Below are 141855 nucleotides of genomic sequence, written 5' to 3'. Positions count from 1 at the left end.
TTAGTTTTATTATTATTTTTTTAAGATTTTATTTATTTATTTGAGAGAGAGACAGAGACAGAACATGAGCAGGAGGGAAGAGGGAGAGGAAGAAGCAGGTTTCCCACCAAGCAGGGAGCCCGATATAGGGACTCAATCCCAGAACCCTGGGATTGGGGCCAGAGCAGAAGGCAGACACTTAAACAAACAACTGAGCCACCCAGCCACCTCAGTATATATATATATATATTTTTTTTTTGTAGCAGTGTATTCATTCCTTGTCTTTTGGAGTTTTTCTTATCTGTCCGTTTTATTTTATCTTTGTTTATTTCTTAGCTTTCTTGGCATGCAGGAGTTTAAAAATCTTATGTGATCGTGATTCCTTAATGATTTCTTCTCTTGCTGTTAAACTTAATTATTCTGTTCCCTCTCTTGCAAACTTAGAGTTATTTTTGCTTTTTCTACTTTTTCTGTGATCACTGTTTTCCTTTTAAGGTAGTACATCTTTAAATCACTCAAAATTTATTTTGATGTGTAATATCAGGAAGTGTCTGTGTCTTTCAAAGTTCTTCTAACCCCTTTTAAATCATTTCCTTCATTTTATGTATCTTCCTTCTTGAAAAAAGTAATAGACTCTGTTCTCCTGAATTCTAGAGTAGGGTCATATTCTGTATTACCTCCTGTCAAATAAACTCTGTGTCCCTTTTTGGGCCGGTACCATACTGTTTCCATTTTTGTTGTTTTATTTTTATTTTTTTAAGAGTTTAGCATTTTTGTTGTTTTCAGACGTATTTCCAGAGCTAAGTGGAATATGCTTCTGTGAACTCACTGGAAAGAATTCATTGGTAAATCAACAAAGCAGATGCCTTTTTGTGCTGTTTAGACCAGGGAATCCTAATTAATCCTCATCTACTCTCACTCAGTGTGCATCATATCCCTGCCCCAACTGTCAGCCTAGAGAGTTGCTTTCATGACCCATGTTCATTGCCACAATTGCCATAACCAAGTTTCACTCCATTTCAGCATGCACACATAATTTTTTTTTTTTTTTTTAAGTAGGCTCCACACCCAACACAGGGCTCGAACTCAGGATCCTGAGATAAGGAGTTGCGTGCTGTATAGATTGAGCCAGCTGGGCACCCCAGTGTACACATAATTTTTTATTAGGAAATGTACACTGTGGTTAAAACCAACTACACAGCTTATTTCAACTTCAGGTTGTCCAAGATTGTTTCACCACCAAAACTTTCCTACCCGGTTCTGTTCTGGAAATACGCATTCAGATGGACTCTGTACAGAAACAGAACAGAAATAGCTGATCAGGTTGTTGTCATATGAAGGTTTACTCATTTTTTTTAAGTGTACAGATTTTAGTGTATTCATGGAATTGTGCAACCATCACCCCCATCAGTTTTAGAATTTTCCTGTTCTTTGTCTCTCACAGATAGAAATCTATTATCAAATACATGATTTTCCATCATCTCCAGAAGAAACCCCTTATCCTTTCACAGTCATTTCCCTTTCCTTCTGGACATTTCTTACTAGAGGAATCATTCAATATGTGCTCTTTGGTGTCTAGACATTCTTTTGTCAGGGTCCTTCCATGCTGCGGCATGCATCGGTATGTCATTTTTTCCAAAAACGATTTGATTTATTTATATAGAGAGAACGCACACGGGCAGGGCTAAGGGCATTGGGAGAGGGAGGAGCAGACTCCCTGCTGAGAAGGGAGCCCCAAGCCGGGTGATCCCAGGACCTGCTCAAATCATGACCCAAGCCAAAAGACTGAGCCACCCAGGCGCCCCCATTGTGTCATTTTTTTAAATTGCCAAATAATATTCCATTGTATGTTGTTTATTGCTTGCTTATTTATCAGTGAATGGACATTTAGGTTATTTCAACATTTCAATTATTAAGGATAATACGTTTGTGACCATTTGTTTACCAGAGTTTGTGTAGACATAGGTTTTCATTTCTCTGGGGGTAAACAACTAAGAGTGGAATTGCTGGGTCATGTGGTAACTATGTTTAACCTTTTGAGGAACTGCCAGACTGTTTCCCAAAGTGGCCACACATTCTACATTACCACCAGCAGTGTATGATTTCTCCACATCCTAGCCAAGCCTTGTTATTATCTGTCTTTTTGATTATAGGCATCCTAGTGGGTATGAAGCGGTATCTCATTGTGGTTTTGACTTGCATTTCCCCAGTGGTGAATGATGTTGAGCGTCTTTTCATGTGCTTATTGGAAGTTTGTATATCTTCCTTGGAACTGTGTCTATTCAGCTCCCTTGTCCATTTTTTAAAAATTCATGATTTATCTACCACTGAGTCATAAGAGTCCCCTAAATATCCTTATATATAAGGGATACACATCCCTTATCAGATATATGATTTGTAAATATTTTCTCCCATTCTGTGAGTTTTCTTTTTACTTTCTTGATGATGGCCTTTACTGCACAGAATTTTTAAATTCTGATGAAATCTGACAATCCATTTTTTTCTTTGGTTGCTTGTGCTTTTGTTATCATATATATCTTAGATATGAAACCTCATAGTTGTCCTTACTGTGGTATTTTACATGGTCCTATACTGAAGGACCTTCTAGGGTTTGTAATAAGAATTTATTCTCTCTGTGGAAGCTTAAACTTATCAGAGGGCCGGGAAGCATTGATTTCTCTATGTTGCTGGTCCTGCTTTCCTGGATTCTTTTATTTCACCTGGGACATCTGACCACAGCAGTCTCCACACATCCTATGGCAGGAGGATGAGAGACCACTAGGCATGCCAGTGGTCAGGACTTCAGTTCCAGCTTAGTAGCTGAAATGGCTGGGTTGAAAATATGGAAAGACAGCAGAGCTACTGCCCAGCCTCCTCCTTTTTTTTTTTTTTTTTTTTTTAAGCTAATGGTTCTGGAAGATACTGGCCTGCCACTTCCTAAAATCCTAGCAAGTGCCCATGAATGCAGATGGTCCTGCTGACCAGCTCTAGGGATCCCATTTCTTATGGCTTTAAGATTCTATTCCATCAGGTCTAAGTGGAGAAGATGAAACAGTCTGTCAAAATAAAGGTAAGAGAGGGGCTGTTTTTGAAATGCAAAAGAAACGATATAGGCTAGTGACAGCTGTCAGTAAGACTCCCACCCCCACTGTGCTTTTTAGTGCCTTTGAAAAGATAACAGCTCAAAGGGCCCGTTTTAGAATGTTCAACATCTAGCAAGTGTTTCCAAAATAATTTTTCTCTCCAAGGTCTGCTGATGAGCACCAGACTGAAAATAATTCCTCTCACTAATGGCTGGTCTCTTGCTCTCAGAAGGGGGTGTAGGTGCCTTGGGGGTAGGGGGTGGTCATCGACCAGGATTCTGTGCTCCTAAAAACAGCACCCACAGGCACGCAACCCACGCAACTCAACCTTCTGTCAAGTTCTCCTCAGAAACCACAGCCTGTCTGGAAGGGCTGACTTCAGGCCACGCAGCCTTCGGCAAGTGCCTGCTTCAGACAGTACCTGGCAGGAGCTGGAGCAGATAGCCAGGCGCACGTGGCAAGGGGAGACGCTTGCGCAGCGACTTCACACTTACTGGAACCGAGACTGGTTTCCCAAGTTCTTTTTCATGATGCCAGAAGCACCAAGAAAGGGGAAAAAAAGGGGCGGGGGGGGGAGTTATTCTGGGTCATTCATATCATCCGAAATACTCTTTGTTTGAGCACGGCGTGTTTCCTGTCATAGAGTCTACAGTCCTTCTGCTGGTATTACAGTGCTGTTAGCTTTTATAACATGATTGTGATTAAAAAAAAAAAAAAGTGTAGTTGGCTACCATACAGAATTTTTACTTGGCATGGAAATGGACTCTTCCCTAAAGGTCAAAATAGAATCAGTTTGTTTTGCAAAAGGATTACCTGTGGAATTGCTTTCAACTGTTCACGCTGCCACACACACTCCACCCTGCCCGCCCCCCACACCCCACTGTACACCCGTCTCTTCAGAAGCAGTTCTGTTGTCCAAAGCTGCATCTCTGACCAGGCCCCGCGCTCGTCGTCTGTGCTGAGGTTGGGCTCTCTTCTGTACAAGAGAGAAAATAAGAAAATTGCCTGTTTTAGGCAATGCAGGTGTGTTTCAGAGATTTAGAGTTAAGAAGTCAGGTAAATATTTTGGCAGCCCAACAAAGGTAAGAAAGGGAGAATGCACCTAATGGGCTTCTCAAATTACAGGCCTGTCCAAACACTTGCCTTCCTCCAGAGACACTGGTCAGGGCTGGAGGCCCCCTTGCGGGGTGCTGGCTGCAAGTCCCAGCTGAGAAGCCGGCTCACTTCTGTCTCTGGTCCTGCCTGGCCCTGTGCCAGATGGGACACTTGGGCTTTGATCCAGTCCCACAGAGAGAAAGATATTCATCAGTAAGTGGGAGATATGTTCTCCACAGATTCTAATCCTAACGCTTCCTCTTCCGGGCGGAAAAAATTCCCAGAGAGCTTTTTCCTCCCCTTTTAAAAATCAGAATGATGAAGAAACAGGGCACAGAGTCTCAGAAACCAGCCGCAGTGTGACTTCGTCCACCTCTGATACTGGGAGGCTGACAGCTGTGGCAAGAGGGCCGGGACCCACCGTGGCTCAGGGCCGCTAGTCTTCTGGGCTCGGGATCTAGGCATCCAAGCACGGCCCATGCCTGCCTGTCTAGGTGGCTTCCCCGTTGCCTGGTTTAAGAACAGAGACATCCCAGAAGGAGGGAGCTCTGACCTGCTAGTGGCCTGTCTCCATCAAGCTGTGCTTTGTGTCTCTTCTAACAGAAGGGCAGACATAAAAGCTGCCTCTCTTCTTTGCCCTCCCCCAGTGGCTTCCACCGGATCACCTTGGCAGGGCCTCATCCAAGGAGGCCGAGCAGGGGGGCAGGGAGGAGGGAGGAGGGTGGCGGCTGCACTGGCGGCTCCTTTGATCACCTCCCGCCCGGTTCCAGGCCCTGCCGCCAGCAGGCCAGCCAAAGGCCTGGCTCTACTGATCTGATGAGGTGCTGAATAGGACCCGAGGGGCAATGACGGGAGCGAGAAGAAAGCCTCGAATGAAAAGGAAACCCCGTGAACCTGCTCGGCTTCATTGGCCAGATTTTCCTACCAGGGAGCCGCTCAGTTCCTGCCAGTCCCTCGCCCCGGCCCCTCCTGTCTCTGCTTTTCAGACCCTGTGTGTGTTTTGTGTTTGAATCACGGCTGCTCTCCCTGGTTCTCAGGCTGGGAACCCACTGTGCCTGTTTCCATGGTCACTGGGAAGCTCTTAGCGCCATGTGCTTCAAAGGGAACCTTTCCCCTCCCAGCGCTTGCTGCTGCCTGCCCCAGGCGGCCACACAATGAGCGGCTCCTCCGAGCCAGGCCTCTGACCCTTGCATGCCAGGAGGAAAACCTTGCCTTTGCCGACTGAGGCCGTGTTACCTCCCAGAAGTCCCCCTCAGCAGACCGTGTGCTTGTGCACGCACTATGGCCCATGGGTCTCACGTGCGCCCTCATAGGTTTAGATGGGATATGGAGATTACAGGTCAGAGTTTGGGAGTCTTTCTGAAATTAAAGAAGAGAGCAGAGCCTAAGCCCCTGTGAGGAGAAGAGGTGGCCTCCTTTGGGATGGTAGAGGGGAAAGAAGAAGAAGATTTGAACTGGGACAGGTAGTGGACCCTGGACACCATGTGGAACTATCTCAGCTGGCTCTGGGGTCTTCGGGGTCTGTGCTCACTCCTCCTGGGCCATAGATGCCCGCCAGGTTTGAACTTGGTTTTTGCTCATTTATTGAACAGTGCAGAGGAATGAAGCCTCTCACATCTGAGTGGAGAGAATCGGTGGTTTCATGGTCTTGGGGGGCTGTTACATGTTGATGCTGGAATTAAAAGGTCAGTGTCCCATGAAGACCTGGTGTTTTAGATCCAAGCCAGGCCCCCTCACTTGGAGCTCAGGATGTTCACTTCTGCCTTGGGCTTATCGAGCTACAGAGAGCATTGTGGGAAATCGGAGGTTTCTTGAGCTGTCAGTTTCCTACCAGTCTTTACCTTTTGTTAATATTTTGGTCATATCTCCTCTTTTTCTTGTACTCCTTTTGCCCTTCTACAAAAACTCTTTTTCTTTCCTTTTTACAAAACTATCTGAAATTGTACCTCTCTAACTTGTATGCTCAGACAATGCAGGAGGGCCTGTGAGGATGACACAGTTTTTCTATATTAAAAAAATGTCCTCACCTCCATGTCCCGTTTGGTGGGCAGAGTCCATGCTCCAAATCGTATTCTTACTCCTGGGAGTTAAAGATCCAAGACCGTTCAGAGCCTGGACATGGAATCTGGAGTTTGCTGATCATGCGTGGTCTCTGTGGAGATGATGACTCCCCCCACTCCATGCTCTGAGCTGACTCCTTCCAGATTCTTTCCCTGACTTGACATGCAGAAGTTAACAGTGGCATGATTAACTTTAGCTCTTTGAGGTGTCAGGCATGTGTCTTGAAGAAACTAGGAAAGAGGGGGACGCCTGGGTGGCTCAGTTGGTTGGATGACTGCCTTCGGCTTGGGTCATGATCCCGGAGTCCTGGGATCGAGTCCCACATCGGGCTCCTAGCTCCATGCAGAGTCTGCTTCTCCCTCTGACCTTCTCCTTGCTTATGCTCTCTCTCTCAAATAAATAAATAAAATCTTTAAAAAAAAAAAAAAAAAAGAAACTAGGAAAGAGGGATTAGGGTTCAGATTCACTTGAACCTTCTGGGTTTTATATATTTACTTTTTCCCCACTGTCAGGCCTGTCTAACTTGGATCTGGCTCTTCAAGGCTTAAAGAATGAGTACCTTTTTCTTTCTTTCTTTTTTTTAAAAGGATTTTATTTATTTATTTGACAGACGGAGATCACAAGTAGGCAGAGAGGCAGGCAGAGAGAGATGGGAAAGCAGGCTCAATCGCAGGATTGACACGGTGTTTTAGACACGGGCTCAATCGCAGGATTCTGGGATCATGACCTGAGCCCAAGGCAGAGACTTTAACCCACTGAGCCACCCAGGCACTCCTGCCTTTTTCTTTCTGTGTGTCCTTGGGACAGAGCTAAATGGCGGAGGGGTGTGGGATGGATTGGGTACCACTGGAATCTGTGCAGGTGAAGAGTGCATCGGTGATGACCCTTGGCTTGAATGTCCTAGCTCTTCAGAAGATTATTGGTTTTTCATCGGTCACACCAACGACTGTTCTTTTTTTTTTTTTTTTTTTTTTTTAAGATTCTATTTATTTATTTACTTGACAGACAGAGAGCACAAGTAGGCAGAGAGGCAGGCAGAGAGAGAGAGGAGGAAGCAGGCTCCCTGCTTGAGCAGAGAGCCTGATGGGGGCTCGATCCCAGGACTCTGAGATCATGACCTGAGCCGAAGGCAGAGGCTTTAACCCACTGAGCCACCCAGTGGCTATTGTTATTGGCAGCTTTACTAGAAGGATTAAGAAGTTGGATGTCTCTCACCACTCGCTACTGATTCTCCAGTCGAATTCTGTGGCAGTGATAATCTAGGTGGCCAGTTGATCTGTTCTGTTAGCCAAGAAGGTTTATTCAGCTGTGGGGCCAGGGTTTGTAGTTTAAGGTATGCATGTGTAGAGGATATTGAATTTTCACTACCCAAACCCTTCTTTGCCCTGGTTGCCCTGGTCCCTTGAGGTTCAGCACACAGCTCTGGAGTGTCCAGTGGGGCTCCAACCACCCTTTTAGGCATGGCAAGGTCATCGTGGGGAGAGAACTGGGAGGGACTTCTTCAGGTCTGGGCTTAGTCTGGAATTTTCTGTGGCCCAGTAACATGTTTGCAAGGAAGGCTTCACCGAAGAGATGAAACTCAACTTTTAAGAATGGGTGGGCTTGGGGTGCTTGGGTGGCTCAGTGGGTTAAGCCGCTGCCTTCGGCTCAGGTCATGATCTCAGGGTCCTGGGATCGAGTCCCGCATCGGGCTCTCTGCTAAGCGGGGAGCCTGCTTCCCTCTCTCTCTCTCTGCCTGCCTCTCCGACTACTTGTGATTTCTCTCTGTCAAATAAAAAAATCTTAAAAAAAAAAAAAAAAGAATGGGTGGGCTTGGGGTAAGGAAGGGATGGAGGGGGAAATCAGAGGAGCAGGGCCAGCGGGAGCAGAAATAATGCATGATGTATCCCAGGGCCAGTCAGAGAGAGTGACTCAACAGGGCCTCCTGTTTTTATCAGAAGATCCCCTTGGCAGAGAAGGCATTTCCAGGGAATCTTTCAAGAGGTGTGCAGAATAGGAGCACGCCGTGGAGGGGAGGGGAGCGTGTTCCCAGCAGAGGGAACAGGACGTGCTTAAGTCTAGAAATAGATTGCCAGTTTGGGCACTTCTGTGATGTTGCCGTAGATTGCCGTAGATTGATGTTCTATGGCAATTTAAGTAAAAGAGAGGGATACAACTTAGCGTATTAGAGACCTTAAAATGTAAAATCCAAGAGAATTTTTACAGGAATGAGCTCAAGTGGTACTTGGTGGAACTTGCCCAGTCAACATAAAACATAAACAGGACTCCAATTTTCCTTCTCTGTGCGCGAATTCTTTTCATCCTGAACCCACTCCCTCCCCCCAAATTGCCATTCAGTGTAAGTAACTAAAAGTGACCATTTTAAAAGATTTTATTTCTTTATTTGACAGAGCGAGAGAGATCACAGGTAGGCAAAGAGGCAGGCAGAGAGAGAGAGGGGGAAGCAGGCTCCCTGCTGAGCAGAGAGCCCGATGTGGGGCTCAATCCTAGGACCCTGAGATCATGACCTGAGTCGAAGGCAGAGGCTTTAACCCACTGAGCCACCCAGGTGCCCCCATTTTGACCGTTTTTAAGTGTACATTTATTTCTATGGCCTTAAGTACGTTCACACTGTTGTGCAACTATCCCCACCGTCCATCTCCTGGATCTTTCATCTTCTCCAGCTGAAACTGTCTCATTAAACACTATATCCCCATTTCCCCCTCCCCAGCCCCTGGCACCCACCATTCTCCTTTCTGTCTCTATGAATTTGACTACTCTAGGTATGTCATATAGATTAGAATCATTTAAAATTTGTCCTTTTGAGGGCGCCTGGGTGGCTCAGTGGGTTAAAGCCTCTGCCTTCAGCTCAGGTCATGATCCCAGGGTCCTGGGATTGAGCCCCACGTTGGGCTCTCTGCTCCGTGGGGAGCCTGCTTCCTCCTCTCTCTCTCTCTGCCTGCCTCTCTGCCTACTTGTGATTTCTCTCTCTGTGTCAAATAAATAAAGTCTTTAAAAATTTTTTTTTTAATTTGTCCTTTTGTAAGCTTTCCATTTAGCATCGTATCTTCAAGATCCATCCCTGTTATACCATGTATCAAAATTTCCTTTTTGTGGTTGAATAATAATCCATTGTATGTTTATACCGCATTTGTTTATGCGTTCATTTGTTGATGGACATGTAGGTTGTTTCCACCTTTTGGCTGTTGTGATGGTGGACACAGGTATACAGATGTTTCTTTAAGACTCTACTTTCCTGGGGCGCCTGGGTGGCTCAGTGGGTTAAAGTCTCTGCCTTCAGCTCAGGTCATGATCCCAGGATCCTGGGATCGAGCCCCGCATCAGGCTCTCTGCTCCTCAGGGAGCCTGCTTCCTCCCCTCTCTTTCTGTGCCTACCTCTCTGCCTACTTGTGATTTCTATCTCTCTGTCAAATAAGTAAAATCTTTAAAAAAAAAAAAAAAAGAAGAAGAAGAAGAAGACTCTACTTGCCTGGGCGCCTGGGTGGCTCAGTAGGTTAAGTCTCTGCCTTTGGCTCAGGTCATGATCTCAGGGTCCTGGGATCGAGCCCCACATTGGGCTCTCTGCTCAGCAGGGAGCCTGCTTCCCGCCCCCACCCCTGTCTCTCTGCCGGCCTCTCTGCCTACTTGTGATCTCTGCCTGTCAAATAAATTAATAAAATATTAAAAAAAAAAAAAAAGACTCTACTTTCCTCTCTCTCTCTCTCTCTCTTTTAAAGATTATTTTAGAGAGAGGGCATGAGTTGGGGGAGGGGGAGAGAGAGAGTCCTCAGGCAGACTCCCTGCTGAGTGTGAGGCCATCACGGAGGCTCCTTCCCATGACCCATGAGATCACGACCTGAGCCGAAACCAAGAGTCATCCAGGCACCCCAAGGATTTCAATTCCTTTGGGTATGTATACCCAGAAATGGAATTGCTGGATCATACGATATTCCATGCTTAATTCTTTGAGGAATTACCATAACATTTTCCACAATAGTTGTACCATTTCACATTCTCACTGGCAATATACAAGGATTTCAGTTTCTCCATATCCTGTTTGCACTTCTTGGTGTCTGATAGGGTTGTTTTTTGGTTTGGGTTTTGTTTTTAATAAATAGCCATCTTAAGAGGGGTATGAGGTGGTTTGTCATTGCAGTCTGATTTGCATATTCTTAATGACTAATGATGCTGAACATCTTTTCATTGTGCTTGTTGGCTGTTTGTGTGTCTTCCTCAGAGGCCTGTTCAAGCCCTTTCTTCAGTTTTTAATCAAGCTGGGTTTGTTGTTGAGTTGTAGGGGTTCTTTCTATATTCTAGCTGTTAACCCCTTCTCTGGTATACATGATTTGCAGATATTTTCTCCTATTCTTTGTGTCCCTTTTTACTCTGTTGATAGTATCCTTTGATTAAAAGAAAAGTTTTTAATCTTGATCAAATCCATTTTTTTCTTTTTCTTTCCTTTTGTTGCCTGTGTCTTTGGCGTTTGATCTCTTTGTTTTTTTGAACACGTAGAAGGTTATACAAACATGTCTCACTACTCACCCTTGGTCCGTGATGTACTCTTGTCCTGAGAATTCCAGAAAGGGAGAGAAATCTTGCTTCTTGGGCCAGACCCTCGATATGTTAGAAGATGTGCTATTGTAGATACAGAGAATGATAGGAACTACCCAGAAGGTGCCCTAGGCTGTCCACAGGGGTCCGGCAAGCTGACTACACTATTCTGTGGTGAACCTCTTGCAAATGGGGATCTCCTGTCTGCCTCCATGGCCAGCTGCCACCAGCCCCACGGTGTGAATGGCAAGGAAGTGGGGGCTGGCGGCTGGCTGGACTCCAGGATGCAGCCTTTGCTGGCGGAGAACCAAGGCAGAGGGGGAAAACCACTCTTGTGTATGAGAGAAATAATGCTAGCTCCAAAACCTATAATTCCCAAGTTTTAAAAAAAAAAAAAAAAAGGAAAAAAGAAAAAAGATTTTTCGACCAAACTGTGCTTTTATCTTTGGATTCTGAATGGGAGATTGTTCACACAGCTAAGCTGGCTGCAGAAGCCAGGCCAGTTAAAACAATATGCAGGCAGCTCTACTCCAAGTAACCAGAAACTGTTGGCTCAAAGGAGCCCGAACCGAGGAACCAACCTGCTGGGAGAGGTTTTCCAAGTAACTCCAAGCAACGGCCTGAATGTAAATCCTCCTGCTGGGGAATGGCACTTTGGCAAATGAAGACCCTAATTAGAGATGGAAGGGTTTCTATTTTGTTTTTCTTTAATCCTTACCCTGGGGCCTTTGCAGGGCCGCCATGTCTCTGCTTGTGTGCAAAGAAATTTCCAGCTTCTCTTTGTAACAAGATCCTCTTTTGGGAAAGAAGCAACAAGCCGACAATGTGGGCCCACCACAGCCGGGGGACCCTGCCACCAGCTTAACCCAAAACAAAGAGCTTGGTCTGGGCCTGAGAGGCTGGGTCACCTGGATTGGCCGGTCGTTTGAAGTTCTTGGCCAAGTTGGATCTTATACCACCCCCACCCTGTGAGACACTTAAATCCATGCTTAGACTGCGCATGATATTTCGTAAAGTCCCAAAGGAGAACAGAAGTCAGAACAAAATGCAAAGCAATTAAGGGAGAACTGCCACTCTGAGGCGCCAAGGCCAAGGTCAGATTTGAAATGGGTGGTGTGGGTCCCTCTTACCTCTTCAGTCTTCCACATGCTTCTTTGCCTGTTTGATCTGGGTGGAGGGGCTGTGCTCTTTTTCAAATTGATCACCAGTTAATGCCCCGGATATGCACGGATATCATGTAGAGAAGCTGCACATACCGGTTCTGTTTAGTTTAGGTCTGTGGTGGCGATATCGTTGACCCACCCAGGTCCCCTCAAGGGCTTAGAACTGATGGTCTCGCTCTTTTTTTAATGTCTCTTTGGTCCTAGAAAGGCAAATGAGCAGTGTTCTCTGGGTCCAGAATATCAGGCTGTCCGTAAACTATAGAACTGGTTTTAGACAATTCTGGATAAAAAATAAGTACAACTGAAGGGCCTTTCCAGCCTCTCAGGATAGTCGATCCTGGAGACAGTCATCGTCCTCCACGTTGCTAAGTGTGGGAAGGGCCCGTGAGAATTTCATGCACCCGCAAATCGAACGCATTCCCAGAGGGCTGTTAACTTGGTTGTTCAGTTCGCTGCTGCTTACAGGATGCTTGTGCCCAAGTGACTTCAGTATTGATGAGGGGAAGTTACACATGTTTGAGTCACATGTAGGAAAGGTGCTTCTCCTGAGCTTCTGCTCCATGCCGAGCCCCAGGCTGGGCTCGTCCACAAAGAGTCTTCTTTCTTCTTTACTCTTCCCAAGTCTGTGAGTTGCTCGATACTCCACGTGAGATAAACGCACTGAGTCTCCGGAGGGGAAGAGACTTGGTTGTAGCCACCACACACAGAGCTCCATCCAGGCCCTAAGCTAACTTCAGACCAGCTTGCTCTGGGCCACCTCAGTTCTTTACACATCAGTTCCATCCTTTGAACTTTGAAGTTGAGCCTCCAGATGGTGGTTGTGCCGCTTCTGCATAGGTTAAAGGACAGACCGACAGATTCCTGACCAATAGTCTTTACCCACCCCTGCCCATTCCCCTCCACCACCGCCCCCCATTGGTGGGGAGCCCAGCAGTGCCAGGGAGCCCAGTGCTGCCAGAGAGCCACCCATTCCTGGTTGGCACGTGCTGGACGGATATGTCCACTGCATTTAATTCCCAGAAGTCCCCAGCTTGCTCACACTGTCTAAAGTTAGGTTTCAGGGAATCCCAAGATGTTTCTTTTTCAACTCTATGCTTGTGGTTAGGCCACGGCAGCTCTTTGGAGATAAATGGCCCGATCCATTTGCTGCCTGGCAAAACCAGGGCCGTGAAGTACTGTGACCTCAGTGCTAGTCACTGTCCCTGTTCCAGCTTTTCCTTCTTGGTTTAATTTTCAGTGGTGTTTGTAGAAACTACAGAAAATCATTGGGAAACAGGTAGACTGAGAAATAAAAAGAAAACTGAGGTTTTAAATGCCACCTTGATCCTTCTAAAAAGGACAAAAGAGGGACGCCTGGGTGGCTCAGTTGGTTAAGCGACTGCCTTCAACTCAGGTCATGATCCTGGAGTCCCAGGATTGAGTCCCACATCAGGCTCCCTGCTCCCTCCCCCTTCTCAAGATCTCTCACTCTCTCATTCTCTCTCTCTCTTTCAAATAAATAAAATCTTAAAAAAAAAAAAAAAAGGACAAAAGAAAATCTTATTTTGTGTCCATGATTTATTCTGTTGCTCTTTGGGAAGCATGGTGCTTAAATGGCAGAATGAGATAACAACTCTACCCTTGTCATTATGGAAAATCTTCACTACGTTATACAGATAGCTAATTTAAAGCTGTATCAAACTAAAAGATGGGGTCGGGGGGAAAGCTGATCATTTCCATGTCACTTTTTTTTTTTTTTTTTTTTTTTTTTTTTTTTTTTTTTTTTTTTTTTAAAGATTTTATTTATTTGTGAGAGAGAGAGAGTGAGAGCGAGCACAGGCAGACAGAGTGGAAGGCAGAGTCAGAGGGAGAAGCAGGCTCCCCGCGGAGCAAGGAGCCCGATGTGGGACTCGATCCCAGGACGCTGGGATCATGACCTGAGCCGAAGGCAGCTGCTTAACCAACTGAGCCACCCAGGCGTCCCTCCATGTCACCTTTTAATTGTACATGTGGCTCAGTGGGTTAAGCCTCTGCCTTCAGCTCAGGTTATGATCTCAGGGTCCTGGGATTGAGCCCTGTGTCAGGCTCTCTGCTTAGCAGGGAGCCTGTTTCCTCCTCTCTCTCTGCCTGCCTCTCTGCCTACTTATGATCTCTCTCTCTGTCAAATAAATAAATAAAATCTTAAAAAAAGAAAAATCTACTAAACTTGTAATGATGATGGGTTTGAAAAGGGACTCAGATGTCAAGAACTGAAATCTGTTGCAGATTATTAGATTGCTTATGTAGACCATAAGCATGATGATATAGAGTAAACCTAATAATATTAGATGTATGACAATACTTTTTTACTACATTAGCATGAGGACCAGGGGGTTGGTGGAGAGGCATTGGGCCTGGGGGCACACACCATTCTCTTCCATAAGCAACCATGGGCATCGTGGAATACTGGTGGTAGTCTTCACCAGGACAGCCTAGCATTGTTAATAATGTTAAGAATCTCTCCGTGCTCTGAAAAAGACAGTGCAAAAGTCTAAATTTTTTGTTCCTTAAATATTGCTGCCCTGTATTTCTCATTTCCGTGTTACTGTAAAGTCATATAGACACCCCAGGTGCTGCTGTGACAACAGTGAGGATCCTGGCCCAGATCTTCCCTAGGAAGAGCTGAGAAATGTCACTCTGATTATCAGATGTTTTCCTTGCTTTTGGATTCTGCTCCGTTCTTTTTAATATCCTTCATTTTCGTTTTTTTGAACAAGGCAATTAGTAGTAGTAGCATCTTTGTTGCTACTCCGTTATCTGAAGTCATTTGCTACTGTTCGGCATGCCTTCAGCCGCTTCCCTCCGTAGCAGTAGCCCCTGGGCTGCTTGAACTGTAAGGCCAGCTGGGGTGATTGCTGATGGGTATGGAATGCCCAGAACAGCCCAGGATGGGGATGGGAGCGTGCAGGCCATCTTACTGCACCCTTCTCACTTGACAAGAAATAAAGATGCCCCAGGGTCCCACTTATGCTGAAAACAAACTTGAGTCTAAGCAGCCCCCTTCTGTAGCTCAGTGTAGAAGAACAGACTGCATCTCTGGAATTCGCTAGTATGTTCATTAGTACTACCTGTATCCTAGGCTGTGTGCTAGATGCTGCTGATACAGTAGTGACACTAGTAGATAGGTCTACGGCCTTGTGGGGCTCACGGTCAGTCGTGCGGATGCAGAGGCAACCAGCAAGTACACACACACACACACACCACCCCACTCCCCAGGCTAGCTGCAGACTGTGATGTGCATCTTTAGACCAGTAAACACAAGTGAGAGGCTGATTGGGGAGTCTCTCTTTTTCTCTGCATGGGCTGTCCAGAATCTAGGTTCCTAGAAGAAAAAAAGAGAGACATCCCCACACCCCTCACCACGTAGGAACTGGCCTGCCTCCGCACATCTACCAACTTTATCGCCTGGTCTTCAGCTCATCTGCTTCATGGGTGTGCTCTCTCCTTTCCTGTTACACCTGTCATTTTCCAACCATCAGACAGCACTTTGCTACCATATAAGTCTTATCTGTTAAGTGATGAAGTGGGGGCATTCGAGTCTTACACAAAGTTAAGTGCTTATTTTAGGTATCTTATTAACTTGACTGTTTTGTGACAAATGCTTTTAAACCCTCTGAAAGGTATATAAGGTGCTGTGTGATGTAAAAAGGTGTATATGCAAAACTTTTATTCTAGTAATTGCCTAAAACTTACCATTTGGTGATTTTTTTTAATGCTCAGTTATAGCCTAAGAAATCCGGAGGGAGGGAGGGAGGGAAAGAAGGAAGGAAGGAAGGGAGGAAAGTGTAATCACAATTGGATTGGATTGCTTTCAGTTGATAGCCTTCCTTCCAGATGCCTTCCCTCTTCCAGTGACTTGAAGAAGGGAAGGAAGGAAGGAGCGGGTAAAACTGATTAAAACTAAAACTGGCTTGGCTGATAAGCGTTGTATCTTATACTCGGAACTAAATAATGTTGCAAGAGGTCAACTGATCATTACTAAATGATGTTTCTGTGCTGGTAAAGGTCATTGTCACGGTTCATGCAGAGCTTCCCAGTGCATTGACCTCATGTTTGCGTGAGAACTGAGCGACTAGACCAGGGAAGTGTCCTCCTAGCCTATGACAGGTACGTTTGGGTCCGTGCGGTGGTCTTTGACCGCCTAAGGAAAATGAACACGCGGAGGGAGACAGGTTGCAATGTGTTAAAGAACTTTCTCTTTAGAAAAAAGTGAATGAGAAAACAAGGGTTAGCTTGGGCAAGAGGTGGGAGCTCTAGCAAATAAAAGGTTATACCAGAACCCACTTCCTTTGTTTGTTCTGCTAAGTAAAGTCTCGGTAACACTGAATAATTACAGTAGGAAAAGCCTGAATAAGGCCATCCTTTCACTTGTTCGGTGAAGGTTAATTTAAGGGACTTAAATTTAAGAGTTAATTTAATGAGACTTGAGATAGAGCTTGAATTTAGGGATTTTTGCAAATTACCTGTTAGAGGCCATAGAAACAGAAGTGCATTTGTTCCTTAAAATGAGAGTGACCTCTTAGTATTTAAGAGTGATTACTGATTAACCAGGGAGTTTCAAATGAGATGTTTACATATTCTGATTTAAAGAACTTGCCCCAGCTGAGTGAGTGCTGGCTTTGGTTCGGGTGAGCTATGAGTAGAGTGGGGCTGTTGTATCAGACAGAGCATTGTGACTTCAGCTGGAGCAACAACTTCCCATGTGAATCTCTCCAGAGCATCCTAGGAGTTGTGCTCAGTGGGGGGCAGTAAAGTCACCTCTGCCACATGTTTTCCTCTAAGAGACTTGCGAGGGGAAAAAAAGCTAACACCTAGAAAGAAAGGTTGTCTGACCTATGTATTCTTAAAAAAACCCAGACAGTGGTACTTCCCCCCACAAATGATCTTTGTAGCCGAGCTGATGAGTGGCAGAGACAGACTTAGGCCACCTCTGGAGCCCACTCCTTTATTTCCATTCCTGAAGGTGGGGTGATTTCCATGCAGAGATCTGAGGACTTGCTGAAGGCCAAAGATGTGAGCCATTGGCCCCTCAGGGTACACCTACTCAGGGTTGTCTAAGTATGAATCAGTTGCCAACACTTGAGTTGGCAGATTCACATGTCCACCTTCTCTTGGAAAATTATCTGGCAATATGGTACTCCGCCCCTCTGGTAAAGGTAGCCTGGGTGGTGGAAGCTTCCATCAAACAGGTGCCTACTGTCTCATCTGCCACAGACCCCCCTCCCCAACCCTGCTGTTTTCCTCACACTATGGCAGTACACCAGTCTCATACCTGGCTACTGTGGGCAGAGTTTGTGATCTCTGTTGTATGATCTTAAACTGCTGGGAGAATACCATCGAGGTTATCTGTACAAGGTTGAGTGAATCAATCAAGTGTGAACACAGATCAGTGTTTTCTGACAGTCAGTAAATATGAAGAATGATCCAAGATGGGTTGGATTAGTGGACTTTTATGCCTCTAATTTGTGTCAGCCATTGTAAGACCCATGTAGGGTAGCCCTATTATTTGTCATTCAAGCTAGGACATGTTTGAGAATGGAAGGGGGTTGCCATTATTATTCATTATAGTGGAAAAACAAGTATAGGGTGGGGCTGCTCTGGCCATGCTAGGGGCAGGACAAATGGCCATCCTAGGCCTATGGGACATGAAAACAGTCTGCTTTCATTCCATTAACCAGGGCAAGTGAAGTAAAGGTTCATAAGAGGGGCTCACATGGAGGCTACAGTGGTATAGAGACCGTTCTGGGGAAATTGGGCAAGGCTTTGTGGAAGGAGGCTTTTAGGTGGGTCCTTGAGTATGAGAATGACTTTGATAGGTAAAGAAGGCTCCAGGAGAGCAATTAAGGTAAAAGGCATAACCTAAAGAAAGTTATTTGTGTGTCTTAATTGTTCAGAGGTGGGCAGCTCTGTGGCTGCAGCAGACAGTGTTTGGAGGCCAACAGTGGGAGAGGGGTAGGCCAGGTAGACCTCGTCCAAATGATGTTGAGTCTCAGACATCAACTATAAGGAGCTGGGACTTGACTCGGAAAAGGGCAAGAAGATAACTCTTGGCATAATGTATGAGATGGACTGGAGAAAAGAGTGGAGAGAAGGAGGCGAAAGGAGAGAGCCTGCTTGAGAGTGATCCACTGGGGACGGATGTGGAACTGAGCAACCTGGGTGCGGAGAGAGGAGGAGGGGCTGGGCTGCCACCAAGACCACGCCATTAATCCGAGGCAAGAGGTGTGGGTTTGAGAGAAACTTGGTGACTGGTTTTGGCTGTGCTGAGTTGGAGCCCTGGAATTCAAGAAAAGGGTCAGGACTGGAGGTGAAGTTTGGGAAGCCATTAAGTGGGAGTGTCAGTTCAAACCAAGAGTCTGAATGGGCTTGTTAGGAAGAGAAAAGGGACCGGCACATGACTTCAAGGAAAACTTGGAACAAGGGATGAGGAGAGGGGGAAGTCCGTAAAAGAGAGTGAGGAGGAATTGAGGAGAGAGGTGTCTACATAAACAGGATATTAGCGTCTGGAAATTTCCAGAGGCAAGCGGAGACCTTGTAAGAGTCAGCAAAGGAAACCTGAATTTAGAGAAGAGAAGCAGGCTCATGAGCAGGGTCGTGGAACAGCGCAGAGGACATCCCAGGTGAGGGGCGTCACCTCGTGCTGTTTTCATTTAGCACAGGTGTATTGTTTGCGTTTTGCCACCTAACAAACTGCCCTGAAACTTAGTTCTTAAATCGTTGTCATTTGTTCTTGATTCTGCGGGTCAGCTGAGCACTTCTGGGCAGAGCAGCATGGTTGGTCTCTGGTCTGATGGTGGTTCCTTGGGGCCTCAGTTGGAACAGCTGTGCCCTCTTGACATGTAGTCTCTCTGCACCCAGGAGGCTAGCCCGGGCTTCTTCACATGGTAGTCTCAGAGTTTCCAGCAGCAAAAGAGGGCCAGCCCCGTGCAAAGCACTTACCAAGCCTCTGCGTGGAGTGTTTGCTAATGAACCCATGGCAAGAGCAGATCACATCACCAAACCCTGATTCAAGGGCCATTGAAATAAGCTCTCGAATAGGAAAAGTATTGTGGCCATTTTTTTTTTTTTTTCAGTCTACCGGGACAGGGGTGAGTTTCTTGTAATGCTTGGTGGGAGGAGCTCTTTGATACTTGGGGTCAATGGTGTAACTCTCCATCCATCGAGCCCAGAAGGATTGAAGATCACAGTGGAGCACTTTAAGTTCTGATGACCTATCTGATTGTAGAGAAGGTTGTTTCAGTTCTGCCCCAAATGAGAGCCCAAGTACAGGGGATGACAATGACACTCATATTCATGACAATTCATATTCATTCAAGCTAAAGCATTTACTAAAGACATCGATATGCCCAGTTCAAAACTCAGATGTGAGTTCCCAATCTCAGAGCAGCTTTGTCTGACTTGGAACAGTCAACACCTCTTGGTGCCATCATTCATCTAGGTCTGGATCAATGAATAGTAATCACAGCTGCCATTAATTGGTGCCTGCCTTGTGCCCAAACTATGCCAAGCACCAACCTAACAAAGCCCTGTCACTGTCTCAGTTCTACAGATGAGGAGATGGAGGACCAGAAATGAAGAGGTTTGCCTAAGGGCCTCAATTTAGTAAGGGAACCAGGAATTAAAACAAAACAAAACAAAACAAAACCCCCCCAAAAAACAAAAAACCATCAGGCCACTGACTCTCCTGACTGCAGTAGTAGTAGCAAGTGCAGAGACAGCCACATGCACGTGCATATGCATACACACACAGACACATACACACCGGCCCCTCCATAGTCCCCATCATCTTTGTGTTGAGGACATAATCTTTCATGCCTACCGACCTGGGATCTGCCTGCTTCCCAGAGTCCACACGGGCACTGTGCTACTGGCCTCCGTTCGCCATTCACCCAGATTCACTGAGAGTGCATTTGTTTTAGGATATCAAAGACCGTTTTAGAGCATCAGAAGGAGATATTATCTGGCTCAATCTGGATAACTTTTTAAGATTTTATTTGAGAGAGCACACAAGCAAGGAAAGGGGTGGAGAGAGAAGGAGAAGCAGACACCCTGCTGAGCAGGGAGCCAGACACAGGGCTCAAAACCAGGACCCTGACATCATGACCTGAGCCAAAGACAGATGCTTAACTGACTGAGCCACCCAAGCACCCCCTGGATAATTTTTTTAGACTGGCTTTAGAATTTACCTGTCTTAACTAAAAGTACCAGCATAACATGATAAAGCGTTCTTTGTGTCAAAATTTCCTTTTAAGAAATTAGAGAAATAACAGGAAAAGAATATTTGTGGATTCTTCACCCCACCCACCCCCATTTAAGTTCTATCTTGAGTATAGTAGACACAGAATAAGCAGGACATATTTGAAGTGTACAGTGTGGTAAGACTTCACACACACCCACACCCCTCATGAAACCATGACCATAATCCGTGAACCTCATATCATTCCAGAAAGCTCCTTCATGGCCCTTCAAGGCCCCTTCCATCCCTCCCCTCTCTTCCTTACCAATCCCCAGATGACCGTTATTTGCTTTCGCCTACTATAGATTAGTTTGAATTTTATATGAATGAAATTACACAGACATGTACTCTTTAACCTCACTTCTTTCACTCAGCATAATCGCCTTGAGATTTATCTGTGTTGGTTGGGTATGTGGTTTATTCCTTTGTATCATTTTTAAAATTTTAAATAAGAAAAGGGAATGCTGCTTTTTTCTTTTTTCTTTTTTAACTCTGAACTTGGGCCAGGACTATTGAAGTTACCTACCAAATTGTACATTAACCATCCAATGCTAGTGATGAGTTAATCTGTAACTTCATCTGTTAGCTGTTACTGTGACACCGCCACCCCCACCCTAATGTCCTCTTGACTGTCAGGCCCTGATCCTGGCTACACTTTCTCTCCAAGCCGGAACCCCAAGTGGGGTTGGGGGCTCAGGAAGCCCGATATTTCTGTCTTACTTGGGCCCTGCCTATCATCAGACCATAAGGTAGCCTGTCTCCATGCCATCAGGAGAATGGGGGGCTGTGGATGTGATGGCTGGGTCCCACCTGATAGTGGGGGGTTGGGCTCTTTGTGCAACTCTGTGGTTCAGAAGTTTGAGTTATGCAAATGTCCTAATCCCGGCATATGCAGTAATGCTGGGGGCCTTCTGTTATTAGGCAAAAGACTCACTTTATTTATTATTTTTTAAGATTTTATTTATTTATTTGACACAGAGAGAGCACAAGATGGGGAGTAGCAGGCAGAAGGAGAGGGAGAAGCAGGCTCCCCACAGAGCAGGGGGAGCCTGATGTGGAACTGGATCCCCGGACCCCAGAATCATGACCTGAGCCTAAGGCTGTTGCTTAACCTACTGAGCCACCCAGGTGGCCAAAAGACTCACTTTAATAGTGAACTCAGTACATGTGCAAGTATCTCAATTTACACTTCAAGACTCCACCTCCTTTCTGAACTAACGTACACCTGTCTGCTAGCAGTCCATTACGGTCCGCCTCCTTCCTTTCACGGGTCAGTTGTTCAACAATTCTCTCCTTAAGCGCCAGGCGTCAGATCTCCCAGTCCAGGAATGTTCTAGTAACAACTGCTTAAAATAATATGCAAAATATTTATGTTCTTAGTAATGGGTGCTAGTTAATAGATCTTTCCGTTATTTTTGGAAAACTAACATTGGATTCCCCTCAGTTTTGATTTTTGCCCCCAAAGAAAAACTTGGACATGACAAAACCTAAAGGACTCAAAAAGTACGAGCCAGGGTTGCCAGGATGCAGGTTGCAGGATGCAGAACTGAACGCCCTCGCTGCCAGCATGCTCTGACCTCGGGAAGTCACTGTATCCTTTGCAAGTCTAGGATGTGGGACTAGGTGCTCTTTAATCCCATTCCAGGACTGAGAGGCACTTAATCGATTCAGCTGGACCGTAGTCAAGGTCACTGTTGCCTAATAGGCCCCCTCTGTCCCTCTACAGGAGGACCGCAGGCACTCTTTGGGTGGGCCTCATCGGCCTCTGGGGCCAAGAAACAGGCTCCGTCTGTCTCTGGATTTGGTTCGCTGGCCCTTTCAGATGTCCCAGGCACCTGGAGGGTACGCACTTGGACTTGGTAAGCCTCAGAACGGTGCCAGCCAGTCCCCCCCCGTGCCTGCCATAGCTGGGTGCCTGTCAAGCCAACACTGGCATATTCTGCAACTCTCTGCTTGTTTGGGGGTGTGGTGGGGGGGGCGGTTTACCCAGCACTTGCTGTTCCAGCAATCTCCACTTACCCACAAACCAGACTGCCAGACTCCTGGATCATAAAACAAAGCCTAAGCACCTGGATCGTGACCCAGCTCTTTTCCTGTTCTTCTTTTGAGACTTCCCCAACAGGAAAGGCTCTGGGTAATTGATAGAGATTATCCCTGATTCCCTTAATGTAACCTTTTTACTCTTTCCTTTTCCTGGGATTAAGCTGTTCCTTTGCAAGAAGTCCTTTTCTTAATGACACAGTCACAGACCTGTTACTGACCAAAGGAAGTGATCCAGCCCAGCCCCACCTTCTGTGACTCCTGATCCCTTCGGTCTCTTTCATCCTAAGGACTTTTAAAGTCATTAACTGGGTTTTCCAATTTTCTGCCCTGTTAAAGGTTATCAGACTTATACTTTAAAATTAATCTACCTTCTTGAAACAATAATCGCCCATACATTTGTAGTTGGATGTGAGTGTCCATATGGAGTAAATGTGCTGGGATGTGCTGACCGAGCTCGGAGGCAGCGCGCCCGCAGGGCGTGATGAGTGCGGTCTGACATAAAGGGGAGACCCGAGGATTCTGTCAGCAGGCACCTTTTTCCCTCCTCCTCCCTCTGTTTTCCTTTATTCAAGGAGTATTTCTTGCCGTGCGTGCAGGTCCCCCGCTCCTTGAGAGGACTAGATCTTTTAGGATCGGTCTTTCAGCCCACGATTGTACTGTCGTGGTAGGTGTGCAGCAAATACATGTTACGTTCATAAACCCTAGGAAAGACACTCACCTGAGGTGTTTTTTCTGGAAGTATGTAGCCACCCGAATGAACCTTATTTGCAAGGGTCAGAGAAGATGAAATTTTTGGTCGGTGATCCAAAAATATCAGTAAACCATAGGGGCTGTGTGTGGATGCTGTGTTGTGTCCCAGAAACTAACCTGTGGCCTTGCTGACTGCCACTGAGAGAAAGACTAGTTAATGAATGTAGTCAGTGTTTGTATAGTGTTTATACAATGGCCTTTGTAATGCATGGTCTCCGTGGAATCAGGCATCGCCTTTTGTGAACCTCTTCCCTTCCTGGCGCTCAGTGTGTCTGCTGGCTCAGCCAGCCCCTCCTGTGCCCAGCTCCCAGCTGGCCTTGCCTTCTCCCTCCTTTGGGCAGCTCAGTCTCCATGAAGCCCTTCCTGGCGGCAGCAATCCGCAACATACACACCCCCACCCAAGCTCGTCTATCCCAGACTTGATTCGAGCACCCTTCAAGGCAGCCCCACACAGCTGAGCTCCTGATTCATTTGTTTCCCTTGCTAGAAATGGTCTAGCTCCGTTTCTCTAAGTCAATTGAGTGCCAATCTGCGTGGCAAGGATGCATCCCCCAACACACGCGCACACACACACACACACACACACACACACACAGAGGGACGGATAGGACTGCAAACCACGAACAGGAGGGGCTTAGCTGCAGCCCCTGGTGGGGATGCCTGCATCTTTTCCCTTCACCTCTTGTCCTTTCTTGGCCTGGCGCTTAGTCACCCTTCCTCCTTCCCCTTCCATCGTCACCACCATCGTGATGACTGCTGAGCGCCAGGACTAGAAAACATTTGGGAGAAATGAGAGTTTTAATGTGGCTTTCAGCTTGTTGGCCTATAGAAATGGGATTATAGGACTTGTTCTTTTATTTAGACGTTAAAACAAGGCCTTTCTGGGTTTAACTTGTGTTTTACAGCCTAACCCATGACCTCAGCTGCTACATCTGGTGTCCCTTCACCACTACACCCGCAGGCCCCATCACTAGAATTGTTCCTGATGGCAGAAGCTGTCAGGACTCCTTGGCAGAGAAGGGGACATTACTTGGCACTTGGCATCGAAGTTCTGTGACTCGGTTAACTCTGTTCAGAGTGTGTTTCCGGGCTTACTTCAAGAAAGCGTGTGTTCTGTCAAGAAAAATGGGACTTTAAGTTGAAAATGGCATCCTTGGGAATCACGTCTTTCAGAACTTCTATCATCCTATTATCGCAGAAGACATTTCTGGAACTTGTGTTTTGTTGCCTTGTCCTGCCGGTGGGTAGAGGCCCCTGTCTGAGGCCCCAGGACCCATGTAGAGTAGTCCCCAAAGCCCTGGACCCAGGGAGCTAGGAGGATGACCTCTATGGTGAACCCCAAAAGCTTGCCCCCCACAGCCCCCTCCCCAACATCTGTGTCCCACAGCATTTGCTGCCTCTGGGTTCCAGGTGCCAGTGTAGGGGCCAGCGATCAAGGATGCTTGCCATAGTCACAGCCCCTGAGACCTTTGACTGTGAAGGACCCAGGCTTCTGCTCTGAGGGAGAGCAGTGTCATTCTCATAGCCAGAAATCACAGGAAGCTCAACTGCGTGTTGCCTTTAAGTGCATTCTTCTTAGTGAGGACTTTGCTTAAATCTGAGTTAAAATAGCCAAAGTGGGTTTCTAGAAACCAAATAGTATAACCGAGAAAAGGAATCTGGCAGTTCTGGGAGGGGAGGAACAGGAAATCATGAGTTGGAGTTAAGAAGCCCACTCCCTCTCCCTGCTCCCCTCTCTCCTCTGACCTCTAGGGTCTGGGTCTCTGTGATCAACGCAGAGAGCTTTCAAACCTCTAGTGGCCAGGTCCACCTCCAGCCCAGTGCCCCTCCCTCTCTAGGCAGGGGTCTGCCCCTGTAATTTTTAAAAGCTCCCCAGGACGTTCCAGGCCAGGCTGACAGCTACTGACTGCCTTCTGCTGTTTTGTGCCGTGGCATCATTTCTGGCCCTGAACTCTGATGTTCGTGTGTGTGTGATATATAGCAGAGTCACATCAGCTTCCAGAACCCTTCAGAAGGCAGGGTCACCATGACTCTTGCGTGCCTGCTGCTCTGTGTGGGAACTGGGCCTGTGGGAAGCTCGGGCAGGGCACCCAGGAAACAGAAGAATCCTGTTTGTAAGCAGTCAAGGGAAGGGCCAGGTGCCCAAAGGAGACACACACACAGCAGATGTGTCCTGTCCAAGGAGGGAGATGAGGCCTGAGCAACTACCACGTGCCAGGCATGTTCTCATCTAGACTCTCAACATCTTGCAACAACTGTAAGAATATGTCCTACTAGGGGTGCCTGGGTGGCTCAGTGGGTTAAAGCCTCTGCCTTTGGCTCTGGTCATGATCCCAGGGTCCTGGGATCGAGCCCTGAATCGGGCTCTCTGCTCAGCGGGGAATCTGCCTCTCTGCCTGCTTGTGATCTCTGTCTGTCAAATAAATAAATAAAATCTTAAAAAAAGAAAAAAGATTACCATGTTAAAAAGAAAGAAGAAGAAGAATATGTCCTACTAGTATTGTCCCCATTGAACAGATGGAAGCATGGAAAGGCTCTTAAGTCTGCTCACAGTCACAGAGCTGGTAAGGTGAGCCAGGATTTCAGCCCGGGTTGCATGAAGTGACAGTGCCTCCCCTGCCCCCGAGCAGTGCTAAAAATAACTGGTTGGCAGGTCCCCTTCAGGCTGTGTTCTTCCTCAAGGCCCCCTTGGCTGGGGGTGTCATCAGACTGCACCCAGATAAGAATAGTGTGGGGGGGGGGGACGCCTGGGTGGCTCAGTCGGTTAAGCAGCTGCCTTCGGCTCAGGTCATGATCCCAGCGTCCTGGGATCGAGTCCCACGTCGGGCTCCTTGCTCCTCTGACTCTGCCTTCCACTCTGTCTGCCTATGCTCGCTCTCGCTTGCTCGCTGACAAATAAATAAAATCTTAAAAAAAAAAAAAAAGAATAGTGTGTGGGGGGCACCTGGGTGGCTCAGTGGGTTAAAGCCTCTGCTTTCGGCTCAGGTCATGATCCCAGGGTCCTGGGATCAAGCCCCGCATGGGGCTCTCTGCTGGGCAGGGAGCCTGCTTCCTCCTCTCTCTCTGCCTGCCTCTCTGCATACTTGTGATCTCTGTCTGTCAAATGAATAAATAAAATCTTTAAAAAAAAGAAGAAGAATAGTGGGGGGGGGCTGCTTGGGACTCTGCCCTTCTCTAGAGAAAGGGAGAAATTTGGTTCTCTTGCTATTGTAAATGATTCTGCTGTAAATTTAAGAGAAAATGAAACTATCATTCTGAAATGCTAATACAAAGTCACTGATTCAAGGACATGATACAACAGGGCCCACGGTGGGGGGGGGGGGGGGCATTTGAAACCACCTTGGTAGATCCTTAGGAAGTGTACGCAGGGAAAGTTGTATTGTTGGTGAACTTGGCATTGGCTAGAATGGCAGTAGACAGAACTCCCTTGAATGAACTTGAGCCTCTGACAAAAACAAATGTGAGCTTTCAAACAAGAAACCCCGTACGAGGGTAGGGTTGTGCACCCTGCTACCCCTCTTTCTGTTGACTGTAGGAGCCACATGACATTTTGTAAAGGGAGTTTCAAAAATGAGGGAGTCCACGTGGGTTGGGATAAGAGCTATCTGGAATTCCTTGTGGGACTGGGAAGTGCAACACATAAGCTGGTAATGCAGTCCTGGGAGTTTCAGCATTCCTGCTGATACGGGCGTACCACATCTCTCTCACACTTGATGAAGGAAACCCCTAGCATAACCAGAGTATTTCTGTAGCCTGGGATTACCAAGAGAGGATGAGGTCACATGTCAGCTCTTGACTTTGTGACTTTGGGAGGTAACCTCTGAGCCTCCAGCTATAAAATGGGAGCCAATAGTCCCTTGGTTGTGCAGTTGCTGGGCAGACTCAGCGGGCCACTTGAAAGCACCTACTGCCCTTGCCTGGTGCATAATAGGAACTTTGCTTCCTTTGCCACATTGGAGTATGATGCTTTGGGCCTGTGCTGTCCTGAGACCAGGCAAGAAAGGCCCTGCTTCTGAAGCTGCTGGGCCCTGGGTGAGGAGTCCAAGGGGAAGCCCCCTTTTGAGCCATTCTCGGGATCCTGAATTCCCCCTGCATGAGCCAATGCTGGCTTCCAGACCTCTTCTCCAAGACCATACTCCTGGGGGCAGACTGCCCTGGGAGCACACCCCTCTTCCCAAGGAGGGGAGATGGACCTTGGCCATAAGGCTGGGGCGTTTACTCACAATGTGTACAAGCCCCCTCAAAAGGCAGGGTGGGTCAAGAGTCAGCGTTCTCCACAATGACACATTCAGATGAGGAACTCTCAGGAGTTAGAGAAATCGCAGTTGAACGTGACCCTTCAGGTCTTTATGGAGGCATACATAAAGATAGAAGGGTAGCATATAATTTATATCATGGTTCATAGGCTCTTGTCCCAAGTCCCACAAATGTTAGGAGCAAGCCTGCCTCAGACATGCAAGAAACTTTCATCCAGATTCTCTTCCTCCTAATATAAATAAGAAAACCATATAATCAGAATAATCGCAGTTTTTCATTTTACCACCTAACACAGGAATTCTCAGACACTTTTCCTTTGCCCCATCATAAGCATCGCCCCTGAGCCATTGAGAAAGCTTCTGGACCTTCGCCAGTCCACCCAAACCAGGAGAGGGGCCCCAGAATGTGCATTTGATGGTCATCCCAGAGGCTTCTTGCAGCTTGGGCTCCGTGGTTCTCAGCCCTACCTGGATTTTAAGACTAACTGGGAAACTTTTAGAAAAATATTGCTGCCAGAGTTCCATTCCACAGAGATGAAGTCATCATCTCTAGGGGCGGGGCTGAGGCATATGGGTATTTTTTCAGTCTCCCCTGATGCCTCCTCAGTGGGCCATGGGTGGGAACCGAGTCTCAGTGGCTGGACAGCTACAGTGGCCAGGAGCTCAGCCCTCATCCTGAGAGCCTGTCCTCCACCTCATGGCGGAAGGGAGACTGTAGGGTCTTCAGACTTGGTAGGCACTGTTGTTTCTGGTGCAGCCCAAGAACGCCACCCAATTAACAATTTGTTTTGATTATAAAACAAGTGTTAACCTGTCCTGTGCAGAGAAGGGGGAGGTCCCTTTTAAAATTTCTGGTTGCTGACTTTGGCCCTGAAATGGGACTTCTGGAAACTCAACCCAAGATAGCAGCTTACAAGTTCTTCCAAAAGTTTCTGTGCCAGCCAGAGACATCTCATGAAATGACCCAACGGTGGACGTTTTTCCATAACATCCCTTCACCCAGTGTGGCCAGGGGAAGGAGGGTGTGGACAGGCTTCCCGGGTTTTTGGTGCTCCTTGTCAGGTGTTAAAACAAATAAGATCATTGTGTTTCTTGGAACTGGCCTAAATGTCTATGTTTAAGATTAAGATCTGGGGAAATGCATTTCCGTTTGAACCCAGCATTTTCTGATTGTGAAAAGGGTACCAACCTGTGCAATGGCGCCGTGACACGGCCACGGACTCCAGCCTCTTCTGTCGGTTCCTTTAATTAGGAGAAATTAAGTGGGGCTGCTACATATTTTGAGAATAAATAACACTATTTAAACTTAGGCAGCCTTAACCACTAACTTAACCGCTGATTTCTCGCTGCTACATGCCTCCTAAATAGATCAGCATACTCTTAACTAGGACTTAAAATGCATCATCTTCCTTCTGGAGCTCAGAACCTGCAGCAGACGGGAGGCTTTGGAGGCTTAATGACTTTAATTATGGCAAGAAATACCTTCTCCCGGTGGGGAGGGGCGCGGCCGGGCCGGGTAGGGTCAGCGAAGGCCGGATGGGAGCCCGCCCCCCTAAGGCCGGCCCCCACTGGGTGGGGAGGGGACTGGAGTGGGGCGTGGGGAAGCGGAGAGGGAGGGACCCTGAGGGAAGGCGTGGACAAGCAGGGCTGGAGGGGGGTGGTTGTAGCTCGAGGGTGGAAGGGGAGGAGGGACCCTGGGGGGAGGCCGCGGGGGCCTCGGAGTTGTGAGCTGTGTTTGTGGTTTCGGCACTTTGATCTCTTGCCAGCGAAACCTGGAAGGTCAGGCCGGGCTGCAGCCAAGCCCTGGAGCGAGGAGCCGGGTGGAGCGGGCGGAGCGGGCCGAGCTGCGCCACCCACCCGCACCCCCACCCCCCTCCTCTCCCACTACCCGAGAGTGAGCCTGCGTGGCTGCCCAGGCGCCCCCGCCCCCGCGCGTTGGGCCGTTTTGTGTGCGGATCTCCTTCAGGCAGCGGATCAGGAGCTCCGAATCATGAAAGTAAATTAGCTAAATGCTCCACAAGTTTGGTTTGGTACAATCATTTATGTTGCGTATGCCCTAAAGAAAGCATTTTTTAAGCTAGGTGCACCCCTTCCTCTCTGCCCTTTCCCAGAGCAGCAGGCTATTGGTCTGGTGGTTTTGCGGGTGTTGGGGTCGTTTCTTTCGACACTTCTGACACCCGCCCCCTTCTTGGCACCAGCATTTTCTCACCGGTTACCCATGTGCTCTGGTGTGTGACCTCATTTCCTATGGAATGAAAGGTTTCTGTAGGAAAACAGGGCGCTGGTGAGATCGGCCTTGCCAGCCCCCTTGCCTGGCAAGAGTCTTCCCTGTCGGAGCAGTGACTCATGCTTCAGGGAACAACAGCTGACCAGAGTGATCAAGAGCCCGGTGCCTGGGTGGTCAGTACTCAGTGAAGAACAGGGGGAGGAGGAAAGGAAAAAGTGAGGAGAGAGGGTTTAAAAGCCACTCTCCGGCCTCCAGCGGGCGGGGCCTAAAGGGACCCAGTGGGTGGTGTCTGTTTGGACTACCCCAGGCCTGGCCAGGAGAGACTGGTGCATGTCTGGCTGGCTGGGGGGTCTCTGGGTCTGGCTTGTTGGTCTCCATCCACACTCACAGCCCCTGTCCCTCCCCGACCACAGAGTAGGCCCTGCGGCAGTGGTGACAGACTCGGGGCTTGTACCTGGCCCCCTTTATTCCTGGCAATGATATTCCCCAGGCTCAAGCTTGAGGCAGATGTGCCTCTCAAGCCTTTGTTTTGGTCTCATTGCCCCAACCAAGGCTAAGGCTACCAACTGAGTTTGGGAATTCGGACTCTGCCACCAGTTCCCCAGGAAGGCCAAGCTTCCGGTCTTCATACCAGCTGGGGAAGGCCCACTGGTGTCCGCTCACTTTCCCAGGACAGGTCCCTGTGGGTTGCCGGCCCACTTTCTCCACAGGTTTTCAAGGTCTTCCATGGGCCCCACCAGTCTCTGAGAATGAGGTCCCTGAGTATAATGGGAGGAAACTGTAAAAATCGGCATCTGGTGCCATCTATTCTGTGGATTTGCCCAGGGGTAGTCATTTGGTGAGAGTTTGCCTTTGGTCAGAGTTCTAAAAGGAGCTCACATTCCTCCAGAGTGGAAGGAAGGAACACTGCAGGTGCATGGTCTTGTTTTCTAAGAGCTTTGGTATCAGAGATGTGCTCACACGGAGGCCTGGGTCCTCATGAAGATCCCCAGTGGGGCAGAGCCACTAGGAGTGCCTGGGGTCGGGGTTGCCCAGAGACAGCATGGCGGCAGTAGAACTAACCACCGAGAGGAGGGCCCATCAGCAAAGCCGCCCCTGCAGATGGGCCTGCGGTTAATAACCCAAATCCCGAAAGCCTCAGATCAGCAGAATTGAGTTCCAAGAAGATCTGGTGGAGAACAGACCTTTCCCAATGTAAGAGTCAAAGGGAACAGGAGATCTGGTGGCCAGGAACAAGCTATAGTCTATGCTTAGAGTAACAGAGGCCCAAGTGTTTGATGCTAACCCCGAGGGCAAAAGCTGATCTTTTTGGGTTAATGAACAAACATTTCTTGGCCATTTACCCTGTGCCAGGCCCTTGGCTGGATTCTGGGAACTGGGCAGGAAAGAAGTCTGACACCTGGGCCACCCTCTAGTGAGGAGGCACCTTGAGTAAACAATGACACTGTGATGTCATAAGAGGGGCAGAGTCAGGCCCTGGCGGTTGGGAGGGTAGGGGATCAGTGTGGAGGCCGCTAACACCTTAGTCAGCCAGAGTTAGAAGAGGTAAAGGCTAACAGGTGTGGGGGAGGTAGTGTGTGCCTCAGCAGCAAGGCTGCAGGCCGTCAGGGAACTAGTAGAAGGTCAGCCCCGTTAGACTGAGGTTGGAGGGTTGGAGTGTAGAGTTTGCCATAAGCAGCGGGGAGGCACAGTTATTCGAGGACAGTAGTGCAGGTCAGAGCTGTGATTCAGAAAGGTCCCTCTGCTGCAGAGTAGAGACCCTACTGGGGGGCAACTGGGATGGGCTAGGAAATGCCCAAGGGAAAATGTTACTGTTACTCACGTTGGGTGTCCTGGACAGAGGGGGCAGCAGTGGGGAAGAAAAAACAGTGGCTGGATTTGGAAGATGGAATCAGCAAATCTTGATGAGTAAATCAGCAAATCAGTTGAGTGTAGGGCTGAAGGCAAAAGTTTAGCTCCGCCCCTGTGAGCCTTGGTTTTAGGAGGGTAAAGACTGGATGAAGGGTAGGCCCATGGCAAGACCCCATGCATCCATATCAGCCTGAGCAAGAAAGGACCCACAGATGCCCAGGACAGTAGGCTCTACTTTGGGCATGGCCACAGAAGGAACTTGGGGACCCAAGTTGAAGCAGAATGCTGATACCAAGTCATAGGAACCAAGGGCTGGTCCCATTTTGGATTCTCAGCAATAATGGTGTCTGCCACTTTGGGTCTCACTGCTCTATAAGTGTATCAGAGGAGAGCTACAAGTGACCACTCTTCTTGGGCAAAAAGAGATCTCCACACCCTCATCCTGCTCCTTTCAAAGCAAGATCTCTTTGGCCAGGACTGCAGCAAGTGTGTCATGATAGGCACTTCTAGAAGGTCCCAGATTGTATCTTTCTTGGGATGTCTGGCACAGCTGGACTTCTTGAATAGTTGTCAAGTTGAACTACATAATGGAATGTTTTCATACCAAAAAGCGCCTCATTTAGGTTGCAGTGCGTGCAGTCTCTACTTGGTTTCCAGCTCAAAATGTAGATCTCTCTCATATCCCTCAGCCTTCTCCCTATACCTTAGAGCAGGGCCATGAACAAGGGGTTGGCATACCACACACCATGGAGCATTGGGTTCCAAAATGTCTTCCAGAGAAGGGAGGGTATTGACAGGAGTTGCTGCAGAAAGTTTCTGTATCTCCCAAAATGGGGGATCCCAGGTAGATAAGAGCCTCTAGCATTCTACCAGTGTGCTCTGTAGATGTCAAGGGTGACTCTAGAATGTGCAGCATTTCTCAAAGGACACAAACCAAGACCGTCTCATTCTGTGACACGTACTTGGGGGAAAACTGCAGTAGAGACAAAATAACTGAGCCCATATTCATCATTTCTTACCCATTTCCCCTTGGAATAACCATTCCTTGTGACTCCCCTGCCCTCTTCAGAGAGGGCCATGCCTGCATTGCTTGCAGAATGTATGCTCTGCGAGCTGCTGCTTCCTGCTGTAGGTATCCCCAGGGCCTAGCACACACCGGAACTGGTTAAATTACTACTGTTAACAAATAAATAAATAAATGGCACTGCGAATAGAAATTAAACTCTGTTCCCACCTACTGTGTTCATTTTGTTGAGCATGGACCATGCCCAGGGCAATCTGCTTTGTTAGGCTCTATGGGGCACACAGCCTGGTCAGTAAGATGTACCTCCTGGTTCCTTTAGACTCTGAAGGCGGGTTAGCCCAGCACTGCGCCGGCCATTTACATATAAGATGTCTCTGCCCTCTGACTAGGCAGGACCCACTTGTAGCTGTTTCACAATAGATGCTGCCAGGATGTGAGTATGAGAATAGAAATATGGCACTGTTTATGAAAGAGAAAATGTAGAAATCTGCTAAATGCCTGTCAGGGGGACAGTCTTAAGCTCAGGTACAACCATATAATGGAATAATATGTGTAGCTGATAAGAAGAATGACTTTTGGGGCGCCTGGGTGGCTCAGTGGGTTAAGGCCTCTGCCTTCGGCTCGGGTCATGATCCCGGCGTCCTGGGATCGAGCCCCGCATCGGGTTCTCTGCTCAGCAGGGAGCCTGCTTCCTCCTCTCTCTCTGCCTGCCTCTCTGCTTACTTGTGGTCTCTGTCTGTCAAGTAAATAAATAAAATCTTAAAAAAAAAAAAAAAAAAAAGAATGACTTTTTTTTAAATATAAATGCATATAGTACTGTTCAGTAAATGGTTGCATTAAGGTGGGGGAGGTATAGAATAGTGTATACACACAATTTATTTGTGTTTTTTTGTAAGTGTATTTTGATATATGAGTATATAAGTGCATTTTATTCCTGCTAATATATGGGTTTTTAAAAAACAACATGGAGAGATATAAACCACACTGTTGATGTTATAAAGTCTGGGACACAGGGGGTAAGAGGTGAGTTGTTTTTTGCTTTCAGTTTCTAAATTATTTCAAAGTATTCACATTAAGCACGTTACTTTTATAAATAGCAAAAACACGAAAGATGGTTATACTTGAGGGGAAAATGCATCATTAGAAAGTGGTAAGCAACAGAAGAGAATTCTTGGAAAGATTAAGGCCCAGAGAGGGCTAAGAACTGCCTTAGGCTGTAGAGAAGAACTTGTCAGACTGATGGGAGGCGAGGCACATGAACTTGACCTTAAAGAACCAGTAGGTATGATCAGCACATGGTAGTTCACACTGGAGTATCTTTCTGCATTGAATAATATGCAAAGAGTTACTCTCAAACTGACTTCCTTCTCCTAGCCAGCTCACCACAGGCCACTTTACCCAGAAGTTGTGTTTTCAAATTTGCCTTGTAATATCTGCGCCATCCTATTTTGTCATTACAGAGAAATTAAAAGTCGAGTGGGTTTATAAGGAGGGGATTGTATTAGGACTCTTAGAATAATCTTCCTATCCTTTGGCCCTGGGCCTCCCTTCTAAGGAAACTGGAAATGTAAGCCACAATTTGTTCAATGTAGCATTAATTATTATAATAAAAAACTAGAATTACATGAGTTTACAAAAATACATGAGTGAGTAGAGTATGCGAGTGGATATTTCACAGCCTTAAAGGTGTCTACAAGGACTTTTTAATGACTTGTTGGAAGCTTATGATAAGTATAAAAAAAGAAAAACAGCCAGAAAACCAAAATGCGGGGGGGGGGGGGGTCTGCTTGGAGCCTCCATATGCCAGAACTTCCTGTAAGAGGTTGAAGACCTAGATCTTCATATCAGCACTAACAGTCCAACTTCCTTGGTTATTGTATGATCAGGAGTTTGGGACAGAGGAGATTTTTAGTCATCTTTTGGGTTGTCTCTGATTAAGATGGTGTTCTGTCAAAGATTTCCTGAAACAAATACTGGGCACTAGGACCACCACCTTTAGCGCCAGACAGACAGACAAACAACGGGGAAAGATGGAGTCTGTGCCCGGGGGCTGCTGGGAGTAACCAAGTCTGGGTGTCACTGCACACACTGGGGAGAGTGCCAGACCCGTTCCTGATCGGAGTTCCAGAATTTAATGGAAACTAAAGCAACCTGGAGGCATTGAGTTCTCCCACTCATTAGGTGGTAGTGGGGCTCATCAGAACGCTTCATTCCTATCCGGAAATTTGGGTCTCAGACACACTGATAGAAAGAAGCGCTTTCCTTCAGGGAAAACCACGTCCATATTCAGGGAGGAGCAACCCAAGAGTATGGTCCCAGGCAGACCACAGAGTAATAACAAGGGAGACTTGCATCATAGTAAGTGCCAACCTCATAAGACCCTGTCTCCTGGGGCTTGAAATTTTGTGCTTTGCACAGCAGAAGTGTGCAGATGTTTGCATTTTTGATACCTGTCAGTGGTTATGGACTTCGCCTAGCCCTGGGTCTTGAAGACCTGGAAAGGTGAATAAAGGACCATGACAGCCTTTTGTTCCACATTTTTACTGCTGGGCTTCCTGCTGGTTGACCTGCCCACCTGCCCTTGCTGGACTAAGGCAGCAAAGGTAATGAAGATTGTGTGGGAGGGCTGGGGGTTGGGGGTGTGTAGAGGGCAGTAAAGGCAAGGAGGGCCTTGGACTGCTTTGAGGAGGCCTTCCCAAGACTTCCCACCCATTTCCTGCTCTTCACACCCTTCTCATGCCCTTCTTTCCATGACAGTCTATGCACAGTTCAAGGGCAACTGCCCTCTGCAGCCGTGGCCCAGTTTACCCGCCATCCACCAGGCTGCATCTTTTCCATTCTTTCTTTGAAACAGCCCTATCTTGAGAGTTTTGTGACTTTATAAAGATAGGGTTTCTGACGATCACAAGACCACTCATCTCCCAACTGCGTAATCTCCCAATCTATGGTTTAGATTTGTTTTGAAACAGTATTCGGCCCGGGGTGGGGGGGGGGGTTCCTGGGTGGCTTAGTGGGCTAAGCATTGGACTCTTGATCTCAGCTTAGGTCTTGATCTCAGAGTTGTGCGTTCAAGCCCCGCATTGGGTTCCACGCTGGGCGTGGAGCCTACTTAATAAAAACGAAAGAAAGAAACAATTTTGGGGCCCAAGCTTGACTAGGTGAAACGACGAAATGATCTCAGATGTGGAGATTGGTTCAGGACTATGCCTTGTCTATTTTTAAACTGGAAATGTGAGGTGAGGGGGAAAGTGTGACCAAGCAGTGTTCTGTGTTTTTTAATTTGCTTTGGGAATAGTATAATAAATGTGTCATTTTCTAAATCTGGATTATTCATGGCCTATTTTAAATCCCGGTCTGGCTCCTGACAGTCCAGTTCTCAGCAAGACCCTGGGTTGACTCCCCTCCTGTCTCGTCCTGGTAGGGGCAGAAAATACAACCTTATTTAATAGCAGCTTCCATTGATTTTTTTAAAGTAAGTCGGCTGTGCTAATTCTCGTTTTCTCAAACAAACTGTTTGTACTTAGATCCTGTGTATTAGCCAGGTTGTGTCTGAGTCCATTAAATGGGAGCGGTAAATGGGTTTTAAGCACCTTATTCTTGGCCTGCTGTTTTTACTATGGAAACCAGGAGAAACCCTTCAACTGTCCTAGATTTTAAAATGCCTTTTAAAAAGTGCCTGTCCCGAGTGGGTCATGCCTCACCTCCAGATCCTGGTGACCTCCGCATTCCTGTGGAGACGGGAAGCCTGGAAGCGTGAACAGCCACATGGCTGAAGACCCTGTGACCCCAGGTCCTGCGGCCTTTCATCTGGGGCCATCAGGCTCTCCAGGTGCACCAGCCCCGAAGCGGGAGGCTCCAGGTGCTCCTAATCGGGTCTGGTCTGAATGCGCAGTTCCCTGAGGTGCTGGGTGATGGTGGAATGAAAGCCAAATAAAGGAACAAGAGATCCTGTTGATTACCTCATCTTCAGTGCTATTCCTCAGGGCCCTTCTAGATCTAGGGAGGATTTGGGAAGACTGCGGTATCACCTGAGGAGAAGACACAGCCCCTACTTCCTGTTAACTCTGGGCCCACAGATCCTTGGCCTCCAGCAAGAGAGTCTAATGCCCCTAAGGGCCTTTTGGAGCAAGGCCACGCCACCTGGCCCCAACCTTCCTCCCTGGGCCATCGTGTCCTCTCCCTCTCGAGGCGGGTAATAGGGCTACCATGGCCCTTTCTTCATTGCTCCGGACAGCACCCTGCCTCTCCACCGAGGGGCCAGGATTGGGAACTGGAAGGGACCCGAGTGGTGATAACATAGGCTTCCTCCTCCTCTCAGGTGGGGAAACTGAGACTGGAACTCCAATTCGGTGACTTGCCCACCCTTGGCAGCTTGTCCCTCCCGACTGCAGCTTCGCGGTGAGGCAGTGGGGTGGGACGGACAAGTGGTAGAAGGGGCTTGAAATTGAGTCTCAGTTCAACAAGAAGAGTCCCAGGGGAAGAAGGAGAGCTTCGGCAGCACAGCACCCTGGGTTCCTCGGGCTCAGGAAGTTGCTGGGGACTTTGTAGCATCCCCCAGGATTTCTCAGTCCTGCTTCTTTGGTATACGGCGCTGGAATGGTCCGGTAAAAGCTGTGGGATAAGACTGCCCTCTAGTGGGCTTGTGAAGCCATTGGTCCAGCCACTTTCAGGTCTCTCTAGGCTCCGTGCTGCCTTCTTTTGCTGAAGCCCCATAGTGATTATTCCCTCAGTAGGAATGCCTTCAATTCAAATTTTATTCTTTGTTAAACATTCTGGCTCACAGAGTTGATCTCTCAACACCAGCCATTATTTGCCCATCTTATAGGAGGTTTGGGGTTTTATTTTTGTCGTTGTTGTTTCCCCCCTACCGTAGAGGTATCTTACTTCTCTAATAAGATTCAGGCCCCTAAAAGCAAGGGTAATGTTTTATGTCTTGTTCTTCCCCAGCTGCCATCCCGTTGTCTGCTTCGCTGGACATGAAATTAGAAGTTTCGCTGGGATAGAAAAGAATCCTCCCTCAGAAAAGCATTCCACCCCTTCACATTTGTTCCTAAAACATTCTCATCTCCGCTCTCTGATCCATAGTTCCCCAAGTGGTTGAATCATCTGAATCCCTCAGAAAACTTCCAGAACTCAGTTTCCTGGGCCTTCCTCCAGCCCTGCTGAATCAGTCTCTGTGGTTTGAGCCAGGAAATCTGCTTTACAAACTTCCCAAGTGGTTTTGGAAGTGGAGCCAGGTTTGGCAGCCAACTGCTCTAAATCCCCATTTACGATTTTTTTTTTTCATGGCTTTTTCCCTCTGACAGCATCTCTAAAGGTCTTCAGCTTATGTCAGTTATTAAAATTGACCATTCTGAGACTCCTTCGGAAATACTCGGTGTGCTATTCTAACTACAGTCCTGGCTGACATGGGAAGGAAGAAGGACCACAAGAGAAGGACCAAAGGCATTGACTTTGGTTGCCAGTGGCTCTGTGTTCATAGCAGAAAATACTGAAACCAATACCTTCATGCTGACTAGGCAGGTCATTGATGTGTTTTTCATGTTTGGCTGGACAGGGAGGCAAAGGTTAACCGAGTACCCAGTTACAAACGTTCACCGGCTCTAACTCCTCTGGTTCTCAGATCAGCTGTACAATGTAGGTGGCATTGTCCCATTTTTTACATAAGGAAAAGTTGAGGCTTTGGGAAGTTAGTGAGTTGCCCCAAGTCGTGGAAGTTGCTGACTGTCAGATTCTGCATTCAAATACCAGTCTGATTGCCAAGACCAGCTTTGGAAAGGTAAGAGGACCAAGTGTGCCAACCTGTTCTTTTTAACTCTGCCAGGCCAAGCGGGCAGTGCAGCGAGGAGCCACTGCGGTCATCTTTGATGTGTCAGAAAACCCAGAAGCTATCGATCAGGTAAACTCCATGGGCCACGGGGCATGGCTATCTCCCTGAGAGAGGCTCTTTTAGTTAGCTAGGCTTGTCGCGGGGGCATCCCCCTCACTTCAGGGCTCCGCACTTGTCTGTTGACACTAGAGACCCGTGTTTAGACGTCATTCCTACTTGGAGGAGAGGGTATTGAGTAGGCGTGAAGAGCCAGGAAGTTGGTGGTTGGGGGGCATTTTCAAAGACCCTTCCATCCTGCCCAGTCCATCCTAAAAGCATCATTCTGCGCCTTGTCCTTCAGAAGCTCCAAGGCTGTAACGCTTGAGGTCTTTGAGGATTTTCAAACAGTTTTTACTGTTCTTTTCCTTCAACCTTTCTCCCTCTCTTGCTTCTTAAAGCAAGAGCGTCTTTTAACTAGACCTGTCTCTTCTTCCTCAGCTAAACCAGGGCTCAGAAGACCCGCTCAAGAGGCCAGTGGTGTACGTGAAGGGTGCAGATGCCATCAAGTTGATGAACATTGTCAACAAGCAGAAAGTAGCTCGAGCAAGGATTCAGCACCGCCCCCCTCGAGTGAGCCTCCATCGGCCACGGCCAGCCTCGCCCTGTGCCCTCTCTGCTGCTCCCCGAGCCTTAATTCCCTTTGGGCTTCCGGCTTTTGTTGCAGTCTTCTTTCCGTGTAAAATGCTAATGCAGCCTAGGTTCCTACAGTTTAGATCAGACTTGAGGTTGGAGGCCAAGGAGAAATATTACTCCTGTTTCTTTATTAGTATTATTTTTTAGGATTTTATTTATTTGAGAGAGAGTGCGAGCGAGCGTGCACACACGGGAGGTGGGGGTCAGAGAGGGAGAGAGAGGCTCAAGCAGACTCTGTACAGAGCCCTTAGCCCCACGCGGAGCTCAGCGTCCCCACCTGAGATCATGACCTGAGCCAAAATCAAGAGTCAGACGTTTAACCGACTGAGCCTGCCACGAACTCCCCCCACAACACGTGTTCCTTTAGAGAGGATTCGAGAAGACCTTCCAGGAATAGATTTTGTGCTAAAGAGTCTCTGGTATCGGGGCGCCTGGGTGGCTCAGTGGGTTAAGCCACTGCCTTCGGCTTGGGTCATGATCTCAGAGTCCTGGGATCGAGTCCCACATCGGGCTCTCTGCTCAGCGGGGAGCCTGCTTCCCTCTCTCTCTCTCTGCCTGCCTCTCCATCTACTTGTGATTTCTCTCTGTCAAATAAATAAAATCTTTAAAAAAAAAAAAAAAAAAAAAAAAAAAAAGAGTCTCTGGTATCTTCCGCCCGGCACTCCCTCTTGGTAGCTTCTGTCCTTCTTTCTCTTCCATTCCACCTCCCCCTGAAAGGCTGGGGAGGAGTGAAGGAAGGAGTCCCTAGGTTCCTGTGTCCCCCTCCTTCCATTTGGCCCAGACTAGAGAAAAATGCTGGTAGTGTAGTTCTTTCTTCCCAGAAGGCAAATTGCATTATTAAAAAGCCCTAACTTGTATTTGAGTCTGGAGCACTTAGCTTTCAACTGGGATTGAAGTTTATGCCTTCTAGGCGGTTGTTGAATAGCACGGTGGCTTCTCTGGAGCGTGTCGAAGGGACACTGCTGCCCAGTGACTCTTAAAAGGCATCTTCTGCCCAAACCTCAGGCTGAAGGTTCTGGGAACCTGGGACAGGATATAGAGAGATACATACATACACACACATACATATATATGGTTTATTTCCATATCACAAATATTCACGTATAGGGTGACTCTTTGTACACACAAAGCATCTAGATACCCATAGCATTCAATTAGCAAAACTCTAATCCTCTTGGCTAACTGCATGTCCTAGACAAGGTGGCTTCAAGGTTTCTGGAAGCAGTGTGCCCTGGGGAAAAGGTAAGGACTCAAAGTGGAAGGGATTTGCAGAAGAACAGCCTTTGGTGGCTTCTTTTTAAAGGAAAAACGAGCCCTTTGCTGAATGTGACTCACTGTAGTGGAAGCTGATATTGTGGAAGCAGCATACAATTTTCTGAGTTGTTGTAAACCGTTAATTGTATGGTTAGTAATCACTGTTCCCTCAAAACATGACACTCACTCCTTTGTCCCATAAATATGATATTTGTGTTTATTTGGATGGGCCTCTCCTACTGGTTACGGCGAACTTTGCGCTCTTCCACGGGGAGCTGGGCATTCCAACAGGCGTGCTCTTGGCCGGGACTGGGCAGGCTGCCCCCGCCACACCAAGGGGGGCTGTCTGGGCCCGGGGAGCACAGCACGTGTGCAGGTTAGCAGAACCCCCAGGTGTTGCTTGCAAACAAGGGGAGAGACACACCTGAGTCACCCCAGTCGTATCCCAACCGGGGCTGACCTGACCCATGCGCCGATCCCCAGGCTGAAGAGACCTGTGACTCATCGGGTGTGTATTCTGTTCCAGCAACCCACAGAGTACTTCGACATGGGGATTTTCCTGGCATTCTTCGTCGTGGTCTCCTTGGTCTGCCTCATCCTTCTCGTCAAAATCAAGCTGAAACAGCGGCGCAGTCAGGTAAGAGCCCCAAGCAGCCCATGAGCGCAGGTGCCCGCCACCCTGTCCCAGGTGGGAACTGGGGGATGGGGGCCTGCGGTCCACCGCCTGGTCCCAGCACACCGGGAGCAGCAGAGATGGAGCAAAATGAGAGCAAAGCTTATCACCCTGTGTCTTCTCTATTCCAGAAGGGCCAGAACCACAAAGGCCAAGCACTAGGAGGCTTCCAGCTGGGAGGTTTTCTCATGAAATGCCTAAGTGTTCACGCGGAGCCCTAGAGCCTTGCTCCTAAGATAGAATCTGGGCACCAGCAGCATCCCCTGGGAGCTTGGCAGAAATGCAGACTCTCAGGCCGTACCCCAGACCTGCTGAGCTGGAAGCTGCATCTTCCAAGCCCTCCAGACGATTCCCAATGAACAGAGTAGCCACTTTCCTGCTCCACCCGACACATCACCATGCTTGTAGAAAGGCAGGATTTGGGGGCAGAGGTTGATGGAGAGGATAAGCGGGAATCTAGACCATCCCGTGTGTAGTGTGATCTCTCAGGAAAGACAGTGGATGCTGGCAGACAGTCTGTGCGAGACTCACCGACTACTCACCAAGCGAGAGTGGTCATTAGCCCAACATAACAGTGGGTGTGTTTGCCCAGCAATTGCCTCATTTGCCCTCGGAACTTTCTTCAGTGTAAAGAGGGGGAACCCGAGGCATCGAGCAGGTGAATTACTCTTGCAGAGTTGACCAACTAACTGAAGTCGACCTCTGCTGGGTCTACCACTTGGCAGAAGCCTGGGTTCAAGCCGCTGACCCTCAGGAGTCTGGAAGTCCCATGTCACGGCAGTCTGAATTTTTAGCACCCGCTCAGAAGCCTGTAGCGTTGTGCCTGTCCCCGGGCACTGGGTGCCATGGCTCCAGGGGTGACTACCACTGTTAGTACATCCCAGACCCTAACACGGTCTCTTCCGCCACACAGAATTCCATGAACAGGCTGGCTGTGCAGGCTCTGGAGAAGATGGAAACCAGGAAGTTCAACTCTAAGAGCAAGGGGCGCCGGGAGGGGAGCTGTGGGGCGCTGGACACACTCAGCAGCAGCTCGACGTCCGACTGCGCCATCTGCCTGGAGAAGTATATCGACGGAGAGGTAAGCACAGAGGCAGGGTCCATCCTGACTGGGGACAAGGTAGATAGGTCAGCAGAGGCGAACACAGCCTGGAAGGATGGGGCCCTAGGTCTTTGCCCACAGCTTTGCAGGAGCAGAAGGGTGATGGCTAGGCCCCAGGGGCGTGGCCGGAGGCATCCTAATTGCTCTTCACCCTGGGAAATGGGTGGCCACAACTCAGATACACTCTCTCCAGAAGGCCCAGCTTCCACCCATGGCATTTCAGAAGTTGATCAGAAACATATGGTAGGCCAGAAAAGGTCTGGTGTTAAGAACATTGACACCTATTGACTTAATTTTAGAATCACTCTTCTGAAAGCAGACACTGACTCAAAACAAACCTCTCTGTGCAAAGCTGCGTGGAACACTGGCTGTTTTTACTTGGGAGGCAAGGGGATGTGATGGCCCCCCTTTTTTTCCTAGCCTTTTTTTTTTTAAAGATTTTTACTTATCTATTTGACAGAGAGAGACACTGAGAGAGGGAACACAAGCAGGGGGAGTGGGAGAGGGAGAAGCAGGCCTCCCACAGAGCGGGGAGCCCGATGTGAGGCTTGATCCCAGGATCCTGGGATCATGACCTGAGCCAAATGCAGACGCTTAACGACTGAGCCACCCAGGCGCCCCTTCTTCTAACTTTTTATCCTGAAAATGTCAGACCTTCCGGAAAGCTGCAGGAGTCCTACAGTGAATGATGTGTCATTTGCCCGCAGTCACCCTTTGCTAGCATCGTGCCATGCTTGCTTAATCTCCTCACAGGCAGAGGCGTGCATCCACACACATTTTGGGGAATGGGGAGCAAACTACTTCAGAATCAGCTGCAGGCATCCGATGTATTCCGTTCCCGTGTAGCCTGTGGGGTGAAAATGAGTTTTTGCAAAGGACTTGAAATTAAGAGTCTTGAATACCTTTAGGTTCAGACTTCCCATATTCTAGTCCTGGCCCAGGCAGGTTCTAGCTTTGTGATCTTGGGCAGTGATTTCATTCTCTGTGCCCACACTTGGGACATGGGCCCAAGAGTGACACGGGCTTCAGGTGATCATGGAGCTTTCATGAGAAAATACAGGTAGAACTCTCCCACAGTCAGGAACAACGTTAGGTATTAGGTTGAGTGTTATTCTGTTGAGCTGGTCAGAGCATGAAATAGCGGAGTCACGTTCGCAAACTTGGGTGAGGGGTACTTTGGCTCAGGAACTCCATAGCTAGTTATGCCTCAGAAAACCCCATCACCTTCTTTCTACATAGGCTGCTATGTTATAAACCATGTTCTCTTGGGTGAGTACTCAGGGTCCAGCAAAGGAGAGCTCTGCCCCTTTGCTGCTGCACCTGTCTATTCCAAGTCCTGGGCACCTTCCTTTCTATTGACCCCCAGTTGGAGGGCCCGGAGGGAGCCACCATCCCCAGAGATGCATAAGGTCTTGGGGGCCCGGGGCTGCAGAAGCCATTGGCTTTGGTCTTCCCTCATGTATGGCATGAATATGAATGCCCTCCTTGGGAAACAGGAAAGGACCCCGCTTCGGTGTGCTCCCTTCCTGAACGCTGAGGACTGTGGATGGGGCTTCCTCCTAGAAGCCAGACATGGGTGCTGACTCTGGGGCATGGTGTCCACCTGCAGCTAGAGACAGGGATGGGCCTGAAGAGGAAGCCTTTGGTACTGGCTTCTCGGGCCATGCTGGACTCCTCAAAAGGAAGCACGCATGGGGCTGAAGGCAGGACTGCTGTCCACCCGGGCCCCGCCTTCAGGCTGCGTGTCCTCTCTCCCTTCCCAGGAGCTGCGGGTTATCCCCTGTACTCACCGCTTTCACAGGAAGTGCGTGGACCCGTGGCTGCTGCAGCACCACACCTGCCCCCACTGTCGGCACAACATCATAGGTAATTGTCACCGTCTCCCCCCTCTTGTGGCACAGTCGCTTTCCCTACCAAGTGCTCAGCAGGAGTCTGGCATGTGCTATAGACAGTTAATGAGCATTGCCCTCCAGACCTGGAGGAGGGCCCAGGGTAGTGGAGCTCACCTGGCCCCAAGCCCCAGGAGAGCTTGACCTGAAGAATCGCCCCAAGTTCACATTTTGGCTTTCACATGAGCCAGCTTCCTGACCTTGAGCAAAGCTGCTGGCCTCTGCGGGCCCGAGGCCCATAGTCTCTCCAGCAGGAAATGTAGTGATGGCACTCCCATGCCCAGTACCCTGGTGCTGTTTCCGTGCCACAGGAGGTGAGCATGAGGGTCGTGGTATTGCTCCTGCCCCCCGGTGATAGCAGCATACCAGGCCTGGAGTGCAGGCTGTGCTCAGGATAGCTGTTGTCCCCGAGAGGGAAAGTGCCTTTTGTCTTGGTGTCTTTGTGGCTGTCTGCATGCTCTGTGAGCATCTTTCTCATTCCGAGCCAAGGGCAGGCGGGAGAGGGGCCCTTCCAGGTGTGACCATCCTGCAGACGGGGGCGTGGGCCAGCCTCTGCCTGTGTGGCCAGGTCTGGAGACAGCCGGCAGGGGCCCGAGTCCTGACCCCAGCCACGTGGGTGTGGGACTGAGCCCGCTGCCTCGTGCCCCGCCCTCACTGATCCCTCCGGCCTGTGGCACAAGAGTCCCCGGCCCCACTGACTTTTTGTCCCCTGCCTTTCCTCAGAGCAAAAGGGCAACCCGACTGCCGTGTGCGTGGAGACCAGCAGCCTTGCACGCGGCCGGCAGCAGAGGGTGATCCTGCCGGTGCACTACCCCGGCCGCGTGCACAGGACCAACGGCATCCCGGCCTACCCCACCCGCACGAGCATGGACTCCCACGGGAATCCCGTCACGCTGCTGACCATGGACCGGCACGGGGAGCAGAGCCTCTACTCCCCACAAACCCCCACCTACATCCGTGGCTACCCACCCCTCCACCTGGACCCCAGCCTGGCCCCTCACCGCTGTGGCCTGGAGCACCGGGCCTACTCCCCAGCCCACCCCTTCCGCAGGCCCAAGTTCAGCAGCCGCAGCTTCTCCAAGGCAGCTTGCTTCTCTCAGTATGAGACCATGTACCAGCACTACTACTTCCGGGGCCTCAGCTACCCGGAGCAGGAGGGCCAGGCGCCGGCTGGCCTCGCACCCCGGGGCCCAGCCCGTGCCTTTGCGGCTAGCAGCGGGAGCAGCCTGCTCTTCCCCACCATGGTGCACATGGCCCCGCCATCGCACCTGGAGAGCGGCAGCACGTCCAGCTTCAGCTGCTACCACGGCCACCGCTCGGTGTGCAGCGGCTACCTGGCCGACGGCCCGGGCAGTGACAGCAGCAGCAGCAGCAGCAGCAGCAGCAGCTCCGGCCAGTGTCACTGCTCCTCCAGCGACTCGGTGGTGGACTGCACTGAGGTCAGCAACCAGGGTGTGTACGGGAGCTGCTCCACCTTCCGCAGCTCCCTCAGCAGCGACTACGACCCCTTCATCTACCGCAGCCGGAGCCCCTGCCGTGCCAGCGAGGTGGGGGCCGTGGGCGGCTCGGCCCGGGGGCCGATGCTGGGCCTCGAGGGCTCCCCGCCACCTGAGGACCTCTCGGTGGCCCACAGTCAAGGTGCTGGGCGAGCAGAGCCTTGGCCCGGCCCTTCCTCACCCTCGGGGGATCAGCTGTCCACCTGCAGCCTGGAGATGAACTACAGCAGCAACTCCTCCCTGGAGCCCAGGGGGCCCGCTAGCTCTACCTCAGAAGTGGGGCTTGAGGCTTCTCCTGGGGCGGCCCCAGACCTCAGGAGGACCTGGAAGGGGACCCACGAGGGGCTGTCATGTGCCTGCTGCTGTGAGCCCCAGCCCTCCGCCCTGGAGCCCAGCGGTGGAGTGGCCGGGGGCAGCACATTGTTCCTGGGCCCCCCGCTCTGTGAGGCCTGTGGCCCCACGGGCAGAGAGGTGCAGCCGGGAAGCTCCCAGGGCCTGTACAGCCTTCACCCGGACCATTTGCCCAGGACAGATGGGGTGAAATACGAGGGCCTTCCCTGCTGCTTCTATGAAGAGAAGCAGGTGGCCCGTGGCAGCGGCGGGGGCCGCACCTGCCGCGTGGAGGACTGCTCGGTCAGTGTGCAGTACACGCTCGCCCAGGAGCCCCCACCCGGCTGCCCCCCAGGAGCCTGGGACCTGAGCCAGCGCATCCCCATCATTCCGGAGGATGTGGACTCTAACTTAGGCCTGCCCTCGGACTGCCAAGGGACCCATGGCCTCGGCCCCTGGGGTGGGACACTGGGCCCGGATGCCCTGCGACCCCACTGCATCCTAGGAGCCACCCAGGAAGACGAGCCGATTATGTGCCACCAGGCCAGGGCTCCGCTCTCGCCCAGCTGCTCTCCGGAGTGTGCAGAAGCCCCCGGGACCACCTTCCCTGGTGCCCCCCAGGACACTCAGGAGTCCAGCGCCACCGCCCCTGAGGCTGCAGGTGAGAGTAGGAGGGGGCCGGAGGTCAGAGTCGGGGGTCCTCCTCTTTCCGCTGCTTGTTTTCTAAGTGACTTCTCTGTGCCCTTGACCTCAGAGGCCGTCTGTACCTGATGACTTCCAAAGTAGTTTGTGCCCACCCCGGCCCTCCTCTGCGTTCCAGACCCATTAGGCCTCCTGTTCCCCTGGTCCTCACAAGCATCCCGCCCAGTCTTGTCCACTGCTGCCCTCTCAAACTCCTCCCTCTTCATGCCCCCCCCTTCCTCCAGACTCCCCACCCAGATGCTCGGGGCCCAAACCCACACTCTCCCAGAGCACCCCCTGCCCTCCATACTCCAGTGTCCTGGGCTTCTCAGCCTGCTGTGGGGACCCTGTGGGCTGGTTTTTCACCACCACCCCCCACCCCCTTCAGAAAATCAAATCCCCAGAAAAGTGAAGCTTAGGAAAGGACGTGCAGAATCCAACTCCAGGATTTTCATTCCATTCAGCAGACCTCATCAAGTTGCTATAAAGTTTCCAAACATTTTGTGTCAGTCATAAACAATCCAGCACCTTAGAGTAGCACCACGACACGTTCTCCTTCCAAAGCACATCCCTAATTTCTCTCTTCTGTGTCCCCGCCTGCCGTCTCCTCAGTAGGCCCGTCTCCTCTCTCTGCGGCCAAAGCAGTGGCCTAACTGGTCTCTCACTGCTCTTGGCCTTCTGTTCTGCATGGGAGCCATGTGGGTCTTTTTTGAAATGTGTCTTTACACTGGAAAACCCTTCAATGACTTGCCACTACCTCTAAATTTTAAAAAGGTTAACTCCTCACCACATTCTGTATGATCTGCCCCTCAGGCCACCACCTGCTTCACTCAATCTCCTTGCCCCTTGAACTTTCTGTGGCCTCTGACCTGCTTCCTCAACAAGCCAAGTTCATCCCAGCTTCCACACTTCTCAGCTGCTTCTCCAGATCTTGGCTGAAATCGTGCCCTCCACCCTCCAGGGTCACTGTCACAGGCCTTGTTCACTTCCCAGGCTAACGCAGTCTGAGGTTACTTTGTTCTGAGGTCTGTGGGCTCTGGGAAGGGGTTTTCTCTTCTTCCCAGTGCCTGCAGCAGTGCCTGATGGCGCATGTTATAAGTTCATGCTACCTAAGAGCTTCCAGAAGTCTCTGCCCATCCAGATGAGGGAGACTGGCTGTCTGGGAGGCACCCGTGCCTTCCTGCCTTTGCCGTATACACGGTCCATCTGGTGTTCTGAGCTGTCGCTCCCTAAGAGCCTGTGACACCAGGGATGGGCACCCAAGTCCCCCACCTGGTCCCCTGTGTGTTGTGCCCAGGGTTTCCAGTGCCAGTTCTGTCCCCTTGATGATTTATTTGTATGTGTGTGTCTCTCTCTCTAGGACAGAGATCTCGCCCAGCAGACAGTGGCACAGGAGCCTGAGCTCAGAAGGAACTCTTACACGGAAATGGGGACTATATGGAGACTCCAAGCTCTGACTTCCTTAAGGGAAAAAAAAAAAAAGATTTTTTTTTTTAGCTTTGACAAACACACAAAAGTGGTAATAAAGAGAGCCCTCCTTCTCAACCCAAAATGTGAGCCACCTGTGGCAAACTGCCTCCCACCCCCCATTAACAAACCAACAGACAAAATTCTCTGAGTCTTTTGCCTCTTTTGATAACATGGTATATTCTGTTTTGTAAAGTGTGTGTGCTTGGGGTCCCAAGGTGTGTGGGATTGAGTTCTCTGCTTTGTTTTTTAAGATATTATATGTAAATGTAAAAAGTTATTTAAATATATATTTTAAAGAACCCTAATCGCCAACTTTTGCTGAAAAAAAAAAAAAAAAAAGAAATCACTGCTGCATTAATTGAACCATATCATGTGTAGATACTGTTGTCTCCCTGGAGGGAGCTCAGGCCTTTGAAAAGCTCAGGGCTACACCTGCCTTAGAAAATGAACCAGAAACTTGAAGTAAAGTTAGTTGATATGGGTACAAACTCTGAGGAACAATGCAATGCTGCCTCTTTCTTTCTTGTGGCAAATCCCAACGTACAAAGTTTCGGGTCTTCTCAGAAGCCATGCCCTCTCCATCCCACACCTGTAGGCAGCTGACGGGAACAGCTAGGGATAGGGCGGAAGGTCTGCAGCTCTGAGGAGCTGGTACAGGCCATCACTACGCCAGCCCCAGGGTGACAGGGACAGTTCAGCCCAGTGTTCTTCGGTCTGTCCCTTTGGATCATTGTCTTAGGTCAGAGGACAAGAGTTCCCAATCCTGAACTCGGGCTTCCTGCCCCTGGCTGCAGAAATGGTTTGAAGGGGTGTGTGGGGACAGACCCCCTGAAGGAATGTAGTTTTGCGATCTTAGTGTCTAGGGGGTGGAAAGTGCTCTCAGTAATCCAGAAGAGGGACAGAGGGCGCTAGAGCATGCTTGCGCCCAGGCGTCTGTGTGGGCGCAACCAGTGTCCTTGGGCTGCCTTCCTGGGGACCCCGCAGAGTCAGCACCAAGCTCTGTTTGAGTGATACGTTTCCCATCCCATTTCCCTCTGGAAGCACTGCTTTGGGGTTATTCAGCCCTCTGCCTCATGGCCGAAATGGCTCATCTCGCCTGCAAATGTCTACTATCTTTTCTACCTAATGCACTATTATGTATTGATTCTCCAGGAGACAGAGAAAGAGACTATCAGATAGTTTAGCCCCAAAGGGTAGGTTTTTGTATATTTTCCAAACGTTTGCTGTTCTTGTTTTCAAGAGAGAGAGTTTTAAAACCCAACCCGTTTTAAAAAAAAAAAAAAAAAAAAAGTGTTTCCATTGTAAAAGGGAGAATCTATTTAAAGCTATTTCAGATCAGGGACTGTCATCTTTTTTGTCCAATGTACTACTTGTTCTTCCAAGTCTTTTTTTAGAAGAAACCAATCACATTAGCCCCTGTGTTCACTAACTCCTCTGGCAACTTTCATTCATTTTTATTCAGTCATCGTCATCTGATATGCTCATCTGCAGAACAGGAACCTCGCGGCCTCAAGCCCCCCCCAACCCCATCCACTAAGTATAGTGAAGTAAGAGACCGCCCAGGGTTGCCATCCACGACAGTGATGACAGTGATGACCCCTTCTCCAGTCAGGCCAGGGTCCAGACAAGAATACTTTTGACCGAGAATCTCACTGTATCCCAATCTTTTTTTGTGTGTTCTTTTTTAATCCCGCCCATGATGAGGAAATTTACCTCCTTCTAGCCAGGCTTTGACAGAAAGAAATTCCAGCCTCAAACGATCGAAGCAGTTGCCATTTAGGAGCTCAGTACGGTGAGCTTTGTCCTCTGGCCTCTGAGGTACAGCCCCCTGGGGGCTGCTTCCCGCCCCCCACCCCCGGGTCTATGCCCAGCACACCTGTTGGCGAGGGTGTGAGAAGGGCCCAAGCTGTTGACATGTGATCCGGCCCGCCTTGATTTCTCAGGCCAGGAGTAGCAGCTGCTGAGGACAGACAACGGCTCGGCTCGCATTCCGTGGTTTTAGGGAAGGGGTGGGGTGGGGGATGGCTTCTAACAGGAACTGCAAAAAAAAAAAAAAAAAAAAAAAGCAGCCTCTCATTGTTGAGATTTTTGTTGTTGTTCAAGGTTTTGCTTTTTGTTTTGTTTTGTTTTGTTTTGTTTTGTTTTTAATGCCTTTGAGTGCATATTCTCTCCTTTGTCTGAAACCATGCCTCCAAAGTGGCTTTCTTTAGCCTGGTCTGGGAAACTACTCCTCAACAGCCTTAAGCAATAAATAGAGGAGTAGGTAATGTGGCTTCCACGGGGCTTATTAAAATAAATGTGTCCAATTTTCGTTGGAAAGAGCAATAATAATGGATAGCAAAAAGAAACACATTTTTCTGTAGTTTGCAGGGCAGGAGAAGCAGAAAAATGAAAATGTTAAAACTTTAAATATCAGCCATTGTTTCGAGTTTGTATTGGCCCAGACAGGGAGGTCACCAGAGTATAGTGACCAGCTATATTCCTGCCTCACTGTTCAAATTGAAAGAAATGTCATCTTTGAAGTTGCAAGACTCCAGTAATGGCCTCTCAGGGGTGTGTTGGGGTCATATAGTCTTGGAAACTTGGAGCATCACATTTTCCAGGGAGAATTATCGCCCTCCACCCCCACCCCAAGCCAGAGTGTGACTGTTAGGCCTGGTCCCATGGCCCAGCCCTGGGTATAGGACAGCCATGTAAACTAAAGAGTACTGGAACCAGTTAAAAAAAAAACAGGGGTTTGGGAGTTCTGATCAACAAGGTACCTCTTTACGCTGGCTCTCTCTCAATCTCCCGCCTCTCTTGAACCCAAGCCATTTTTATAAAGCCCGATCTGCTGTCCCACCACTCAGACCCTCCCTTATGTGCTGCTAGTTTCTACTCAAAGCTCATGCAGGACTAATGCTTTTAATAAAAAATGAGGTCTAAAAAATAATTACTAATCAGAGTATTATTTTTTAAACAGACCTGCCTTTTTCTATTCTTTATATAAACTCTATTGTGTTGGTCTAACAAGACACTATTTTAAAATGTTTTTTTTAATTGCTCCCATAGCACTTAAAAGATATTTTGTAAAGACTTTGCTGTAAAGATTTTGTAATAAAATGGTCTAAGGGCTCCTTCACCAACATTACCATTTTTTTTTAATGTTTTAAAGGCTAGAAAACAACTTATGTATATTCTGTATATGTATAGCAGCACATTTCATTTATGGAAATATGTTCTCAGAATATTTATTTACTAATATATTTATCTTAAGCCATGTCTTTTGTTGAGAGTGTGACATTGTTGGAATAATCATTGAAAATGACTAACATGAGGCCCTGTAAATACATGATAATTGCACACAGATTTTGCATATTTGCCGACCAAAAATGATTTCAAACAAGTTGTAGTCTTCTATGGTTTTGTAACAAATTGTACAAATGACTGTTAAAAAAAATACAATTTTATCAAGTACGTGTTACATGTTGTCATTGCTCTGTTTGGTAAAGGTCTATAGATCCCACCTAGGAGAGAGCACCTTTAACTTCTTGTTCATGTATGCGTCCGTAGCATCTCTTCTCTTGGTAACATAGAGTTCATGTCGTTGGGGCCTGGGGTGGTTTCATGAGAGAGCCTCTGACAGAGAGCATGTGGGGTAATGTCCTTGGGGTGGTGGTGGTTATTTTGCTAAGCCCTATGTGGAAGCAGTGAGGGAAAGATAGTCCACTTTTAAAAATAAGGAACATGGGCTGTTGACTGTCTGCCTGGCCTTTTCCTACCTCGGAAGGCCAAGAGACCCCCAAGCACTGAGCCCTCAACATGACCTAGTTATGAGAGTGGAGAAGGGCCATCAGTATGAAATGAATCTCCTACCCAATTTGTCTTACCTCCCAGGGCAGGAGTTACTAATTTGTAAAGCACTCTGAGATTATGTGGAAGGTGCAAAGTGGTGTTTATTTTTCAGACATCTAGCAGAGAATAGCAATATCCTAAGCCCGTGAGCTCCTGTTCCTATTTCTCTCTCTTGAATTTGGGCCACTTCTTGGGCACAGGCTCCTCATGGACCCCCAGCTGCTTCCGGCCAGGCATCGAGCCCTGAGCCCCTAGAGGAGTGGCAGCCTGGCTGTACAGAGCCTCCCAGAGCTTTTGTTTAATGGCCTTGCCCAGCTCCAAGCTGTACCTCTTGGGGGTCCCGGAAGGATTCCACAGCATCGGCTCGACCACCGAGTGGTACAGAGCCCTGTAACCCTCTGCGGGGAGGCCATGGATGATTAGCTTGTCCTCCGACAACTGCTCTCTCTCTCTGGTTTCGGGAAGCAACGCCTGGCCCTTCCAGGCGGCTGTCCCAGTGTCCCCAGGCTGTGCTTGGGTGACAGCCACATGTTCAGCATATCTGCTCTCAAGATCTTGGCGGGCGGTTACTTTTTTCTCCTTTGAACTTTCTTTACTCTAGCCAGGAAGAAAGCAGAGAAGTCAAAGCTAAAACTTGAGAAGGGAGCTCAGAATAATTATCTGGGATTTGTGTCCCCGAGTCTTGGTTCCAGCCACCACCAACATTTGTCTAGCGTGTTCTGGTTTCCCGAATTCCTTCATGTACGCCACTGCATGCATTGCCCATAAACCCCCTAAGTTCAGCAGGAGACCATTCTAAAGGCAAGGAAACTGAAATTGGTTGGCCAAAGCTGGCACGGTGAGAAGGTTCCTAACCACAGTGTCCTTTGCTGAATGCCACACAGGATATTAGGCATTTACTCTGTGCCAGGCTCTGTTCAAAAACTTTGTGCATTATTATATTAGCTCAATCCTCATGAAACCCTATGGAGGGGGGGATGTGTTCCACATTTTGTAGGTGACAGAGACCAAAGAGGCTAAACCCACAGTTGTCTTCAATTATAGTTTGAGGTGGGATTTGAGGCGGGGCGGCCTTGCTCTGAGGTGCCCTCTGAGCTCTGACAGGTCCATGGAGTGATGGGCCTCTCTGGACACCAGGTTCCCCAGGTGGAAGTTCATGGCAAGATACATTGCTCACCTCCAGTGTTTAGGTGTGTGTACCTAAGGGCACCACCCATCTCCAGGCCTTTCCCTCCCTCATTTTCCCTTCATGTCCAGTGTTTACGAAAGCTATGCTATCCTCCTGTAGAACTAGGCAGAGTGTAAAAAGCAGAAGCCCAGATGTGGTACTCTCTCCACTGTCTCGTGCAGCTGCCCCCAGCCCCACCTCCACAATCCTGACTTTAACTTTAGGATTTCCTTCCCCCGGGATAAATCACATAAGCATTAAGCACTCCCTCCCTTGCATTTCCCTGTTCCGAAGCCATCAGTTTCTGTCCACCCCCAGCCATCCTAACAGGTACCTTGTTGATGCCTCCTGCTGGCTTCCTGAGCCTTGGGGAGCCAGGATGCTTCCCTACTGGCCGCCTGCCCTTGGAACTGATGGAATGTCTTATTCTGCCCCGCGGCATGGCTCTTTCTGCCGAATTGTCCTTGGACTTTAATCTCCTTGAAGGCTTTGCTTCTCCTAACCTGCTTGGTCCTGGGCAACATTTATCCTTCAGTTGTCGCCTGAGCACCAACTTAATCAGGGAGAAGGAACTGGCCACCAAGGGAGTATTTACAACTTCCCAAGAGGAGGTGGTCCCGGCTGCTGGGGTATTGATGTTCTGCTTTGCACACATTCTGGCCGTCCAGATGTTGGTGAGGGTCGGTGAATCCACATAGCAGTCCTGAAGCCTGGTGTTCAGTAGGATAGACTGACGGAGCCCATAGGCAGGGATCCCGGGATCTCGTCTCACATAGATGGGATGCTAGAATCATAAGGGGAGAGAAAGGAATAAGAAAAAGGACCAGTTCTCAAGCACAGACTAGCAGGCCTGGTATGAACTGCATTTTACACATGGTTCCTTCTACACAGCTCTCAGAAATCTATCCATCGGATATCCTGCTCACCAGAGCCTTTTGTACCAAGTAGGGAAACCAGGTCATGATGATATTCAGGCTCTCAAAGAACATGGCAATGCTTGAGCTGGAAGCAGAGGTTTGGGGAGCATTTACAAGGAATCAAAGACAATTCCAGTCTGCTACAAGGCTTAGGAAATGGTAGCAGGAAAGGAATGGGGATGGGAACACTTGAGATTCCTATAGGAGCTGCAGCCACCCCTCGACCAGGCTGCAAGACAGAAATGACACCACGTAAAAGTTCTGCCAAGCCCCGAACACACTTCCTAACCAGACCACCTTGAGCCAAGAAAGGCTGCTCCACGGGGAAATACTAGGATCCTTAAAGGCAAAAGTCCAACTAAGTGATATGGACCTCCGTTTCCTGGGAGCAGCCGAAAACAAGAGAACAATTTGGACAGAATTAGAATCACACCCTTAAAGAGACCTGGCCTTCTAAGAAATGTCATCTATAAAAAAAATAAAATTACCTTACCATATCTCGGTAGCCTTAAATTTTATTTTAGCTAGCTTAGTAGGGGGAAGAAATATGTATTTTCTTTTCCCTTTTTCTCTTTTGCTTTTTTTTGGTTGTTGCTGTTGTTTTGCTTTTTTTTTTTTTTTTCTTTTTAATATTTCTAGTCACCTGTCTTTCTCTGCCTCAGTCATGTATAAGCAAATTGCAGTTTGTTTAGATTTTTGGCTCACAGGGAGGCAGTTTTGAACCATGGTCTCTAGTATTTGTGATGTCACTTTGGTTTGTGATGTGGGGGTGGGTGGGTGTTACATCATCAGATTTTATAGTTAAATTAGGCTGGAAGAAGTTCTATTTTGTGGGGCTTCCAGCCTCAGGAGCTGGTGAAGCGCTCATTCCCCCCCAGAAGGGCTTGGGTGAATTAGGAAGGTCCTAACATTCTTAAGAAGCATTGCTTTGCACTCAGGGGGAGTCAAAGACCAAGACTGTATTTGTGGATACAGGTAGTGAGATAGATCCTTACATGTGCAAAAGTGGCCTTCTCCGTGCACATAAAGAAGGTACTGTTACATTCTCAGAAGAGCTGCCAAGGTTAAGGACCAGAAATGAAAGAACACGTTCCTGTCACCCTGGGCACCTCTCCCTCCATGTCTCTCCCCGGGAGAACTACATGGTTTCTGGAATGTGGTTTTATTTTACATCCCATGGCAAATTCAGTAATTAGAGCTGTTAGCAGTGTCAAGGACTTGAAACAGGAACAAAGACACTTCTTGGGCAATGCCTCGCTCCTTATCAGGGGCTTTGGTCCTGTTGGTGGTTTTGAGTTTTTAGACACAAAATGCCAAAGGAGGCTCCCTCCTGAGGGGGAGGAGAGGGAAGGGATGGAAAAACAGAGTATGAGTCTGGCAGGAGCTCCTGGAATCGTATGTGCTGCCTGTTTGATTTTTTTCTGAGTGTTGTCCCAGGAGTGAATCAAAGTCTGCAGGCCGACCGCACAGCAGGCCACGGTGGAACCACCTCCAGGCCAAAGGCATCTGGACCCACAGACACTCGGGAGGACAATGGGGCCCATTCAGTGGGGAGCCCGGGCCTCACCTCCTGAGAGGTGGGTCGATTTTAGAGCAGGGTGTTGGAAAAGGGTTTGCCTCTGGGAAGACTTTGTTAATGTCTGGAGACGGGGCAGGCAAGCCTCCTTTCAAAGCTGGTGAATCCCAGAGAGGTGGCACCGGGCTCTCGGGCCACTGTCTGCCTTGGCTCTGCAGGAGCAGGGACAGAAGGGAACTGTAAGGCAAGAAAGGAATTCTGGGAGTAGCTCTTTGGTTTCTCTTCTCTCCTTCCCCTTCTCAAGGTTGGCCTTCCCCTTTCACACCTCCTCTTTCCAGATACTCATCTGTTGTATTTACTTTCCTAGGCCTTTACTCAATGCCTGGCCAGGTGACCCCACTCAGACTCGGAGGAACGTGCCGCCTCTCCCTCTTCTGGCTACAGTTCACCCTCTAACTTCAGTCAAAATCTGCCTCCTCTCCCTGCAGGGTAACTCACACCCAATAGGTAACCCTCATGCTCCTTGGAACTAACCCAAGGATAACATGGCTTGTGCTATTATTCCTCCTACATTGGTAAAATTTGTATTTATCGGATGTTTGCCATAGGCCAGGCACTGTCCCAGGCACTTCCCAAGCATCATCTCATGAAATACCACCAACAGTCATGAGTTTGGGCACTCTTGCCAAACCCTGCTTTACAGATGAAGAAACTGAGGCACAAGCTGCTCATGAACCATGCCCCAGATCCCAAAGCCAGTAAACCAACAAAGGCCGGTCTCAACCAAGGTTGAGAGCTACTCAGAGCTATCTGATGCTTTGCCTGTTATTGGGTCAGCCCATCCCCATACCATCCATGGGTCCAGTTCTAGTCCTATCCTTGACGTGAGACCTTCTTGGGGTGCACAAGTTGATCAGCCCGAGGTGACATCCCAGATCCATCTCTCAATGGGCAAGTGAATTCAAGTATCTGACCTTACTCTCCTCATCTGTGAAATGGGGATAGTAACAGAGCCTTCCCCAGGATCTGTGAGGACAAAATAGGACAGAGCATGGGAGGCACTTGGTATGGCTCCCGGCACAGAGGAAGCACTCAATAAATAATGTTCTTATTAATATGATTATTATTGTGGCCCATTCAATCATCTGACCCTTTCTTGAACCCTTATTGTCCACAGTCTGAGTGATGTAACTCAACACTTGGTATGAGCTTTGTCTCGGGTCTTTCATGAGGCCAAGCAAGGAGACTCTTAAAGCAGGGAATGATTCCGGTCTGACTCGGGGAGCATGACATTTCTTTTCCCAGGATCCACCTCCCCTAAACATTTGTCAGTTTCCTCGATCTCACAGAACTGCTCTATTTACAAGAGCCAAATTTCCCCGTGGTCATGGGAGTTGCCCGGAATATCTCGCGCTTTCTGAGATGGCAAGGAAAGAGAGTATCTGAGGGTAGACTAAGGAAAGTGACTGGTCTTGGACTGTTCAGAATTACAAAGTCAAGATGGAAAGACTCTACTTGGTCCAGGGTCCTGAAACTATGGCAAGAGTTCCCACCGTTGCTGTGAACACCTGGTCCAGAGCACCTGGGGATGATGCCGTAGAGCTTCTGTGTAGTGGAAAGGCCTATTCCACCATTGGATTCTCCAATGAGCCTTTTTATTCTGCTGAGCTCAGTCTAAATAGCCTTTATTTTCCAACAATCCCTTGGAGCCGTACTTCCTGACATATCTAAACCACCACATCTGCCCTTCTTTGATGCTTGGCCAAGCTCTCCTCACCATATTTTTAGCTCCTATAATCTTTCTTCTTTCTTTCTTTCCTTGACTACTACCTTTCTTCTCTTTGATTCCTCTTTGCTCCCATCCTCTTTCTGGAAGGTCCGTTGATAAAAAGGAAACTGAGCCAATTCATAATCATTCTTCCCCCTTCATGCCCCGCCCCCAAATCTAGTGGCATATAGTTGTTTTTAATTTCCTCGGAAGATGTTTTCATTTTAACACCCAAGCAGCAAACTGCCACGCCCAGATAGGAACATATCTGAGGTTTGCGATGTAGAAGGTTTAGGAAAGAAGAGGAAAACTTTGGATGAGAGAATTTGAGAAGATTCCTGAACCATGATGCAAACTCAGAGGACCAGTGATTCAAACCACATGTGCTGGACGCGGACCTATCATGGGCCAAGTATGCAAAATAAGGGTGCCCGGCCCACACCGACATCCCTTCCCCACCCCAGACTCAGTTTTCAGATGGGGCCACTTGGATGCCCCATAGACACCTCTAATACATTACGTTCAAAGCCAGATGGCTTCGTTCCTCTTGTCCCCATCAGAACAAGCCAAACCACTACTTCTCCTGAGTCTCCCTTCAGTAGCTTTTGGACTCAGAAATCCGAACAGGATTGGTAACAGTACACTGTTGAGCTGAGCCGGAGGCTGGAGATCCTCTTTTCTTTTCTTTTTTCTTTCTTTCTTTCTTCTTTTTTTTTTTTTTTTTTTGGAGATCCTCTTTTCATTTAAAATTTTGATACTTCATGCAGTGTGAATTTTGGGGGACATTCCTTTATCTTCTTAAAGCTATTACACTGAGGGGCATCTGGATGGCTCCATCGTTTAAGCCTGTGCCTTCCACTCCGGTCATGATCCCAGGGTGCTGGGTTTGAGCTCCAAATCCAGCTCCCTGCTCAGCGGGAAGCCTGCTTCCCCCTCTCCCTCTGCCCCTCCCCCTGCTTGTGTTCTCTCTCTGCATTGCTCCCTGTCAAAAAAGAAAAAAAAAAGCCATTGCATTGAAATAAAGTTTATGAAATATGTTTAATATATTTTTACAACTTATTTAAATAATATTTATTTCCTGGGGTGCCTGGGTGGCTCAGTGGGTTAAGCCTCTGCCTTCGGCTCAGGTCAGGCTCAGGTCACGATCCATGGAGCCCCGCATCACATCGCATCGGGCTCTCAGCTCAGCAGGGAGGCTGCTTCCCCTCTCTCTCTGCCTGCTTCTCTGCCTGCTTGTGATCTCTGTCTGTCAAATAAACAAATAAATAAATAAATAAATTTTAATAAATAAATAAATAAAATTTATTTCTTTATCTTGATTACCGAGTTTTTTGGGCCTAAAGTCGTATGCTTGACATGAATGTCTCACTTGCCTCACCCTAATTGTGCCCCTGGACCAGTCGGTAAGTATTTGTTGCCAGAACCCCAAAAGGACAGGCAGGCAATTCACCTACCTGAGGTAGGTGTTTTCCACCTAAGGTGTAATTCCACCTAGGTAGGCGGCATTCCACCTAAGGTAGGAATCTAGTCCTGGAGTCCAGCTGCCTGGGTTCAAAGCCCAGCTCCACCACTGGGCCACGTTTGGGCAAGCCATTCAACCTCTCTGTCTGAGGGGGGTAGTGAGGGTGCCTCTCTCACAGCGCCACTGGGAACATCGTGTGAAGTGTGATGACAAGCACCCTACCCTGCCTAGAGTTTAGGAAAGTCCTTGTAAATGTTTGCTCTTGTTGTTATTAGAATCAGGCTCCTTATCTAGGACTCTCTCCACAACATCGTGCCTTCTGAGCACAAAGTATTCCAACTGGAGTTTCAAGATTCCAGGAGCCCCTCAACTCCATCCACTGAGCTCTCCCAGCTTCTTGGCAATTCCTGCTGTCCTCAGAGGAATTGAAGGGCTCGACTGCAGAGCACAAGCAGGCAAACAGACAGACACCAACATTTTCCTGGAGGCCCAGGGACTGCAGTCAATGTCCTCACTCTTTCCATGAAATAAATCCACTAAGCGACTGAGGCATGTGAAGTATTGAAATGAGTATCTTAGGCTTCTTCTTGCCAGGGGCCGGGACCATGTAACTGAGCAAAAGACCTTGAGCTGTTAAGTGCCCTGACCTAGACCCGCTGGGCTGTATTTTTAGCCTCTGTGCACTGTTTCCATCACCTGTGCTAGGCTTTAAGCTAGAAGAGAGGGGAGGGAGGCCTAGGGAAGGCTCTAGAGGGATGTTTCTCATAGCAGCCAGTGAGGGCAGGGGCTTGCACACTCTGAGTTCTGTTGTACAAGCCAGCTTCATGGGGTGCGTCACCTGTGTAGTGTCCCCAAAGTTAGAAGGGCCCCACACTTGGTTTAATGCTCTCTCATAGCCACCTTGAAATTCTTAATAATTTTGACCAAAGGGCCCCACAGCTTCGCTTCTCACCGGGCCCTGCGAACTACATAGCCCATTCTGGTTGTACACAAGGCGGAGAGAACCAACCCAAGGGAGGGGCTGGCACCCACTCAGCAGGAATGATTTCCTGCAGCTGAGCCCAACAGGCTGAGGCTACTATCATGAGGCCCAAATCCCCAGACTTGGCCACATAAACCATTTTGAACCTCTTGTCTGCGCCTTCCTATCTCCTCCTCAGAAACCAGGATGAGATGCCAAAGGACCTTGTAAATTGTAGAGAGCTGTGTCCTGCTTTGCAAAAATGTTTCCCTGCACTCTATTTTAAAACAGTTCACAGACCATTCTCTGCAAACACCATTTCTTGTCTCTGTAGAACTTTTTGCTCTCTGAAATTCACATTATTTCTAGAAGGAAAGGACCAGCTTGTCTTGTTGGTGCTCTGGGTATATTCCTCACTGAATATTTGTTGAATGGAGGAAGTTTCGCCTTTATTGAGTGTCTGCTTTGGGCTGATGGTTTCACCTGCTGTTCTCATTTCATTCTCCTTCAAGGTGCTCCTGCTGCCTCCATGTTCAAGGACCCATATTACAGGTGAGGAGTTCATGGGTCCTACTGGAAGAAGCTGGTTTTGGAGATGGGAGGGGTCCTGGATGGTGGAGAGAGGATAAGTTGGAGACACCGGGTGAGATGTGGAGGATTGGGGGGGTGGGCACTGGGTGAGGGGTGTCCTCTTGAACCAATAAGGAGCCCAGAGGATCCCTGAACTCGGGAAAGGCTGAAAACAATGAGAGAACAAGACTCTTCTTGCCGCGGCTCTGGGTCGTGTGGGTGGAGAGGGACCAACATTGGGAGGCCTCGTGGGAGGTATCTGCACCTTTGGGACCCGGCTCTGGAAACAGCTGGGGAGCAGGATGTGCAGAGGCAGACCTTGGTAGTGGGCAAGGGGGCGCAAGGGCCGGCTTACCGAAGGCGGGCCCCGGAGCCTGCCGGGGGGAGAGGGGACCGCCCCAGCCCCGCTCTGGGCGCGGCGAGTCAGCACACGAGGGTAGAAGCTCCCGCCGCCACGCCGGGCACAGGCCGGTACTTGCAAGCCCGGGACCAGGGACTTGAAAGCGGCGGGCGCGCCGCCCAGACCTGCCCCGAGGGGCGTCACCGCGGCGCTTTAGGCGGGAGCAGAAGGAAAATCTCCTCTGCCTGGGGGAGTGCGGGGGAGGAGGAAGGCCCGGGACAGACCCAGAGTGCAGCCTGGGAAGACCTTGGGGGCGGGGGCAAAAGACCTGCCACATGGGGGCCCGCCCGGGCCACCTCGGGCTCTGTGTTGGGCGCTTTACATTCTTCTATCTCATCTAATTGTGACGGCCTTGTATTAATTCCCATTTTGCAGATGACTGAGGCTCCGACAGAGCAGGAAACTTGCCCCAGTTGACAAAGGATGTGCGACAGGATTCGGAACCAGGGTTCAGTATGCGGCCTTTGTGGGTGCCAGAACTGGGATGGTGGAAGGAACTCAACATTTGCTAAGCTCCTACTGTGCCCGTGTAGAAGTTTTCATGCATTGCCTCATTTAGTACAATAGTTTTGGGAGTATGCTATTAACGCTCCCAATTAACAGATGAAGAAACTGAGGTAAGAGAGCTATTTTTTCTTAGACCTGCTCAAGGTCTTACAGGTGACTGAACCCAGACATTCTGATTCCAGAGCGCCCTTTTTAAAAAACTGCTACGTTGATCAAAGCAGGGTAAAACAGTTTGCAAACTGTTGTTTTGATTATTACCACTGTGGCTGAGCCCGCCTTGTGGGTCACGACCTGAGTGAAGGTGGAGCAAGAGTCATTGGGGTGCCCGTCCGGCTCCAACATAGCCAAAGCTCTGCGGGGGAACTCTGAGGCGGAGCGCCGGACCCCAACCATCACCTGCTGGCCCCGCCCTGTCGTTCGGACCAATAACGAGCCCCATGGGGGCGGGCCCAGGTGAGGAAGGGGATGTGGGCGGAGTCTGGAGCGTGAGTGGCAGGCGCGGCGCGCGCACCGGGAGGGGAGGGCTTGCGCAGTCGGCTCCGCCCCTCGGGGGCTAGCGGGCGGAGTCGGGCGGGCCCCGCACTGCCGGGGCGGTGGCAAAGCTAAGGAGGGCGGGCCGGGGCGGGGCGGCCGGGCGGCCGGGGCGGGGCCACTCCCGAGCCCCGCGTCCCGCTCCCATGGCCGCCCCCGGCTCCCCGCGCTGCCCCCTCTCCCCCGGGCCGCGCCCCGGGGCCCCGCACTGACGGCCCATGGCGCCGCCCGCCGCCCGCCTCGCCCTGCTCTCCGCCGCCGCGCTCACCCTGGCAGCCCGGCCCGCGCCCAGCCCCAGCCTCGGCCCGGGACCCGGTGAGTGAGCGAGCCCCCGCGCCCGCCCTGCGCCGAGCTCGCCCGAGGGCAGCGCGGGCCAGCCGGCTGTGGGGGGCCCAACCCCCTAGCTCCTATTTCCCGGGACTCCTTCTCCCAGCCCCTCAGCGACACCCCCCGGCCGAGGCAGTCCCCCTCCTCAGAACTTGGGGCTTCCCCCACCCCCATTCCCAGCCCTCAGTGACGCCCCCCGGGCGCCCTCTTTGCCTCAGGACCTACTCCAGGGATCCCTTAGCCAAGCTTCTCCCCGATGTCTCCTGGACTGGGACGTCTCCTCCACCTCAGGACCCAAGACCCCGGACCCCCTGCTCAAGTTCCTCAGCGACACTCCCTGGGCCGGGATGCCTCCTCTGCCCCAGCACCTCCCGGGATCCTGTCCTGTCTCTCAGCAACGCACCCCGTCCTGAGACGCTACACCCCCTCCCCAAGCCCCTCAGCGACTCTCCCAGGCCAGGATCCCTTCCGCAAGCTCGGCGGCGACGCCCCCGCGCCCCCGGGCTCAGGAGCGGGTGCGGAGGCGAGCGCAGCGGGCGCCCAGCCTCTCTGCCCGCTTCCCGGCTGCGCCTGCTTGCAATTTCTGCCTCGTGATGAGTGGAGTTGACTAGCCTGCCCTGCACGAGGCAGGTCCGGGTCGCGGGACTACCCGCTGTACCCAGCCCGGACTCCTCGTCTTTACCTCCGGGGCCGTTTTGAACCTCCCAAAACTCAGGTGCGGGCCTAGCTTGGAGAGAGGAAGGAAGGGGTGATGGTTTAAAACCTCCCCTACAGATCTTAGGGTGCTTATCCCGAAGGCGGAATGCAGAGCCCCATTTCCCAGGTAATCCCACCCTTTAAACAGGGTCACCCACTCCCCAGGTCAAGGCCAAGGCCAGGTTTTCCCGAGGTGGAGCCCAGGACTAGGATGGAAGCTGGGACTTTGCTTAGCTTCCATACACACCCTTCTTTGCAGCAGAACTTTTTTCCAAGTTGAAGAGCAGGCACGAGGGCGTTGTCTGGCCCAGTTACATTTGTCTGCAGGTTGTTTGGGTGTTGAGAATTGGGCGTTCATGAAAGGGACGGGAAGGGTTCATTACCGGTGGTTTGCCGGAGTAGGAAAACCGGCTGAGGGTTCTCCACCCAAAGTCGCAGACTGTGATGTTGGAAAGACAGGATTTTGTTGCCGAAAGAAAACTTTGTTGTTTTGTTTACTTACCAGCTTGGATGAGTGAAAAAGGTAGGACTGGGTGTTGTCACTTACTATGTGATTTTTGGGCCATGACTCAGCTAAGCCTCAGTTTCCTCATCTGTAAAGGAGGGATAATGAGAACTCCCTTGGCCTGGTGTTGGTAAAGATAAAATGATATACTGCAGGTAACACCCACATATAGAAGGCAGTCAATAAACATATTTTAATAATACTTTTTATAGTGCTTCACAGTTCACCAAGTGCTAGACACCTCATTTGCCCTGAGAATACTATGAGCTTCCAGTCTGGTTAGGCCCTATAAAAGGCAAAGCTTGGCTTTAAATCAGTAGAAGGGGGTCTCCAATCCTGTAAACCTTAGACTCAGGAAGTGGTTTCTGAGAGATCGGCAGCTTTCAAGGGGACTTCTGCAAAAACTGCTACAGAAGTTTGATCACTTGTGCTATTTGCTGTATGTGAGGAATGAAGGAGAAACTTTCTGAGAGCCAGGATATGTCAACATAACTGTAACCTAGTAACCCCTCAGCTCCACTTTGCCATCTGTGTGGTCAGGATTTAATGTCCTCTATGGGGAGAGAGAAGTATGGGTGGAAATGAACTGGTTCCCCTTCTGGAAAGGGCAAAGTAGTAGTCAAGTGCGCCAGCTCTGCTTATGCTTGTTAGAAGGTGGTATCCTCTCCTCAGGCACCTTTGCTTTGCTAGGAGGGGTCAAATGCAGCAGCTCTTAGGTGTTTGAATCTCAAACCTTGGTACACTTTTATTTAGGAGTCTGAGGTAGGGACAAATAAATAACCATTGTGAGGTGATATGTGGTAAGTGGCCCAAGTTCCTGCCTCAGTAAGACTCACCAGCAATTTTTCCTACCATCCAGGTACACCAGGGCTTTCCTTGGCTTTTCCTTTTTAGTTCCAGAAGTAGTTTTAGGGAGATACCACATGGTCTGAAGCATTACATCCCGTCCCAAGACTGCCTACTAGTTTTTTAAATCCTTGAGGATATGCCAAACTTGCCGTTTTATATTTTTTGATACTGTAATTTTCTCTAAAATTTTGTGGATGGAAAAATTTATTTCAATACTTGTATTCTGCACAATTTTGTAATATTTAAATTACTGGTGGTTTGCATTTTTGAATGCTGACTTTATAAAAACAGTTAGCTCATTCCCCATCAATGCTAGTTCTAATTACAGTGTATAACTGACCCCAAATGATCTCCCTTCTCCTCTCCATTCTTCCTTTGAGATTCTCTCCCTTTCTTCACAGCTGATAAGGAGGAAGACCGAGGTGGAATCTAGACTCCTTTTCAAGGAGGAAGGCAGCCAGGGCCCTAGGGCTGATGGGCTCCCATCTGGAATTTACTGTCCTGGAGGGGAGAGCCTAGAGGTAGAAAGAGCAGGGAAGGTTGGGTAGAATTGTGCTATTTGAGTTTTGCTCCTGAGCCAAGCTCCCTGCTTGGGTGTTTCTCTACATTAGGGGGCTGTCAGGTGTGCATCTACAGAGCTTCTCGATTCAGGTTAGATTTGCTATGAACACCTTTTTTGATACTCATTCTCCTCTAAACCCTCATCTAGTGTTCATCCTCTTCGCCAGTAGTATGTCTTGCCATGAAACCCATGAGTTCAGTGAACAGTGAGAGCTTCATTACTGTATAGAGCACTGATCCTCTTAGAGATATCATTAACGGTTTACCTGAATGCAACACAGGGGCTGACAGGAGTAAAGTGGACGGACATGCTTTTGTACTTTAATGTCGACCCATTATTTTTATGCTCTAAGTATTTTAAGAAACACAAAACTGTCAAAACTGACCTGATAACCAGAGAACTCTGATGTTTTTATGAAAATTTGTTTTGGTCTCTAGACAAATCTGTTTAAATGTTTGAGATATGCAATGAGACCTTTTATAAATCTGAAAGCAAAAAAGAGGTTCCAGGGACGCCTGGGTGGCTCAGTGGGTTAAAGCCTCTGTCTTCAGCTCAGGTCATGATCCCAGGGTCTTGGGATTGAGCTCCGCATTGGGCTCTCTGCTCAGCGGGGAGCCTGCTTCCCCGCCACCACCTTCCTCTCTGCCTACTTGTGTCTACTCTGTCTGTCAAATAAATAAATAAAATCTTTTAAAAAATTAAAAAAAAAAAGAAGTTCCATTTAGGCTCCCTCAAAAATAGCAAGTTGGCATACTTAATATAGATATTATTGATAATATCACTATTTAGCATTGTCAAAGCAGCAGCAATAAATGATGAAGATAAAATAAATTGCTTTAAATACCTTCACAATATGCAGATTAGGGATTTTTGGTGATGGGCACTATAACATCTTTAGTTTAGAATTTGGGGTCCTGGCGTGAGGCTCTAGGTCAGGTGTTGCAGACATTTTTTGTAAAGGGCCAGACAGTAAATAATTTCGGCTTTGTAGGCTCCGTACTGTCTCTGTTGTAGTTATTCCACTCTGACTTTGTAGGGCGAAAGCAGCCAGAGACAAATATAAATGAATGGGCGTGACTATGTTCTAATAAAACTTTATGGACACTGAAATTTTAAAATTTCATAAAATTTTCCTAGGTCACAAAATATTATTCTTTTGATTGTTTTCAGTCATTTAAAATTTTAAAAACCAATGCTAGCTCAGGGGCTGTACAAAATCAGGGAGTGGGCCAGATTGGGCCCAAGCTGTACTTTGCCAAGTCGGGCTTTAAGTTCCTATGTATTGATTCTTTCCAGGGCTCAGTGGTCTGGAAGGGTGAAAAGAAGACTTGGTTTTGGTGACTAAATGAACCCTTCACATTTTACTATTAACTGTTTTTAAGAGACATATAGGGAAAATAGTTAAAGTGGTGAGTTTTATGTATATTTTACCATAATTTTTTTTAAAGATACATGAGGGGAAGTTCATGCACATATATTTGGATCTTTAATAATAGTTTTTAAAATGCCTTAAAAAAATTCAGTATGGTTCAGTGTGCACTACATACACTGAAGTAGTGTCTGCCTTGGAACTGGCCCATGGTTTGTTCAACCATGCAGATGTTGCTTGGAGCAAACGGTTGAGAGATCTGTTTCTCAGAGGAAAGCCCAGGCAGCAGGTGGCACCAGCCTGAGACACAGAAAATCAGCCAGGGGGAAAAAAAAGAAGAAGAAAACAAATTTCTATCACTTTACTAAACAGTTCAATTTTATTTCCATGGTACTGTCGTCATTTTTAAAGTGGCCTTTAAAAAATAACAGTGTGCTTAGCATGGCTGATTATTTTGTTTTAATTAAAACATTTTTGAAAAAACAAAATGAAACATTCAAACATACCAAGTTGATTGTGTTTGTACTGTGGAACAGTTAATGCAAAACACTTGAGAGAGGCCAGAAGTTTGGATCTGTAGTCTTTGCCTGAGTTTTTGCCTCCTGAAGAAGGACAACAGAGGAAGATATGAATGTGTCCTTTGGAAAACTACCTGTGGAGTTTTTAAGATGAGGTCTCAAGCCCCCTGATGCCATTGGGCATGTTGGCTTCTTACTGTCTCACTATGCAGCCCCTCAGTGGGGCAGAACAATGACTGACATTCCTTCCATATTCAGTTTGACCTGGAGAGTCTGGCTGGAACCCAAAAGTATTAGACCCATAGGAGCAGCCCCTAGTTCACTCTGTTTTTCCCTCCTCTCTCTGTTGTCTTCCGTGTCTTCCTCTCAAGATGGCAGTGGCTTCTTCCCCAGACCTCACTTCTGAGACATTATTCTGGGTTCAGACTGAACAGAGAAAGGAAAGAGGCCATTGTGGATATGTCAAAAGGGTGTCCATACTTCCCCAAAATAACCACTCTACAGAAATTTGCTTTCTCCTGTAAGGAAATTCCTTGCTCCCTGACCTCTGCCCACCCCACTCTACCCCCTTTTGGTCGTCTTTCTAGGGAAACATCTCCCTTGCTTGGCCTTGCAACAGTTGTTTTTTCTTTCTTTTTTAATTTTATTTTTTATGATTTTATTTTTAAGAAATCTCTACATCCAGTGTGGGGCTTGAATTTACACCCCCAAGATCAAGAGTCGCATGCTCCACCTACTGAGCCAGCCAGGCACCCCAGACTTGCAACAGTTTGAAGAGAAATGAAGTGAGGTGCTACAAAGCACCTGGCAGACAGAAGATTTTAGGCCACCTAACATGCAAGGTTGCCTTTATTCCTCCCCATATAACAGGACCCTCTAGGGGCTGCCCCTCTGCTAGCCCCGGCTTTTTCTCTTGCCACTGATTTAATCCTTGGCAAGTCGCCAAAGCATTAAACTTTTATTGTTCAATTTACCACAAGGGCGGGCCCTGCTTCTAGTGGGCTGAGGAGGCTGCAGCCGCTTCCAAACCCGAGTGTCACACCACATTAGCAACTTTAGACTTTGAGGGCTGGATTTCTTTCAGTTTGGTTAGATTCTTGGTTAGAACCAGAACAGTCTACTCAACACTCAAAGTTTGGAAGCTAGGAAAAAGTAAAAACAGCATAAGCAACTTTTAAAGATGATTCAGAATGGTTGCAGCATCAGCATGTAGGACTCATTCTACATGATTTCTTTGTGCCTTCCGAACAGATATGTTAAATGTCTGTCCATGTTCCTTGGTGGCCTAAAGTTGTGTGACAACATGGTGACCAAGTGGTCCTCTTCCACAATGGTAGCGGTCATTAACCAGTGCCATCACAGTATGTAAATTGCTTGCTGCTGTTCAATCTATAAAAATTCATCTTCAAAGAAGATTATTGGGCTGGTGAAAATATTTTTAATAATGACCACAGAAGCCATATTTGTTTTTCTTTGATGTTCTTCCGAAGACTCTTCTGGTTTTAATCAGATTGTTCCCACATAAAATACAGTGGAAATCTACAATAATAAAATCCCTATTCCTATGTCTATGGGGAAATAAACAGGATGGGGACTGTCCTTTTAAGGGGCTTTCCCCTTCCCTTGCCCCAGACTCAAAGCCTCTATTACTGGTGGGTGTTTTGGCATCAGTTAAGGGCCTTCAATCCTTCCCTCCCTCCATGTTTTGCTCTTTCATTAAAGTGTTTCTGTTGTCTAATTATATCCTTTCAATCAAATTAGAGACTGCAGCATCTGGTGAGGGCCGTAACTGCCGCCATCTGCACCTCGTATATACAGGCCTTTTCAGCTGAGAATCACTCAACTTCCAAATGGCAGGAAGAGATTTGGAAAAAGTTTAGTTGGAAGGGAGGTTAACTTAAAAGCAACGTCTTCAAAGGCTGGATACGACGCCCTGCTTGCTGTGATGTGTGCGTAGCCACGCAGAGCTCCATCGACTTGGCTCACCAAAGGTTCTTCTCTAGCACTTGCGGCAGATGAAGGGTTTTTGATTGTCTTAGCTGAAATGACTAGGCCTCTCGTCCTTATTGTGGGCTTAAGGGGGCCCAGGGCGAGTTGAGACTTTCTCCCTTGAGAAGAATCTTTTGTTATGTGACCACTGGTTAATAGATATAACACTTTCTGTTTATTTGATCATTTTGTTTCTTTAGTGGTTTCAACTGGAGGAGATTTTGCCCCCAGGGGACATTTGGCAATATCTGGAAACTTTTTTTTTTTTTTAGAGAGAGCAGGGGAGGGCCAGAGGGAGACAGAATCATGAGCAGGCTCCACACCCAGCATGGAGCCGAACTCCCGAGCTCAGTCTCACGGCCCTGAGCACTTGACCTGAGCTGAAATCAAGAGTCAGATGCTTAACCAACCAAGCCACCCAAGCTCCCCTAAAAATTTGTTTTACTTGAGAGAGAGAGTGCACATGAGAGAAATCATGAGTTGAGGGAGGGAGAGAATCCCAAGCAGACTCCCTACTGAGTGCAGAGCCCGAGGCATAATCATGAGTGGGACACTTAACCAACTGAACCACCCAGGTGCCTTTTATTATCTGGAAACATTTTTGATTGTCACAAATCAGAGTGGGGTGGGGTGGGGTAGGATATGCTCCTGACATCTAGCAGGTAGAGGCCAGGAATGCTGCTAAACATCTTTCAGTATGCAGGACAGTCCCCCAACCAAGGACCTGTTTAACTCCAAATGTTAATAGTGCTAGGGTTGAGCAACCCCATTCCTAACTGTATTATTCTTTTGTCCTTCCTTTCACTGTGACCTAGGAAGAGGCATCTCTGATCAACATCTTGTTTCACTCTTAGATTCTTCATTATCCATATCTGAGTTCTCAAGTAAGCATTTCTATGGGTGGTGATTTGGAAACCCAAGTGGCTTAAGGACATTTGAGATTCAATATGTTTCTGCTCTCCCTGGAGTATGATTGCCAGATTAAATACCAGATAGTCAGTTAAATTCAAATGTCAGATAATGAGTAATTTTTGTGTGTGTGAGTCTGTCTTATGTAGTATTTAAGAATATTTACCTTAAAAAAGCGTTTGTCGTTTATCTGACATTCAAATTTAACTGACATCCTATATTTTCATTTGCTAAATCTGGCAACCCTGCTCTAGATCTGGGAAAGTTTATACCTTTGACTATGAAATCAATCTGCTGGTCACCATCTACCCTTATTGCCCTGGCTGACTAGACATGACAGCTTCTGCTTGTTTTTGTTTATAAGTTAGTACTACACTGAGTCTTTCCTTCCGCCCAAAACTGTCTCTCTGTCCAGAACTTCTGAAACTTGTCACTTGAATCATGTTTTTTATCTTGGGACCAAGTAACAAGTGCCTATCACATGCCTACTATATGCCCAGTATCCCTGACTAGGACTCGTCCTTGTGCCAATTCATAAAAGACTATTACTTTGTTGCTTTAGGTTTTACTTTAAAGATGTGCTCTAGGGATATGCTGTTGACCTACTAGTCAGCTCCCATCTCAAGAATTCCTGTTATTTGGCCATCCCATATCAACCAAGGGAAGCTAAATAGCCCACAGCCTGGCTTCCATGGAGTATTGGCTGCCCTCCAAGGCTCCATTGTATGGGAACTTTCTTGCTATCTGAAATTAACAATAGGGCACAGGCAATGCTGATGAAACTTGTCCAGAAGCTGGATTATATAGAAGTTTGTTGTATCTCCTTTTATACTGAGAGCTTCAGACAGTATGAAATAGGGTTGGTCAAGGGATGGTGAGGCAAAGTACAGATTTGTGCCAGGTGTCTCCTGCTTAAAGCAAACTCAGAATTAAAAAATGTGTATTTTCATTATAAAGGAGGTTGATTATTCCCTATTACAAATGGCTTCACCGTAAATTTCCTTTTAATAGCAATTGCTCTGGTTTAAACAGCAAGCATTTGATTTTCAAGTACGTGATTTACCAATTTCTGGAACTTCTCATATTCTCATAGGTCATTACTAGGTAAGTAGGAAATCTGTATATGATTGCTAGACTAGAGGCATCAATTGGTGAGGAAACCAGGGCACTCTGACTATGTCTGGAGTACATTTTCACCTCAGTTCCCCCATATACCTACTTCCTTCGTCTGGCTAACATTTGCCAGTCACATTCTGAGTGGCCTGTTCTTGGTGCAGATACGAAGATGAGTGAGATGCTCAAGAAACTCATGGGCTAAGGGCACCTGGGTGGCTCAGTAGGTTAAAGCCTCTGCCTTCGGCTCTGGTCATGGTCCCAGGGTCCTGGGATCAAGCCCCACATCGGGCTCTCTGCTCATCAGGGAGCCTGCTTCCTCCTCTCTCTCTTCCTGCCTCTCTGCCTACTTGTGATCTCTGTCAAATAAATAAATAAATAAAATCTTTAAAACAAACAAACAAAAAACACAAAAAACGTCCTCCTGAGAATTAAAAAAAAAAAATTAGAGTGATTCTTTTTATGGTAATTCTACTTTGGGCAAAAGTACAGCTTGTTCTATGGTCATTTCAACTGTTAATACATAGCCCAAGAACATAATATGTGTATATCTATCTTGAATTTAGATGACGGAATTTGCAACGATTGAGTTTGTTTATACTTTTTGAAAAGGAACTAAGGTAAATTAATTATAAAGCAACATGTTTTCAGGGTATCCTTTAACACATTTTTATTATGGGAAATTTAGAATACATGCAAAAATATAAGAACGTAAGGAAGTCCCGTGTATCCATTTCCCAGCTTCCATGATTATCAGCCAAGGCCAATATTATTTCATTTGCTGCTTCATCTCCCCAACTAGATTATTTTGTAATAGATCTCAGATAGATCATCTCATCTCTAAGTATTTCAGTATCTCTTTCTAAATGTTAAGAACTCTTCTCAAATGCATAGTCACAGTACCATTACCTTCAACACACTTAGCAAAACTAACAATAATTCCCTAATGTTATCAAATATCCAATCAGTAATCAGTGTTCAGATTCTCCAAGTTGACTCATAGGTTCTTTCACAGTTTAATTCAGGATTTAAGCGAGGTACATTTAGAGGATGTGATAAGAGTCTCTATTAACCTATAGGATCCCCCTGTTTTTCTTTTTTCTTTGTAATTTATTTGTCGAAGATGTGGTTTCTTCTAATGAAAAAGACTGCTTAAGTACCTCTTTGATGGGTTCAGGGTCCACATCGGAGGTGAGGCTTTTGTTTTGTTTTGTTTTAACCATAGAACTGTCACTTCCATTAGAGAGACATGTAGAATTAGAGAATTTTATATTATTTTATTTTATTTTTATAAGATTTTATTTTTAAATGATCTCTACACTCATGGGGTTTGAACTCACAACGGCAAAATGAAAAGTCACATGCTCCACCATCTGAGCCAGCCAGGTGCCCCAGAATTAGAGAATTTTAAGCTTGGAAGAGATTTTGAGCCATCAGTGCTCTCCAGTCACATAGACTTTTGAACTTCAGTTCCATTATGATAGAATCTTGAAATTTGAGTTTAGAGTGAAGGGACATTGAGACCATCTGTCTCAAACCCCATTCATTGTTTCACTGGTGAAGAAGCGGGGCCCCAAGTGTCCAGGTGATTTTCTCAATCCACACAGTGTCAGCTGGTTATCTAGTATCCTTTCCTCTTTATTCCAGTGATTTCTTGTACTTACTGTGTATGCTGAGGACCCACTTCCCCAAATTATGCACTCTCTAGTCTAGATCCGATAACCTCAGTCTAAATGATCGTGGGAATCACTGCTCTTACCTCAGCTGTGTTGGGCTAGGAAAACATTGGGAACCACTGCCTTCCCATGGTCATGTGTCTCTTTACTCTTTACTTCAGGGTTCCACATAACTGAAATGAGCATTCCTGTAGTGCATTTGAGTGTCTGTGTCCAAAGGCAGTTTTTCCCAGGAGCATGAGCTTTGAAGATGTACCCGCAAATTCCCACTGGACACCAGTCTGTACTAGGAACCCAGCAGAGTAGTAGGTGTGTTGAGCAGACATTTGACAACACTCTTGGGTCATCCTCTAAATGTTAAAAGGAACTTTTTCCACGTAAGCCTTGTATTTCTATAATTCTACCCATTTACCAAATTTTAGAGACATCTTTAAAGGAACAGAAGATAGTCCCATTGGAAAATGGTTTCTGCTGTCTTATTTTAAGATGCCATAATTAAATTTAGAGTCTGTTAATTCATGTTGATTCCAAACTGGATCAAAACCAGGTGAATTCATCCAACGTAGAATCACTAGAGATACTGAGTTTGAGACACTTGACTTTGATAGATTAAAAACAGTGACTCTCACAGACATTGTAGATAGAGATCCAACTAGTAATTCCACCAGAAAACTAGGAATATTCTCAACTCAGTATGAGAAAATTTTTCTGTTTCTCAATAGTATGGTTTCAGACAAGTAGTATAATTAGGAATGATGTAGTTATAGAGCCTCATTGAGAACATACTCTTCAACTTTATTAAATCTTGTCAAGGAATAGAATGTCTTTTCAATGAACTGCTTTCCTACCGTTGTCTCATATATGTTAAGTTTTAATTATTTTAAGAGAAGGTCTCATTAACAGTTTTAAACATGAACTTTAAAAATACTGTGCATGTTTATTTATTTTGAATTGCTTGCACATGTGAGCGGGGGGGGGGGGGTAGAAGGAGAGAGAATCTCCAGCAGACTCCAAACTGAGCATGGAGCCCAACTGGGGGATCAGTCGCATGACCCTGAGATCATGACTTGAGCCAAAACCAGGATTGGACACCCAACTTACTTGGGGCTATCCAGGCGCTCCAAGTACAGATACGATTCATTAGAACATATAAACTTTAAATACACTTACAGTTGAAATTATGATTAGGAAAAAATCTATTTGCTCCATTATACCTTTTTTTTTTTTTCTTAACTTTTATTCATTGAATGCTTGGATTCAGCACAGGACTCACACCATATATATTTTCTATCCTGATGGTAGCCTGATAACTTTATTTTTTTTTTTTAAGATTTTATTTATCTAGGGGCACCTGGGTGGCTCAGTGGGTTAAAGCCTCTGCCTTCGGCTCAGGTCATGATTCCGGGGTCCAGGGATCGAGCCTCGAGTTGGGCTCTTTGCGCGATGGGGAGACTGCTTCCTCCCTCTGTCTCTGCCTGCCTCTCTGCTTACTTGTGATCTCTGTCTGTCAAATAGATATTTATCTATTTGACAGACAGAGATCACAAGTAAGCAGAGAGGCAGGCAGAGAGAGAGAGAGGAAGAAGCAGTCTCCCTGTGGAACAGAGGCTCAATCCCCGAACCCTGGGATCATGACCTGAGCCAAAGGCAGAGACTTTAACCCACTGAGCCGCCCAGGTGCCCCTGGTAGCCTGAAAACTTTATTGTTTTTGTTTGTTTTTGTTTTTAAGGATTTTACTTATTTATTTGACAGAGATCACAAGTAGGAAGAGAGAGAGGAAGAGAAGCAGGCTCCCTGCTGGGCAGAGAGCCCAATGGAGGGCTCCATCCCAGGACCCTGAGATCATGACCTGAGCTGAAGGCAGAGGCTTTACCCCACTGAGCCACCCAGGCACCCCAGCCTGATAACTTTAAGCAGAATTATAAGGATGGCTGGGTGGCTCAGTCGGTTAAGCATCTGCCTTCTGCTCAGGTCATGATCCCAGGATCCTGGGATAGAGTCCTGCATCACACTCCCTGCTCAGCATGGAGTCTGCCTCTGCCTGCCGTTCTCTCTCTTTCTCTGACCAATAAATAAATAAAATCATAAAAAATATATACGATTAAAACAGGATGATATGCCTATCTACTCATGTTATATTGCCTTTCATAGGTAACTGTTTTTATGGACCAGAATGAAATATATGATCATGATCATCTCAAATTTATAATAAATTTGGTTATTTAAAAAACTTTATAATTATATAGAATAGTTTATTGGGGACCTACTCTGTGCTAGAGCATTTTACTTGCACATCCTCCAATTCTTCCAGTTGCCTTGAGCTGTAGTTAACCTAACCCCCATTTTACAAGTGAAGAAACAGGCTCAAAGAGGTTAGCAGAATGCCTGTTGCTTGTAAACCACAGGCCAAACCTGAGTCCAGCTCCTAACTGTATTTTCCGTGTTCTGCCACATTGCTGCTAGAAGCTTTTCAGGCAGAACAGTATTCAATTTAAACTATTTCATAACCCTTGAGATTAAATATTCAATCCTATACATTTCTGTGTGTGTGTCTGTGTGTATTCTGTAGATATCACTCATTTAGGGGGCCCTTAGGCTAAATGGATCTTGGGGCTGCAGAGAAGAGTTTAAGGGTTCCATGAGCACTTCTGAAATTGTAACTGTTTTTTTTTTTGTTTTTTTTTTTGTTTTTTTTTTGTTTTTTTTTTTTTTAAAGATTTTATTTATTTATTTGACAGAGAGAGATCACAAGTAGGCAGAGAGGCAGGCAGAGAGAGAGAGAGGGAAGCAGGCTCCCTGCTGAGCAGAGAGCCCGATGTGGGACTCGATCCCAGGACCCTGAGATCATGACCTGAGCCGAAGGCAGCGGCTTAACCCACTGAGCCACCCAGGCGCCCCTGAAATTGTAACTGTTGTGTATGTGGTATTTGTCTGGGGTGCAGGTCCCTATTTTTCAAGTGATTCTCCAAGAGGTAGACCTGAGTTTGAGAATTGTAATGTAGGGACTATTTTTTGGAAGTATTTCTAGGTCTTCTATAGCTCATGCCTCTAAATTACTGAAATCTTCAAATACTTTTACATATAGCATGTGAATATATGAGATCTTCCAGATTTGAAGGCATAAATATTGAAGTTTAGAATATAGCATCAGGGCTTTTCTTTATACCCAACCCTTCAAAATTCTAAGCATAACAAACAGTCACAGCTTTATGAGAGAAAGCTCCAGCTAGCTTTTCTTAGCAATGAAGGAGTACCAAGTTTTCACCCAAAGGCGGAGTCTTTACCTGCATATCTTACCACCATGGAAATTACTGCCAGGCCTGCGTGGGGTACCGGTTTCCTACAGAAAATAGTTGGTTGGCACAAAACCATTTCCTCAAGATTCTCAACCAGGGATTTGATTTACCCTAATGTGATTCCACTTATCAGCAAAGGAATTACAATAAAATTAGCATCTCCAATTTTGAAAATAAATGTCATATGCCATACTTTGGAGGATTTTGGTGACGGGGGGGAAAAGATAAGGAATTACCAACTTAGAAGGGTGGAATTAGTGCTCTCGGTGCTTTGATGCCAGCTTCATTGAGGAAATTTTCTGCTGTATTACTAAATTTCTGTCAGGCTTATGTTTAACTCAAGGGCTGTTTTCATTAAGTCCCCACAACAAAACATTTGGAGTTTTCCGATGGAGAGATAGGGTCAGACAGATGACTTCTATGAGGTAATTGGGATCCGGCCAGAGAAAATGAGGAAATGAAGTTTCCTCGGTGTTCACAGTTTATTATTCCTTCCTGCTCAGGACACCTTCTCCCTTGACTTCCAAGATGCACACACTTTCTTAGCTTTTCTCCCACCTCCCAGGGCATACTTTCTCACTCATCAGTGCCAGACCCTCCTCTTTTCTTGCCTGAAATGTTGCAGGGCCCCCGGACTCAGGCCCAGATGTCTTCTCTCTCCACCCGCGGTAACCCTGTTCTCTCCACACATCTGCGCCGTTACTGCCACACTTCTAGCTCCAGCCAGCCTCGCTAGGCCCTTTTCCTCAGCTCCAGGCTCATCAAGCCATCTGCTTCCTGTGTATCTCCACCCACTGTTCTGAAAGGTGTCTCAGACTTAACCAATCCACAGCCAAAGCCTTGTTCCACCCAACGTACTCTGCCCCTTTTGAGGCCTCCCCATTGTAGTAAATGGAGTCTCCCCTCAGGCCCATGTCCTTGGGGTGGGCCTCGACTTCTCTTTCTCTCAGCAAATACTTTTGGCTCTGCCTTCAAAGCATATCCAGAATGTGGCTACTTCTCACCACCTTTCGGCTGCCACCCTGTTCCAGGGCATCTTTTCTAACTCATCTTTCTGCTGTAACCACCTGACTGATGTTCCCAATGAGTTCCTGCCTCTCCAGATATCTTTCTCCACCCAGCAGCTAGACAGTTGTTTTTGTTTTTGTTATTATGGCTTTTTGTGTTTTTTTTTTAAACAGTGGTTTTGAAAGATAAGTCAGATCATGTCATTTCTCTGCTCAGAACCCACAACTGGCTTCCCCTCACACTCAGAACAAAAGCCAAAATCTGATTTATATAATGCTCTAGACCCTGTGTGTCCTTGGCCTTGTCTCTCTCCTCCCCCTCCTCTTCCCTCCTCACCCACTCCCGCTTAGAGGAGCTGCCTTTTAGTTCCCCAGACCTGCCGGGCACACTGGGGCCCGCAGGGGTCCCCTCTTCACTGTGCCCATTGCCAATACTGCTCTCCCCACACGTTTAAGATGGTTTTGTTTCCTCCCTTTGACCATATCTCTGCTCAAATGACCCCTCCCCTCCAGGCCTTTTCTGGCCCACCCCCCCCCTTAAAATAGAACCCCCACCATTCAATCTCCATCCCCTTACTCCGTTTTTCCTTTCAGCACTCCTCACTACCTGATGTGAATTTGATTGGTTTGTTATGAGCGTGGCCCCCCTGTTACTATGTAAGCTCCGTGACTGCCGTGTGTTCACCAGTGTAGCCCCAGTGCTGTGAACAGTGCCAGACACATAGTATGTACTGAATAAATATTTGTTGAATGAGTTAATTAAGAATATGCTAGACATGAGATCTATCACCTTTGCTCATTCCCTTTCACTGAATGCCTAAATATACAGCTGGCCATGTGATATTTTATTTCTTATTGGTTTAAGCCGTTTCTTGTTTATCTAGCCAAAGCTTATGTCAGTTTTTTAGCAGTAGACAGTAAGGGAGAAGGGGTCCTCATTACCCCCCGTGGTCTTCTGATGAAATCAAAATGCTCATGTCACTTTAATCCAGAATGTTCAAGTTTGTTTTTCTTGTTTTTGTCCATAATTGATATGCACTGGGCAAATCCATTTAAAAAATCATAAAATGTGGTACGCTGCCTCACTTTCCCTAATGCAATGAGAATAAGATTTGGGTCTAGGAGAAACAGACTGAAGCAAAGAAGCCTACATTTTGCCATTCGCTCTTTCAGATGCCTCCTCATCCCCATTCAAGAGGACTGACAGGTGTGGATGGCCACCACATTCTTTTGTGTTACAAATCAAGTAATCTGAGCCTCTGGGAACACTGACCCCACTGTCCTGCAAATTGTTCTTTATGGCTAAGGCTTCCATTGGTTGGCCGGCATTTCTGATTCCTGGGCCACTCCCCAACCACTTGTGATAGGAGTAAAAGATGTATCTGCACGCAGCAATTAAAATTCTAGCAATGGGCAAAAGGTTGGCTTGATGCTCTTAGAATCATCTAGTCTAATGGTTCCCAAGACAAATTACTTAACAGAAGCACTGAGGCAGATTTTTAGAAATACAGTTTCCAGGTCCCATTCTAACCCATGAGTCAGGATAGGGTTTGGCGCGCGCACACACACACACACACACACACGCATGCACAGAGTCTCTCTCTCTCTCTCTCTCTCTCTCCCTCCCTCCCTATCTAGCAGATCATGTATATTTCTAGTGATAATAAATGCTATGAAGCAAACTAGACTAAATGCAGAAAAGTAGGAGTGGAGATGGTAGGGATAGGTTTTCTGAGGAGTGAACATTTAGTCTGCCCTGGGAGGTATTAGAGGAAGAACATTTTGGGCAGGAAATAGCATGGTGTGTTTACGGAATTAGAAGCAGGCCAATGTGGCAGGAGCACGGGCGAGTGACTAGGAGAAGAGCTCAGGGTGCAGTGAGAGTAAAGGCTGGGGGTTTAGCAGGCAAGGATGAAGGGTTTGGGTTTTGTACCCAGCGCTCATATTTTCCTGGGAACTTTGAGCACCGTGCAGAGAATGTGTTGCAAGAGGACAGAAGTGAGGCTGTGAATCCTGAACGAGGCTGAACTGTCCTCTGAATGTGAATGGGACTAAAGTGGGGGCACCCAAGATGGAGAGGAGAGGGCAGTTTCGGGGTATATATTTTAAGAAAGTCAACAGGACTTGCTGATGAGGGGGAAATGTGGTGAGGGAAGTGACAGAGAAAGCAAGGATGATCTGAAGAGGTCCTCTAGGGGCACTGAAAGATAGTTGAGTGACCCAGTGGCCACATTTGTAAAATGGGATACTGAGACCTCTACTTCAGGTTGGTAAGGAGTTGATATTTGTGAAGCATTTAGAGCAGAGCTCGGCATACGGTGAAATACTATGTGTTAGTGGTGCCGTAGGTGACAGTGACTCGTCCAAGGTCACACAGCTGGCCCGCAGCAGGTCCAGGACAAGAAACTAGAGCTTAGCCTCTCCATTCAGTGTATTTTATGTTACACTGAGCTGCCTCCTTGAATGACCTTTAGCATTTTGTATTTATGCACACTCTGGGCAGAGCGGTTGTTTCAGTGTCTGATGAGTCGTACTGGCTGTGGCATATGGATGTCACACCAAACATGATGAGTCACTGTTATGTTCTGTGCAGCCTGGAATTCCAGGTTATTTTGGCTGTCCATAAAACCGTGCTCTTCCAGGCAAAGAAAAGCTCAGATAGTGGGAGGAAGGGGGTATAGGAAGCGAGATGGTCTGTGGGTAGATTTTTTTTTTTTTAAAGATTTTATTTATTTATTTTATATAGAGAGATCACAAGTAGACAGAGAGGTAGGCAGAGAGAGAGAGAGGGAAGCAGGCTCCCTGCCGAGCAAAGAGCCTGATGCGGGACTCGATCCCAGGACCCTGAGACCAGGTCCCGAGCCGAAGGCAGTGGCTTAGCCCACTGAGCCACCCAGGCGCCCTGTGGGTAGATTTTAAATATTAGAAGATGTAGCTCCTAGAATGTAGATGCGCTCATATTGTTCACATGCGTAGGCTGGAACAGGCACATGCCTTGCAACAGGAGACAGCGCTGAGAGTCCTTCATACCGGAAGTTAGAGGTCAGTGCGTGCCAGGGGCAGGGGAGCAAGCAAGCGGAGAATGTCAGCTCCCCCAGATCATCAGGTTCCGAGGGATACATCTTAAAGAAGTGTTTGAAGTACTTCTATCTGTCAGTTTCAACTAAGCTAATTTTTAAAAATTGCTCTTTGTACTGTGCCTTTCTCATGAACCTCTGTGAATTTAATGCATGCAATATGTGGGGGGAAATCCTATCAGCCTCAGTTCCCATCCCCCCAAAGTCTGAGAAGCAGATTTTAGAAGCACATTGTTGCACCTGCAAGGATTTTGTGATTTTATTAAATGGACCTGAGATGACATTCAGTGTGTCTTGTAGGGAGGAATTTCAGAAAGAGGTGAGACAAAATGCCAACTTGGCCCCCGCTCCCTCCTGTTGACTGTCTGTTCCATTGCATCTCTATCTCAAACAGCATGGGGAGGACTGTTCTTCATTACCAGGGAATGTGAGTCATTCCCAGACTTGTGTGATTGGGATTCCAAAGCGTTGCTGTATCCGATGGGCTTATTAAATCCAAGTGTCAGTGCAGCCTTTCAGACTGTAGGGGAGAACTCACGTAAAGCTGGTGACCTGGTTCTAGTTACCACACAGAGACACTGGCGAGACCAGTGACCCCCTCCGAGCAACCAGAATTCCTTGTGATGGCTGCTACCCACTGTTCCCAGATTTAGGGGTTTCCTGGTTCACTTCATGGGCTTCAGTACATTTCAGCTCCCTGTTTATATCCGAGTTGGGATCTGTATACTCTAGGGGAAGAGTATCTATAAAGTGTATGTAGGCAAGCTAGTGCCAAGACTAGCCTTGCATTTGAAAGGGACTGCATTTCAGATTTACTCAGCCCCAGCAATGTTAACTTCGCGGTGTCCAGGATCTAGCAAGACACTATCCATTTCCAGCTGGGTCCAAACAAAACAAATAAAACATCAACCAGAGAGGGAGGAGACTATGGTTGTTGCCAGAAAATTAGTTTGCTCTGTCTTTTCTTTCTCCTAGAATGTTTCACGGCCAATGGTGCAGATTATAGGGGAACGCAGAACTGGACGGCACTTCAAGGCGGGAAGCCATGCCTGTTCTGGAACGAGACTTTCCAGCATCCATACAACACTCTGAAATACCCCAATGGGGAGGGGGGCCTAGGCGAGCATAACTACTGCAGGTAAGATGGGGCCACACAGTGCTTAAAAAAAAAAAATCTTTGGCCTTCTTTTCCAGTCCCTTCCAACCTTGCTCACAACTATGGAAAGCTTCTTTGTCTCCTTTTGACCAACTCAGAAGGCCTTTCTTGTTACTATGTTAAAAATCTTCCTCCCACACCTTGCTTGTGTGTGTGTGTGTGTGTGTGTGTGTGTGTGGCGTGTGCGCACACACACACACACACACATACTCTCTCTCTACCACTCTTTTTTCAACTCTGGTTGCTTTGATGCAGGTTTTCAGAGCTCTGCTTTCCTGTCTGATCACTTACACATCTCTTGGGAAAGGCTTTCTTAGTTGGCCCCAGCGCCAGTGGACAATACACAGATGGCAAAGCTTTTTAAGCTCCTGTGAATGTGGTGGTCAAACAGAGCACCGCCTGTGGCCTGAGCCTCCCTCTGCTTCTGAGTAAAGGAAGCTGCCCTACATTATCCCACCTCCCGCCAGTCCAGGAGAGCCTTGCCCTAGGAGCAGCTGCAACCATCAGATTTGTGCTGTTTCCTTCCTCTCCATAGAATAAGATTTTCTTTGGTGTTTACCTTCTGTCTAACTCTGACAGGGGTTCCTCACCCAAGATCCAAGACGCTTCAGCTAGAGATTTTCCACAGATATGATCCATAACTTTGATCAGAGTCGCAAAGTTACCAGTGATCCAAAGCAAGTTAAGACGCTGGTCTATAGGGACAAGAGCAAAGAAAGATTCTAAGCACTTTTGGTGATAGCTACATTTAAGCTATTTATACTCAAGATCCTGATAATGTGACTCATGGTTCAGCACTGTGTCGAATTAATTAGTATTAAGGACAGGTGCAAAGGCAGAAATGTTCACCGAGCTACTCTTTGAGTCTCATGCTTTGTCCCTGGTTCTACCAGATGTTGGAATCTCAGCTGTGGCATTGTCGACCCTGCTGAGCCAGCGTATTCATACCTGCCTTGCATGGACCACATGGTTTACTTTCTGCTCTCCCTATGTAACTTTCCTAACACTCCAGGACCCTTGTGGGTGTCTTAAAGTCCCCGGCCTGTCGTCCAGGTTATCCCTGTGCCTGCAGCTCTTTCCTTCACCTCTGCTCTAATTTGTTCCAACTGGCCATTCCCCTGCAGTCACCATTGCATTATTTTTTAGTTGTTATTATAAAAATCTTAAAAGCTTTCCAAAATCTCAAAAACTACAGATAAATATTGCTTAAATAAGGTCATCTTTTGACATTTTTTCCCCTAAAATCCTCAGCAAGCCCCACCCAGTTCCCAGAGGTAACAATCCATGTTACTTCACATTTTGCTATGTTGCATTTTATTGTTAAAGTTACACACGCTCATGAAGTCATTCTTTTACATTTTGTTTTCAGAGGTTTACATATTCATTAAGATCATTTTTGCATGATTAAGGAAATTAACCCCACTCCATTTCTGGTTTATTTCCGTCCCTTTTGCTACTCATAGAAAGAGTTGGGTTCCTTCCTTCTCTTAGGAAGAGAAACCAGTGTTTAGAGGTTTTTTGTTTGTTTTTACAATAGTTACTTATAGTCTTGTTCCAAAGCGCCTCTTGATAGAGGGCTACTAGTTTATGCTATTATTCTGTTGCTTTCTTTCAAGCATGGCTTCTCAGAAGAGCTCCTAAGTTTAAGTCTGACTTTAAGGTAAATTTTAAATTTCCAAAGAGGTTTATTTTGTATGAAAAAGAAAGTCTTTTCTCATACATGGATTAGCACCCAGCCCTACACAGATTCCCACAAGTGCACATGGTTCTCCACTGGGAGAGCAGCAGGGGTTGGGGGGCACAACATGACTGCCTTCCTCTCAGCCCTGGCCAGAGGCAGCCTCTCCTTTGACTTGATGGAATGTCCCAGACCTGAACTACCAGATTTTTCTTCAGAAAAAAGGGAGGCTGAAATGTTGATTATCATCACATCAGCAGGTCTATGCCTTTTGTTTTAGCTCGGCAGCGAAATCCAAGATGAATTTGCTTATTCTTTATTAAGCTATACGGATGCTTTTCAGAATGGTTTTGACATTGATAATAAACAGTTGTTTTCTAACGTCTTCACCAAATACTACATCAAAGCTGGACAGTGAATAGAGGGAGGAAGATGACAGTCAAATTCTGTTTAAAAAAGGGCTTTGTACAAGTTCTCCTGCTTTGATTTCTCAGCTGACATCCGACACCATGTTTGTCTTGTGCTCGGGTGCCAGACCCATCGCAGTGGAGATGTCTGTGAGATGGCGAGTGATGGGAATGCACTTCTCTGGGCTCGACGGATCTGGATTAGAGGCAAAGGCAGACGGACAGGGAAGAGCAGAGTTGGCGCTGGCACCTGCCTTTGGGCACAGAAAATGAAAGGACCCTTTGTGCTTCGGGAGGCTTATCTTCTGGGCCCCACAATAGGCTTATCCCTCTGGGCCTGATAGGGGTGGCTCCAGAGCTCCCGCTGCAGGGTCTTTATGCCCATTTCCGGCCTAACCGGCGTGTCGGGTTTCCAGTGTTCTGAGTCGAAAGAAAGGGAGCTTGGAGGCAAGGCTTTTCTGTGTGTATGTGCGTGTGTGGTAACCCTTGCCATTTGGGGTCTGTTACAGCAGGATGGCCCATTATTGTCATGGTGCCTTTGAGTTGAAAAGACCTTCAAGGGCATTTTAGAAATGTGAAATCAGCCTTTAAAAAATATTAGTGCTGCATCAGAAGTTGGTACCAGGATCACAGGATTGCATGTTCTGACTGAAACTCTTAGGCTTAGCTTTCCTCAGATTTTTCTGAGAAGTTAGTATTTTGAGGGAGGAATAGGACCCACTTGTGTCAAACATGTGCCAACTAGCCTGATGTTAGTGAAAGCTTGTCAGTGGATTCTGTAGCACGTGAATTTTATTTTATTGTTTAAAAATTACACAACCAGTGTTCATTGTAGAAGAAATAGAAAATTAAAGAGAATCAGAAAAGGAAAAAAATTTTTTTAATTACTGATAGTCCCATGCTCCAGAGATACTTTCAGGGGTTTGATGTATATCCTTTCCTGAATACCTCTTTTCAAATGATGGGACTGTGTCACCCACCGTGTTTTCAAACTACCTTTAAAAAAACCTAACAAGGGGCGCCTGGGTAGCTCAGTGGGTTAAAGCCTCTGCCTTCAGCTCAGGTCATGATCCCAGGGTTCTGGGATTGAGTCCCGCATCGGGCTCTCTGCTGGGCGGGAAGCCTCCTTCCCCCCTCTCTCTGCCTGCCTCTCTGCCTACTTGTGCTCTCTCTGTCAAATAAATAAAATCTTAAAAAAAAAATAAACTAACAAGACATGTGGATGTCTTTTTATATTAATAAATGTGTCTTTACACTGCATTTGTACTAGCTGCTCAGCATTCCCTTATATGGATATAACATTTATTTAACCAATCCTTAAGTATTGTTTCTAACTTGTTTGTATTATAAAAATGCTACGATGAACATCTTTGTAAGTAGAGATTTACTTAAAGTACTAAAGGAGAAATTGCCTGGTAAAGAAGCTTTGCATATGTTTTGGACCTTTGGCTTTAATTGCCAAATTGCCATCCTGATCATGGGTGTCCATTCGCATTCTTTTTTTTTTTTTTTTAAGATTTTATTTATTTGTCAGAGAGAGAGAGGTACAAGCAGGGGGAGCGGCAGGCAGAGGGAAAAGCAGGCTCCCTGCTGAGCAAGGAGCCCCACGTGGGACTTGATCCGAGGACCCTGGGATCATGACCTGAGCAAAAGGCAGACAGTTAACCCACTGAGCCACCCAGGCATCACGCATCCTTTTTTTTTTTTTTTTTTAATGTAAAGTTTTAAAAATTTATATGACAGAGAACACAAGTGGGGGAGGGTAGAGGAAGAGGGAGAAGGAGGCTTCCCCACCTTACAGAGGCTTGGCACAGAACTGGTCAAGTCTCTGATGCGATGCTCCATCCCAGGACCCTGAGGTCAGGGGATCACTACCTACCTGAGCCAAAGTCAGACGCTTAACTGAGCCATCCAGGCGCCCCTGGGCTCACTCACATTCTTTTTTTTTTTTTTTTTTTTTTTTAAAGATTTTATTTATTTATTTGACAGAGAACACAATTAGGCAGAGAGGCAGGCAGAGAGAGAGAGAGAGAGAGAGAAGCAGGCTCTGCACTGAGCAGAGAGCCCGATGCGGGGCTCGATCCCAGGGTCCTGGGATCATGACCTGGGCCGAAGGCAGAGGCTTTAACCCGCTGAGCCACCCAGGCGCCCCCTCACTCACATTCTTATCCACAGTACTGAGAGCACCTGTGCACTCCACCGTGGGCTTCACTGTGTGCACACTTAAGGTGCCAGTGCTGCTTGGCATGATTTGTTCTCTGGTCAGTTGCCCTGGTTACACTATCATGAATCTTTGTAAAATTATATAACCTTTGCTCACCACACACATCCCTTACCCCCAAATTCTGAATTGTATGTCAGAGTGCATGAGTTTGTTCTTTTTTTTTTTAAAGACTTTTTTTTTTTTTTAAGATTTTATTTATTTATTTGACAGAGAGCTAGAGAGCACAAGTAGGCAGAGTGGCAGGCAGAGGGAGAGGGAGAAGAAGGCTCTCTGCTGAGCAGGGAGCCTGATGTGGGACTCGACCCCAGGATCCTGGGATCATGACCTGAGGTGAAGGCAGCCACTTAACCGACTGAGCTACCCAGGTGCCCTTGAGTTTGTTCTTGTAGCGTTACCATTCTTCTCTTCTTCTTCTTTTTTTTTTTTTTTTTTTAAGTAATCTCTACACCCAATGTGGGGCTTGAACTCACGACCCCGAGATCCAGAGCCACATGCTCTTCAGTCTGAGCCAGCCAGGCACACCCCCTCACCGCATTTTTCTCTTTGTAAGAGGCAGTACATACCAATACCAATACCAATACATACCAATTACTAGCAAATAACACAGACGCTGATGCATTCCTTTTTGGTAAACCTGAAAAGTGAGTTGACTCAACATGACAAATGTTACTTATGTGTCCTTTCCCCTATAGAAATCCAGATGGAGATGTGAGCCCCTGGTGCTATGTGGCAGAGCACGAGGACGGAGTCTACTGGAAGTACTGTGAGATTCCCGCTTGTCAGAGTAAGGCTCTAACGCGCCCGCTGAAGGTTTCAGGACACTAGCACTGAGGGTACAGAGTGGAAGCCCACTGCCAGAGAGCAGGTTGTTCAGGCAGGTGGATTTCATGAAGCAGGTGAAAGGTGAAGCCATCCTGGGCTGGGGATTTTCCCTTTCTCTTGTTGAGACTTTTCAGAAATAGAGGGCCTGGTTGCCTCAGGACCCCCATTCCCTTGATAGATAAGTTGTGTTTATTATATGCAATGTTTATTATATGCAAGACACAGAGGCAGAAGGATACCCTGACCCTCAGGGAACATGCAGTGTGCTAGGGACTCTTAGGAAGACACTTGAAAACAAGGTAGAATATATGGTAGTTTTGAAGTACAGAAGCCCAAACGAGAATGGCCCTGGAAGCTGGTACTAATGTACTGTTTGTCTGATCTTTTCTTCTTTCTTTTTTTGAGAGAGAGGGGTGGGAGGGGCAGCGGGAGAGAAACTTAAGCCGGCTCCCACCCGACGCAGGGCTCGATCTAACCACCCTGAGATCATGACCTGAGCCAAAATCAAGAATTGGACATTTAACCGACAGCCACCCTAGGTGCCCCGTAATATCTTTTTAAATATGCCAAGGGAGCAGGTTTTCTCAGTTACTAGAGCTGAGGAAAAGGACAGCTCCTTCATAATAATTCTACCTGGGTTGTTTTTTACCATACTATTTCCCCTTACTCCTTATCATGTCACCACACTTGATCCGTCACCACACTTCCTCACACCTCAGCCCTGGAGGCTATGTATATAGAGTGATATGGAGGTTTGTGGGGGACCTGGGACCTCTCACTCATGCCCACCACAGCAGTCTGAATTCTGCTGCCTCATGGGGAAGGGGTGCTGCAGGCCCTACCTCTCACCTTCCAAAAGTTACAAATTTCCAAATAAGACCATTGCCTGGCAGTGAGGCCCTGGCTTCACTCTCCTTCCAACCCAAGTATGCCTTGATTCAGTCCCAAAATTGAAAAGACAGTAAAGACCAGCAGAATGGGCTTTTGCTCAGTCTGCTTAATCAAATTTTTAAAATGAAAAACATCTCATTTGGCTCTAGTTATGTAAAGAAGAAAGGGGCAGGGGGAGAGGAAAGCAGATTTTCCTCGGTCCATTTGTTCTACACAAAGATAGTCTTTTAGTACTAGCCTGTGTCATTCTCTCAGGAATGGCGAGGAGGGGATTTCAATCTGGCCGCTTTTATTTGGAAAGATAATCCTCAACTTGCATTTATAAAATATAATTTGGACCAATGGTAGCGGACTCATGTGGTCACTGAAACTAAGTTCCAGAAGAGAGAATTACGGAAAAATGATACAACCCATGTAGTACCCCCTCACTCCTAATATTTGCAGGATGTACCTCACTCTTCCAAAAAAGGAAAATTAAATATCATTTCCTTTTTCTATGGCCCTTTAGTAGTCTTCTCGAAATGTCTAAAGTTGGCCTTGAAATGGTCTGGGCAGGGAAGCATACAGAGGTTGGGAACGAGAGCTGGGGAGTACCTGATTTAGGGGGGTGCTGGGGAGGGAACAGTAAGTATCTGGCTTTGGTTCTTTAGAAAACCCTTCCATTCACCCTGTGGGCATCGGGGCTCCCCATCTAGTTGAGCCTCAGACTTTGAGAGTCTGGCAGAACATTGTGCTCCTTGAGTGTCTGATTAATGTAGTTGAGAAAAACTCCTGTGCTGGTTGAAGGAAGAGGCATTGGTAGTTGCCTAGTGGACTCGACGGAGATACAACCAGCCTATTTTAGGCCAGTTTTGCCCTATTTCTGGATGTGGAGTCATAATTTTCATGAATAATACTAACCCTCTGTGCGAAGCCCACTATTCATGATTAGCATTGAACTTGTCATACAGGAAAAGGCCTGTGACATGATCAGATTCCTGGAAAGTTCATATCTGAATATAACAGACCCAGCAGGAGCCGGGGGAGTGGATGTTTAGGGACAAAACAGAATGTGGTTGAATGGCAGGCCATTGTGTGGCGACCGGAATCCCTGCCCGGCGGCATGTTTCGGACAGAGCTAAGACAAGCAGGGAGGCAGCGATGAAGTCTGATTCACACAGGGAAAAAGAGAAACTTGAACTGTGCTTTTGACCTGTGGAGCATAGATCAGAACATAACCATTATTTTTTTTTAATTAATTTTTTAAAAGATTTTATTTTTATTTTTTTCAGTGTTCCAAAATTCATTGTTTATGCACCACACCCAGTGCTCCATGCAATATGTGCCGTCCTTAATACCCCCCACCAGACTCACCGTACCCCCAACCCAGAACATAACTGTTAAAAAGAGAACAACTCTGAGGTAATTGGATATGCTCTTCAAACCACATGGGCCAGTATGTTTCTTAGAAACCCCAAGTTTCTTTTTTTTTTTCTTTTCTTTTTTTTAAGATTTTATTTATTTATTTGACAGACAGAGATTACAAGTAGGCAGAGAGGTAGGCAGAGAGAGAGAGAGAGAGGGAAGCAGGCTCCCTGTGGAGCAGAGAGCCCGATGCGGGGCTCGATCCCAGGACCCTGAGATCATGACCCGAGCCGAAGGCAGCGGCCCAACCCACTGAGCCACCCAGGTGCCCCTAGAAACCCCAAGTTTCTATTGTGGACAGAAGAAATACAGACCACTAAAAGCAAATTTCCTCAAAAAGTCCTCAAGGTTCCCATCCCTCCAGATCCCATCCTCTACAACTCAGTCCTGTTGGTTTGGCTACTGAGGCAGAAACCATTTGGCTTAGTATCTGTTCTTTGCATATCTCTTTCTTGTTAAATAATCATCCTCTCCATTCTAATTCCCATTTATTTCATTGCTTGCAAAGGATGTGATGGGCCTCAGCATGGTTTTGATTTGTTCTGTTGTACCTAGATTCTTTTTAAAAATTTGGGACAGTTTTGGGGTGCCTGGGTGGCTCAGTGGGTTAAGCCTCTGCCTTAAGCCCAGGTCATGATCCCAGGGTCCTGGGATCGAGCCCCATATTGGGCTCTCTGCCTGCCTCTTTGCCTACTTGTGATTTCTCTCTCTGTCAAATAAATAAAATAAAATCTTTAAAAAAAAAAAATTGGGGACAGTTTTGTAAAAGTTTAAGTAATCTAGTTGTGAGGTGGAGGGGAACCTGCAAGTGGCATTTAAAGGCAAATATTATTTCCTCCACATAGCCGACGTTGGCCTGAAAACCACGGGCATGAGAAATATACTTTATCATTGCTGAGAGCCATTCTTTGCTATAAAACATTCACCTGATTTCTACAAACTCAACTATACAAATTCATCTTTTTTTTTTTTTAAAGATTTTATTTATTTATTTGACAGAGATCACAAGTAGGCAGAGAGGCAGAGAGAGAGGAGGAAGCAGGCTCCCCGCTGAGCAGAGATCGTGATGCAGGGCTCGATCCCAGGACCCTGGCAGGCGAGAATTCTACCACTGAACCACCCATGCAGGACCCTGGGATTAAGACCTGAGCCAAACGCAGAGGCTTTAACCCACTGAGCCACTCAGGTGCCCCTAAAGATTTTGTTTTTTTAAAGATTCTTTTGTTTATTTGACAGAGAGAGATCACAAGTAGGCATAGGCAGGCGGTGGGTGGGTGGGGGGAGTAGGCCCCCTGCTGAGCAGGGATCCCGATGTGGGGCTCGATCCCAGGACCCTGAGATCATGACCTGAGCTGAAGGCATAGGCTTAACCCACTGAGCCACCCAGGCGCCCCCAAATACATCTTTGAAATAAGGAAATTGGAACACAGACTATTAGATTATATTAAGAAACCACTGTTAATTTTATTAGGTACAATAACGGCATGGTGGGGATATACAAATAATTGTTTAAGTCATTTGAAATTATAGATACATACTGAAATATTTGTGGTTGAAATTGATAATATGTCTGGAATTTATTTTAAAATGACCTCATCTCCCAAAGAGTGAATGGGTCAGATGAGTGAAATAGATGAAACTAGAATGGTTTTTTTAAAAAAAAGTAGATATTTTTTGATGCTGCATGACAATGGGCTCATTATTCCTTCCTGCTTTTTTGTATGTTTGAAAGTTTCCATTATAAAAAGTTAATTCTGTGATATCTTAAAATGGTATATTTTAAATATTTCAAAATAAATATATAAATACAACATTCGAAGTATCTGGGTTCAGATGTATAACACGATTAACCTAATTAACCTAAATTGAGATAATTTGCATATAGCTCACAGGTATCTGAGTTAGTTATTAAAGTTAGTGATAGGGACGCCTGAGTGGCTCAGTTGGTTGTACGACTGCCTTCGGCTCAGGTCATGATCCCGGAGTCCCGGGATCGAGTCCTGCATCGGGCTCCCAGCTGCATGGGGAGTCTGCTTCTCCCTCTGACCTTCTCCTCGCTCATGCTCTCTCTCACTGTCTCTCTCTCTCTCAAATAAATAAATAAAATCTTAAAATAAATAAGTAAAGTTAGTGATAAGGGACACCTGGGTGGTTCAGTCACTTAAGTGTCCAAATCTTGATTTCAGCTCAGGTCATGATCTCAGGGTTGTGAGATTGAGCTTTGAGCTGGGCATGGAGCCCACTTGAGATTCTCTCTTTCCCTCTCCCTCACCCTCTCCCTCTCTAAAAAAATAAATAAAAATAAAGTTAGTGGTTAAAATTTTAGTTATTAAACTTTATAAACTTCTAGTTATTTAAAGTTATTATTATTAAAGTTAAAGCTAGTTATAAAAGTTATTTAAAGTTAGTTATTAAAGTTGAGAATCACAAGGAGTTTATTACTCGCTGTGACAAGTGTCATTTTTTAAGCTCCAGTCATATGCCATACCTTGTACAGCACAGGGGAAACAAGGTGTGGTCTCTGGGGACCCCTTAGTCTAGAGCAAAAGACAGACAGACAGATAAGCATACACAAAATACTCTGTAATAAATGAGATGAGAAAAGGTTGGGAGCACTGAAGGAGGGTCACCTTCCCTGGCATGGTGGGAGGCAGGGGCTACTGGTTACTAAGGAGGGCTTCTGGAAGAGGTGGGATCTTGGCTACAGGGCTTCTCCAACTTTAAGTTTCCTCATGAAAATATAGTAGTAATACAGTCATGGGGATTTTATTAAAATGCAGATTCTGATTCAGTACGTCTAGGGCAGGCTAGAGACTCTGTAGTTCTAACCAGACCCTGGGATGTGGAGTTGTAGGATCACACTTGAAGCAGCCAGGTTCTAGATGTTAGGGTTGGGTAGAGTAGGGAGGGCATTGGGGTAGAAGGAATAAAGTGCATGCGCTCACACACTAGTAAATTCCCAGGCAAAATCAATGTTGCTGAGATAGAAATATAAGAAGGAAAGGCAACTCTTCCTCTTCCTCTTGGTCCCATATTGAAGTTGAGTTGGAAGAGGGGAGTCCTGTCATAGAATGGAGGTAAAACCGCTGCCCAGTCGCACCCAGCCCAACTCCAGCCACTGCCACCAGGGGAGGAGGGCCATGATCCAAAGGAACCAGAGCAGTTGAGAAAACTGTTTATTGGTGGTTTGAGCTTTGGAACTACAGATGATAGTTTAAGAGAACATTTTGAAAAGTGGGGTGCACTTTCAGATTGTGTGGAGATGAGAGACCCCCAAACAAAACATTCCAGGGGTTTTGGTTTTGTTATTTACTCTTGTGTTGAAGAGGTGGATACAGCAATATGTGCTTGACCACACAAGTTTGATGGGCATGTAGTGGAACCAAAGAGAGCTGTTTCTAGAAAGGATTCTGTAAAGCCTGGTACCCATCTAACAGTGAAGAAAATTTTTGTTGGTGATATTAAAGGAGATACAGAAGAATATAATTTGAGAGACTACTTTGAAAAGTATGGCAAGATTGAAACCACAGAAGTTATGGAAGACGGAGTGGAAAAAAGAGAAGATTTGCTTTTGTAAGTTTTGATCATGATACAGTTATTAAAATTGTTCAGAAATATCACACTATTAATGGGCATAGTTGTGAAGTGAAAAAGGCCCTTTCTAAAGAAGAAATGCAGTCTGCTGACTCACAAAGAGGTCGTGGAGGAAACTTTGGAGGTGGTGGAAACTTTGGTGGAAGAGGAGGTTGTGGTAGTGGAGGTGGTGGCAGCAGAGGGAGTTACGGAGGAGGTGATGGTGGCAACTATGGTGGTGGTCCTGGTTATAGGAGTAGAGGAGGCTATGGGGGTGGTGGACCAGGATACGAAAACCAAGGAGGTAGATATGGAGGTGGTGGTAGAGGATATGGTGGTTACAAAGAAGGAGGAAATTTTGGAGCTAACTATGGTGATGGGAACTATAATGACTGTGGAAATTATAGTGGACGACAGCAATCCAATTATGGACCCATGAAGGGGGGCAGTTTTGGTGGAAGAAGCTCAGGCAGTCCCTATGGTGGTGGTTGTGGATCTGGTGGTGGAAGTGGTGGATATGGCAGCAGAAGGTTCTAAAACTTTTTCAGAAGAAAAGGGCTGCATTTCTTAGCAGGAAAGAGAGCGAGGAGTTGTCAGGAAAGTTGCAGGTTATTTTGAGACAGTCCGAAATGCATTAGAGGAACAGTAAAAATCTGCCACAGAAGGAACAAGGATCCGTAGTCAGAAAAGTTACTGCAGCTTAAAGAGGAAAGCCTTTTTGCTCAGGACTGCCATAGCCACAGTTTACAACACAGTGCAGCTACTGGTTAATGCAATGTAGTGTCAGTCGGATGTACATTCCTGCGGTCTTTTATCTATTGTAGCTTTGTCTGTCTTTTTCTTTTCATTACGTCAGGTATATTGCCCTTAAATTGTGGTAGTGGTACAGAATAAAAAATTAAGGAATTTCAACTTAAAAAAAAAAAAAGGAAGGCAGGGCAAGAGATGAGGTCTGAGAAGAATGAGGTGGGGCCAGATAATGGACGACTGTCTTGTGAGTATGGAGCTTGGGCTTGACCTGGGAAGATGAGGTGGACGACAGCACCAACTAATGAGGCTGAAGAGTGTGGAGTGTCAGAAGATGTGTCTCCATCGCTCCTCAAGCTTCTGTGTTAGGGATTTGGGGTAAAGTGTCCCCCTCTTAATCCGTGAGAAGTTCTCCAGAGATTGCATCATTCGCACAGAGGAATCCTAAGGGGATGCCAGCCATGGCATCTCTGCAAAATGGGGCCTTTGGTGACTTCACTGGCTCAAGTTCCTTTTAATTAAATGACACCCTGGCCTTGTTAAAACAGATTTGTTGTTCCTTACAAATATGCTTCCAAGCGTGACCCCTAATAAGAGTTTTTAAAGCTATGTTCAGAGCTTGAGTAAAAAGCCAAGGGTGCTTTGGCAGGGGTGGTCAAGGCAGTCTCTGAATTACAGAAAATGTTTTGTCTCTGTTAGCAATTTTTGCATTTTAATGTCATCACTGATGTTTAGTGTGTTTCAGCTTTTATTTCAACTATTATTGAGTACCGACTGTGTATAAGACACTTCTATTCATTCACATTACCTCATTTAACCTTTAACCTTTCCAGCAGCTTCACTTCCAGTGAAGTGGGCGGTGTGTCCACTCCCCACCCCCCATTGTTTAGATGAGACAATGAGCCTAGAGTAGTGAGGTGACCTGATGAGGATTATACCCTGAGCCAAATCGGATTTGAATCTAGGGCTCCTCGTGGCAAGACCAGTGCCCTTTCCTTCCAGTTCTTGAGAACAGCTCCATTTCCTTTATTTCCTTGAAAACAGGGGCCCTGGGATGGATCCAGGCTACTATTGAGGTCATTCTTGAGAATTTTCTTGGTGGATTGTTTGGGAATTAGAGTTTGAAATTCTGAAAGTATGCTGAATTATGAAGAGTGCCTTTTTGACATTGTGGAAACCAAAGGATTAAGTCAGTGGCGACAGAGGGTCTGCAGTTCAAGCTCTTAGCTCTAAGTCATTTTCTTGTCTTCTTTGAGTTTGGGAAATCCCAAGCCCCAGGAGGACAGCAGGCTGCGATGGTATCCAGGAAGCATTCGCCTCACAGCAGAATCGCTCTGTAGGATGTTGGGCCGTCTCCGAGGGTGTTCCCTGCCCAGCTGTTCTCAGCTGGGAAGGGGCTCCCCAGCCTTGGACCCTTGGCATGAAACACTATATCAGCAGCCATGTCCAGGCCTGGGGTGGGGGTGGTTTCTCTCAAAACCGAATGTTCACTGCATGGTTTGAACTTCACCTCAAAAAGAGCACATCTGGGCACCTGGGTGGCTCAGCCGTTAAGTGTCTGTACGCCTTCAGCTCAGTATCCTGGGATTGAGCCCCGCATCCTGGCTCCCTGCTCAGCAGGGAGCCTGCTTCTTCCTCTCCAGCTTCCCCATGCTGCGTTCCTCTCGCACTCTCTCTGTCATAAATAAATAAAATCTTAAAAAAAAGACACATCTGGGAGCATCATTCACACTTCACAGCTAAAAGGAAACCTGAAACTTCAGGTGACAGCCAAAGCAATATTGAAATGAACAGTAATAATATAAATGATGCAGACTCATTTTTTGCACCTCCTCCCTCTGGCCATTATAGTTACTTTACGTTTTTGTTGCATCGAGCCCTTTTAGATTAGCATTAAATTAGCCTATGTCAGAATCCTGCTTCGTACTGTTCATATTGCTTCATGTGAGTAGTTGTGTTTTCCCAGCCAGACTAAGCCGTTCAAAGACAGGAGCAGGGGTAGCTCTGGAATTTCTGTGAAGGAGAGGCTTAAGGTGGAACGGGGGACTCCTCTGGAAGCTGGATTTGCCAAGCACATGCTCTCTTTTTACATGGGTGGTATGTTGATTTGTGGAGGGTGCTGATGGAATCTAGGGGGACTTCCCATCCCCCCAAGCCATATATTGTGACAGTCTCCCCCAACACCTAGCACAGGGCAGGCCATAACGGTGCTCATTAAATATTCCTGATAATGTGTTATCATGTCTCTTCCAGTAAGAAAGACAACACAAATTAGTGGAAAGAATGTAGATGTCAGAGTCACATGGCCTTAGGTTTGAATCTTAATCGTTTAGTGGCTTTCGGCAAAATGACTCTGCTCTGAGCCTTGGTCTTCTCATTTGTGCCTTCTAGGGTTCTTTTGAAGATCCAGTGCATAAAGTACACACAACCCATGTGGTGGGCATGGAAGTTCTAGCAGGTGCTATGGTGGCCTCTGCTTTCCCCAGGGAATGGACTGCTGTTGGCATGTTCCCGCCATACAATTCCTAAATAGGTTATTCCTAACCTGTGTGTTATTTCTGCCCATTCCTTCTTTATCTGACTAGCCACGGGGCTCAGTGGTGTGCCTCAGCTGTTGTAGGGGCCTCTCCCCTGGGGCCTGGTGTGGCGCTGCAGTCAGAGAACACAAGAGGCCCTGCGTTCGTTCTCACAGCGCAGTTTTATGGTCTCAGATCTGGCGGATACTCGATTGTTCTTGGTTTTTGGCAGTAGGTATTATATAATTTTCCATGAGGGAAAAAAAATGACTTTCTGAACCAAATGGCCATTTTCCTCAATGACAGATATATACTGTATTTCCAAAGTGTTCTGAAGCACGGTTGGGCAAGTCATACTACTAACTTAAAAATGGAAAATCATTCAGGTCAACCTGGTTGAGTTTACCGAACACCTTTACAGTAGCGCTTGCCTGGAGGAATATACATAAACATAAGAGAGAGTCCCTACCGTCAATCTTAAAATGTAATTAGGAATCGGAGTTATAAACATGGGAGGAAATTGGAGACCAGCCCACCAGGTATATAAATATGATTGAATTAGGAGGTGGAGAGCTGTGAGTTTCTGCAGATGAGAGAGCTCTCGGTGCAATTGTGGAGGTTGGAGTCATTATAGAGAGAGGTAGATGGGGCTGGATGGATCAGAGCATAGCAGGTCAGGTAACAGCCTGACAGGGACTTGGACGAAGGGCCTGGGGTTGTGTGCGTGGGCTGGGGACCACATTGCCAAGTAGAGGAGTGGACAAGGAGGGACCAGATGAGGCCTTGAAACCTCGAAAGCCAGAGTTGGCCAGAAAGTCCTAGTTTAGGAAGATGAGCCCAGGGCCCACTTACAGAATGGGTCCGAGGAAGGAAGTCCAGGAGGAAAGGATTGGTGCAGATTTCTAAATCCAGTGGATCAGGGTCTGAGCTGTGATGGCAGCAGTGAGATAAGACAGGAAGGGTTAAATCCGAGATACCTTTAGGAAGAAGACAGAACTTGATGACAAGTAGAATATATAGGGATGAAACAGCAAGAAGAGTCAAAGACAACTCTGCAGTTCCTTGCCTGGGATATTCGTGGTGTCCCCGAAAAACAAAAGTTCAAGTCAATAAACTGAGCTCTTTTTCCTAGAGACCTCGCTGTATCATTCCTCCGGAACTTGGACTGACCTTTTGTCGAGTAAGGTGTTTCAGTTCTCTGTTGCTGTATAACAAGCCGCCCCAAACCCTTGTGGCCTAAGGCAACAACGGCTTACCATTTCTCCTACTCCTGTGGGTTGGCTGAGGTTCAGCTCGATGGTTCTTCTGCTGCTCTCATCAGGGCTCAGTCAGGTGGCTGCATTCCCCTGGGGGCTCTGCTGGGGCTAGGACATCCAACACGGCTTCAGGCCTCTACTTGGGTAACTGCTCTTTCTAACAGTGTACTCAGGCCACTCACATAGTGGCTGGCTGGCTTCCAAGAGAGAGGAAGCAGAAGCTGCCGGTCCTCTGAAGGCATGAACTCAGAAGTCTACCACGTTCTGTTGATCAAAGCAAGTCACAAGGCCAGCCCAGATTCAAGGGCAAAGGAAATTGATGCCAACTCTTTTTTTTTTTTTTTAAAGATTTTATTTATTTATTTGACAGAGAGAGATCACAAGTAGGCAGAGAGGCAGGCAGAGAGAGAGAGAGGAGGAAGCAGACTCCCTGCTGAGCAGAGAGCCCGATGCGGGACTTGATCCCAGGACCCTGAGATCATGACCTGAGCCGAAGGCAGCGGCTTAACCCACTGAGCCACCCAGGCACCCTGATGCCAACTCTTAAAGTAGGTGGTGGCCCACATGTATGGGGAGGGGCAAGATTATTAGAGCCTCCTTTGGAGACTAACACATTAAATCACCAGAAATTAAATTTCAGAGAAGGAACTCCCACCAAAAGAAAACTACCACTGTGATACATCAGGGCCATATGGGGGTCAGGATCCTTAGGATCTCTTACTACCTTCCCCTAAAGGTAAAATTTCACAGGGGAAGAAAAGTCTGTGTTCACTTTTTTATATGGACGAGCTCATAGGGGATTCAGACATGAGTAGTGCTGCTCGTAGAATCAGTGCGACTGACAAAGGAAAGCTGATGTTTAGAAATAAAGTTAAAGAAGTATGGTGGGTCCATATTGGGATAGGACTTGGACCAAGATGGCAGCTGCCAATCCGGAATGGAAGTTGTAAGTGGCTAGGACGGAGGGCAATGTGCTTGTGGTCACAGCTCGTGGCTGAGAGAATATATGAGTCTACACTTAACCATTGATTCTCTGAAGGACATATTTGAAATGATTGGTCCTCTGGTAGGACACCAATGGCATCATCTCAGGTGAACTCCATTCTTGCTCCCATGGAGGGAAGAAATCAGCTACTGAGACACCAGCTTGAGGTTCCAGGGGCAAAAGATGGTCTCCACACAAGGTTAAATGACTTAAAACAAGCAGAGTCACTGCATTTCATTTCTTCATGTCTGAAGAAGCAGATTTTACTTATAAGACAAAGTAAAAGGAGGGATGCCTGGGTGGCTCAGTTGGTTGAGCCGCTGCCTTTGGCTCAGGTCATGATCCCAGGGTCCTGGGATCGAGTCCCGCATCGGGCTCCTTGCTCGGCAGGGAGCCTGCTTCTCTCGCTGCCTCTGCCTGCCTCTCTACCTGCTTGTGTGTACCCTCTCTCTCTGTCTCTGGCAAATAAATAAAATCTTAAAAAAAAAAAAAAAAAGACAAAGTAAAAGGAGTCCTACAGAGCCAGGGAAGTTTTCCAAAATGCAAGATAAGAACTTTGCTTCTAGTTTCTTAAACAGATATCCCAGATCTGGTCAGAGCACTGGAACAGAAAACATAGTAACAGTCAGGACTTCTTAAATAAATTGCCATCTGAAGATTTGTATTCAAATTGAGCTTTTGCCATAATGGGCATGCTTTCTATCTTTGTCAGGAGTTGTCTGATTGCCAGGAATGGAATTCACTCAAATTAACTTGAATGAAAAGAATTTATTGGAAGAGCATTAGGACTGTATTGCAGAACATCCCGTTCCTGTGTCCCAAGAACCTGGGAAGAAAGTACCTACTCTTGCCATCTCTCTCTGGGGCCACATGGTCTCCCACCTCTGCCTCTGTCTCAGGATGGCATCCATTCTTCTTCCTCTTTATGGAGCAGAAGAATAAGCTCACTTCTCAATTCAGGTGGCCCAAATATGGCTGGTTGCCTTAACCCCCACTTGACAAGACCCCTGTAAGTCTAGCACTCACAATTCATTAACTGAAGTCCCAGTTCAGCTTTCTGGGAGAGAGAATCTCATGGGCCTCACAGAAGTCAGTCAGAGGATGGAATCCTTTGGCCTGTTCCCAACCAGCAGTTGATGCTCTAAGAAGATGATGGCCCTTAGAAAAGGGTTGTTGGCCATGGGGGCTCCCATGGAGGTGTACACAGCACCTTCACAATGAACCACAGTTTAGTCCAAATGTAAAGGTGGCTAGTCAGCTGCCTGGATGCTTCCCAGCTGTTCCTTATGATGCAAAAGAACAGTAGTTTGCAGATTAATCTGAATAGAGGACCATCTCCCCTCAGCCACCTCTGAAACTTTTATCTCTGGCAAGACCTCTGAACATCTGAAGAGAATGTTGCTGATTACTGTCACTCGTCTTAAAGCACCAACTATGATAAGCAAGGGGTCTGCTTGTATTTTAAGAGGATTTTTAAAGAATTGAAAGTGATGAAGCCTCTTTGGTAAAAGGAAAAATGCATGACCAAGCCACAGGACTTTAAAGTGGTCTTGAAAGTAAAAAGGAATTTGAGAACAAATATCCTTTTTCAAATTGACTCTTCCTCCCCACTTCTGGGAAGAGCAAAGGGTGGGACACGGTCTGGAAATGCACTCAGTTGGCCAGTAACGCTTTTGAAGACTGCATGACATGTCTTCTCCGGCGAGACTTTGAGCCACACTTTCCAGCGCGAGTCAGAGGGCAGTGGCACCCCTCAGAGGCTGGCCACTGTCTGAGGGGCTGGCCTCGTGGCACACCGAGTGTGGAGGGGCTGATGTGTTTGAGAAGTCAGTCTTTAATCTGACTTCCATTCAGTTCACCAGACCGGCCCCATGAGCAAAAGGAACCAAACCACAGAGTGAGTCTCTACCACCCCAGAGCTTGCTTGTGCCCTCTGGTTCCATCTTCTCTGCCCCCATGGAAGGCCCACAACGGCACCAGTCCATGATTTCTTCTCTGTCACATAGAATAACCCCGTCCATACCACCTCCCTCAGAGGGCTTTGATTTCCACGTGAGATGCTTATGGGAAAGTGTACTGTGTGCTCACCAGCTGTAAGAGATCGATGTTTTCATATCTGGAATGAAACCCAGTTTGTTGAGGTGGCTGCCTTTGATTTTGCCTTTTAACTCAATGCTATTTTAGTTTTCTGTTACTGAGCAAGTGGTTTCTGTTTGTGTGGTGAACGATGAAAGCCCTATTTATATATACACTTGGCCCTTCAACAACACAGGGGTTAGGGGCACTGACCCCCTGCCCAGTCAGACATCCGCACATAACTGTTGACTCCCCAAGAACTTAACTAATAAGAGGCTGGTGTCAACCAGAAGCCTTACTGATCACATGAGCGGTCAGTTAACTCAGATTTTGTACGTTATGTGTATTATATACTGTATTCTTACAATAGAGTAAGCTAGAAAAAAGACAGTGTTATTATGAAAATCGTAAGGAAGAGGAAATACATGCACAGTCCTCTATCCTGTAAAAAATCCACGCATAAATAGACACGTGTGTTTCAAACCCGTGCTGTTCAAGGATCAACTGTAACGACAATGAACACTGTTTATTTGGCACATGTTATCCTTCCAGGCCTCGTGGTCTTTACTTTATTTACATTATCTCATTTCAATGCTCCAAGGAACGCTTTGGGGCCCCGCCGATCCTCGTTCCACTGTTGATGAAGCCGGGGCCAGAACTCACGCTATGGTCTGTCGGACTCGGGAGCCACACATTCAGGGCTGCTGTAGGGCGCTCACTGCTCTTGAGCCGATGGCAGTAGTGCCAGCGCCCGTCCGTGGAGCACTGTGTCCTGGGGTGGGAGCGTGCAAAACAACTCTTGAGCTGTGGCGTGATGGCCGGAAAGTGGGGAGCCTAGATCTCCCCCTTTAGAAACTGTTTCTGTTTTTCACACAACTCTAATAAGCATGGCAGTGTTGTTGTAAGCCCAAGCAGCAGCACATAAAGACAAAGGTACACACACAGACAGGAGCACAAAGTAGAGGTTCCCTGAGATTCCTTCCAGTTCCAATGTTCTGAATGGTCAGCAGCCTCGGCGGTAACCAAGGGCACAGACTTGACTATTTTTTTTTTTTTTAAAGATTTTATTTATTTATTTATTTGACAGAGAGAGATCACAAGTAGGCAGAGAGGCAGGCAGAGAGAGGGAGAGGAGGAAGCAGGCTCCCTGCCGAGCAGAGAGCCTGATGCGGGACTCGATCCCAGGACCCTGAGATCATGACCTGAGCCGAAGGCAGCGGCTTAACCCACTGAGCCACCCAGGCGCCCCCAGACTTGACTATTGAAGCCAGACATGAGCACGTAAAAAAAGCACACCAGCCTGGGTAAAGGACATTTGACAACCTCAAGCCACCAAGAGAAACGTAAAGTAGGTTAGACTGAGGGGTGTCTGGGTGGCTCAGTCAGTTAAGTGGTGGCCTTCAGCTCAGGTCATGATCCCGGGTCCTGGGATCGAGCCCCATATCAGGCTGCCTGCTCAGCGGGGAGTCTGTTTCTCCCTCCCTCTCTCCCAAATAAATAAATAAATAAAATCTTTTTTAAAAATTAAAAAATAAAATGGGTTAAACGGAGTTAAGTTTAAACAACAAAAAAAAGAAATAGCTAATATGTTTTAGAAAGGTTCTGTCCTAAATGATGAGGATAAAACTTTAAGTTTTCAAGTTAACCTTTCTGGAAAACTCAGTTATCCTGAGGGGTAATTCGAAGAGTCAGAGAGGACAGTATGCAGGCAGGATTCAGACCCTGCGCTCACTAACTTTAAGTGGGTGTTGTCACGCAGGTCAGCTCTGCCTTTTACTTCCCCCCTGGCTCTGTTCCTTCACTGCTACTGAAGAATTACCTTCACCCACTTACTCTGTGATTCCAGCAGGTGGTGTAGAACAGGCCCGGGCATCTGGGATTCAGTTTTAAGGCACCGGCTCTGTGATTGGGACCGTACCAGGCCCTGGGAATTCAACAGTGTGTGGAAGATACAGTCTTACCCTTAAGTCATACATGGTTTGTTGGGGAGAGAGACACATGCGCAGGTGTTTAGGATTGAGGCTGCTACAGGCCCACAACAGGGACATACGACCTTATTTGGGGGGCGGGGTGCTTCCCCAGGGGAAATAGTGCTTAAGCAACAATGTTAAGCAGAGAGAGTATTCCAAGCAAAGAAAAGAGTATGCACAGAAGTTGGGAGAGCAATGTGTCATGGGGAAACTCGCAAATACACTATCACTTAATTTGGCTTTCATCTAGAACATGAGCTGAGCTATAGAGAGAGAGGTCATGCTGAAGGGGAGGGGAAGTGGAGCGAGCAGCACAGATCGGGCAGGGCCTTGTATACCATGTGAGAGAGCTGGGACTTACTTCATCCTGAGGGACTTGGAAGGTTGCAAGCAGGACCCTTGCCTATCCCTCCAGCTCCTACTACTTTCCCCTCTCTCTGTCGTTGGTTATCCTCACTTCTTTTTGTTCCTGCAGAGGCCAACCTCATTTTAGCCTTAGGCCTTTGCCCTTCCTTCTGCCTGGAACAGTAAAGATTATTCTGGTTGCAGTGTACTAATTAGATTAGTGTAGCGTGCTCCTGGAAATAGGGAGATGGACTAGCAGGCCAGGGCAGTAGTCTCAGTGGGAAGGGACATGGCAGTGTAGAGACAGAGACACAGACAAACATCTGCAGTATCTTGGGAGGTAGACTCGATGGTGTCTGGCAAGCAACTGACTCAGGCCAGACAGGCACGATACCTCAGGCCATTGATATCAGATGGATGGTGCTGCAGCGTCGAGACCTACCCCACTACCCCACTGGAACATGAGCTGCCTGGATTTGCTCACCAAATTGTGAATAACGCTTATAAGTTCCAGCTGCATTAGTACAACCCATAACCTTGTTGATATCTAATCTTAACATTTATGATTATGTGCCTTGGGCATTCTGTAAACTAATCCACAATAACATGCTTACTTCTGATCATAATAGGATAAATGAGACAAAAATCAGAGTAAATGATCAGGGTGATGATGATTGAGTAGTTCTCATTAAGAACCATTGAATGCATGGTTCGGGTTTCCGTGCGTAAGGTCCCTTTAACAAACTCGGCTTGTGGGATGTGCCCCTGACTAGAGATGCTTAACTCACTGCATTTGTTTAAACTCTAAAACCCAGCCATTCCCAAGCCAGGCTCCCACTGAACACCAGCCTCCTACTGCCTAGAGTTTTTCTGTTTACATTCGCCACTATAGAGATCTGGTTTGTTTCCAAAAGATGCATTTTAACATTTGTGTGGTGAGCCACATTTGTTATATTTGAACCATGTGTGACGCAAGGGAGAAGGGTAACCACTTGGCTGGAGGGGGAAGGGTGACTCTTTGAGTTAGCAGTGGTACTTCCTGCTGATTTAACAGGAACTGGTTAGATGTTAGATGGTGGCAGCAATTACACACAGAGACACACATATATTTTTACCTGCCAACAGGCTAATGTGGATGTAAAGTTTGTTAAATTGGACCATGCTGTTTTCTAGTCTTCTTTTTTAAAATTTTGTTTTTAAGTAATCACTACACCCAGGGTGGGGCTCGAACTCCCAACCCTGAGATCAAGAGTCACACATTCAACTGACTGAGCCAGCCAGGCACCCCTGTTTTGTTTTGTTTTGTTTAAGATTTTATTCACTTACTTGAGAGAGAGAGAAAGAGAGAGAGACCACAAGCTGGGGGAGAGACAGATGGAGAGAGAGAAGCAGACTCCCCACTGAGCAGGGAGCCTAAAGCCAGGCTGAATCCCAGAACCCTGGGATCACGACCCAAGCAGACGCTTAACCCACCTGAGCCACCTGGTGCCCCTCTGTTTTCTAGTCTTAAACACAAAGGAGAAATGCTTTCTGGGGGTCTGTATGGCTCATTTGGAATTGAATAATGTATAATTCTTAGCTGACCTAGAAGTGCTTCTAGGAAAAGCCTCATTCATGTCTTATTAATAATATCTTCAGTTACATAAACTGTGAGGAGCCAAGCAGATAAAGTAGGGGAAAGGGCTTCATCTGATAGTGAAGTGATTCATAAATTAATAACAGAAATGGAAAACTAAGGTCCAGAGAGGTTGATTTGTCCATGGCCAACAATCAGCTCATTCCTTCATTCAACATGTATGTAGTATGTAATATGTAGATGTAGTAATTCTCCATTACTATACCACAAATGACCCTAGAACTTGGTTACTTAAAATGACACTTACTATCTTATTACATCTACATCTCCCTCTCCCTTCGCCCCTCCCACCACTCACACACTCTCTCCCCCCCCTTTTCCCTAAAATAAATAAATAAGTCTTAAAAACAATAACAACTAGTCGGGGGGATGCACAGGCATGGGATGAAAGGCTTCCTAGGGCTTTTCCTGCCCTCCAGCAACTCTGAAACATAATTTATATATTGCAGCTTCTCTATTTTGAGGAAATTATTCCTAGTTCTCTTTAATGCTCAATTCTATTAATACCGAACAGATTAGTTAAAGGTGGACCTTGGGCCACACATACTCTTCAGAAGAAAACAGAAATATGGCATTGGCCAGAGGACTTCCATTTTTAAAGCTTGTTGCTTGTTATTGATGTATACCTTAAGAGTAGAAATATTAGCTGAGATGAAAGTACCTGGCACAAATCACTGTTTCGTCTTGGTGTTTCACAGCCAGATGTTGTGAAATTCTTTTTTCTTTTTCCTCCAGTGCCTGGAAACCTTGGCTGCTACAAGGATCATGGAAACCCACCTCCTCTAACCGGCGCCAGTAAAACGTCAAACAAACTTACCATACAAACCTGCATCAGTTTTTGTCGGAGTCAGAGGTTCAAGGTAATAATTCTATGGCTCTATCTATATCTATAGAAAATCATGAAGATGTAAATGCAATCTGCCGAGATAACTTAAAAATATATATCCTTTTTTTAAATCTGTCAAACCATGGAACTGTTTTTCTGCCAAGGAGGAACTGGAAGAAGAGCAGGGCTTGGCATTCAGGATGGGGAGAGAAAAGAGGAAAATCCCCCAATATCTGTATCCCTATTTGACCTCTGACAGAATTATGTATTTCCTTGTACCCTTGAGCGTTATGAGCAGGGACATCTCTGGCTTCCCAGGGGATCTGGGAGTAGGCCAAGTCAGTGGTTGTTATTTCCTTACTACATTAGGGGCCCTAGCCTGGACAAAATACTTTCTTTTCTTGCTTTCCTTTCCTCCATTTGCAATTTACTCCTTGATTATTAAGGTTCAATTAGCAATAATCGCGCCTCGGATAAACCTCATTGGCTACGATACTGCCACTGCGCAAAGCTTGATTATTAAGGTTCAATAATCCTATTGTTTGCTCTATCCTTCCTTCCCTCCTTCCTTTTTCCTTCCTTTTTTTTTTGTCCTTCCTTAATGATTCAGTGAAAAAGCCATTAATCAGCCCCAAGCAAGGAGAATAGCCTGCAAGGTCAGGGGCTTTGTGAGGCTGGTGGCCCAACCTGATGGACTGATTGGTTGCTTGCAGAGCATATAAGTAAATATACTGAGGATAATGGGAGCCAGATTTCTCACTGTTGGAGAAGTGAAGCCTATAGTATCAGGCAGGGATTGAAGTTATTAGTATAGTATATGGTTTTGATATATAGAGAGACAGATACGGAAATACATATAAACATGTTTGTAGGTCCGTGTGTGTGTTTGTATATACATATATATTTCTTATCTCTGTCCACTGAGAGTACCTGGGAACAGTGACACAGTGGTTCCACAGAGTACACTTAGTGCTCAGATCTTGGTTTCTAGGTATTGTTCTTTTTTTACTTTTTTTTTTTTAAGATTGTATTTGTTTGACAGAGAGAGACAGTGAGAGAGAGAGCACAAGCAAGGGGAGGGGCAGAGGGAGAGGGAGAAGCAGGCTCCCTGCTCAGCGAGGGAGGGAACCTGACGCTGGACTCGATCCCAGGACCCTGGGATCATGACCTGAGCTGATGCCTAACTGACTGAGCCCCCCCAGGCACCCCTAGATATTGTTCTTCATTATATAAGAATTAGGGCTCCGTCCTAAGAAAGTGCAAGAAGAGCCTGAAGCGTGTTGTACAATAAAGTAAGGAATGGTGAGGGCTGCCAAAAGGACACAGGAACCAACTGGAAGGGTCTCCACTGTCCAACTCTAACATAATTTGAGCTTTAAAACAAAAAATGGTAGCAATAGGGGCACGTGGGTGGCTCAGATGGCTAAGCGTCCCCCTTTGGCTCAGGTCATGGTCCCAGGGTCCTGGGTCCATGGTCCCATGGTCCCAGGCTCCATCTCAGGAGATGGAGCTCAAAAGGGAGCCTTCCTCTTCCTTCCCCTCTACCCCTCCCCACTGCTCATATACGCACCTGCGTAGGATTCCATCTATCTCCTTCTGTCCCTCTCCCCCTCTAAAATAAATAAAATAAATCTTTAAAAAGAAAGAGCAACTATCAAAAAATCTAAAGCTAATGTCATATTTATTCAATAGTGGAAAGTTCAGTTCTTTCTGCTTAAAATTAGGCACAAACAATGATGCCCAATCTCACCTCTTCTATTCAGCACTGTACTTGAGATACTCGCTAATGAAATAAAGCAAGAAAAAGAAAGCCATGTAGGTTGGAAAGGAGAAAATTTTTTTCTTAATTTATGGACAACATGGTCAGGTATGTAGACAATTCTACATAAAAGCTATTAAAAAATAATAAGTAAATTTATCAAGGTTGCATGTTATAAGGTCATATACAAAATCAGTTGCATTTCTACATACTAGCAGTGAACAATTGGAAAATAAAATTTTAAAATTCCATTTACAGCAGCATAAATAATCTCAGAATTAACAAAGGATATCCCATATTTGGGACCTATATCCCAAATAATGTATAACATCGCAAGAGAAAATTAAGATCTAAATAAGTAGAAATACAGACATTGTGGGGTGCCTGGGTGGCTCAGTCAGTTAAGTGTCCAGCTCTTGATTTTGGTTCAGGTCATGATCTTGGGGTCGTCTGGCTCCTCACTCACCAGGGAGTCTACTGGAGATTTTCTCTCTCTCTCTCTCTGTCCCTCCCCACCACTCACTCTCTCTCTCTTTCGCTCTCAAATAAATAAATCTTTTTTTAAAATGCAGACATTGTTCATGGATTGGAAGACTTCATATTGTTAAAATGTCAGCTTTTCCCAGATTGATGTATGGATTCAATGCAATCCCAATCAAAAAATGATAGTTGTTTTTTTTAAATTGTTAAGTGGATCCTTAAATGTTACATGGAAAAGCAGAGAACCTAGAATAACCAAAATAATTCTGAAAAAGATCAACTCTGGAGGACTCATCCTGCTTGATCTCAAGACTTTCCGTAAAGCTATAGTAATCAAGAGAGTGGTATTGGCATAAGAATAATTGCATATATCAGGGTTAGCAAACAGTGGTACGTGGGCCAAAACTTACTACCCATCAACCCAGTAAATAAATTTTCAACTTTTGTGTGTCAGGGACACTACGAAGAAAATGAAAAAATAACTCACAGAATAGGAGAAAATATTTATGAATCCTATATCTGAATAAGGATTTAATGTCCAGAATCTATAAAGATCTCTTACAACTTGACAATAAAAGGACAACTGAAGTAAAAAATAGGCAAATGGGTTGAATAGACATTTCTCTATAAAAGATACACAAATGGCCAATAAGCACATGGAAATATGCTTATATTATTAGTGTTGAGGGAAACGCAAATCAAAACCATAATGAGAAACCACAACAATAAATAACCCATGGCTATAGGTAAAAAAAAAATTTTTTTTAAAGATAAAATAAGCATTGGTGAAGATGTGGAGAAATTGGAATCCTCATCCTTTGCTGGTAGAAATGTAAAATAGTGCTACGGACCAGCTAAGACAGCTGCCGTGGAAAACAGTTTGGCAGTTTCTCAAAAAGTTAAACGTAACCTTTTAAGCCAGCAATTCCACTCTTGCATATATACCTAAGAGATTTGAAAATGTATGTTCACACAAAAATGTATGCGCGTGTATTCATAGCAGCATTATTCAGAATAATCCTAAACTGGGCGCCTGGGTGGCTTAGTGGGTTAAGCCGCTGCGTTCGGCTCGGGTCATGATCTCAGGGTCCTGGGATCAAGTCCCGCATCGGGCTCTCTGCTCGGCAGGGAGCCTGCTTCCTCCTCTCTCTCTCTATGCCTGCCTCTCTGCCTACTTGTGATCTCTCTCTGTCAAATAAATAAAATCTTTAAAAATAAAAAAAAGAATAGTCCCAAACTGTAAATAACTCAGTGTCCATTAACTGATGAAAAAATAAATACATTGTGCTATAGACACGCTTTTTTTTTTTTTCCAAAGATTTTATTTATTTATTTGACAGAGAGAGAGAGTGCGAGCACAAGCAGGGGTTGCTGGCGAGGGAGAAGCAGACTCCCGCTGAGCAAGGAGCCTGATGTAGGGCTGGATCCCAGGACTCCAAGATCATGACCTGGGCTGAAGCCACCCAGGTCCCCCCACATCCATAGTTTTGAACACAACTCAGCAACAGGAAGAAGATACAGTAAAACGTACTGATAAACACAACAACATGGATGAATGGCCAAAACATTATGCTAATTGGAAGAAATCAAACACAAAAGACTACATGCACAACTCAAAATGGATCTTGGGTCTAACTAGAATGTAAAACTATAAAACTTTTAGAGGACAAGAATGGGAGAAAATCTTTGTGACCAAGGTATACCTGGGTTTACATAGAAAGTACTTAGGTGTAAGTAATATCAAAAGCATGATCCATAAAAGAAATAGTAAATGAACTTCATCAAAATTTAAAACTTTTGCTCTCTGAAAGACATTTTTTTAAAGAATGAAAAGACAGGGGGTGCCTGGGTGGCTCAGTGGGTTAAAGCCTCTGCCTTCAGCTCAGGTCATGATCCCAGGGTTCTGGGATCGAGCCCCACATCAGGCTCTCTGCTCGGCAGGGAGCCTGCTTCCTTCTCTCTCTCTGCCTGCCTCTCTCCCTACTTGTGATCTCTGTCTGTCAAATAAATAAATAAAATCTTTAAAAAAAAAAAAAAAAGAATGAAAAGACAGGCCATAGCCTAGAAGAGGATATTTGCAATCGCATATGCAGCAAAGGACTTACTTGCAGATTGCATACAAAAACTAAAAACTCAGTAGTTAAAAAAAATTTTTTTTTTAATTTGAAAAATGGGGCACCTGGGTGGCTCAGTTGGTTAAGTGACTGCCTTCGGCTCAAGTCATGATCCCAGAGTCCCCAATCAAGTCCACAGCAGGCTTCCAGCTCTGCAGGGAGTCTGTTTCTCCCCTCTCACGCTCTCTCTCACTCTCTCTCTAATAAACAAATAAACTCTTTTTAAAAATACCTCAAAATTTAAAAAATGGGCAAATGACTTGATACTTCACCAAAGAGGTTAAACAGATGACAAATAAGCACATGAGGAGACATTCGGTATCATTAACCACTAGGGTAATGCAAATGAAACCGATCATGAGATACCACTACATACCTCTTAGAATGGCTAAAATAAAATATACTGACAATAATGTGTGTTGACAAGGATATGGAACACCTGGGACTCATACATTGTTTTGAATGTAAAATGGTACAGTCACTGGAAAACAGTTTGGTGGTTTCTTATAACCATAAACTTACCTTATAACCCAGCATCCCCATTCCCAGTTATTTACTCTGGAGAAATGAAAGCTTATGCACACACAAAACTATACACCAATGTTTATAGCAACTCTATCCATAATCATAAATAACTAGAAACAACCCAGTGGATTAACAAATAGTGGTATATCTGTGCAATGGACTTACTACTCAGCCATAAAAACAAGTGAACTATTGATCTATGCACCACTTTGGATAAATCTCAAAGACATTGCACTAAGTGGAAAGCCAGTCTCAAAAGCTTACATGCTATATCATTCCATTTAAATGATGCCTTCGTCCATTCTGCCTGCAGTAACAAACTTACCATAGATCGGGTCGATAAACGTTTATTTCTCACAGTTCTGGAGGCGAGAAGTATAAGATTAAGGTTGTTGGCAGATTGGGTGTTTAATGAGAGCATGTCTCCTAGTTCATAGATGTCCATCTTGCTGTGTCCTCATGTGAGAGAGGGGCCCAGGGAGCTCTCTGGGGTCTCCTCTGTCAGAGCACTAATCCCACTCATGAGGACTCTGTTCTAGTGCCCTAATTCACCAGAGGCTCCATGTCCACATGCCCTCACACTAGGAGTTAAGATTTCAACATACGACTTTTGAGGGAACATAAACATTCAGTCTTAGCATGTGATATTTTTGAAAAAACAAAACCGTAGTCACAGCAAAGCGATAGGTAGTTGCGAAGGTTTATTTATGGAGGGGGAACTATATAGCAGGTTCAGGATAGGAAGGTTATTGGGGCCATGTGCCTGAGCTGCAGGCTGATCGTAGGGGTGGTTGTCAACATGGGTTGAAGTGCATAGAACTATATACCATATAAATAGTTCTACCATATGGTAATAAATAAAATGAAAAATTTTAATGGGGCCTGTAATGAGTTTGTGGTGGGGACTAGCCATAAAGCACCTACCGCCTGGAACACAGTAAACGTTCAATAAAACGTGGAGCCGATGTTATTAATGTTTCAAGTTAGTGGGTTTCCCCCCAGTGCCTGCCTTCAAACTCACTTAAACACAGAGAGGTGCAGGCAGTAAAAGGTATGCTCGCCGGAAGGGGAAACATGGTTACTGATAGTGTGTAACGAGCATCCAGGGAGGGGAGCAAGGCAGAAACCCCAGGAAGAGGGACCCAACTGGGGGCTGACCCTGCCAAGCTCCTTCAGGGCAGCTGACACCCCAGACTGACACTTACCCAGTGCTGTTTCTCTGCTATGACAGTTTGCCGGGATGGAGTCCGGCTATGCTTGCTTCTGTGGAAATAATCCTGATTACTGGAAGTACGGGGAGGCAGCCAGCACCGAGTGCAACAGCGTCTGCTTCGGGGATCACACCCAGCCCTGTGGCGGCGACGGCAGGATCATCCTCTTTGACAGTGAGTATGCCCTGTGCCCGTTGCTGCCCAAGACCCAGGAACGCTTGTGCCAGAGAAACAACCGGACCAGCCTTCCTCTCTCCCATTCATTCATTCATGTAGCAATACTTATCAAGCACCTCCTGCAGGCCAGGCCCTGACCAGACCCTGGGGATGCAACACTGACCTAGCAGACTCGGGCCCTGTCCTCCAGAAGGAAGGATAGGCATTTAGTTGTGCCATGTGCTCTGAAGAGATGAGGCCTGTCACAGGATACTTAGGCAGCCTAGAAAAGACGACCTCTGCAACTTAACAGACACTGGTATAGCTCTTCAGTATTAGCCTTAAGGTTCTCTTGTTTTAATTGACTTCCAAGCCCTTTAATGTTTTCCTTGGCATTTAGTTTTGCAGCTGAGAAGAGAGCATACGCTTCCAGCCTCCTCTCTGACCACCATATCTGTGAGATGCTGGCTAGGGGCTGGGTGCACTGCAGATGGGGTATGGATCTGGGGCCTTGACCTCTCCTGCACTGTGTTCTTATCACTGGCCTATCTGATCCGTCCTCATAACCACCACCCCCTGCATCCCACTCAGTGATGGTAAAACTTTGGGAGAGCCATAGTACCAGTATAGCACCAGATTTTGGTAGAAAGAGTAGAAAGTAGATTGTCACAAGTGAGACAGACAAAAGGAAAGACTTGAGGTTACTAAGATATACTACAGAGTCCATAGGTCTTTGTTAGTCACTGGGACACAGTAGATATACTCTTGACATCTCAACCTGACCAAGTGGCCCAGTTTCATGCAGAAATATCATATGCTTTGTTAGTTTCCTAGGGCTCTCATAACAAATGATCACAAGCCAGGAGCATTAAAGCAACAGAAATGTATTCTGTCGTAGTTTGGGAGGCTAGAAGTTCAAAATTGAGGTGTTGTCAGTGCTCCACTGAAGCATCCATCCATGCTCCTTCTGAAGGCCCCAGGGAAGAAGACTTTGCTTCGTTTGAGCCTCTGGCCATTGCTGTCAGTCCTTGGCATTCCTTGGCTTGGAGTTGCATCACTGCAATCTCTGCCTCCTCCTTCACATGGCCATTGTCCCTCTGTCCATCAGTGCCTCTGTGTCTCTCTGTATCTTCTTATAAGGACTCTAGTCATTAGATTTAGGGCCCACTCTCATCTAGTGTGGCCTCATTTAACTTGTTGACATCTATAAAGACACTATTTCTAAATAAGGTCACATTCACAACTACCAGGCATGGAACACGTCTCCTTTGGAGGACACACTTCAGCTACTACATACAGTGGCTGTAAAGCCTAAGCCTTTCGCAGGTTATGGCTTAAATGTCATCAGAAGTGTGTTGTTTGGGCAGAGGACAGGGGAAGGATTGGCAAGTAGAACTCATGTGGTCAACTGTTGGTCTTTTGGGTGAGTGTGCCTGCTGGAGACTGCCAGTGGCTCCCTGTACATTCTGTTATGTCAAGACAAATGCTCAGTTGAGTACCTCTGTTTAAGCTAAAGACTAAGACTTGCCTGATGCTTAAGAAAGGTTGGTAGATAATACGCCCTGCACTTCTATTTAAGTTTTCGCTTCCAAAGTCTATTATTATAAGATCCTCTGCCTTGACACCCTAGCCCAGGAGAGTATATTTGCGGAGCTTAAAATTTGCCTGGTCTACTCCTAAGTGAAAAAAAGAAAGGAATAAAACATTGAGTGTGTATTAAGTGTATTAAGGCTTAAAATAAATTATCAATCTATACAAATTAGGCCCTGTTGGCAGCCATCTGAGGAAGGCATTATTATCATCACTGTCATTGTACGGAAGAGAGTTCTAGGACATGAAGAGGATAGATATCTTGCCAGGGCTCACACGGCCAACAAGCCATGGGATTAGACAGTAAAGAAAAGGAAAGCAGGGTGTGTGGGTTCGCTACCTGTTTTTCTACTTTAAACAGAACATAGTGTTAATTTTTTTGACTGGAGAATAGATGTTGGTGAGCATATGGAGGAATTGGATCCCTCATACATTTGCTAGTGGAAATGTTAAATGGTACAGCTGCTCTGGAAAACAGTCTGGCAGTTTCTCAAACGTGAAGCAGAATTACCTCATGACCCAGCAATTCCACTCCTAGATACAGACCCAAGAGAATTGAAAACATATGTTCCCACAGAAACTTGTATAGGAACCTTCACAGCAACACTGTTCGTAATAGCCCCCAAAGTGGCACCAACCCAAAAGTCCATCGATGGAAGAAAGGATCGGCAAAATGTGTTATATCTGTACAATGGAATATTATTCAGCCACAAAAAGCAATGAAATAATGATGCATGCTACAACAAGGTTGAACCTTGAAAACATGACGCTAAGTGACAGAAACCAGATACGCAGGCCACGTATTTTATGAGTCCATTTATAGGAAATGTCCAGAATAGGCAAATCCATACAGACAGAAAACAGATTAATGATCGTCAAGGGCTGAGGAGAAGGGAGGGATGGGAAATTATTGCTTAGTGGGTACGGGTTTTCTTGTTGGGGTGATGAACAGAGGCCAGAACTGGATGTCCGTGGTTATACCTCATGGAGCCTATAACACATACCACTGAACTATACGTTTTTAAAATTGTTAAAATGGTGGATTTTATATGGTTAAAAAATAGAATACTTTTATATGGTAAGCACTCATTTAGCACATTTTTATGGAATGTCTGCTGTGTGGCAGATAAAATGATGTTTTTTTTAGTGCAGTGCCTATACCAGAGGTATCAGATGGAAATAATTTGCTTTAAAGTCAGTTCTGTACCAAGCATCATCTTTGGTACTGGAAATAACATCTAGAAGATAGCACTGGGCCTCACACAAAGGTGCAGTACGATGAATTAATTATAATCAAAATAACTGCTGTCCGTTGAGTGCTTGCTGTGTGCTAGCCTGGAAGCTGGGTGCTTTTATTTATTTTATATTATTTGATACTCAGAACAGCCCTGTTGATAAGAAAACTGTGTGTGGTTCAAAAGATGAAAATAATCCGTCCAGGTGAATAAGAGCCAAATTGAGAACTCAAACCCAGGTTTGCCACAATTTTTATTTCTCTGTTTTCAGTAGCCAGAATTCCTTTCAAAGGGCGCCTGGGTGGCTCAGTGGGTTAAGCCGCTGCCTTCGGCTCAGGTCATGATCTCAGGGTCCTGGGATCGAGTCCCACATCGGGCTCTCTGCTCAGCAGGGAACCTGCTTCCCTCTCTCTCTCTCTCTCTGCCTGCCTCTCTTTCTACTTGTGATTTCTCTCTGTCAAATAAATAAATAAAATCTTTAAAAAAAAAAAAAAGAATAGACAGGTCATGATAATGGGTCCCATTTCATGCTCTAAAAGCATGTGAACAGGGTGGGCCCAGTGGCTCTGATTATCATGAAACTGGCCCCTTCTGCAGCCATCCAGAAGCTGCCTTCTCTGGCTCCCCTTCCTTTAGGAGGAATGAGGAGGTTGGCATTCGGAGAAGCTCCAGCCTCTAGAGGCCCTGGTCTTGCTGACCGGCAGAGGCCCCTGACAGTAGCCCGCTCCAATGACCTCCCCCACCCCCCAGCCCTGCAAAGGAAGGTACAAACCTGCTCAGTCATTATTGCCACATTAAGTTATTTGTCATAGGCCATGTGGCTGATTTTCCAGCAAGCTCTCATGAGCTCCAGAAGGATGTGAAGTGGACTGTGTGCTGTGTGTCAGTGTGGCACTGACAGAAGCTTCAGAGCGTGTGCTGCCCCCAGAATTCAACGTACTGAATTAACAGAACCAAATAAATGATCAGAGAGGTTGGAATCAATAGTAGATTACAGAGACTGCCCAGCGGGCCTCTTGGGCCCCTTTCAGCTTCTAGGCACAGAAAGGAGAAATGAGATGTGGGATTGGTCTTCCTCTGCAACCTTCCTCTGAGCCCGTAAATGTTTTTAGGGCATTGTACTATTTGCTTTCGGTGCATTCTCTCCCTTCATTATAATACCGTGAAGCAGGTACTGTTTCCTTATTTGCCTGAGGAGACAACAGAGGTTCATAAAAGTTCAGTAGCTTGCCCAAGGTCCCACAGATGGAAATTCTTCTCCCATGGAACTTATATTTTACGGAAGAGAAGAGATTAATGGATATATATATATATATATACACACACACACACAGCCTAGGGTCCAATAGGACCTGACTGCTAGGATTGCCTTAGTAATTGTACCTCATAGACTCCCAGATGCCATCAGTCATGTGATGCAACATCACTGTGCATATCACTGAGGAGAAAAATACTTCCAACTAAACAGTGACATGCACCGATGGACAGACACAGTCCAGTCTGAAAGATTAAAATGTTCCCCTTAGAACTGATGAAATATAATAATCTCTTCTGCTTTTCTGGGTGCCAGTCCAGTGGAGTCTGATTCAAGGCTGGGACCCATTTGGGGCGCCTGGGTGGCTCAGTGGGTTGGGCCGCTGCCTTCGGCTCGGGTCATGATCTCAGGGTCCTGGGATCGAGCCCCACATCGGGCTCTCTGCTCCACAGGGAGCCTGCTTCTCTCTCTCTCTCTCTCTCTCTCTCTCTCTGCCTGCCTCTCTGCCTACTTGTGATCTCTGTCTGTCAAATAAATAAATAAAATCTTTAAAAAAAAAAAAAGAAAAAAGGCTGGGACCCATTTGGTTCGAGTTTGTTTGCTGAGACATGCCAGTATCGTTCACATCTGGAAGCAGAGCACTCAGCTGCATCTGGGGGAGGCTAGCTGTTCCCGCTGATGCCTGAAGTCTGTTCCTGAAGAAACTGACTGAGCTAATATTGAGACGGGATGGAGGTGCTAAAGGCAGGAGGACACTGGCTTTCTGCCACCGGAGGTTTCGCCCAGGGCCATTTAGGGCCCCCGGCTGCCCAGGTTGTATGTGGCAAGCTACTCTCCCCTTCAAAAATAAGATCTTGCATATATTCCTAAATTTCAGGTTTCCTGTTGAATTATCACTGAATTTTAATAATCTATCATAGAGTCATGAGTTTGCTTTCAAAATTACCGAACTGAATCTCCTGTCTGCATGGCACACATCTGGAAATCAAAAGCTCTAAGGTGAAGGTCAGCCTTCGCTGGTGAAATACCAGTTTAACCTGAACACTTGATTCTTTACAAATAATAATAATAGTCTAGCTAATATTTACTGAGCTTACACTATGTGCCAGATCCTATCCTACACAATTTACATAGATCAACTCCTTTTAGTTCTTATAAAACCCCTAAGGAAGAAACTTACTATTTTCATTTTATGGATGAGGAACCGAGGTGTACAGAAGTTATCTTGTTCAAATTCACACTTAGGGTGTGGGAAAGTCAGGTTGATTATGTAGGGAATCTTTCTCTACAGCTTTTCTTTTTAAAAAAATGTATGTTTGGGGCACCTGCGTGGCTCAGTTGATTGGGTAGCTGCCTTCAGCTTGGGTCATGATTCTAGGGTCCTCCATTGGGCTCCCTGCTCAGAGGAGAGCCTGCTTCTCTCTCTCCCTCTGCCTGCCGCTCTGCTTGCTTGTGCTCTCTCTCTATCCCTCTGTCAAATAAATAAATAAATAATCTTTTTAAAAAAATTAAAATGTAGGTTTTTCAAGGTCTAATTTAGATAAGGTAAAAATCACCCTTCTAGTTGAACACTTTGACAAGATTTGACGAATGCACACACACTCAAGATACAGAACGTTTTCATCTCCTCAGGAAGATCTCTTGTCCTCTCTGTGGTCAGTCCTCTCTCTACCCCCAGCCCTGAGCAACCACTGATCTGTCTTCCACCTGTATAGTTTTGTCTTTTGAAGAAGCTCATATAAATGGAATCATAGAGTACTTAACCATTTGGTTCTGGCTCCTTTCACTTCAAGTAATGCTTTTGAGATTCACCCATGATTGTTTCCGCAGCTCCTTTTTAGTGCTAAGAAGCATGTCTTTCTACAAATATGTCACAATTTGTTCATCCATTTATCTGTTGATAAGCATTGATCTGTCTGTGGTCAAGATGCTCCGAACCTGCCCTTAGCCTGTACGCACAGGCATGTGTGTGAACACGTGCTTTCATTTCATTTCTTTTTTTTTTTTTTTTAAAGATTTTATTTATTTATTTGTCAGAGAGAGAGTGAGCGAGAGCGAGCATAGGCAGACAGAGTGGAAGGCAGAGTCAGAGGGAGAAGCAGGCTCCCTGCGGAGGGCAAGGAGCCCGATGTGGGACTCGATCCCAGGACGCTGGGATCATGACCTGAGCCGAAGGCAGCTGCTTAACCAACTGAACCACCCAGGCGTCCCACGTGCTTTCATTTCTCCTGGGATTTCAGGGTCATGTACTAAGTGCATATTTGTTACGATAGGACACTGCCAGCTGTTTTCCAAAGTGACTCCCTGATTTTCCATTCTGACAGACAATACGTGAGACTTCCGGTTGCCCCACATCCTCTCTTGCTCTTTGTATAATCTGGTTTCTTTTAGCATTAGCCATTCTAGCAGGTGCATGGTGGTAACTCATTCTGGTTTTAATTTGCATGGCCATAATTACCAGTGATGTTGAACACCTTTTCATGTTCTTATTTGCCATCATCTCTCAGCTTTTGTATGAGAAAGCCTTATTTCACCTTCATTGTAGAAAAACATTTTTGCTGGATATTGAATCCTATGCCGAAAGTTGTTTTTTTTTTTTTTTTAGATTTCAGTATCTCAAAGCACTCCTTTGACTTACAGCTTGTACAGTGTCTAGAAATGTCTGCTCTGACTTTGTTCCCTGTATATCATCTTTCCTTTCTGCCTGTTTTCAGGATTTCATGTTCGTTTTTGGTTTTCAACATTTGACTCTGATGTGTCTGGGTGTGTTTTTTGTTTGCTTTTTAATTTTTGTTTTTATTTTTTTAATGTTTTAGATTTTATTTATTTGACCGAGAGAGAGAAGGAGAGAGATCACAAGTAGGCAGAGAGGCAGGCAGAGAGAGAAAGGGAAGCAGGCTCCCTGCCGAGCAGAGAACCCGATGTGGGACTCGATCCCAGAACCCTAGGATCATGACCTGAGCCAGAGGCAGAGCCTTAACCCACTGAGCCACCCAGGCACCCCTAATTTTTGTTTTTAAACTTATTTGATTACTATTTGCTGAGATTCTTAGACCACCTTTCGTTAACTTGAGAGCATTCTTAGCCATTCATTATCTCTTCAAATATTTCTTCTGCCCCCTTCTCTTTTTCTTCTCTTTCTAGAACTCCAGTGGTTAGATCACTTGATATCGTCCCACAGCTACTGGATGCTCTGTTCTTAGCTTTTTTCTTTCCTTTTTTTTTTTACCTGCTTCTTTTTTTTTCTCTTTGTTTCATTTTGCATGATTTCTATTGACCTATTTTCAAATTTATTGATTCTTTCCTCAGCTGTGTGTAGTCCATTTATAAGCCCATCAGAGAAATTCTTCATCTCTGATAGTTTTATTTCTAGCATTTATATTTGACTCCTTTTAGTCTCCATCTCTCTGCTGGAATTTCTAATCTGTACAGGCATGTTGTCCATCTTTTCCATTATGTTGTTATTGTAGTAACCATGTGACACCTGTCTACTAGCTCTAACATCTGCGTCATTATTGAGTCTGATCCTACAGATTGTCTTATCACTTGACCATGAGTCCCCTTTTTTTTGCTGCTTTTTTTTTCTTTTTTTGCTGCTTCCTTGCTTGCTTGTTCTGTATGTGTTTTAATATTTTGTTGAACGCCATACATTGTGTATAGAAGAACAGTACAGACTGAGTAAATAAGATTTATACCTGGAAATGGGCAGGCCCATTTAGTGTGAGGACTGAGCCATTATATCAGATGGGCTGAGTTTGGGTGTTATTGTTTCTGTCTTTACCCTCGGTGCACACCAGCCTTCAAATTCTTCCAGCAATAGGCTCCTGTTACCTTGTGCTTAGTGTGGAGCCTGGGATGCCCATGGTTTTTCTTTTTCTTTTTTTTTTCTATTCCACTGTCGGCTTTGAGTAGCTCCTATGTGCCTTCGCCAAAGAAGGCATCTTTCTCTGCACTCTTTCCCCTCCCTCAGTGGTAGACGACTGTTGTTACTTGGTACTGTGCTCCTGGTGAGCTGAGGGGGCTCCTTGGGCTTCCTGCCTCATCCTCTGTGTTAGGACGTTGCTGGGCCTCAGACGTGGGGTCTTTCCAGCATTCCCACAGACCCCCCTCCTTCTCCTGCAGTCAAACACTGCCTTGTATCTCCAGAAAGGGAATTTCCCGCCCCTCCCAGCGGGCTTCAGACCTCTGCTTTGCATTGGTACAGGACCTGGGGGCTCAGGGCAACCAGGGGCTGATGGTTTTTGCCTCTGCTTTTCCCTAAGAAGCAGTGGATCTGCCTGGCTACTCTGGCAAAAAGGAAAGAGTCTCCTGCTCCCTCCACAGAGGCAAACAGATTTTACTTCTACCCTTTCTACCCTCCAATGGCCCTGCGGACAAAAGGATTTGCTACTCCTCCCACAGCCACTTGAGGCCTTTGGCTCTTTTGAGAGGAAGGTCCAGAAGCAGGCAGTGTTTCACACTTGTCCCCCAACAGCCGTATCCTGTACAAGTGCCACCCAGGGGGTCTCTATGGTCTCCTTCCCTATCCCAGTCATTCCTTTTTTTTTTTTTTTTTTAAGATTTTATTCATTCATTAGAAAGAGAGAGAGAGGGAGAGCACAAGCAGTGGGAAGAGGGAGAGGGAGAAGCAGACACTCCGCTGAGCTGGGAGCCTGACATGGGGCTCCATCCCAGGACCCTGGGATCACAACCTGAGCCGAAGGCAGACACTTAACCAGCGACGGAGCCCCCCAGGTGCCCTAGATCCCAGTCATTCTTGTGGGTTCTGGGTGGAGGTACGCACAGAACTGCTTGCATGTGGGTATAGACTCCTGCTGTGTCTGGGGCCCCTGCTCATTCTAGACTGAGAGGCTGGCCCACATTCAACCTCTTAGCTCCTTTCTTCTTCCTGCCTTTTTTGGTGGCCACTTCTTCCTCTCGCTCTGTGAAAGATGAAACGCTTTGTGTGGCCTGACTCTCCTCTGAGGGGCTTTTTCACTTTTTAGAGTTAAATACGCTTGGTTGTCTTGACACTTCAGCCTTCTGATGGGTTGAGGAAGAGTTTTGAGCTTTTTCCCATTGTTCGGATGGAAGCAGCATTCTCTTACTGCTTTCAACATACCAAAGGGAAGTGGAAGTCTGCCCAAAGCCTGCTTTTTTTTTTTTTTTTTTTAGATTTTATTTATTTATTTGACAGAGAGATCACAAGCAGACAGAGAGACAGGCACGGGGAGTGGGGGGTGGGAAGCAGGCTCCCCACTGAGCAGAGAGCCCGATGCGGGGCTCGATCCCAGGACCCTGAGACCATGACCCGAGCCAAAGGCAGAGGCTTAATCCACTGAGCCACCCAGGCACCCCCAAAGCCTGCTTTTTAAACCCCAGTCCTGCACTCCCCCTCAAGGACTTTCATTTCCAGGATCTTGTTCACACTTCTCTAAGATGCAGGGAAGGGGTTGTATCCCCGTCCTAGAAACCCCCAGTCCAAAAGGGGAGTCCACAGCAGCCAAATGTGCTTCATGCAGAGTGAGGAGAACCAAGCGTTTCCCCCAGGCAGAGAGTCACTTCTTGTGCCACAGTGTGTGTGGGGACCCTTGCGTGAATACTGCACCCCAGGTTTCAGGGATGCCCGAGCAGCTGGAAAGCCCTTCTCTTTTTTATGACTTCACCTCATCAGGTGTCTCCCTGCAAAGAGGCCCCGTGTTTACATGTGCTTCATCTCATCTGTCCTCACGCGTCTGTGTGATACGGGAACAGGTGGCAGCCTCTCCATCCTCCCAACTGAGAGAGGCAAGAGTTCTGGAAGTAAGGTGCACCCCCTGGGGTCACAGAGCCCAGCTGGTTCCGAACCAGACTCTTCTGACTCCAGCCCGGCCCCCACATAGGGAGCCCCATGTCAGGCTCCCAGCTCAGCGGAGAGTCTGCCCTCACAGAACAGCTACTGTGCTGTGTGCTAATTCTAAGGTCTCCTGGGCAAAAAAAAAAAAAAAAGCCTCCACAGTCATTTGTTCAGGATTTAAGCTATTCATTCTGTGATTTGATTCTGAAACATAAGACAGTCTGGTTTTGTAGACGAAAAACATACCAAACTGGATCATGTTCATTAGGAAGAGTTTTTTTCATAGCAGGTTGGAAAGTGAGCCGTGTGGTTGTGCCCCAGACTGAGGGCCTATGTCCTTTTGTCTCCCACAGCTCTCGTTGGCGCCTGCGGAGGGAACTACTCGGCTACAACCTCCGTGGTGTATTCCCCTGACTTTCCTGACACCTATGCCACGGGCAGAGTCTGCTACTGGACCATCCGGGTGCCGGGAGCCTCTCACATCCGCTTCAGCTTCACCTTGTTTGACATCAGGGATTCTGCCGACATGGTGGAGCTGCTGGACGGCTACACCCACCGCGTCCTGGTCCGTTTCAATGGGAGGAACCGCCCACCTCTGTCCTTTAACGTCTCTCTGGATTTTGTCATTTTGTACTTCTTCTCTGATCGCATCAATCAGGCCCAGGGATTTGCTGTCTTATACCAAGGTAACCCTTCCCAGCCTCCTTGAGGGCCCTCCAGGCTGCACCTCAGGCTCCACCGGCACCCTGTGGTGACCTGCAGGCACCAGGGCGGGTCTTGATGGGGCTTCGAGGCAGGGGCTATGGGCTCAGCTTGCAGATCTTCCCACCTCCCGCTTCAAGACTTGCGTACATTCACAGAAAAGAGTAACACCTCTCAGTTTCCCTGTGTTAGTTGTTCTGAGGACAGTTTTCATGGCAGGGTTGAAAGAACTGAAAGGAAGAGCTGAGACTGATAGAATTAGAAGGCTTTAGAAAGGTCATTTGGTCGATCCTTCTGCCTCTCGACATCCCAGCCAATCCCAGAAGACTAGTTCCCCATCTTTCTCTGGACCCTCCTCAGGGACACCTGGGTGGCTCAGTTGGAACAGCATGAGGCTCTTCATATCCGGTCATGAGTTAGAGCTGCAAGTGAGGTGTAGAGATTACTTTAAAAAAAATAAACTTTAAAGAAGAAAACAAACGACAAAAAAAAAAAAAAACCCCAATATACCTTAAAACAACAACAACAAAAAACACCCCTCGTAAGGTGGAGCCCCGCTCTCTGCCCTCTGGTGTGCTCAACACGGGCCCGGCACAGCTCTCTGCCGGCACGTGAGAAACAAGGGCGTCTGAGACCTGGTCTTTCTCCCGGATGCTGAGGGCCTTGAGAAGAGCTCAGTCAGCCTGTGCTACAGAAGTCAGAGGGAAGAGGCCTTCCCGCAGGTGGGAGGGACAGTCTTGAGAACAGGTAGGATTTAGGTCAGTAGATAGGAAGAAAGGAGCCATTCTGGGCAGAGGGCACCATAACTGAAAAGGCACAAGGAAAACAAGAACGCAGGCTCAGGTGTCCTCGAAGAGACCAAATGGTTAGAAGTTGACATGTCCTGCCTTCTGGGGCTTTCTGGGCCAGAGCCTGACAGGTTCTGCTTTGGGGCCAGTGGGGTCAGTGAGAGAACTACACACAGAAACAAATCAGGAAAAAATGCCTTCTCTTCCTAGCCAGTGCCGCCGCCTCTGAACTTCTCCGTTGTCGGCATCAGCTCTCCCCCATCTTAATTTCTTTGATCTTCCAGCCGTCAAGGAAGAGGCGCCACAGGAGAGGCCCACTGCCAACCAGACGCTGGCCGAGGTGATCACGGAGCAGGCCAACCTCAGCGTCAGCGCAGCCCGGTCCTCTAAAGTCCTCTACGTCATCACCACCAGCCCCAGCCACCCACCCCAGACCGTCCCAGGTAGCAGTTCCCAGACTCCAACAAAGGGGGTGGAAGCCACGGGCCTTGAGGGCAGTGCTCTTGGCAGTTAGAGAAGGAGCTCTCTTCCCAGGCAGGTTGTGGGTATTGGCTCTGTGACTGTCCTGGCCATTGAGGGACATTTTCTCACTAGCTTGATTCCTTAGTCCTTAGGAGAAGGTGCTCACGTTCAAAGATCCAGCATGTGTGCCTTTTGTAAGCTGTGATTAATCAGCTAAGCCAGGGTTTTCCCACTCTGAGGATGTCTTTCTAGACCGAGTTGCAGCTCCCTCAATTCACCGGCAGGTGCAAGAGCTCATTCATTCATTCATTCCTTCATTCAGAAGACATGTGAGCACTTAAGTGCTATCGTAGGCACCGGACTGTAGAATGAACCAAACAAACAATACCCTTCCCTCCCGTGGCTTGTAAGTTGTAGGAGACAGACAAGAAGCAAAACAACAGGTCAGACAGTGACAAGAGCTAGAAGAAAAGTCATGCGGGAGAGGGATGAGATGTCTGTGGTTGAAGCTGGCTAACTTGGTGGGCTACATACTTCCATATTTCTCTTTCGTGCCTGGGAAGATCTAGCCGAGGGTTTTCCCCTGCAGGACCCGCTTAGGTCAGGGAGGAGAGTCCCTCTAGTGCTTGCTCTGTGTTGCTTGCTTTATATCCTGGTAGGATTTCACAGATAAGGAAGCTGAGGCCCAGAGAGTTTATGTAACTCATCTGTGATCGTACAGTGATTCCACTGGTAGAGACGTAGTATATAGCACCCCTCTTACCTCCCAAGCTGAATGCACTTTGGACCACACTGCCTGCTCCTCTCCAGGAGGATGCTCTAGAAGGCCTGGGCTCCTTGCCCACCCAGCTCTCAGCTGCCTTTGATGGCGGCCCCCACCTGCAGGGGGCTCTTTAGCCATACCTGCATTTCTGAGCTTCAAGTGGTCACTCGAGGCTTCCAACAGACCTCCTTCTGAGAACGGAGCTCAGATAGGTCCTATCTTCTGTGCTTGCAGGATGGACAGTGTATGGCCTGGCAACTCTCCTCATCCTTACGGTCACAGCTGTCGTAGCAAAGATACTTCTGCACGTTACATTCAAGTGAGTATGAAAGCTGCCCGGTGCCACGAAGGGAAGGCTCAGAACTCCTCTATCACTGCACTTCCTTCGTCTGAGTACGACTGTAGTATCAGAACATGATGCCAAAGTCCTTAGTTCCGGGCAGTACAAGGCAGTACGCGTTCCTCATTCTCTGTAGAGTGAAATGTACAACTGGACAAATCTCACTGAGGTCTGCGTTCACTCCTGGCTCACAGGATATGATTTCAAGGAGGATTGAAACAGCCTGGGCATAAAAAGCAACAATTTCCATTTTTTGACTTGTGCTGTCCCCTTAAAGGGATTGTCATGTTAGAGCAGATTTCTGAGACACTACCTCGGCTACTTCCTAATGCTTTCTAGAAACTGGGAAACATTCTTAGGAAGAGAATCCTAACATTTTATTAGCGATTGCTTAACAATTATGCAAGAACAATGAACAATGAAGAAGCTTCATCCTCCAATTCTGACTGATGCGGGAAAACAGATATTCCCTTCCCTTGCTTTGCTGCTCAGGTGGAACAGTTCCGCCTTTCAGGAGCGGAAGGAGTTGTCTGTGCTCCTGGTGTTCGTGACCTTCCAGAGAAGAGCTGTGATTTTTTTCGCGACCCCTACTCTGTCTTTCCTATGGCTCCCAGTCCAGGCTCTCTCCACTCCTTTTGCCCACCCCCACCCCCCGCCCAGTTTTACTGGGCTATAATTGATAGACAGGCTTTCTGTATTTCAAGGCCTTTCCTGAATGTTGCTCTTATAAATACACCTTTTTCCTGACCCTCTCACTTGCCCTCTGCCACAGAACTTTTATATGTGAAATGCCTGCTCCTCCTTTGCTTTGTAGGCCTTGTAGGCCCTTCTACACTGCACTTTGCATTTTTTAGTGGAAACAGGGTCTTTTTTAATGATTCCTGAGCTCATGCCTGAGCTTCATATATATATCTGTCTATTGAAGTCACAAGTCACACCATCTGCGGAACCCTTCAGATGCAGCAAGAAAGCAGGAGGCTGTCTGTGGGGCCCGGTACCTCGCCACCCACCTTGGCCCCACAGCGCATGTCTGACGCCCCTGTGACACTGGAGTCCCTCTGCAGCTTCCCTGCCAGGCAGCCCTTGGGGGGGGTGACATGGGGGAGCTGGGACACATGTTGGCAGTAAGGTAGGACCTGCTTCAAGCAGAGAGACTTTGGCTCTATCTTGTTTTAATCAGGGGGACTTCCAGGTACATGTCATTTGAAGAAAGTTCTTCTATTTAAAAAAAGGGGGCGGGGGATTTGAAAACTCATCATCTCTAGGCCAGCCGCTTGAAGATTTGAATAACTCTTCCAGCAAGAAAGTTCTTTGTTATACTAAAGCTGGAATCCGTGTGCCGTGGCATTTCCCTCCCACAGACACATTTCATTCCCGCGATAGCCCTTCAGACCTCCAGGGGCATCTGTTAGGCCTCTCCGGAGGCTTCGCCCCACTGAATGCCCCGTGTCGTAGGAACAGGTATCTCAGGAGACGGAAGGTTGTTGGGAGATCTTTGTTGTACCCTACTTGAAATACTAAGTTGTTTTTGCTTGACAGATCCCATCGTGTTCCTGCCTCAGGGGACCTTAGGGATTGTCATCAACCAGGGACGTCGGGGGAAATCTGGAGCATTTTTTATAAACCCTCTACTTCGATTTCCATCTTTAAGAAGAAGCTCAAGGGTCAGAGTCAACAAGATGACCGTAATCCTCTTGTGAGTGACTAAAAGCTCCCCACTCCATGCCCAGGACACGAGGTCCCTCCGAGCTCAAGGCCACTGGGGACCCGTGGTTTCCTCAGACTGACTCTCCCTGCCTCTCCCTCAGCCTCTGGCAACCTCTGCAAGAGCGCCGTCCTGCGGGCTGGGAAGGGACGTCCTGCTGCAGAGGCAGGCCTAGCCTGGACTCCCCCTGCTCCGTCTCTGCACTTAGGAGAGAGAGACCCAAAGTCCCAGGGTCTGGGCCCTCCCTGTGCTGCTCGCTCTCTCTCTCTCTCTCATCTAGAATGGGGGTGTCAGGACAGGGAATGAGAATGCAGAGATGGTTGTGTCTGGCACTGGGCTCAGGTACCTTCTAGATGACTGTAGGGTGGTGGGTAGTTGTAGTGTATGCTGAGTCTTGCTTGCTTGTTTTCTATTTTGTCCACTCAGCTCACTTTCTCCTGGTCTTTATGGGAGGATTCTGAGGTTCTCTTGGGGGTTGGCCTGGTCCTAGATTCCTGGGCATTAGCACCCGAAAGCATAAAGAGGGCCCATGCTCTGTGCTGACTCTGGGGCTTTGCTCTCTGGGTGCTGGATGAGGGTGGGCCTCCTCTAATCTGGGAGAGCGTGGGAATTGACCCCCCAGCATATCAAGCCTGCACCCTGCCACACACGGGCTTCTTTCCAAAGCTTGGTGATCGCAGAGCAAGCCACACAACAGACTTTCCTGAAAGCTTTTATAGGCTCAGTGACTCCTCATTATATGGGGTTGCCCAGCCTTGCCCCTCGCATCTCATGATCCTATGGAACCTGAGCTGGGCCTGTCTCTCCGTGATTCTCCAACTCCCCGTTCAGAACAGGGAGTATAAAGGTTGTGGCTTAGCCGTGAGGCAGCATTAGGTGCGACATGGGTATTAGCAGTCCCCCTGCAGGCATCACTCATTTTAAAAGATGACAAACCACCGTGGCCTGCGCTCTCTGTGGTCCCCTCCTCCCCTTTGTCATGGGGACCCAGTGTGGCCTGGAATAGCTCAGTGGGGAGCGGGAGGGCCCTTTTGCTTAGCCCCACACTGCCCTGCCCATCAGATGGGGAAGAGAGTCTCAGAGAGTGGCATGAGGGCAGAGAGGGAGGTTTTGGGCACTGGAGACCCTCGAGTTTAGGCCTCCCAAGATGGAGAGGTGCAGCCGCAGTGGCTGCTGGTCGGGAGAGCTGTCCCCCATTTAGAAGTCCCCATCAGCCAAAGTAGGCTTTGTCAACAGCAGCTGAGAAGAGCCGCTGGGGCCTCTGAAGGCCAGTCCTGGGCCTTCCTCAGAGCACGACTCTCCCAGAGGCACCTGGGCACTTGGGCTTTGGAAACCACAGGTTTCCGCCTTGGAGCACTTTGCCTATCTCCCCCAGATCCCTCAGCTACTGCCTGCTGTGGCTTTCTCTGGGGTTCTGCCATGCTGGCGACCTGTGTGCACCTGGCTGCTCCCAGAAACCCAGAGGACCGTGTGGGGCCAGCAGGGAGGGTTCTGCAGTGAGAGGTGACATCCGGCAACCAGGGGAAATGCTGGGAGCTGGCAGGCAGAGGAGCACAAGAGAGGGGCAGTGGGACAGCGTGTCCATGGGAGGGCAGGGGCGCTGCCCGAGCCACCGTGTGAGGCCCGCTGCGGGCTCAGAGCCGCTCGATGCCGTCTTCACACTTTGATCTGGAAAGGGTGATTACCCAGGAGCAGCTGTCCACCGGCCGTGGGTCTGCATACAGAGGCCTGTCCCACATGGCTGGAAATACACTGACATGTGCTGTCTCCCCTTCACGCTATTCCCGGCTGTTGCGGAATCTCCTCTGAACCAAGTGTCAGGTGCGTGCAGTCACAAAGGGCCCTGTGCCCTGAATAGATCCATTCACAGCACAAAGGGAAAATGGAATTTAGCCCTGGGAGGGGGGTCACCTGGCCCAGGAGCAGTTGTTCAGCCACTTAGGGCTTCCTGTGGCCATTGGCCTTTGGGGCATCTCGTGCCCCACTCCCCACCTCACACAGGCAGGGTGTTGTCTGAGTCTGCAGCTGGAGCAACCCATTCTGAGACCCGGAAGTGCTGGTGACGCCCCAGTGCCCTCCTTCCTGCTGGCCCTGGCACAGCCCACTGCCACCAGGATCAGCTTACTGTCCAGGGAGCAGCCCCAGGAAACCAAACTGGCCTCAGGACAGACCTGGGGGAGAGGCCATAAATTGTTCCAGGCCCAACCCCCACAGATACCTTGGCCTCAGTGTTGCCTCGGCCCTGCTCAGAACCTGTCATTGACACCCCCCTGAGGGTGCCCTGTGGCTAAGTAAACATCTGAGGGATACATTGTCCCAGAGAAGGTGAGGTGTCCTCCCGGGAGCACCATAGGAAGCCCACACTTGGTCTTTTAAGAAACTACTTTAGAGAGAAGTGAGGTTTGGAGAGTCTGGAAAGCCTGAAAGGACATCACGGATCACATAGATTAGGAAAGAAGGGGAGGGACTCTGGGGACAACTGTGGCCTGCCACTTTGAAAGCATCCTACCCAAGGCCTTCACCCTGAGGTGATGGGGGGAACCAAGGCTGCGGCAAGTGATGCCTCTGGGCTTGGGTGCCCTCCTCACCCCTTCTCTGCAGAATCTAGGCCCTTGCCTTCTCAGCCTGTGCCGCCAGGAAAGGGAGGGCTGCAGGCAGCTGATGTTGTTGCCTCTGTGGTAAATGCCTGCGGCAGGCTGGGACCATGGTCTTAGCTGCGTTTCCCAGTGTCTTTGGCCCCTCTGGAAGGTGCATGGCACCTTGTGTTCTTCCCTGAGCACCCAGTCACTTGCAGAACAGAGAAGGTGTAACCATGTCTCCTCCCTCCCTTGTCAGGACAGGGTCAAGGCCTCTCTATGGGTGTGAGCATGGTGACCGGGCTGCTGTAACTTCTGAAGTGTGGGCTCTGGCTCAAGACTCCAATCAGCCAGAAACCCACAAAGATCAAAGCACTAGCGAGTACAGCTGTTCTGGCCCTCAGGCCAAGCCCATACGGCCCCACCCACTCGCCCCATTGCCAGCCCAAGGCAGGAGCTGGCCTGACCTTGCCACCCGGCCATCCTGACACGCCAGCGGGCACAGTGGCCATCACCAAGCCCTGGGCGTCCTGGGCACTTACCTTCACGAGCACTTAGCAGTGGACGGCTCCGAGATCCTGTCTCCCTTGTCTGATGAGGCCACCACGGGTCTTGAACCGAGGCCGGCCAGCTCCCCACCCCATAGCTCAGGCAACTGCCACCCTCTTGGGTTTTGGATCTCCTGTTTGATGTTCGATGTCTGCTTTTGTTACTACCTTGAGAACTTTTAACCTTTTGATTGTTTCCTCTGGTGGCTTTGTTTACCTTCCTCACTATTCTACCTCCTGGCCGGGTCTCTCAGCCTAGCAGCCCTGGCACGGGGTATTTCTCAAACCTTCCAGCTGCAGCTGCCTCCGCCTCTGCTGGGACAGCTCAGGGGTGACAATGGGGCCTCACCCCGCTGCCTGCAGACCCTAGGGGAGCCCATCTCAGAGGCTTCTGTGTTGCCAAGTCGAATATACTCAACAAGGCAGAAGTGGGGTGTGGAGGAAGCTCCGAGGTAAATCTGCATCAGAAAGGATGTGTCTTCAGGGGCACATAGTGGGGGACCCTTTCTCTTCCTGCACAGCTGCCGTCTTGGGGTTCACGCAGCTTCAAGACCTGCCACATCCAGACTCACCTGCCCGCAGGGATCTTGACTTTGGATGACAAGGCTTTATTTGTAAATATGCTCTTAATATGCAACTTTGAGAATAAAATAGAAACATCATGTATTTTAAAATATAAGATGAAGTGTGACGCACTGTATACAATTTAATATATATTTTTAGGATTTTGTTATTTAAGAAAATGGAATGTAATGGTACTTTTACAAAGGAGAGAAAAATGTTATTTTTACTGTCTGGAGAAAATAAATATTCTCACTGTTGTAGAAACAGCGACGGGCCCTAGCATGTCGTTTTTGTAGGGGTGCTCCCAGGACCCCGCGACGAGGGGGGGTGTTGCGTGCTGGCCAACCGCGCGCTCTTCTGATATATTTGCTAAATGTCCAGGCCTCACTGTTTGCACAGTTTTTCCTGCTAGTGTCTCCAGCTTTCCTCAGGTCTCCTCATAGCTTTGACCCATGGTGGATCTTCAAGCAGGTCAGGTCGGAGGAGTTGAATTTCCAAGTGAACACCTCGGAACCAGAGGCCGGTCATGGCAAGAGGAAGGCACTTTGTGCTCAGAAAGACCTAGGTCTGAATTGACCTTGGGAGGATCAGTCCACTTCTCGGCCTCAGCTTCCCCTCCTGTAAAACGGCGTCGTGTCTGTCCCTCAAAAAGGCTCTGAGGATTCGGTGAGGGATGTATGTAAATGCTTCTGTCAGCATGATCCCACGTGGATTTCTTCCTGCCTCTCGGGGCACCCGTTCCTCCCCACCCCTCCTCGTCAGCAGCACTGCTGGCAGCCCCACCTGTGAGCTGCAGGCTCCTGCCAGTGCTGCACACACCCTAACAATCAACCGAGGGCTCCCGTCACCCCTGTCCTGCCGTTGGGGAGACAGGCTCCAAGGGGAGCCGGGGCCACCGCTGAGGGCACCAGACCCAGAGCCGGCCCGCTGGGACTCAGCTCCCACCATTCATCCGCCGAGGCCCGGGAGTGTAAAACAGGCAGCCTTTGAAGGGTTTGGCAGAGGAGTGACATCAGATTCCCAGTATAGAACGATTTCCTACTTGAGTTAGGAAAAACAGTTGGAGTGGGGTAAGGTCGAGCAGTGGGAGGAGGCGAATCGGGAGCTACACAGGTCCAGCGAGGGATGCAGAGGGCCTGGCTGTGGAGGGAGGCGAGGCCCGAGTGAGAGACAGCACAGCACTTACCACATAGCCTCGGGCGGGTGACCCAGCCCTGTGTGCCTCCTTCCTCATCTGTCAGCCGGGGACACTTGCAGTACGTACCTCGTAGAACTAGGATGGGTTACCTGTAGTCTGTTGTCAGAAAAGGGCAGCTGTTCCTTGTTACGCCAGAATGGAGGTTGGGGGAGTTTCTTACCTGGGGGCTGAGGGGAGGAGAGAAGGTTCAGTTTTCGAGGTAAAGATTGCACATGGCTCCAGGTGTGAGAGAAAACGTGCTGAGTTCTGTCTGGACTAAGTCGAGTGAGGGCCCTGTGGGACACCGAGGCAGCGTGAGACCCACGGAGGGTCAGGCCAAAGGAGCACAGTCCATGGAAACGTGGGCACAGTCAACATCCTGGGATGTGTCTGAGGCCATTCCAGAACACAGTGTCTCAGGACACAGGCAGATGAGGAGGAGCCTGGGCAGGTCCGGGGGTGGGGGGCTGGGGGGTGGGCAGAAGAAAGGGGGCAGCCCCAGATGCCAAGCTTCCAACCCATCTGGTGCAGGCACACACACACTGCTGGTTCTGTGAGCCCCAATTCCAAATTCTGAGGAGGTGATTCACCAGGTAAGTTCCCTGCCCCAACAGGGCTAAGAGAAAAGGAGGCGCAGGCTGGTCCAAAAAAGAACATTACACGGCTGTGTCTCTCAAAACCTGCCGGGAACACTTGCCTCAGAATCCCTAATGTGCTTGTCCAAAATGCAGGTTCCTGGGCCCCTACCCCAACCCTGCTGAGTCAGAATCCCTGGGAAGCTTCTTGAACGATGCCAGTGCTCACTGAAGTTTGACAGCCATTTTAATCTGAGAAGTGGGGTCAGTAGTCCCCTCCTCTTTGGGGAAGTGAACTGCCCACAGACAGCTGTGCAAGTTCCACTGGCTGCCTCCTTTGCCGTAGGGACATACTGGTTATTCGGGTGCAAAGTCTATCACTCAGGACAGAGAAGGGTAGAGGACACAAGGCACAGCACAGCAGGTATTCCAGATCCTTCTCCAGAAGGATGACATGGAGCCCAAGCCCTCTCCCGCCATCCTCCCTCCCACCTGGGGTGGGCCTGCACCGCAGCAGCCAGCGGGGACACGGCCGTGGCTGTCACAGTGTTTATGTTCTCTCTGTTCCTGGAAGCTCTTCCTTGAAGGAAAATATTGTTAATGGCGGGTGGCAAACAAATGGGGTGGCCTTGCTGGTGATTTTCTTAGAGACAGATCAGCCTGCACCAGAAAAATGGAGGCAGCTGGAATGTGCCGCTGTCCTGCCTAAAGCAGGACCATCCGAGTGGGCTTTGGGCACAAGCGACCGGGACCTCACCCTGTCGTTCTTCCAAACCTGAGAGACGCTGATGTTGGCCAACCCGCCCACCGGAAGCCGGCACCAGGGCGGCCTCTCCCTCCTCCTTTGTCAGACGATCAAAGGCTCTTCTTCCTGCAGAGACGCAAAGGGCTGGACAAGAGTGACCTTGTCTCCCGGCTTGGAAGTCATATGATGGTCTCCTCTCCCCACTGGGCTGTGTGTGCCTGAAACTGCAGACAGTCTCTGGGACTCAGAACTGGGAAGCTTTTGTTCCTCCATGGTGGGGTCGGGTCCCCATGGGGGATTGTTTGTGCTTGGCTGAAAGGGACACTTTGGGGATAGAATATTTCAACCTCAAGAAGCAGCAACATTTGCTTGTAGCTGGAAGTCTTCATTTCTGGTCTCCAGCTGTCGTCTGGAGCTACCAGGCCCCAGCAGAACGGAATCTGCCTGGCAACTAGGGGTAGGCAGCACCGAGCTGGGCTGGCCGAGGACCAGCCCGTGTCCAGGACAGCCCGTCTCCAGGACAGCCCGGCAGGCAGCAAGGACGCCGGCTGTCCTCCCGGAGGCAGTCACTAGGCTCCGGAATCAACCTGCTGGCGGCAGACGCCTGGGCCAGGGAAGGGCTTCACAGAGAAGCATTTTAGGGAGAAAGCAGATCCAAGCTTTGTGTCCAGAGTAACTCCTCAGGGGAAGATCAGAAAGAACTGAAACAGCCAAGGCTTTTGCAACGAGGAACTTCAGATTTCATGAATTTCACTCTCAGGAATGTTTACCATTCAAATGAGGCCACCAAACTTTTAAAAACTTAATAAGGGACCTGCTACCTTGCACGCTGGTGGTGTGAATACGTCTAACGAACATGTCTTAGTTGCCAGCACCAAACATAAAGTCGGATCAAGAGCACTCAAGGGGCTTTCCAAGCTCCTATTTGGCCCAATATGGGACAACTCTTGGATAGGCCTGGGGTGAGATGAGGAAAAAGCTTTTCAATGTGCAAGGATAAGAATAACGATGACAGCGATGGTCACCATAATCATAGCCAGATACTGTGCCCAGCACTCAGCAGACAAGATGGGATTCATCTTTGGGACAACCCAGCCTGTGAACCAGAAGGGGCTTGGCGTAGTGGACGGCAGAGCCAGGACTTGGCCCTGCTGGCTCCAAAGCCAGGCCACCTTACTCCCGGTGGCCCTGCGCACCTCTTCCACCCAGGCAGGGGCATGGGCTCTAAGGGAGGCCCCACGGCCCCGGAGGATCTCTCCATTGTGTCTCCTCCGGACAGCCCAGGGATGGTATGGATCAATTTGTCTGGAGCGGAGAAGGCATCAGACCTACACTTCCTTACCTGTTTGAAGACACAGACCCCCTTGAGAATCAGATGAATGTTACCAAGCCCCCCTCCCCCCAAAGACACACCTACAAAATAATCTGCATAGAAATTTGGAGATTCCAGGGACCACCCCCCCCCCGACCCCTTACCGCCTCCGCACGAAACCCTTCCATGAACTTTAGGTTCAGAATTTCTCCATGAAGCCGTAAGCAAAGTTATCTAAAAACTAAACTTAGGGGGCACCTGGGTGGCTCAGTGGGTTAAGCCTCTGCTTTCGGCTCAGGTCATGATCTCAGGGTCCTGGGATTGAACCCCGCATTGGACTCTGCTCAGCAAGAGTCCTCTCTCTCTCTGCCTGCTGCTCTGCCTACTTGTGATCTGTCAAATAAATAAATAAAATCTTAAAAAACAAAACAAAACTAAACTAAAATTAGGCCAAAAGAGGACAGACAACCAGAGTAATAATAACAACCATGGATACGCCTTCCTGATCTCTAAGTGTCCAGCAACTTTTTCTGCTAAGTAATCTACTAGTAGAAGTAGTAATCTACCACTTTAGGCTTTGCAGGCCACAGCGTCTCTGCTCTCTGACACAGCTGCTCAACTCTGCATGCACCTGTGGGGAGGCATCCGCTTGCTAGAAGCCCAGCCCATCCACTGGGATCCTTAAGGATCCCATCACGACCCAGCCTGGAGTGGTCCACATAGTCCCGAGACAGGTCGGAGATCGGTGGGAAAGTGGGGAAAGGTCACCAAGGCCCACCAGGAAGTAGCCTTGAGTTCTGATGAGACCTAATTTATGGACACGAAACTTGAATTGGTGACACTTTCACGTGTCACCAAATACTCTTTTAATTTGCCCCCCAAATTTAAAAAAGCCAGTCTTAGCTTGGTGGCCCTACAAAACAGGTGGCGAGACCACAGGCAGTAGTTTGCTGCCCCCTGCGCTCTGCTGAGCCCTTTCCATGTATCTGATTTCATGCTCGCAACTGCACGAATTAGGCACTGTTATTACCCACCTTTGTCATGTGAGGCCACTGAGGCTCAGGGAGGTCATATAGCTCCTTGAAGAAGCACAGGAGGCGGGCCTTGAACCCATCCCCAAACAACTCGCTTGCCTGAGACGCCTGAGTTTAAATTGTGGAGAAAGGGAAGGGAAGTGGCTGGTGGAGCAAAAACGGGGGCCCTCGTGCATGGCAGCACTCTGCGCCCTGGCAGTCTAAGGGAGGGCCGGAGAGGGGCTCTTCCGCCCAGGTCTCTGCTTGAATGCTCTGCACCGCAGGGGACAGCGGCTGGTTTTCTGAGCTGCTCCTCCAGGGAAGGAGGCCTCAGACCCAGGGCCCCTGGTGGCTCTCACGTTGTTTTGCGCCTCCCAGGTTCTCTTAATTATAACCAATTTGCCACCCTCAGCAATTCCTTGTTCTCCTTTGCTAATACCCGTGAGTTGGAACCATCAGCTGGACTTGCAGCCAAAAGCTTGGCTAAAATCACTTCCCCTTCCCATGCAGGGAGCCCTGGTCTCTTACAGGATTGCCTTTCTTCTCCATCCTGTGAGGCGGGCCAGGCCGGCCCTTCTGCCTGCCACCTTGCTTGGCTGGGATTTAACATCCAGATCTCTTAGCAAAGGGGGGAGACAGAATTTGTTTAACTTTCTCTGTCTCCCTGCGTTCCCAGCTGACCGTCGGGCTCAGGGAGACTGACTGCCAAGGGCAGCCTTCTGTCCCTGGTCCTCGTCACTATTTCTCCACTCTAGCCTCAGTTATTTGCAACCTGGGCCCAAGGCTTTGGAACTCTTTGTTCCAGAAACACATGCTGGGGTGTGTGGGGGTGACAGGCACCCGAGGCTGGAGCTGAGGAAGGTGGCAGCAGCAGAGTGGGAAAAGGACATGAGCTTGATGCCACACCCTGTGTAGGTAACCTTGGCCAAGAGACCTGGCTTCACTTTAGAAACCTCAATTCCTCGCTAGAGGAACACTGAGACCATGAGGTCCAGACCCAGTGGGTTCCATCTGGGCTCACGAGTTCCCACACCTCATGCAAGTTACTTTACTTTTCTAACCTCAGTTTACTCATCTGTAAAATAGGCATGACTGGCTTTTCGTAGGGTTTTATGAAGCGGTCATAAAATAATACAGGTAAAATATTTAGCTCTGCCACAGGCATTCTAATGATTACGGGTGATGGCCCTCCTACCCACAAAGGTCTGGCAAGGAGCTGACAGGTCAAGGGCCTGGCTTGTAGTTCTGACCCTGCAAATGGGAGCTAAATCACGTGGTTCTCACCGCAGATCTCAAGGCAACCACCAAGAGCACTTGGGATGCACCCTGCCTTATGAGTTGAGAACCCCCCTTTATCAAACTCCAAACACACAATGCTCCCGAAGTAAGCCAGTTTTCTCTTGAGAAAATAATTCCTGACTTGTTTTCTTTAAACAAGCTAGTTTTGGGACGCCTGGGTGGCTCAGTTGGTTGGACGACTGCCTTCGGCTCAGGTCATGTTCTCAGAGTCCTGGAATCGAGTCCCGCATCGGGCTGCCAGCTCCACGGGGAGTCTGCTTCTCTCTCTGACCTTCTCCTCACTCATGCTCTCTCTGATTGTCTCTCTCTCAAATAAATAAATAAAATCTTTAAAAAAATAAAAAATAAAAAATAAATAAACAAGCTAGTTTTTCCCCAATCCATTCAATAGGTGGCCCCGTTTTATAAAAGTATCTGACCTTCACCTTCTCAGGGATGTATCAGTGGGGCTGAAAATTCTCTGCTGGCTTCATGCCTGGAGTGGATTTCCTTATCTGTTGCTTCAGATCAGGAACAAATACTGAATTTGGATGTACTCCTATTTCCCTCCAGGCCCCAGGTGAGCAAACAGTCAGGCTGAGCCCCCGGGCCCGGCTCGCCAGAGGGTGGCGGGAGGTGCCCGCCCGCGCTTTCCCTGCGGGAGCCTGCCCGGCGCCACCTTGCTCGCCAGCGCCGCCCCGTGGTAAGACCTGAGAGCTGCCGAAGAAGGTCGGCCCTGAACCGCGGCTTCCGCGCAACTGTCCTAGTCAGCAGCCGGGAACTCTCACTCTTTCCGTGACACCTAGAAGATCTGCGATTTGCTGACTGTGCCAGAAGGGGAGTCCTCTGGGCCTTGACCCCACAGAACCCACAACAGGAAGATCTTTATTTAAAAGCATCCTCCCCCACCTCCCCTTAGAAAAAGAACCAATTACATCAGGCCGGAGTGAAGCCCAGAGACACCTGCTGGGGCAGGGGGCCTCCCAAAGCCTCCGCCCAAAACCCCCTCCCGGTCAGCAGGACACTCAGCCCCCAAGCCAAAAGGTCCTTCTCTTTGTTAAGTACAAAATAAACACCCCCAACCCCCCTGGGTTACTTGCAGTACAAATGTTTATGCCTTTGGAAAGAGAAAAAAGAAAGACTCTTGCAAGTTCTCCCTGAACAGATGGGCGCCAAGGCAGTAATTAACCCTCAGCAACTGGGGTGTCTGATCTTCTGCCAATGGGTCTGCAGCAGGTTTGGGGGGGTGGCTGATGTGGGCTTCTACTATAGCTTTGTGTTTGATGGGCCTTTGAGGCCTTGAAATGCTCTTGAAATGGCCTTGAAAGGACTGGCCACATCTTTAAAACTCTGAATTAGGCACTAGGCACCCACCCCCAGAAAGCCCCTAGCTCCAGCTCTAGGTGAAGGGTTGTGAGCAGCCACAGTGTTCCACAGGGCGAGACCCTGGTGGTGAGTGTGCACACAGAGCCTGGACGAGGGAGGGCCACCACCGGGTTAGCATTTGCTGAATTCACATCAGTGATGAGCATTTATTAAATTAAGCCTAAGGATCAGGCCCCCTGCTAAACTTTACACACAGCATATTGTTTCATTATTTCATGTGATCTTCCCAACAACCTCATGGAGTGGTTATGGTCATATTCACATTTTACAGATGAGAAAATTAAGTCTCAGAGAAATAAAGTCTGTCACTGACATCATTTAATCCTAGCAGAATAGACTCTCTTCTTCGTAAAATGTGTCCTTTGACCAAGGTCATCAAGCTTGTGAGTGGAGGCAAAGCTGGGATGGAAACCCCAGGCTTTATAACTTCAAAGTCACATCCACCCAACCTGTCCATTTGTGTCCACAAACACAAATGACAATGATCACTTTTCAGACTTCCAGAAGCAGTGCCCAGCTCAAAGGAGCTAACCTGTGATGGCTTGGTATAAAGATTATGGTCAGGGAAAACTGGACAGCTATATATAGAAGAATGAAACTCGACCATTCTTTTACACCGTACACAAAGATAAACTCAAAATGGATAAAAGACCTCAATGTGAGACAGGAATCCATCAGAATCCTAGAGGAGAACATAGGCAGTAACACGACATCTGTATCCTTGGGGTAATATCCTTGGGCTGATATCCTTCGATATCAGCCACAGCAACTTCTTTCAAGATATGTCTCCGGGGCGCCTGGGTGGCTCAGTGGTTAAGCCGCTGCCTTCGGCTCAGGTCATGATCTCAGGGTCCTGGGATCGAGTCCCGCATCGGGCTCTCTGCTCAGCAGGGAGCCTGCTTCCTCCTCTCTCTCTCTCTCTGCCTGCCTCTCTGCCTACTTGTGATTTCTCTCTGTCAAATAAATAAATAAAATCTTAAAAAAAAAAAAAGATATGTCTCCAAAGGCAAAGGAAACAAAAGCGAAAATAAACTTTGGGACTTCATCAAAATCAAAAGCTTCTGCTGAGCAAAGGAAACAGTCAAAAAAACAAAGAGGCAACCCATGGAATGGGAGAAGATATTTGCAAATGACAGTACAGACAAAAGGTTGATATCCAGGATCTATAATGAACTCCTCAAACTCAACACACATGAAACAGGCAAACATATCAAAAAATGGGCAGAAGATATGAACAGACACTTCTCCAGTCAAGACATAAAAATGGCTATCAGACACATGAAAAAATGTTCATCATCATTAGCCCTCAGGGAGATTCAAATTAAAACCACATTGAGATATCACCTTATACCAGTTAGAATGGCCAAAATTAACAAAACAGGAAACAACATGTGTTGGAGAAGATGTGGAGAAAGGGGAACCCTCTTACACTGTTGGTGGGAATGCAAGTTGGGGCAGCCTCTTTGGAGAACAGTGTGGAGATTCCTCAAGAAATTAAAAATAGAGCTTCCCTATGACCCTGCAATTGCACTCCTGGGTATTTACCCCAAGGATACAGATGTCGTGAAAAGAAGGGCCATCTGTACCCCAATGTTTATAGCAGCAATGGTCATGGTCGCCAAACTATGGAAAGAACCAAGATGCCCTTCAACGGACGAATGGATAAGGAAGATGTGGTCCATATACACTATGGAGTATTATGCCTCCATCAGAAAGGATGAATACCCAACTTTTGTAGCAACATGGACGGGACTGAAAGAGATATGCTGAGTGAAATAAGTCAAGCAGAGAGAATCAATTATCATATGGTTTCACTTATTTGTGGAGCATAACAAATATCATGGAGGACAAGGGGTGTTAGAGAAAAGAAGGGAGTTGGGGTAAATTGGAAGGGGAGGTGAATCACGAGAGACTATGGACTCTGAAAAACAATCTGAGAGGTTTGAAGTGGCGGGGGGGCGGGAGGGAGGTTGGGGTACTAGGTGGTGGGTATTATAGAGGGCACGGATTGCATGGAGCACTGGGTGTGGTGAAAAAATAATGAATACTGTTTTTCTGAAAATAAATAAACTGAAAAAATTAAAAAAATAATAAATAAAATAAAGATTATGGTCAGGGCTCCCCTCCAGTGTAGACAGAGAAAGTGAGGTGGCAGTTGTCAGACTCCCATCATGAGAAGCTAGGGAAACTGAGAGGATCGCCCCCCGCCCCCTTTCCAATGGGGGAACTGTGGCCCACAGGGGAATTCACGCCCAAGATGACACTGTGACTTTGCCTCCACAGTCAGCATCCTTTCCATGACTTCATGGGGCTTCCTGGAAAAAATGGAGCAAGTAGCAAGAACTGGACTGGGAATATGGGTAGAAAGCTGATCTTCCCAGTATGTTTCCTAGTCCCTCAGTCTGAGGGGAGAACAAGGGTACCTTGGTGGCTCAGTTGGTTAAGCTACTGCCTTTGGCTCAGGTCATGATGCTGGAGCCCCAGGAGTCCCACATCAGGCTCCCAGCTCCATGGGGAGTCTGCTTCTCCCTCTGACCTTCTCCCCTCTCATGCTCTCACTCTTTCTCTCAAATAAATAAATAAAATATTTTTTTTTTTAATGAAGGGAGGACAAGGTACAGTTTGTTTCTTGCTTGTGCAGTCATTCATGGACTGCTTCCATCTTTAGTTGCACCATCTTGTGTATTCAAGTCACCCTTGATTCATGAACAGGCAGGGGAGGGAATGGAGTATGGGTAGAGGCTCTCCTGGAAATTTTAGGGGTGAGACCTAGGAGCCTACTCCTTCACTGTATTTCATTTCCTCACACATCCCATTGGCCATATCCAGTCACATGGGCTCACCCAGATGCAAAGACCTCTGGGAAATGTAGTCTTCCTGGGTGAAGAGGTACGGGAAATAATGTTAGTAGGTAAATCCATGGCATTGTCTCTGACACAGTTTTCAAACATTCATAACCATGAGGGGCCTGGCTGGCTTAGTCAGTAGAGCATGTAACTCTTGATCTCAGGGTTGTGAGTTCAAACCTCACAGTGGGCCTGGAGCCTACTTAAAAAAAAAAAAAAAGTGTTTATTTATGTCAGGGCCTGAAATACCTCAAGATCAGAGGGAAGTCCAGTGTGTACGCTGCTCAGCAAGTGGAAGGGGCCACAGAAGGTGAGGCTGAGATGTTGGCTGGCCCTGTGTGAGAAACACCAGTGAAAAGGTGGAAGGGAAGAGGGTACTGATTTGCAGTCAAGCCCCATGTGGTTCAAGTCCCTAATATCAGTCCAGCCATGGCAAGAGAAGGACAAGATGGTGCCAGAGCAAGACACAGGGTCTTCCAGACCAGTGTGGAGGGAAACCCAATATCCCTGAAAACATTAACGGGAGGCCAAGCCAGGAGTCCTTACCAGCATTTCATAAAAGAAGAGGATGTAAACTGGGAAGCGCAAATAAAGAACAGAAGAGAAGCAAACGGGGCACTGGGACACTCTAAGGTACAGGGACAGGTGCCAGCAGGGCCCCTTCATAGGGGCCCTGCAATCACAGAGAACCCTGCGTGCAGAAGGGGCCCATGCTTAGCTCTGCTGTCACCATCTTGAAATTCTTTTTTTTTCTTTTCCAGAACAATCTCAAGTTATTTAAATTTTAATTCCAATACAGTGCACATACAGTGCCACATTAGTTTCAGGCCTACAGTGTAGTGATTCTACAATTCTATACGTCACTCCGTGCTTGTCATGGCATGCATACTCTTAATCCCCATCACCTAGTCCACCCATCCCCCACCCTCTGCCCTCTGGTAACCATCAGTTTGTTCTCTGTAGTTAAGAGTCTGGTTTCTGGTTTGTCTCTTTTTTCATTTTGTTTGTTTTGCTTCTTAACTTCCACATGTGAGTGAAATATGGTATTTGTCTTTCTCTGACTGACTTGTTTCACTTAGCATTATCCTCTCTAGACCCAGCCATGTTGTTGCAAATGGCAGATGGCAAGATTTCATTCTTTTTTTATGGATGAATAATATGCCATTATATGTATCACATCTTTATTCATTCACCTACTGATGGACACTGGGGTTGCTTCTATATCTTGGCTATAGTAAATAATGCACTAAACATAAGGGTGCGTATATCTTTTCGAATTAGTGTTTTCATATTCTCTGGGTAAATAGTAGTATTGCTGGATCATAGGATCGTTCTGTTTTTAATTTTTTGAGGATCGTCCCTACTGTTTTCCACGGTGGCTGCACCAGTTTGCATTCCCACCAATAGTGCACAAGGGTTCCTTTTCCTCCACATCCTTGCCAACATTTATTGTTTCTTGTGGTGCAGGTTTTAGCCATTGTGACAGGTGTGAGGTGAGAGCTCATTGTAGTACCATCTTGAAATTCTTTTTTTTTTTTTTTTAAGATTTTATTTATTTATTTGACAGGGAGAGAGCACAAGTAAGCAGAGCAGCAGGCAGAGGGAGAGAGAGAAGCAGGCTCTCTGCTGAGCAGGGAACCCGATGTGGGGCTCGATCCCAGGACCCTGGAATCATGATCTGAGCCAAAGGTAGCCGTTTAACCAACTGAGCCACCCAGATGCCCCCCCCCATCTTGAAATTCTTAATAATTTCCAAGGAAGAAGCCCCACATTTTCATTTTGAACTGGGCACCATAAATTGCATAGGCAACCCTGTGTCCAGAGATAACAGCACTGGTTCTAGGTGACTCTGTCTCTAAGGCATGAGATAACTGCTTGACAGGGGCTGATTTCTAGCCTGAGGGGACAGCAAAGCAACAGGAACCGGATCTGAGGTAAGATGGGGGTGGGGGTGCTGCTCCAGAGTGTCTTGCTCCTTAATGTTCCCTGTTAAAAGCATTCAGAAGGTACTAGTTTCAGATTCCCCTTGCTCAAGAGCCAGATTGGGAGGAAACTGGTACTTGCTGGTAAGAGATTTGTCAAAACCAGAATGACGTTCTCTAAGGTGTCATGTTGAGAATGACAGATGAGTAGATGAGGTCCAGGAGCCCAAAAGGGAAAAATCAGATGAAAGTGAGAGGGAGGGGAAGACATGAGGTTTCTCCAAATCTTAGGAGTCTTTACTTTCCTATATAGACATTCAAGGAGGCCTGTGTATTTTTTTTTTTTTAATAGTCCTGATGTTGGAGACATTACCAAAGCAGGAAATAAGATGGAAATGGCTATGGATGGTGGTGGTGGGGAGCCTCTTCAAGTCACAGAAGGATTCAGGCAGAGCTGGCAAGCTGATGGGAGCAGCCCTCCATCGCATTAGCTAGAATAGGCCACACCTAAGGGAAGAAAGAAATGGGCAGAGTGAGCTGAACCTCGTTACAAGGAAGAGGAGTGATTGGTAATAACACCTGCTATCATTTGTTTAACACATACTGTGTTGGGCACTGTGCCACACACATATGTGTTAACTCTGCAGCATAACAAATTGTCCCAAAATTTAACGGCTTAAAACAATCATAATTTATTATCTACCGTTTCTCTGGGTCAAGATTCAGGAACAGTTTAGCTAAGTGGTTCTGGCTTAGGGCCTCCCGTGAAGTTATAATCAAGATGTCACGCAGGGAGGCACTTATCTGAAGGCTTGACTGAGGCTAGATGAACAATGTCCAAGTTGGCTCGCTCCCGTGGCTGGCAAGTTGATGCTGACTGCTGAGTCCTCAGTTCCTTGCCACTTGAACTGCTCTGTGGGGCTCCTCAACACACGGTAGGTGGCTATCCCTGGACCAAGTGATGCTAGAGAGTGGAAGATGGAAGTTTCAATGTCTTTTATGATGGAGCCTCAGAAATCACACTCCATCATTTCCACCATATTCTATTGGCACAGAGATCAGCTCTATCCAGTGTGGGAGGCAACTACAGGAGGATATAAATACCAGGAGGTGGCGATCATGGGTGGCCACGAGAGGAAGATCATGCCAGGCGCCATAGCAGGTTACTTGCATGATCTCATTTAATCATCACAATGGCATTTGTAATAATATTTTCCCCTACTCAGAAGGGAAAAGTATATTTACTATCAAACAACCAAT

The 141855-nt window shown here is 47.3% G+C and overlaps 3 protein-coding genes, 1 long non-coding RNA gene and 2 pseudogenes across 6 annotated transcripts in view; 3 read left to right on the top strand and 3 right to left on the bottom strand.

The window, feature by feature from the left end:
* The window catches only part of ZNRF3 (zinc and ring finger 3), a 158180-nt gene extending 110106 nt beyond the window's left edge, over positions 1 to 48074 (top strand). The window contains exons 3-9 of the mRNA XM_059140756.1: positions 38141 to 38215; positions 38624 to 38755; positions 40599 to 40709; positions 41659 to 41826; positions 43611 to 43713; positions 44460 to 46223; positions 47604 to 48074. Coding sequence (XP_058996739.1) covers positions 38141 to 38215; positions 38624 to 38755; positions 40599 to 40709; positions 41659 to 41826; positions 43611 to 43713; positions 44460 to 46223; positions 47604 to 47644 — 2394 coding nt within the window. The 3' untranslated portion in view covers positions 47645 to 48074. The remainder of the gene's footprint in view (positions 1 to 38140; positions 38216 to 38623; positions 38756 to 40598; positions 40710 to 41658; positions 41827 to 43610; positions 43714 to 44459; positions 46224 to 47603) is intronic.
* Positions 27278 to 28905, bottom strand: LOC131811824 (uncharacterized). Its single transcript, XR_009346126.1, has 2 exons — positions 28404 to 28905; positions 27278 to 27444 (listed from the first exon to the last, which is right to left on the bottom strand). It is a non-coding gene; the product is annotated as an uncharacterized LOC131811824 (long non-coding RNA).
* Positions 48075 to 50939: 2865 nt separating the features above from the next.
* On the bottom strand, positions 50940 to 53704 carry C11H22orf31 (chromosome 11 C22orf31 homolog). Its single transcript, XM_059138986.1, has 3 exons — positions 53642 to 53704; positions 53050 to 53499; positions 50940 to 52144 (listed from the first exon to the last, which is right to left on the bottom strand). Exons 1-3 carry the CDS (start codon positions 53702 to 53704, stop codon positions 51707 to 51709), a joined length of 951 nt encoding a protein of 316 aa, XP_058994969.1. The 3' UTR covers positions 50940 to 51706.
* Positions 53705 to 61238: 7534 nt separating this feature from the next.
* Positions 61239 to 124920, top strand: KREMEN1 (kringle containing transmembrane protein 1). 3 transcript variants are annotated; one of them, XM_059139375.1, is made up of 9 exons: positions 61239 to 61269; positions 80217 to 80379; positions 85399 to 85490; positions 103663 to 103787; positions 109863 to 110016; positions 120247 to 120579; positions 121668 to 121829; positions 122843 to 122927; positions 124488 to 124920. In XM_059139375.1, exons 1-9 carry the CDS (start codon positions 61254 to 61256, stop codon positions 124654 to 124656), a joined length of 1299 nt encoding a protein of 432 aa, XP_058995358.1. In that variant the 5' UTR covers positions 61239 to 61253; the 3' UTR covers positions 124657 to 124920. The 3 variants fall into 3 exon arrangements, with proteins under 3 accessions (XP_058995358.1, XP_058995357.1, XP_058995356.1); XM_059139374.1 differs by lacking the exon at positions 61239 to 61269 and adding an exon at positions 61459 to 61662 and having other exon boundaries at positions 121668 to 121826; XM_059139373.1 differs by lacking the exon at positions 61239 to 61269 and adding an exon at positions 61459 to 61662.
* LOC131811162 (heterogeneous nuclear ribonucleoprotein A3-like) lies at positions 90751 to 97142 on the top strand (annotated as a pseudogene).
* On the bottom strand, positions 104187 to 104266 carry LOC131811928 (U4 spliceosomal RNA; annotated as a pseudogene).
* Positions 124921 to 141855: the final 16935 nt, after the last annotated feature.

This window comes from Mustela lutreola, chromosome 11 (assembly GCF_030435805.1).
Source record: "Mustela lutreola isolate mMusLut2 chromosome 11, mMusLut2.pri, whole genome shotgun sequence".
NCBI lineage: Eukaryota > Metazoa > Chordata > Mammalia > Carnivora > Mustelidae > Mustela > Mustela lutreola.
Note: the sequence above shows the minus strand (reverse complement) of the source record. Positions and strands in the feature narration are given on the sequence as shown.

Bases quoted from the DNA above. Each gene is read 5' to 3' on its own strand.
- C11H22orf31 (XM_059138986.1), bottom strand. From the start codon at position 53,704: ATGTTCTTTGAGAGCCTGAATATCATCATGACCTGGTTTCCCTACTTG. The intron at 53,500-53,641 runs GTGAGCAGGATA...TTATGATTCTAG, and splicing joins ACTTGGTACAAAAGGCTCTG to CATCCCATCTATGTGAGACG. The intron at 52,145-53,049 runs GTACCTGTTAGG...CTTCCTGGCTAG, and splicing joins CAGCAGGAGGCATCAACAAG to AGTAAAGAAAGTTCAAAGGA.
- KREMEN1 (XM_059139373.1), top strand. From the start codon at position 61,566: ATGGCGCCGCCCGCCGCCCGCCTCGCCCTGCTCTCCGCCGCCGCGCTC. The intron at 61,663-80,216 runs GTGAGTGAGCGA...TCTTTCTCCTAG, and splicing joins CAGCCTCGGCCCGGGACCCG to AATGTTTCACGGCCAATGGT. The intron at 110,017-120,246 runs GTGAGTATGCCC...TGTCTCCCACAG, and splicing joins CAGGATCATCCTCTTTGACA to CTCTCGTTGGCGCCTGCGGA.